We start from the raw sequence: 143,731 nt of genomic DNA on the forward strand, positions 1-143,731 counted from the left end.
GTGAGACAGCAGTGCTAACCCACTGTGTCACCGTGTCCCCGGGAATCGAACCCGGGTCCCTGGCACTGTGAGACAGCAGTGTTAACCCACTGTGCCACCGTGTCCCCGGGAATGGAACCCGGGTCCCTGGCGCTGTGAGACAGCAGTGCTAACCCACTGTGTCACCGTGCCCCCGGGAATCGAACCCGGGTCCCTGGCGCTGTGAGACAGCAGTGTTAACCCACTGTGTCACCGTGCCAAACATAGTGACTGCCAATTCCTGATTGTGTCCAAAACAGAAACACTTTGCCCAACCCCAAAATAGATTTGTCTTTTTGCCCTTTGTTTTCTGGAAGCTTCTTTCTATTAAAAGCACGATGCACGAGAACAAAAATCTGGCAATATTCAACGTGGTTTAAGAGGTTGGAAGAGATTTTCTGTTGTGGTTCTTGTCACCTGACAGTTAGTGATAAATCTTTTTTAGAAGCGATATTGGTTTCTCTCTCCCTGCCCCTGGCTCAGTCTATCCTCCTTTCTTTCTATGTGTGCCTCTATCTCCCGCTCTTTCCTTCTCCCCATCTCCCTGTCTCAGTTTCTCTTCCACTTTCTCTGACTCAATCTCCCTTTCTCTCCATATTGCTTCCCATCTCTCCCTCAATCTTTCTGCTTCCCTCTCCCCATCCCTACCACTCTCTTCCTGAGTCAGTCTCTCACATTCTCTCTCTCTCTCTGCCTAGTCACTCTTGTATCTCTGTTTGAACAGTTTAGAGGGGTCATTTTAACCAACATGCCGAGATGGAGAACAGCGTTGTTTTATATCCATTCCAGTGGATTGGGTTGGGTGTAAAATTGAAGTCTCACATTACCAGGCTAAAGTCCAACAGGTTTATTTGGTAGCACTAGCTTTTGGAACACTGCCCCTTCATCAGGTGAGTGGGACTTGTGTTCACAAACAGGGTATATAAAGACACAAACTCAATTTACAAAATAATGGTTGGAATGTGAGTCTTTACAGCTAATCAAGTCTTAACGGTACAGACAATGTGAGTGGAGAGAGGGTTAGGCACAGGTTAAAGAGATGTGTATTGTCTCCAGACAGGACAGTTAGTGAGATTTTGCAAGCACAAGCAAGTCACGGGGGTTACAGGTAGTGTGACATGAACCCAAGATCCCGGTTGAGGCTGTCCTTGTGTGCGGAACTTCGCTATCAGTTTCTGCTCAGCGACTCTGCGCTGTCATGTGTTGTGAAGGCCGCCTTGGAGAATGCTTACCCGAAGATCAGAGACCGAATGCCCGTGACCGCTGAAGTGTTGGCCAACAGGAAGGGAACAGTCTTGCCTGGTGATTGTTGAGCGATGTTCATTCATCCGTTGTCGTAGCGTCTGCATGGTCTCCCCAATGTACCGTGCTTCGGGACATCCTTTCCTGCAGCGTATCAGGTAGACAACGTTGGCCGAGTCGCAAGAGTATTTACCATGTACCTGGTGGATGGTGTTCTCGTGTGTGATGACAGCCAAGTTCCAGACAGGCTGGTGCAACATCGAGGACTGAGGGGCCTGTACTGTGCTGTAATGTTCTATAATAATAATGTTCTTCCCAAACACTGTGCAGAGCCTTTGTGAAGTTTAAATGCTAGCATTGGACCTTTTGGGCTGAATGGCCTGTTTCAGTATTGTAAATAGTTGGGATTTCTTTAGCATATCTTTGCGCTCACACTGCCTTTTCTTTCCCCTTTGGGGAAATAGCTTCCCGCGGTGATATCAGCCTGTTGGAATGTTTGGTAATGTTACACGTTCTAAAGGTCTTGGCTGAAGTTATTGAGAGTATATCAGACGGTTGTGTTTCTCACACATCTCTCTCTGCCTCTCGGTATCTGCAGCACTGGGCAGTATTCCAGACTATTACGGAGATTTTCATCTTGGTTCCTGCACTGGTTGGCCTCAAAGGCAACTTAGAAATGACCCTTGCTTCCAGACTATCGACAGCGGTGAGTATCAGTTTCAGATTGACATTAGCCTTCTGAGTTTAGAGCCATGGAGGTTTACAGCATGGAAACAGGCCCTTCAGCCCAACCATGCCATCCTATTTTTACCAATAAGCTAATCCCAGTTGCCCGCATTTGGCCCATATCCCTTTATACCCATCGTACCCACGCAACTGTCTAAACATTCTTTAAAAGACAAAATTGTACCTGCCTCTACCACCACCTCTGGCAGCTCGTTCCATCAGTTCACCAATGCTTCCTGGTTTGGTGGTGGTAAATTGTGCTTCAGAGAAATTGCGTAGATTTTTCCAGATGAACCCCTGACCCCTCCCTGAATGCTCCACAGATTGGCGGTCTAAGATAGTAGAACTCAGAGCAGGAGTAGCCATCCAGCCCCTCACATCTGCTCCGCTTTTCAATAAGATCATAACTGATCACTACCTTAATGCCACTTTCCCGGATCCCTCGATTTCCCGAGTGATGACACCTCAGCTGCAGATAGAGCCAACAAAAAGCTTTCATTACCAAAAATTCATATCCCAGTGAGTAAAGACATTCCTCCTCATCTCAATCCAAGGTGATTGAACCTTCATCCTGAGATTGTACATCCTAAGTTGTAGCACAGGGTGACAGTCTCTCAGTATCGACCCTAATGTTTCAGTGAGATCATCTCTCGTTCTTCAAAGCTCCGGAGAATATCCACCCAATTTACTCAGCTTCTCATCATTGGACAACCTTCCCACCCTGGGAACCAATCCAAAGAACCTTCATTCTATCACCTCCGATGCAAATCTATCCTCTCTTAAACATAGTGACCAAAAAACAGCACCCTCTATTCCAGATATGGCCTCACCAAAATCCTGCACATCTGCAGCAAGATTTCTTCACTCTTCTGTTCTGATTCTCTTTACACAAAGGCCAACATGCCTTTGGGGCGGCACGGTAGCACAGTGGGTTAGCACTGCTGCTTCACAGCTCCAGGGACCTGGGTTCAATTCCCGTCTCGGGTCACTGTCTGTGTGGAGTTTGCACATTCTCCCCGTGTCTGTGTGGGTTTTCTCCGGGTGCTCCAGTTTCCTCCCACAGTCCAAAGATGTGTGGGTTAGTTTGATTGGCCATGCTAAAAATTGCCCCTTAGTGTCCTGAGATGTGTAGGTTAGAGGGATTAGCGGGTAAATTTGTAGGGATATGGGGGTAGGATTGTGATAGGGCTGAATGGTATCCCCGCGTACTGTAGGGTTTCTATAATTCTGTGCCGTTGGTCTTCCTGATTCCTTGCAGTTGGATAATGATTTGGTGTTGCTGGTTATGTGTCAGCTCAACTCTCCCCCCCAACATCCTCCAAAAGCCCCAGCGCCCCCCCCAAACCTTTCACCATCTGATTGGATGATTTTTGACTGCCACTCGAAAGTTTCTCTCATTTTCAGAACTTTGATATCTCACAAACTGAAATGTTCAAACGCCATCAGCAAGAGACGGGGGTGGGGGGGGTGGGGGGGTGGGGGCAGGATTGGTAATCGGAGGGTTCTTGCTGGCATTAACAGCATTGATTGGCTGGGATTCACCCCCCCCGGATCGATGTTAAATTCTCCCTATTGGACGTTCTCCCAGCCAGCTGCACTGTCCCGAGACTGGCCCGCTGTTTTTAAAGAGTGACCCAATGTCCACGCTGACAGACAGACCCCCTCCCCCTCACAAAAACATAGTGTCTCCTCCACCCCCCCTACTGACCAGGGGAATACCATAGACCCCCCTCACCAGACAGGGTAATCCCCCTTGCCCCCCCCATCCATATATAATGGGTAACTTCTCCCCCAACACACACACACAGACACACACACACACAGACATGAGGGTGACCTGACCTCCACGCCACTCAGGCCCCCTCCACCCTTAGACTCCACCCTCAGGCCCCTTTCAGACCCCCGACAACCTGCCACTGACACCTTGGGTCCCGAGGGGGTTCAGGGAGGTGGGGAGGGGGGTCCACTGCCTGTTTGCCCTGTTGCTGCTGGAAGGCTGCAGAGGAAGGGTCTCTTGGGGGGGTGGCATTGGTTGCCAGTCTCCCCTGAGATGGGGGTCTTGGGGCTGGATTGCCCACCCCCCCCCGAGCCCAGGCAGCGCTGGAGAGCGATGTAGAGCCTGACCAATGGTCAGTCTGTGGTTTTGGGCTCTCTTTGGAGTGGTTTACCCTGAGGTCAGAGGTGAATAGTGAGGGCTGCACGCACACTAACGACATCCCAATGTGTATCCGAATATGGATAAACTTCCCGCCTGCTCGGGACAGGAATGTGTTTGCACAAAACCCGCGAACCTCGCTAACTCACGGGCTGTTGGGAATCGGGATTGGGGCGAACGGATCCAGAGAGCTCCTCCTGAGGAATTTCTTCACTCGGAGAACGATGGAGCTTTGGAATTCTCAATCCCAGAGGAATGTGGAAGCTCCGACATTGAAAATGTTCAAGACATGCTGAGACCTGCGTCATTCACCATCAGACAGGGACCCGGGTTCGATTCCCGGTTTGGTCACTGTCTGTGTGGAGTTTGCACATTCTCCCCGTGTCTGCGTGGGTTTCCTCCGGGTGTTCCAGTTTCCCCCCACAGTCCAAAAGACGTGCCGGTTAGGTGGATTGGCCAGGCTAAATTGCCCGTCAGGGAGATTAGCAGAGTAAATACGTGTGGTTATGGAGATGGGGTCTGGGGGAGATTGTTGTTGGTGCAGATGGCCTCCTTCTGCAGTGTAGGGATTCTGTGATGAACCTGAGAGAATAGTGTTATAACTGAGACCTCTAGTAACGCAGTAACTCCTCACACCCTGCCCAGACAGAGTTCTGTCTGTTCCCAAACCCTCCTCACTGTCAGGCCGTTGTGTTAATCCCCTTCTCCTTATTCTCCCTGCCACCTCCCAGCTGTACACCGTGCCGTTCCCTCAGTAACACAATTCCGATTCTCCCCCCAGGCTAACACTGGCAAACTCGATCATTCCAGAGAGAAATGGGCCTTAGTCACCTGTAACCTCGCTTTGATACAGGTAAAAGATAAAACCCCTCGCTCCCCCTCCCTCCCCCCTCCCCTCCCTCCCTCCACCCTCCCTTCCCCCTCCCTCTCCCCTCGCTCCCCCTCCCTCCCCTCCCTCCCTCCCCCCTCCCCTCCCTCCCTCCACCCTCCCTCCCCCCTCGCTTCCCCTCCCTCCCCCTCTCTCCCCCCTCCCTCCCCCTCTCTCCCCCCCCCCCTCTCCCCCCTCCTTCCCCCCCTCCCCCTCGCTCCCCCACTCTCTCCCCCTCACTCCCCCCTCCCCCTCCCTCCCCTCTACCCCTCCCCCTCCCTCTCTCTTCCCTCCCTCTCTCTCCCTACCCCCTCTTCCTCACCCCCCCTCTTCCTCACCCCCTCTACCTCCCCTCCCTCACTCCCCCTCCCTCACTCTGTTCTCCTGGTTGTATTTGTGTTGCTGTTATCGAGTTATGGAGGTTTACAGCACGGAAACAGGCCCTTCGGCCCAACTTGTCCATGCCACCTTTTTTTTTAGAAACCCGGGTGGCACGGTAGCACAGTGGTTAGCACTGCTGCTTCACAGCTCCAGGGTCCTGGGTTCGATTCCCAGCTCGGGTCACTGTCCGTGTGGAGTTTGCACATTCTCCTCATGTCTGCGTGGGTTTCCTCCGGGTGCTCCGGTTTCCTCCCACAGTCCAAAGATGTGTGGGTTAGGTTGATTGGCCATGCTGAGAAATTGCCCCTTAGTGTCCAGGGATGTGTAGGTTAGAGGGGATTAGTGGGTATAATATATGGGGATATGGGGGTCGGGCCTGGGTGGGATTGTGTTCGGTGCAGACTCGATGGGCCGAAGGGCCTCTTTCTGCACTGTAGGGTTCTATGATCCTGTGATTCTAATCCCAATTGCCCGCATTTGGCCCGTATCCCTCTATACCCATCGTACCCGTGTAACTGTCTAAATGCTTTTTAAAGACAAAATTGTACCCGCCTCTACTACTGCCTCTGGCAGCTCGTTCCAGACACTCACCACCCTCTGTGTGAAAAAATTGCCCCTCTGGACTATCTCTCCCCTCTCACCTTAAAACCTCTGCCCTCTAGTTTTAGACTCCCCTACCTTTGGGGAAAAGATATTGACTATCGAGCTGATCTGTGCCCCCTCATTATTTTATAGACCTCTATAAGATCACCCCTCTACGCTCCAGAGAAAAAAGTCCCAGTCTATCCAGCCCCTCCTTATAACTCAATCCATCAAGTCCTGGTAGCATCCTAGTAAATCTTTTCTGCATTCTTTCTGGTTTAATAATATCCTTTCTATAATAGGGTGACCAGAACCAAGTGTGGCCTTACCAATGTCTTGTATAACAGGTTTATTTGGTAGCACGAGCTTTCGGAGCACCACTCCTTCATCAGGAGAGAGAGCAAAAATCACCTGATGAAGGGGCAGCGCTCCAAAAGCTCGTGATTCCAAATAAACCTGTTGGATTTTAACCTGGTGTTGTAAGACTTCTCACTGTGCCCACCCCAGTCCAACACCAGCATCTCCCCATCATTGTACAATTCAATAGGATATCCCACTCCTGTATTCAGTATTCTGACCAATGAAACCAAGCTGTGTGTGCGCTGCCGCTATGTGTTACTGTGTTTTGTTGTGTTTTTTTTCTCCAGGTCCAGGCCACTGTGGTGGGTCTGATCGCCGCGATTGCCGCCATCGTGCTGGGCTCATTATTCAGGGGCCGGATTGAACTGCAGCAAGCAGCTGTGCTGTGTGCCAGCAGCACTGTTACAGCCTTCACTGCCGCACTCATCCTAGGTACAGGCACTGCCACCCCTCACCCATCACTGCTCAACCACACACACACACACACACACATACATACTGACACACACACACACACTGACACACACACACACAAACCACACACCACACACACACACTCACACTGACACACACACACTCACACCACACACGCACACACCACACACACACACAAACCACACACACACACACAAACCACACACACACACACACACCACACACACACACACGCACACACCACACACGCACACACTCACACACACACACACTGACACACACACACCCCCCCAAACAATCTGTAGCTCATCGCCAGCAGAGACCCTCTGGAAAACAGGAAGTTGTTTAACCTGGGGAGGGGGTGGGTTAATGACTGGGGGGATCGGAGGGGTTTCCCGTTCAGTAACTCCTTACCCAGTAACTGGGGGGGGGTCAGAGGTTGACGGCAGGAGAGGGGCTGAGGCACTGGGTCACCCGCAGGGCGTGGCCAGCATTCCTTATCCTTCCTGCTGCTTCCTGGGAAGACGGGAATCAGGCAGCTCGGTAAAATGCTGGTTTTTCATTTATTACTGACACAGCGTCTCCCTTCGATGTGATTTGATTTGATTTATGTACTGGGGTACAGTGAAAAGTATTGTTTCTTGCGCGCATACTGTTCATAGAGGAGGAAAGGAGAGGGTGCAGAATGTAGTGTTACAGTCACAGCGAGGGTGTAGAGAAAGATCACCTCAGTGCGAGGTAGGTCCATTCAAAAGTCTGACAGCAGCAGTCGGTCGGTACGGGAGCTCAGAGTTTTTAACAGCAGGTTCACCACGTTGGGATGTGGACGGGAGTCACGTAGACTCAGCCGGGGTATCGAGGGAGGGTTTCCTACCCTGAAGGGACATCGGGATTGGGCAGTGGGATTTGTCCCAGGGACTCCACTCTCACCCAGGTCAGAAATCAAGATTCCGATTTTTCAAAACCAAATCTGAATTCTCAGCCGGCCCCGGGGCTGGAGGAGATTGAAAAACAAGGATGAAAATTTTAAAATCGGCCATTGCTGGACCCGGGTGGGGGGGGGGGGGGGGGGGTGGTCGCGGTCAGTGAGTCCCGGGGCGACAAATGAGTCGGAGCTGCTGTGGGTTAGACGTCAAATATAAATGTTTAATTGGCTGTAAAATGTTGTGGAGTATCCTGTGGATGTGAAAGGCGCTATAGAAATGTTGATACTGATGTAACTCGTGCAACATCGAAACCTTTGCGTTTACTCTGAGCTCAGGAAACACTCATGGGAGTGAGAGGCTTTGACCCTGTTTCAGGAACTGTGGGAGGTTGTACAGAATCGTGCAGGAGGTGAAGTCGCTCAGGATCAGAGGTGAGCTGGCAAAGTGGATACAAAACTGGCTCGGTCAGAGACAGAGGGTAGCAGTGGAAGGGTGTGTTTCTGAATGGAGGGCTGTGATAAGTGGAGTTCCTCAGGGATCAGTGCTGGGACCTTTGCTGTTTGTAATATATAGAAATGATTTGGAGGAAAATGTAACTGGATTGATTAGTAAATTTGTGGACGACACAAAGGTTGGTGGATTTGCGGATAGTGATGAGGACCATCAGAGGGTACAGCAGGATATAGATCAGTTGGACATTGGGCAGAGAGATGGACAAATGTGAGGTAATGCATTTTGGAAGGTCTAATACAGATGGGAAATATACAGTAAATGGCAGAACCCTTAAGAGTATTGATAGGCAGAGGGATCTGGGTGTACAGGTACACAGGTCACTGAAAGTGGCAATGCAGGTGGAGAAAGTAGTCAAGAAGGCATACGGCATGCTTGCCTTCATCAGCCAGGGTATTGAGTTTAAAAATTGGCAAGTCATGTTGCAGCTTTATTGAACCTTTGTGAGGCCACACTTGGAATATAGTGTTCAATTCTGGTCTCCACACTACCAGAAGGATGTGGAGGCGTTGGAGAGGGTACAGAAAAGATTTACCAGGATGTTGCCTGGTATGGGGGGTATTAGCTATGAGGAGAGGTTGGAGAAACTTGGTTTGTTCTCACTGGAGCGACAGAGGTTGAGGGGAGACCTGATAGAAGTCTACAAGATTATGAGGGGCATGGACAGAGTGGATAGTCAGAAGCTTTTTCCCAGGGTGGGAGAGTCAGTTACTCAGGGGGACAGGTTTAAGGTGCGAGGGGCAAGGTTTAAAGGAGATGTACGAGGCAGATTTTTTACACAGAGGGTGGTGGGTTCCTGGAACTCGCTGCCGGGGGAGGGAGTGGAAGCGGATACGATAGTGAGTTTTAAGGGGCGTCTTGACAAATCCATGAATAGGATGGGAATAGAGGGATACGGTCCCCAGAAGGGTCGGGGGTTTTAGTTCAGTCGGGGCAGTATGGTCGGTGCAGGATTGGAGGGGCCGAAGGGCCTGTTCCTGGGCTGGAATTTTCTTTGTCTCTCTGAGGTTTTGGAGTTGAATCGGGCAGCTGGGCTGTCTGTTCAGACACCCTCCACAGGCACAGCTCTGCTAGCGACTGTTCCCTGTCCTTCAGGGTTACAGAACCTGGTTAACAGGCTAACTCAGTGTGGTCAGCACAGAGAGACACTGTTTGCCCTGGTGGAGAGGAACCCTGAACAAGGGGGTCACCAACCAAGAGGGCCTCACTCAGCAATAACCTGCTCACTGACACTCAGTACGGCCACAGCTCTGGTTTGTGAAGCTGCCCCAGGGACTGAGGACGACGCAAACGCACCGGAGGCCATTCGGCCTACTGTGCTTGTGCTAGAAATGCAACACATTCACGTTTCCCCTGCATTTTTACGTTGCTGCTGCAGTTCCAGTCACGGCCTCAGTGTGGCAGCATTGAGCTGATGTCCTCTCGGTCACACACACACATCCCAAGGTCAGTTCCAACCCTTCCCACGGACAGGAATCTGCAATCCCAGAATGTTCTGGAGACACTTGTGCTGAAAGGATGAGTCACAACCGTGAAAGGCTTCACCTGATGTTCCCACAGGGTGTAACTCCCATCACTCACTCCCCCACCCCGGACCCGCCCCAGTGCTGAGGGAGTGCCGCACTGTCAGAGGGTCAGTGCTGAGGGAGTGCCGCACTGTCAGAGGGTCAGTGCTGAGGGAGCGCCGCACTGTCAGAGGGTCAGTGCTGAGGGAGCGCCGCACTGTCAGAGGGTCAGTGCTGAGGGAGTGTCACACTGTCAGAGGGTCAGTACTGAGGGAGTGCCGCACTGTCAGAGGGTCAGTACTGAGGGAGTGCCGCACTGTCAGAGGGTCAGTGCTGAGGGAGTGCCGCACTGTCAGAGGGTCAGTGCTGAGGGAGCGCCGCACTGTCAGAGGGTCAGTGCTGAGGGAGTGTCACACTGTCAGAGGGTCAGTACTGAGGGAGTGCCGCACTGTCAGAGGGTCAGTGCTGAGGGAGTGCCGCACTGTCAGAGGGTCAGTGCTGAGGGAGTGCCGCACTGTCAGAGGGTCAGTGCTGAGGGAGTGCCGCACTGTCAGAGGGTCAGTGCTGAGGGAGTGCCGCACTGTCAGAGGGTCAGTGCTGAGGGAGTGCCGCACTGTCAGAGGGTCAGTGCTGAGGGAGTGCCGCACTGTCAGAGGGTCAGTGCTGAGGGAGTGCCGCAGTGTTAGAGGGTCAGTACTGAGGGAGTGCCGCACTGTCAGAGGGTCAGTGCTGAGGGAGTGCTGCACTGTCAGAGGGTCAGTGCTGAGGGAGTGGTGCACTGTCAGAGGGTCAGTGCTGAGGGAGTGCCGCACTGTCAGAGGGTCAGTGCTGAGGGAGTGCCGCACTGTCAGAGGGTCAGTGCTGAGGGAGTGCCGCACTGTCAGAGGGTCAGTGCTGAGGGAGTGGTGCACTGTCAGAGGGTCAGTGCTGAGGGAGTGCCGCACTGTCAGAGGGTCAGTGCTGAGGGAGTGCCGCACTGTCAGAGGGTCAGTGCTGAGGGAGTGCCGCACTGTCAGAGGGTCAGTGCTGAGGGAGTGCCGCACTGTCAGAGGGTCAGTGCTGAGGGAGTGCCGCACTGTCAGAGGGTCAGTGCTGAGGGAGTGCCGCACTGTCAGAGGGTCGGTGCTGAGGGAGTGCCGCACTGTCAGAGGGTCGGTGCTGAGGGAGCGCCGCACTGTCAGAGGGTCAGTACTGAGGGAGCGCCGCACTGTCAGAGGGTCAGTGCTGAGGGAGCGCCGCACTGTCAGAGGGTCAGTGCTGAGGGAGTGCCGCACTGTCAGAGGGTCGGTGCTGAGGGAGTGCCGCACTGTCAGAGGGTCAGTACTGAGGGAGTGCCGCACTGTCAGAGGGTCAGTACTGAGGGAGTGCCGCACTGTCAGAGGGTCAGTGCTGAGGGAGTGCCGCACTGTCAGAGGGTCGGTGCTGAGGGAGTGCCGCACTGTCAGAGGGTCGGTGCTGAGGGAGTGCCGCACTGTCAGAGGGTCGGTAGGGTAATGTGCCGCGGACTGTTCTGAGGATGTGAAAGGTGCCATAGAAATGCCAGTCCTCCCTTTCTGTCTCTCTCTCTCTCTGTAGGTCTGTTGATGATTGGAGTGGTCCTTGGATCCCGGAAGATTGGGATTAATCCTGATAATGTCGCCACTCCGATTGCAGCGAGTCTGGGTGATCTGCTCACACTGTCACTCCTGGCTGTTGTCAGCAACTTGCTCTTCTCACACATGGGTACGAGAGATTTCCCCATCCCCCCATCACCAGCGGGGAGCCTGAGAGTGAAACCTGTGTCCAACGCACAGTCCAGCCGGGGCTCACTCCCCCCAGAACCTGGCCTCCCTGTGGATCCCTGTCCCTGTCCCTGTCTCTGACCCCTGTCCCTGTCTATGTCTCTGTCCATGTTTTTGTCCCCTGTCTCTGATCCCCTGTCTCTGTCTCACTGACCACTGTACCTGACTTGTCCCTGTCCCTGTCCCTGTCTCTGTCCCCTGTTATCTGACCCTGTCCCTGTCCTTGACCGCTGACCCTTGTCTCTGCCTCTGATTCCCTGTCCCTGACCCTCTGACTTCTGTCCCTAATCCCATCCTTATCTCTGTCTGTGACTCCCGTCCCTGTCTCTAACCCCGGTCCCTGTCTCTGACCCCGGTCCCTGTCCCTGACCCCTGTTCCTGTCCCTGACCCCTGGCCCTGTCTCTGACCCCGGTCCCTGTCCCTGACCCCTGTCCCTGTCCCTGACCCCTGTCCCTGTCCCTGACCCCTGTCCCTGTCCCTGACCCCTGTCCCTGTCTCTGACCCCGGTCCCTGTCCCTGACCCCTGTCCCTGTCCCTGACCCCGGTCCCTGTCCCTGACCCCGGTCCCTGTCCCTGACCCCGGTCCCTGTCTCTGACCCCGGTCCCTGTCCCTGACCCCGGTCCCTGTCCCTGACCCCGGTCCCTGTCCCTGACCCCGGTCCCTGTCCCTGTCCCTGACCCCTGTCCCTGTCCCTGACCCCGGTCCCTGTCCCTGTCCCTGACCCCTGTCCCTGTCCCTGACCCCGGTCCCTGTCCCTGACCCCGGTCCCTGTCCCTGTCCCTGACCCCTGTCCCTGTCCCTGACCCCGGTCCCTGTCCCTGTCCCTGACCCCGGTCCCTGTCTCTGACCCCGGTCCCTGTCCCTGACCCCTGTGTCTCCCTCTTACCCACACATACAATTTGAACCAGAGCTACAGCAGCACAGATTCCCCAGTCACCCAATTGAAAGAGCAGTTAGGATCCAGTGGGGGTGGCTGTTCCTCGGGGTGGTCCCCCCCTCAGGGTGGCTGTTCCTCGGGGTGGCCCCCCCCTCAGGGTGGCCCCCCCCCTCAGGGTGGCTGTTCCTCAGGGTGGGCCCCCCTCAGGTTGCCAACTTTGATTAAATGTATTCCTGGAGCCTTGATCACATGACTTTCCCCACACGCTAACTATTGGTTGGCCAACATGTTCATCCGTGTGACATGCTGCCTTCCTACACCAATCAGAAAGCACAAAGACTCATTACCATGGAATCCCTGTGTACAGGAAGAGGCCATTCGGCCCATCGAGTCTGCACCGACCACAATCCCACCCAGGGGATTCCTGTAATCCCGCATATTTACCCCGCTAATCCCCCTGATACTAAGGGGCAATTTACCACGGCCAATCCACCTAACCCCCACATCTTTGGACTGTGGGAAGAAACCGGAGCACCCGGAGGAAACCCATGCAGACACGGGGAGAACGTGCAGAGTCCACACAGACAGTGACCCGAGACTGGGAATCGAACCCGGGTCCCTGACACTGTGAGGCAGCAGTGTTAACCACTTTGCAGTGCCACAGGTGGGTGGGATCCAAGGCAGCAGGGAGGCAGAAGAGAAGGTTGAGGACAGCACAGAAGTTAAAGAGAGCACATTAAATAGTGAAGACAGTGTCAGTGATCCTAGTACCAGGCAGATCAGACAAAAGCAAGACAGAGAGCGAGGGAAATCCAGATTAAACTGCATTTATTTCAACGCGAGAGGTCTGATGGGCGAGGCAGATGAACTCAGGGCATGGATGGGTACGTGGGACTGGGATATTATAGCAATTACTGAAACGTGGCTAAGGGAGAGACAGGACTGGCAGCTCAATGTTCCAGGGTATAGATGCTAAAGGAAAGATAGAACAGGAGGTAAGAGAGGAGGGGGAGTTACACTTTTGATCAGGGAGAACCTCACGGCCGTACTGAGAGGGGAAATACCCGAGGGTTCACCCACTGAGTCGATATGGGTTGTGAAATAAGAAGGGGGAAATCACTTTGATTGGGTTGTACTATAGACCCCCAAATAGACAGCAGGAAATTGAGGAGCAAAATATGTTCGGAGATTGCAGATAGCTCCAAGAAAAATAGGGGGTAATAGTCAGAGATTTTAACTTTCCCAACATTGACTGGGACAGCCGTAGTATTAGAGGGTTGGATGGAAAGAAATTTGTTGAGTGTATTCAGGAGGAATTTCTCATTCAGTTTGTGGATGGCCTGACTACAGAGGGGGCAAAACTTGACCCCCTCTTGGGAAATAAGGAAGGGCAGGTGACAGAAGTGTTAGTGAGGGGATCACTTTGGGACCAGGGACCATAATTCTATTAGTTTTAAGATCGCTATGGAGAATGATAGGTCTGTCCCAAAAATTAAAATTCTAAATTGGGGCAAGGCCAATTTTGATGGTATCGGGCAGGAACTTTCAAAAGTTAACTGGGGGAGTCTACTGGCAGGCAAAGGGGTGGCAGGTAAGTGGGAGGCTTTCAAAAGTGTGTTAACCAGGGTTCAGGGTAAACACATTCCTCTTAGAGTGAAGGGCATGGCTGGTGGAAGTAGGGAATCCTGGATGACTCGGGATATTGAGGCCCTGGTCAAGATGAAGAAGGAGACACATGACATGCAAAGGCACCTGGGATCAAGTGAATCCCTTCCAGAATATAGAGGGTGTCCGAGTTAAGAAAAAAATCAGGAGGGCAAAAAGGGGACACGAGATTGTTTTGGCAAATATGGCAAAGGAAAATCCAGAGAGTTTCTACAAATACATAAAGGGCAAAAGAGTAACAAGAGTTAGGATTGAGGATCAACGCGGATATCTATGTGCGGATCCACAAGAGGTGGGTGAGATCCTAAATGAATATTTCTCATCAGAATTTACTGTTGAGAACAGCCTGGATGTTAGGAAACTTGGGGAAATAAATAGTGATGTCTTGAGAAGTGAACATATTACAGAGAAGATGGTGCTGGAAGTCTTAAAGCGCATCAACGTAGATAAATCCCCGGGACCTGATGAAGTGTATCCCAAGACACTGTGGGAGGCTAGGGAGGAAATTGCAGGTCCCCTAGCCGAGATGTTTGAATCATCGATAGTCACGGGTGAGGTGCCTGAAGATTGGAGAGGGGAAAATGTTGTGCCTTTGTTTAAAAAGGGCTGCAGGGAAAAGCCTGGGAACTACAGGCCAGTGAGCCTCACATCTGTGGTGGGTAAATTGTTGGAAGGTATTTTAAGAGACAGGATCTACAGGCATTTAGTGATGCAAGGACTGATTAGGGACAGTCAGCATGGCTTTGTGAGTGGAAAATCATGTCTCACAAATTTGATTGAGTTTTTTGAAGGGGTAACGAAGAAGGTAGATGAGGGCAGTGCAGTTGATGTTGTCTGCATGGACTTTATCAAGGCCTTTGACAAGGTACCACATGGTAGGCTGTTGCATAAGGTTAAATCTCACAGGATCCAGGGTGAGGTATCTAAATGGATACAAAATTGGCTCCTTGACAGAAGTCACAGAGTGATTATAGAGTTGGTTTTCAAACTGGAGGCCTGTGACCAGCGGTGTGCCTCAGGGATCAGTGCTGGGCCCACTGTTATTTGTCATTTATATTAATGATTTGGATGAGAATATAGGGGACATGGTTAGTAAGTTTGCAGATGACACCAAGCTTGGTGGCATAGTGGACAGTGAAGATAGTTATCTCCAATTGCAATGGGATCTTGATCAATTGGGCCAGTGGGCTGACGAATGACAGATGGAGTTTAATTTAGACAAATGCGAGGTGATGCATTTTGGTAGATTGAACCAGGACAGGATTTACTCAGTTAATGGTAGGGTGTTGGGGAGAGTTCCAGAACAAATAGATCTGGGGGTACACGTTCATAGCTCCTTGAAAGTGGAGTCACAGGTGGACAGAGTGGTGAAAAAGGCATTCGGCATGTTTGGTTTCATTGGTCAGAACATTGAATACAGGAGTTGGGACGTCTTGTTGAAGTTGTACAAAACATTGGTAAGGCCACACTTGAAATACTGTGTGCAATTCTGGTCACCCTATTATAGAAAGGATATTATTAAACTAGAAAGAGTGCGGAAAAGATTTACTAGGATGCTACCGGGACTTGATTGAGTTATAAGGAGAGGCTGGATAGACTGGGACTTTTTTCTCTGGAACGGAGGAGGCTGAGGGGTGACCTTATAGAGGTCTATAAAATAATGAGGGGCACAGATCAGCGAGATAGTCGATATCTTTTCCCAAAGGTAGGGGAGTCTAAAACTAGAGGGCAGAGGTTTAAGGTGAGAGGGGAGAGATACAAAAGTGTCCAGAGGGGCAATGTTTTCACACAGAGGGTGGTGAGTGTCTGGAACAAGCTGCCAGAGGCAGTAGCAGAGGCGGGTACAATGTTGTCTTTTAAAAAGCGTTTATGGACAGTTATGTGGGTACGATGGGTATAGAGGGATTTGGGCAAGATTCAGGCAATTAGGACCAGCTCAGGGGTTAAAAAACGGGTGGCGTGGACACGTTGGGCCAAAAGGCCTGTTTCCCTGCTGTAAACCCCAGTCCAACACCGGCATCTCCACATCGTGACGACTACCAGCTCACCAACCCGGAATGCCAATGAGATACTGCCCCCCCCCCCTTCCCCCCGACCCCTGCCTTGGCGAGTGGCAGCACACTCAGGCTGTGATGCCTCCTGTTGCCAAACAGCCGCAGCTGTTCCTGTTTTGAGTTGGAGGAGGATGGGAATGGGGTTTGTGCCTGACTGTGGTTTGTCTCTCCCCAGACATGGTTTACCTTGCTCCCTCACTCTGCGGCCTCTTCATCGCCCTGATCCCAATCTGGGTGATGATTGCTTGGAAAACTCCTCAGACACAGGAGGTGCTGAAATCCGGTTGGTCGCCGGTGCTGATCGCCATGGCAATAAGCAGGTGAGTGACCGCTACTGTGCTCATTTATTGTGGGGGGTCGGGGGAGGTGTTGGGGGCGGGGAGAATGGTCAATGTGTAAAACTTCACCAAGGCTTGGCGATCAGAGAGCTGGAGTGCAGGTACTGTCATTGAGAAGCAGAATTAACACAATAACAGCAGGAGAAGGCCATTCAGCCCCTCGGGACTGCTGTGCCATTGGACCACACCGAGGCTGGAACTCCATTCCAGCTCCATTATATCGACAGATTAAACCTCTTTCATTTTTATTTTGATTTGATTTGGTTTATTATTGTCACATGTATTAGTATAAAATGAAAAGTATTGTTTCTTGCACACTATACAGACAAAGCATACCATACATAGAGAAGGAAATGAGAGAGTGCAGAATGTAGTGTTACAGTCGGCAAGGATGTAGAGAAAGATCAATTTAGTGCGAGGTGGGTCCATTCAAAAGTCTGACAGCAGCAGGGAAGAAGCTATTCTTGAGTCAGTCGGTACGGGACCTCAGACTTTTGTATCTTTTTCCCGATGGAAGAAGGTGGAAGAGAGAATGTCCGGGGTGTGTGTGGGGGGTGGGGGGGTCCTTGATTATCCCGGCTGCTTTTCCCCGAGGCAGCGGGAAGTGTAGACAGAGTCAATGGATGGGAGGCTGGTTTGTGTGATGGATTAGGGCTACATTCACCACCCTTTTGTAGTTCCTTGTGGTCTTGGGCAGAGCAGGAGCCCAGACCGAGCTGTGATACAACCAGAAAGAATGCTTTCTATGGGGCATCTGTAAAAGTTGGTGAGAGTTGTAGCTGACATGCCAAATTTCCTTAGTCTTCTGAGAAAGTAGAGGTGTTGGTGGGGCTTTCCTAACTGTAGTGTCAGCATGGGGGGGACCAGGACAGGTTGTTGGTGATCTGGACACTTAAAAACTTGAAGCTCTCGACCCTTTCTACTTCGTCACTGTTGATGTAGTCATGTTCTCCAATACGTTCTTGAAGTTAATGACTATCTCCTTTATTTCGCTGACATTGAGGGAGAGATTTTTGTCACCAGATTGTCTATCTCATTCCCGTACTGTGTCTAAAAACTCCCAGGACAGGTACAGCACGGGGTTAGATACAGAGTAAAGCTCCCTCTACACTGTCCCCCCATCAAACACTCCCAGGACAGGTACAGCACGGGGTTAGGTACAGAGTAAAGCTCCCTCTACACTGTCCCCATCAAACACTCCCAGGACAGGTACAGCACGGGGTTAGATACAGAGTAAAGCTCCCTCTACACTGTCCCCCATCAAACACTCCCAGGACAGGGACAGCACAGTTTGAAATGTGGGTTTTACAATCAGTCTGTTGCAGTGTTAATGTTTTTGATTAACTCTCTATGATTTGTGTTGTTTTCTCAGTGCTGGTGGATTGATCCTGGGTAAGACACTCACTCAGTCCAAGTTTAAAGGCATGGCAGTCTTTTCACCGGTCATTAACGGTGAGTTTGATGTCTGATTGTCTCAACACAAGATCTGGGTTTATATATAATCCAACCTCCCATTGCCCACCATTCTCAGCATCGTGTTTTACACTCATTGAAACAGTTCAGAACTGGAATCACTATTACTCTGTGACAGAGCAGTGAATTTCTGCACAGAAATTTCCAAACTCCTGTGAGTGTTTGATGGGGACAGTGTAGAGGGAGCTTTACTCTGTATCTAACCCCGTGCTGTACCTATCCTGGGAGTGTTTGATGGGGACAGTGTAGAGGGAGCTTTACTCTGTATCTAACCCCGTGCTGTACCTGTCCTGGGAGTGTTTGATGGGGACAGTGTAGAGGGAGCTTTACTCTGTATCTAACCCCGTGCTGTACCTGTCCTGGGAGTGTTTGATGGGGACAGTGTGGAGGGAGCTTTACTCTGTATCTAACCCCGTGCTGTACCTGTCCTGGGAGTGTTTGATGGGGGACAGTGTAGAGGGAGCTTTACTCTGTATCTAACCCTGTGCTGTACCTGTCCTGGGAGTGTTTGATGGGGGACAGTGTAGAGGGAGCTTTACTCTGTATCTAACCCCGTGCTGTACCTGTCCTGGGAGTGTTTGATGGGGACAGTGTAGAGGGAGCTTTACTCTGTATCTAACCCTGTGCTGTACCTGTCCTGGGAGTGTTTGATGGGGACAGTGTGGAGGGAGCTTTACTCTGTGTCTAACCCTGTGCTGTACCTGTCCTGGGAGTGTTTGATGGGGACAGTGTAGAGGGAGCTTTACTCTGTGTCTAACCCTGTGCTGTACCTGTCCTGGGAGTGTTTGATGGGGACAGTGTAGAGGGAGCTTTACTCTGTGTCTAACCCTGTGCTGTACCTGTCCTGGGAGTGTTTGATGGGGGACAGTGTAGATGGAGCTTTACTCTGTGTCTAACCCCGTGCTGTACCTGTCCTGGGAGCCTGAGCTGAACAGATATTTGGTCTGGCGGGTGGTCCAGGGCTATGGTGGACAGACATGAAGTGGGACAGAATCCACAATTAGACCAGCGTTGATGTTAATGAATGGTGGTGCAAGCCCGAGGGGCTGAATGGCCTTACCCTGGCTGCTATTTCTTCGGCACCTGTACTTCACTTTCATTCAAGTCTTTTGGGTGAGTTAGCGCTGTAATCTCATCGAGTCAGTGAGGGTTACAAGCATGGAAACAGGCCCTTTGGCCCAACTTGTCCATGCCTCCTTTTTTAACCCCTGAGCTGGTCCCGGTTGTCTGCATTTGTCCCCTATCTGTAGTCATCTTGTAACTATCTAAGCGCTTTTTAAAAGTCTGAAGTGTACCCACTTCTACTGCTACCTCTGGCAGCTTGTTCCAGACACTCACCACCCTCTGAAAAGATTGCCCCTCTGAACCGTTTTGTATCTGTCCCCTCTCACCTTAAACCACTCACAAGGCCATGCTGACTGTCCCTAATCTGTCTCTTAATGCCTGTCAATCCTGTCTCTCAAAAATACCTTCTAACAATTTACCCACCACCATGAGAGGCTCACTGGCCTGTAGTTCCCAGGCTTTTCCCTGCAGCCCCTCTCCGAGGAATGCTCTCTCGGATCTCAATCGGATCAATAACTGGGTAAGAAGCTGGAGTCACTGTGAAGGAACAGCAGCTGTCCTGAGCAGAAAAGCCCCCCCTTCAGGTCTTTCCCCCACTTTCCCAACCCAACTCCCTGTGAAGCAGGAACGGAGAGAGTGTAAAAAGGAAGCAGAGAAAGAACAGCCAGGAAGGCAGAGGAGGTTAAAGGATAGAATGTGTTTTTGGAGTGGGTTCAGTGGGCCTTGAGGAGCTGTACCACGTCGTTCCTCTGCTCTCGTTCCTTTCATTTCTGGCTGTTTTGGTCCTAGGTGTTGGTGGAAACCTCGTTGCCATTCAGGCTAGTCGCATCTCAACTTACCTCCACCTGTGGAGTGTTCCGGGTGTATTACCGCGACAGATGTGGGAAAATTGGCCCAATCCCTGCACAACCTTTTTCCGCTCAGGTAGGTCACCCCTGTAGCTCAGCTAAACAAGTCTCTGCTTTCCCAGAACCACAGGGACTGGGGGTCTCAGCGAGGGATCCCCACGGTTCACTCCTGCCCAGGTAGAAGACAAAAACCGCGCAACTCACATAGAAGGTCCCTCATGGCAGACTGGTGCAGAAGGTGAAGTCGCACAGGATCAGAGGTGAGCTGGCAAAGTGGATACAAAACTAGAGAAGACAGAGGGTAGCAGTGGAAGGGTGTGTTTCTGAATGGAGGGCTGTGACAAGTGGCGTTCCTCAGGGATCAGTGCTGGGACCTTTGCTGTTTGTAATATATATAAATGATTTGGAGGAAAATGTAACTGGATTGATTAGTAAGTTTGCGGATGACACAAAGGTTGGTGGATTTGCGGATAGCGATGAGGACCATCAGAGGGTACAGCAGGATGTAGATCAGTTGGAGACTTGGGCGGAGAGATAGCAGATGGAGTTTAATCCAGACAAATGTGAGGTAATGCATTTTGGAAGGTCTAATACAGATAGGAAATATACAGTAAATGGCAGAACCCTTAAGAGTATTGATAGGCAGAGGGATCTGGGCGTACAGGTATACAGGTCACTGAAAGTGGCAATGCAGGTGGAGAAGGTAGTCAAGAAGGCATACGGCATGCTTGCCTTCATCAGCTGGGGTATTGAGTTTAAAAATTGGCCAGTCATGTTGCAGCTTTATGGAACCTTAGTGAGGCTGCACTTGGAATATAGTGTTCAATTCTGGTCGCCACACTACCAGAAGGGTGTGGAGGCTTTGGAGAGGGCACAGAAAAGATTTACCAGGATGTTGCCTGGTATGGGGGGCATTAGCTATGTGGAGAGGTTGGAGAGACTTGGTTTGTTCTCACTGGAACAACGGAGGTTGAGGGGAGACCTGATAGAAATCTACAAGATTATGAGGGGCACGGACAGAGTGGATAGTCAGAAGCTTTTTCCCAGGGTGGAAGAGTCAATTACTCGGGGGGACAGGTTTAAGGTGCGAGGGGCAAGGTTTAAAGGAGATGTACGAGGCAGTTTTTTTACACAGAGGGGGGTGGGTGCCTGGAACTCGCTGCCGGGGGGAGGGAGTAGAAGTGGATACAATAGTGAGTTTTAAGGGGCGTCTGAACAAATCCATGAATAGGATGGGAATAGAGGGATACGGTCCCCGGAAGGGTAGGGGGGTTTAGTTCAGTCGGGGGCAGCATGGTCGGTGCAGGATTGGAGGGGCCGAAGGGCCTGTTCCTGGGCTGGAATTTTCTTTGTTCTTTGTTCTTAGAACTTCATGATGTGGAGATGCCGGCGTTGGCCTGCGGTAAAACAGAAAGAAATCCCACAACCCCAGTTTAAAGTCCAAACAGGATTTATTTGTAGCAAAAGCCACAAGCCACCTGACGAAGGGACAGGCTGTCTCGGAAGCTTGTGGCTTTTGCTACAAATAAATCCTGTTTGGACTTTAAACTGGTGTTGTGGGATTTCTTTCTGCCTTAGAACTTCAGACAGAGCCCGGGTGGAATATTGTGAACCATTCTGGCCTCCAGACTGAAAGAAGTGGATGTCGGGGAACTGGCGAAAGTTTTTAAATATTCAGAGGGATGTCTGTCACCAGAACTGTGTTGGGAAAGATTGAATAGATAGGAAAAGCAAAGACTGTGGACTGTTAGAGCAGTAGATAAGAACACCTGGAGTATTACACACAGGTTTACTTCAGGAGGGCTGTAGTTGCAATGGAGGCGGTTCAGAGGTGGTTCACTAGATTGATCCCAGAGGTGAGGTTTCATATGAAGAGAGATTGGGTAGGTTAGGCCAATACTCCCTCGAGTTTAGAAGAATGAGGAGAGATCTCACTGAGGTTTATAAGAAGCTAAAAGGGGATTGACAGGGTGAACTGTGGAAAGGATGTTTCCTCTTGTGTCCTTCTGGAACAAGAGGTCACAGTTTGGGGATAAAGGGTGGCAGATTTAAAACAGAGATAGGGAGGAATTACTTCTCCCACAGGGTCATGAATCTATGGAGTTCACTCCCCCAGAGTGGATGCCGGGATATTGAGTTATAAAGTTGAGGAGGAGTTAGATTTTTATTGAGTAATGGGTTTGGAGGGCTATGGTGAATGGGCAGGAAGGTGAAGTTGAGGCTGAGATGAGATCAGCCCTGATAGTATTGAATGGTGGAGCAGACTCGAGGGGCTGAATGGCCTCCTCCTGCTCCTGGGTCTCTCGTTTACCCCGGGGTCTTTAGTTCTTTAAACTATGAAGGTGTTTGATGGGACAGATGTTGAGAAGATGCGTGGGACTTTCTGGGCTCCACGCGTTGGTGAATCTCCCGTGGAGGATCCCAACACAAGCTGGAAATCCCAGCTAACGTTTCCACTTGCTGCGGAAAACCAAGGGCCATAAAATAATCCATAATAATTCCAATAGGGAATTCAGGAGAAACCTCCTTATCCAGAGAGCGGTAGGAATGCTATGGATGTCTTTCAAGGAAGCGAAGTGAATACTTGAGGAGATGGATGGAAGGAAATGGTGATTGGAGGCGGGGTGGGGGTGGGGGTGGGGTGGAGGGGAGGTGGTAATGAAATAGCTGGAAAGGGGTGTACGGGCAGCATGAGATAAACACAGGGAGGATGTTCCTGATGGTGGGGGGGTCACAGTCTGAGGATTCGGAGACCATTTCGGACGGAGACCAGGGAAAGTTTCTTCACCCGGAGAGTGGTGAGTCTGTGGAATTCATTCCCACAGGAAGTAGTTGATGCTAAAACATTGAATGTATAGAAGAGGCAGCTGGATATAGCACTTGGGGCGAATTGGATCAGAGGTTATTGGGAGAAAGCAGGATTAGGCTATTGAGTTGGACGATCAGCCATGATCATAAGGAACAGCAGAGCAGGTTCGATGGGCTGAATGGCCTCCTTTTGCTCCTACCTTCTATGTTTCTATAAACCTGGTTTTATAGTCCTTAAACTCTGTACCAATCCCAAAACTAATCCCACTGCTCCCACTCTCTCCCCATAGCCCTGTATCAATCCCAAAACTAATCCCATTGTCTCACTGTCTGCCCATAGCCCTGTATCAATCCCAAAACTAATCCCATTGTCTCACTGTCTGCCCATAGCCCTGTATCAATCCCCAAACTAATCCCATTGTCCCACTCTCTCCCCATAGCCCTGTATCAATCCCCAAACTAATCCCACTGCCCCGCTCTCTCCCCATAGCCCTGTATCAATCCCCAAACTAATCCCACGGCCCCGCTCACTCCCCATAGCCCTGTATCAATCCCCAAACTAATCCCACGGCCCCGCTCACTCCCCATAGCCCTGTATCAATCCCAAACTAATCCCACTGCCCCGCTCTCTCCCCCATAGCCCTGTATCAATCCCCAAACTAATCCCACTGTCCCACTCTCTCCCCATAACCCTGTATCAATCCCCAAACTAATCCCACTGCCCCACTCTCTCCCCATAGCCCTGTATCAATCCCCAAACTAATCCCATTGTCCCACTCTCTCCCCATAGCCCTGTATCAATCCCAAACTAATCCCATTGTCTCACTCTCTCCCCATAGCCCTGTATCAATCCCCAAACTAATCCCACTGCCCCACTCTCTCCCCATAGCCCTGTATCAATCCCCAAACTAATCCCATTGTCCCACTCTCTCCCCATAGCCCTGTATCAATCCCCAAACTAATCCCACTGCCCCGCTCACTCCCCATAGTCCTGTATCAATCCCCAAACTAATCCCATTGTCCCGCTCTCTCCCCATAGCCCTGTATCAATCCCAAACTAATCCCACTGCCCCCACTCTCCCCCATAGCCCTGTATCAATCCCAAACTAATCCCATTGTCCCGCTCTCTCCCCATAGCCCTGTATCAATCCCCAAACTAATCCCACAGCCCCCGCTCTCTCCCCATAGCCCTGTATCAATCCCAAACTAATCCCACTGCCCCACTCTCTCCCCATAGCCCTGTATCAATCCCCAAACTAATCCCACTGCCCCGCTCACTCCCCATAGCCCTGTATCAATCCCCAAACTAATCCCACTGTCCCGCTCTCTCCCCATAGCCCTGTATCAATCCCCAAACTAATCCCACTGCCCCACTCTCTCCCCATAGCCCTGTATCAATCCCAAACTAATCCCACTGCCCCGCTCACTACCCATAGCCCTGTATCAATCCCAAACTAATCCCACTGTCCCGCTCTCTCCCCATAGTCCTGTATCAATCCCCAAACTAATCCCATTGTCCCGCTCTCTCCCCATAGCCCTGTATCAATCCCAAACTAATCCCACTGTCCCGCTCTCTCCCCATAGTCCTGTATCAATCCCCAAACTAATCCCATTGTCCCACTCTCTCCCCATAGCCCTGTATCAATCCCAAACTAATCCCATTGTCCCGCTCTCTCCCCATAGTCCTGTATCAATCCCCAAACTAATCCCATTGTCCCGCTCTCTCCCCATAGCCCTGTATCAATCCCAAACTAATCCCACTGCCCCCACTCTCCCCCATAGCCCTGTATCAATCCCAAACTAATCCCACGGCCCCACTCTCTCCCCATAGCCCTGTATCAATCCCCAAACTAATCCCACTGTTCCCGCTGTCTCCCCATGGCCCTGTATCAATCCCAAACTAATCCCAGTGCCCCCACTCTCTCCCCATTGCCCTGTATCAATCCCCAAACTAATCCCACTGTTCCCGCTGTCTCCCCATGGCCCTGTATCAATCCCAAACTAATCCCAGTGCCCCCACTCTCTCCCCATTGCCCTGTATCAATCCCCAAACTAATCCCACTGTTCCCGCTGTCTCCCCATAGCCCTGTATCAATCCCAAACTAATCCCACTGCCCCCCGCTCTCTCCCCACAGCCCTGTATCAATCCCAAAACTAATCCCACTGCCCCCCGCTCTCTCCCCATAGCCCTGTATCAATCCCAAACTAATCCCACTGCCCCACTCTCTCCCCATAGCCCTGTATCAATCCCAAACTAATCCCACTGTCCCACTCTCTCCTCATAGCCCTGTATCAATCCCCAAACTAATCCCACTGCCCCACTCTCTCCCCATAGCCCTGTATCAATCCCCAAACTAATCCCACTGCCCCGCTCACTCCCCATAGCCCTGTATCAATCCCCAAACTAATCCCACTGCCCCGCTCACTACCCATAGCCCTGTATCAATCCCAAACTAATCCCATTGTCCCGCTCTCTCCCCATAGTCCTGTATCAATCCCCAAACTAATCCCATTGTCCCGCTCTCTCCCCATAGCCCTGTATCAATCCCAAACTAATCCCACTGCCCCCACTCTCCCCCATAGCCCTGTATCAATCCCAAACTAATCCCATGTCCCGCTCTCTCCCCATAGCCCTGTATCAATCCCCAAACTAATCCCACGGCCCCCGCTCTCTCCCCATAGCCCTGTATCAATCCCCAAACTAATCCCACGGCCCCACTCTCTCCCCATAGCCCTGTATCAATCCCCAAACTAATCCCACGGCCCCACTCTCTCCCCATAGCCCTGTATCAATCCCCAAACTAATCCCACGGCCCCACTCTCTCCCCATAGCCCTGTATCAATCCCAAACTAATCCCACTGCCCCACTCTCTCCCCATAGCCCTGTATCAATCCCCAAACTAATCCCACTGCCCCACTCTCTCCCCATAGCCCTGTATCAATCCCCAAACTAATCCCACTGCCCCCGCTCTCTCCCCATAGCCCTGTATCAATCCCCAAACTAATCCCACTGCCCCCGCTCTCTCCCCATAGCCCTGTATCAATCCCCAAACTAATCCCACTGCCCCGCTCTCTCCCCATAGCCCTGTATCAATCCCCAAACTAATCCCACTGCCCCGCTCTCTCCCCATAGCCCTGTATCAATCCCCAAACTAATCCCACTGCCCCCGCTCTCTCCCCATAGCCCTGTATCAATCCCCAAACTAATCCCACTGCCCCGCTCTCTCCCCATAGCCCTGTATCAATCCCCAAACTAATCCCACTGCCCCACTCTCTCCCCATAGCCCTGTATCAATCCCCAAACTAATCCCATTGTCCCACTCTCTCCCCATAGCCCTGTATCAATCCCCAAACTAATCCCACTGCCCCGCTCTCTCCCCATAGCCCAGTATCAATCCCCAAACTAATCCTGCTGCCCCGCTCTCTCCCCAAAGCCCTGTATCAATCCCCAAACTAATCCTGCTGCCCCGCTCTCTCCCCATAGCCCTGTATCAATCCCCAAACTAATCCCACTGCCCCACTCTCTCCCTGTATCCCAATGGCAATGCTCAAAGGAATGACACAGAGTTTCTCTGATCACACTTGTGAAGCACCTTGGGATATTATGTTACATAAGGTGCTATATAAATGCAAGTAGTGATTGTGAGAGAGTGAATGTTGGTGTGTGCCCAGCAGGGGGCAGGAACTCAGGATGACTCCTTTTTGTTCTCCAGGTGTTAACTCGACATCCGCCCGAGTCCTGACCCTGCTGGTCATCCCGGGCCAGCTGCTCTTCCTCTCCACCATCCACTTTATCGGGACAGATTACAGCCCCATGAGCCGCATCTTCATTTTATTGTACCTCACTGCTGCCCTCATCCAGGTAAGAACCCTCGCTGACACTCTCGCTGCTCGGGGGGAACCAATCCCTCATCTCAGACTCAAAAATCAAAGCTTCAACCCTCAGTCCACAGATTTGAGCGCAGCAACTAAATGGACACCCAGCGCAGTGCTGAGGGAGTGCCGCACTGTCAGAGGGTCAGTGCTGAGGGAGTGCTGCACTGTCAGAGGGTCAGTGCTGAGGGAGTGCCGCACTGTCAGAGGGTCAGTGCTGAGGGAGTGCCGCACTGTCAGAGGGTCAGTGCTGACGGAGTGCCGCACTGTCAGAGGGTCAGTGCTGAGGGAGTGCCGCACTGTCAGAGGGTCAGTGCTGAGGGAGTGCCGCACTGTCAGAGGGTCAGTGCTGAGGGAGTGCCGCACTGTCAGAGGGTCAGTGCTGAGGGAGTGCCGCACTGTCAGAGGGTCAGTGCTGACGGAGTGCCGCACTGTCAGAGGGTCAGTGCTGAGGGAGTGCCGCACTGTCAGAGGGTCAGTGCTGAGGGAGTGCCGCACTGTCAGAGGGTCAGTGCTGAGGGAGTGCCGCACTGTCAGAGGGTCAGTGCTGAGGGAGCGCCGCACTGTCAGAGGGTCAGTGCTGAGGGAGCGCCGCACTGTCAGAGGGTCAGTGCTGAGGGAGCGCCGCACTGTCAGAGGGTCAGTGCTGAGGGAGCGCCGCACTGTCAGAGGGTCAGTGCTGAGGGAGTGCCGCACTATCAGAGGGTCAGTGCTGAGGGAGTGCCGCACTGTCAGAGGGTCAGTACTGAGGGAGTGCCGCACTGTCAGAGGGTCAGTGCTGAGGGAGTGCCGCACTGTCAGAGGGTCAGTACTGAGGGAGTGTCGCACTGTCAGAGGGTCAGTACTGAGGGAGTGCCACACTGTCAGAGGGTCAGTGCTGAGGGAGTGCCGCACTGTCAGAGGGTCAGTGCTGAGGGAGTGCCGCACTGTCAGAGGGTCAGTGCTGAGGGAGTGCCGCACTGTCAGAGGGTCAGTGCTGAGGGAGTGCCGCACTGTCAGAGGGCTGATACAGATGCTGGGTTTTGAGGGAGCTGATTGTTGTCTCTTTTCTCTGGGTAGGTGTGTATTCTGCTGTACCTGGCTGACCTCATTGTCCGCCTGAGCTGGAGAATGGGACTGGACCCAGACAACGTATCCATCCCATACCTGACGGCACTGGGGGACCTCCTGGGCACCGGCCTCCTGGCTCTCTGCTTCGTCCTCGAATGGTACATCTAGAGTGGTGTCTGACTGCAGCCAATCCAAAGACCCCTGGGATCTAAAGTAGGGAGTGCCCTTTGCCCTTGCTGTCTGAGCCTGCGCCCTGGGATCGACACATCAATCCCAGCTGGGCTGATTCAGACTCAAACTGTGCGAGAGACATCATGCCCTGGATCTGACTCAGGGCAATATTTAAAACTCAATGCAGTCCCGATCGCTGAGATTTCTCCCTGGGGTGCAGTGAACCCCATTTACTGAACTGTTCATCCAGCCCCACAGATCACACTGCTCTTTCTGTTCCACAACACCTTCCCCCCCCGACAACATATTGTCACGTTTGTATTTTTCATCCTCCCCACGTAAATATCTCTCTTCTCTTCACCTCTCCCAGTCCCCACTGGATCGAGTCCCACATTCTCCCCACTCCCCGTGGGAGCGAGTCCCACATTCTCCCCACTCCCCCCGTGGGAGCGAGTCCCACATTCTCCCCACTCCCTGCGGGAGTGAGTCCCACAATCTGACTGTGGGTGGTGTTGTTTCTCCTGGATTCCCTGGTCGTGTTGACCTGATGTTTCCAGCTCCTGTCCGCTCTCCCTGCAACAGGAAACATCGAGCGGGATTTTACATTCTCACTCATCAAGAAACTGTGAAATCCTTTCTGTGCTCTCCCCCTCACCTGCTCCGATTCCCGTGACGGGTGGGGCAGTAAAATTCTCCATACCGACCCAGGGTCTCGTATCCGGAACTTTCCTTATTCCACTTTCCCAGTTTCTTTTTCTCCTTTCAGTAACAATGGAGGGGAGAGAGGTGGGCATCTGCCTGTAACAGTGCTGACTACAGGTATAACCTCTGCTTTCCAGTCCTATCCCCCTACAGGCCAGACACAGTGTTTTGATGCAATGTTACTTTCTGTAATCGGTTTCCGTGTTCCCAATATTCCCCCATTTCCCCATTCTGCTACACAGTTCAAATTTAATATCTCAAGTGGTCTTTGCCCAGAAGTTCGCACACTGCACTTCACACGTTTGGTAACCATTTGCCGTTTATGCACAAATTCATTCAAAATCCAACAAAAATGCAATCTCGCTTTGTCAGTTTCCAACACCCTGCACCCCGTACCCCAGTGAGAGTCAGTGTGTTTGGGACCCGTACCCCAGTGAGAGTCAGTGTGTGTAGGACCCGTACCCCAGTGAGAGTCAGTGTGTGTAGGACCCGTACCCCAGTGAGAGTCAGTGTGTGTAGGACCCGTACCCCAGTGAGAGTCAGTGTGTGTGGGACCCGTACCCCAGTGAGAGTCAGTGTGTGTGGGACCCGTACCCCAGTGAGAGTCAGTGTGTGTGGGAGCCGTACCCCAGTGAGAGTCAGTGTGTGTGGGACCCGTACCCCAGTGAGAGTCAGTGTGTGTGGGACCCGTACCCCAGTGAGAGTCAGTGTGTGTGGGACCCGTACCCCAGTGAGAGTCAGTGTGTGTGGGACCCGTACCCCAGTGAGAGTCAGTGTGTGTGGGACCCGTACCCCCGTGAGAGTCAGTGTGTGTGGGACCCGTACCCCAGTGAGAGTCAGTGTGTGTGGGAGCCGTACCCCAGTGAGAGTCAGTGTGTGTGCGACCCGTACCCCAGTGAGAGTCAGTGTGTGTGGGACCCGTACCCCAGTGAGAGTCAGTGTGTGTGGGACCCGTACCCCAGTGAGAGTCAGTGTGTGTGGGACCCGTACCCCAGTGAGAGTCAGTGTGTGTGGGAGCCGTACCCCAGTGAGAGTCAGTGTGTGTGGGACCCGTACCCCAGTGAGAGTCAGTGTGTGTGGGACCCGTACCCCAGTGAGAGTCAGTGTGTGTGGGACCCGTACCCCAGTGAGAGTCAGTGTGTGTGGGACCCGTACCCCAGTGAGAGTCAGTGTGTGTGGGACCCGTACCCCCGTGAGAGTCAGTGTGTGTGGGAGCCGTACCCCCGTGAGAGTCAGTGTGTGTGGGAGCCGTACCCCAGTGAGAGTCAGTGTGTGTGGGAGCCGTACCCCAGTGAGAGTCAGTGTGTGTGGGACCCCAGTGAGAGTCAGTGTGTGTGGGAGCCATACCCCCGTGAGAGTCAGTGTGTGTGGGACCCGTACCCCAGTGAGAGTCAGTGTGTGTGGGACTCGTACCCCAGTGAGAGTCAGCGTGTGTGGGACCCGTACCCCAGTGAGAGTCAGTGTGTGTGGGACTCGTACCCCAGTGAGAGTCAGTGTGTGTGGGACTCGTACCCCAGTGAGAGTCAGTGTGTGTGGGACCCGTACCCCAGTGAGAGTCAGTGTGTGTGGGACTCGTACCCCAGTGAGAGTCAGTGTGTGTGGGACCCGTACCCCAGTGAGAGTCAGCGTGTGTGGGACCCGTACCCCAGTGAGAGTCAGCGTGTGTGGGACCCGTACCCCAGTGAGAGTCAGTGTGTGTGGGACCCGTACCCCAGTGAGAGTCAGTGTGTGTGGGAGCCGTACCCCAGTGAGGGTCAGTGTGTGTGGGACCCGTACCCCAGTGAGAGTCAGTGTGTTTGGGAGCCGTACCCCCGTGAGACTCAGTGTGTGTGGGTGCCGTACCCCAGTGAGAGTCAGTGTGTGTGGGAGCCGTACCCCAGTGAGAGTCAGTGTGTGTGGGAGCCATACCCCATTGAGAGTCAGTGTGTGTGGGACCCGTACCCCAGTGAGAGTCAGTGTGTGTGGGACCCGTACCCCAGTGAGAGTCAGTGTGTGTGGGACCCGTACCCCAGTGAGAGTCGGTGTGTGTGGGACCCGTACCCCAGTGAGAGTCAGTGTGTGTGGGACCCGTACCCCAGTGAGAGTCGGTGTGTGTGGGACCCGTACCCCAGTGAGAGTCAGTGTGTGTGGGACCCGTACCCCAGTGAGAGTCAGTGTGTGTGGGACCCGTACCCCAGTGAGAGTCAGTGTGTGTGGGACCCGTACCCCAGTGAGAGTCAGTGTGTGTGGGACCCGTAGCCCAGTGAGAGTCAGTGTGTGTGGGAGCCGTACCCCCGTGAGAGTCAGTGTGTGTGGGACCCGTACCCCCGTGAGAGTCAGTGTGTGTGGGACCCGTAGCCCAGTGAGAGTCAGTGTGTGTGTGACCCGTACCCCAGTGAGAGTCAGTGTGTGTGGGAGCCGTACCCCAGTGAGAGTCAGTGTGTGTGGGACCCGTACCCCAGTGAGAGTCAGTGTGTGTGGGACCCCAGTGAGAGTCAGTGTGTGTGGGACCCCAGTGAGAGTCAGTGTGTATGGGACCCCGTACCCCAGTGAGAGTCAGTGTGTGTGGGAGCCGTACCCCCGTGAGAGTCAGTGTGTGTGGGACCCGTACCCCAGTGAGAGTCAGTGTGTGTGGGACCCGTACCCCAGTGAGAGTCAGTGTGTGTGGGACCCCAGTGAGAGTCAGTGTGTGTGAGGGAGTATATCTGTTGCCCAAGGGATAAAGTATTCACTAGAGGTTTGAGTTAGGAAGTGTGATGTTTACTGCGGGGATTGCTAGCTCACTTGCACCTTCGAACCTCCCGAGTTTTGGATCACATCCTATCCGGTGACTGGAATACTGAGTGAGTTCAGAGCTGGAATTGAGACTGGATATATCACAGCTCTGTACACAATACTTGATCAATACCTCCATTTCCAGCCTAATAAATTTTATGCTGTATTTTTATATTTCTGTTTCTGTATCCGGAGAATTTTACTGACTTTAATGTTCCAGACTGAAGCCCTTTACTGGGTAAAGCCAACAACCTCAACAGAACTGTGGCCTCACTGCCAGGGTCACCCTCTGACCGGGGTCACTGCCAGGGTCACCCTCTGACCGGGGTCACTGCCAGGGTCACCCACTGACCGGGGTCACTGCCAGGGTCACCCACTGAATGCAGGGGTCACTGCCAGGGTCACCCACAGACTAGGGTCACTGCCAGGGTCACCCTCTGACCGGGGTCACTGCCAGGGTCACCCACTGAATGCAGGGGTCACTGCCAGGGTCACCCACAGACTGGGGTCACTGCCAGGGTCACCCTCTGACCGGGGTCACTGCCAGGGTCACCCGCTGACTGGGGTCACTGCCAGGGTCACCCGCTGACTGGGGTCACTGCCAGGGTCACCCGCTGACTGGGGTCACTGCCAGGGTCACCCGCTGACCGGGGTCACTGCCAGGGTCACCCACTGAATGCAGGGGTCACTGCCAGGGTCACCCACAGACTGGGGTCACTGCCAGGGTCACCATCTGACCGGGGTCACTGCCAGGGTCACCATCTGACCGGGGTCACTGCCAGGGTCACCCGCTGACCGGGGTCACTGCCAGGGTCACCCTGATTGGGGGTCACTGACCGATTGTGGGCTCAACTGGAAAATAACCCATTTCTTTTCCCTGTAACAATAAAGAATAAAGAACAGTACAGCACGGGGACAGGCCCTTCGGCCCTCCGAGTACAGCACAGGCCCTTCGGCCCTCCGAGTACAGCACAGGAACAGGCCCTTCGGCCCTCCGAGTACAGCACAGGCCCTTCGGCCCTCCGAGTACAGCACAGGCCCTTCGGCCCTCCGAGTACAGCACGGGGACAGGCCCTTCGGCCCTCCGAGTACAGCACAGGCCCTTCGGCCCTCCGAGTACAGCACGGGGACAGGCCCTTCGGCCCTCCGAGTACAGCACGGGGACAGGCCCTTCGGCCCTCCGAGTACAGCACGGGGACAGGCCCTTCGGCCCTCCGAGTCTGCACTGATCATGATGTCCTAACTGAAAAAAAACCTTCTGTCCTTACTCGGTCCGTATCCCTCTATTCCCTCCCTATTCATGCATCCATCCAGATGCCTCTTAAACATTGCTAATGTGCCTGCTTCCATCACCCCCTCTGGCAGCGCATTCCAGGCCCCCACCACTCTCTGCGTGGAAAACTACCCCCCCCCCCTCCTCCCCCCCCCCCTCCCCCCTCCCCCCTCCCCCCTCCCCCCTCCCCCCTCCCCCCTCCCCCCCCCCCCCCTCCCCCCTCCCAGTAATTGACGACTCCATCCTGGGAAGAAACCTCTGATTATCCAGCCTGTCCCTGTCTCTCATTATTTTGTAGCCCTCTATCAGGTCTCCCCTCAGCCTCCGTCCTTCCAGTGAAAACAATCCTGGTTTCTCCAACCTCTCCTTGTAGCCGACACCCTGGAGCCCAGGCAGTGTCCTGGTGAACCTTCTACCCACTCTCTCGAAAGTTTCCACGTCTTTCTGATCGTGTGGTGACCAGAACGGAACTCAACACTCCAAATGCGGCCTAACCAAGGTTTGGTAGAGCTGCAACATGATTTGCCGACTCCTGTATGCAATGCCCCAGCTGATGAGGGTAAGCGTGCTATTTATTTCTTATTCATCCATGGGATATGGTAATCACTGGTTGGCCAGTATTTATTGCCCCCCCCCCTTTGTTCAGAGGGCAGTTGAGAGTGGACCACATCGCTGTGGCTCTGGAGTCACTTGTAGGCCAGACCGGGTAAGGACGGCAGATTTTCTTCCCTAAAGGACAGATGGGTTTTTTCCGATGATTGACAATGGTTTCATGGTCATCACTAGCTTCTTAATCCCAGACTTTTTTTTTAATTGAATTCAAATTCCACCATCTTCCATGCTGGGATTCGAACCCGGGTCTCTGGAACATGAGCTGAGTTTCTGGATTAGTAGCCTAGCGATAATACCACTAAGCCATCACCTCCTGCATGCTTTATTCATCAGCTAACAGTTACCCTTTACACCAGGGGTCTCCAAACTGCAGCCCGTGGGCCACAGCTGACCCGCAGCGGGTCGTATCCGGATCAGAGTTTGGAGACTTTACACCATGAGCTCTGATTTTCTGTAGTAACCTTTGATCTGGCACCTTGAGGCTCTGGTCAGGTCCCATTTGGAATTTCAGGAGCAGTTTTTGACTTCCATACCCAAGCAAGGATGTTCTGGCCTTGGGGGAGGGCCAGAGGAAGTTCACAAGAATGATCGCAGGAATGAAGAGCTTGTCACGAGGCACGGTGGGGGAGTGTGGGTCTGTGCTCGATGGAGTCTAGAAGGACGGTGTGTCGGGGGGGGGGTGCTCTTATTGAAACTTACAGAACACTGAGAGACCCAGGTAGAGTGGACGTGGTGATGTTTCCACCAGTGGGAGAGATTAGAACGCGAGGGCACAACCTCAGAGTGAAGGGACAATCTTTTAAAAAATGAGGCGCGGAAGTATTTCTTCAGCCAGAGGGTTGTAAATCTGTGGAACTCTTTGCCGCAGAGGGCTGTGGAGGCCAGGTAACTGAGTGTCTTTAAGACAGAGATAGATAGGTTCTTGATCAATAAGGAGATCAAAGGCTATGGGGAGAAGGCAGGAGAATGGGGATAAGAATCATATCAGCCACGATCGAATGGCAGAGCAGACGCGATGGGCTGATAGGCCTAAGTTTGCTCTTGTATTGTGGTTATTGAATGCCTTAAGTACAGTACATCCACAGGTTCTCCTCTATCCATGTTGTTACCTCCTCAACGAGCTGCAATTAAACTAGTTAAACATGGTTTCCTTTTCACAAAGCCATCAATAATAATGTCTTTGTGCTGAGAACTTCCTCACATGGCTGAATAGCCCAGCAGTGCCAGCACCACCTGGTGACTGACGAAAGCCAGGCTGGGGGGTAGAATCAGCCAGAACTCTCCGCAAAAACAAAGGAGAAAACTGATGACTTCTAAAATAATTTTATTTAAAAAAACAAATCTTTTATTACAATTTGTCTCAAATCCAGTTTTTTTTGCACATTTGTTCACATTGACAAGAGTTACAGCCGTGGGATAATCAGCCGCTAACCAGGCTTAACCAGGTTAGCGGGTCGTCACCAGTAATTAACCAAATTAACCAGTCAATAGTGGCAGTTAACAAAATGAATGAATCAATACTGGGTATCAGCCTAACTAACTAATACTGAAGGTTAACCAAACTAACCCTGCAATACCGAGGATTAACTAGCTGATAACCAGATTAGCCGTTCTTAGCCCAGGATTAACTGTCAGTACGAGGGAGAGATCATTAACTGAAAGAGTGATCCACTATCGGAATCTGACAAAATTAAATATCAGAAGGGAACCCCCTCACAGGCAGAGAGGGAGGATGGTGGGGGGGAAACGGGGACGCCACTTATTCCGTATACAGATTTAAATAAATAAATAAAGCAATCAGGGAAACAGAGTTTGTTTCTCTCGCAAACAACTCCCTGTAACCAGCAACACAAACTTCCAGCTCCCAGCTACAGCTTAAATCCATAAACCTCCATCCTGGAGCTGCACCCAGCTTTATATAGGAGCACCCTCAACTCCCATGGGTGCCACTCTCTGAGCATCCACTCAACTCCCATGGGTGCCACTCTCTGAGCATCCACTCAACTCCCATGGGTGCCATTCTCTGAGTTCCCAAACAACTCCCATGGGTGCCATTCTCCGATCACCCACTCCCATGGGTGCCATTCTCCAATCACCCACTCCACACCCATGGGTGCTATTCTCTAAGCGCCCACTCAACTCCCATGGGTGCCATTCTCTGATTACCCACTCTAAACTCCCATGGGTGCCACTCTCTGGCTGTGACACGGGTTACGCTGGCCAAATGATTTGCCAGCCTCAGCCAGGTCCTTTGTGGTTCGACACAGTGAGGGGGAACCCAACTGAGAGGGAGATGGGTCCAATCAGCCAAGGCAGCAGCACCCATGGAACCCAGCACCCATGGGACTTAGAAACCAAGCAGCCCACATTCACCAAGTGACTGAACACACTGCGTTCTCCCACTCGAGGTTGGGATTTCTCCTTTCTCTCCACTTTAATTGACTTGTTCCCAGTCTCTGGGCTCTGCCCAGAAGCTTAGGACCAGGAGGAGGCCATTCAGCCCTTCGAACCTGCTCCACCCCCCTTAGTAAGATCACAGCTGATCTAAGTTCACTTTCCTGCTTTCTCTCCGTACTCGAACAGTCCCTCAACTCCACTTCTCCACTGTTCCTCCATCAGCCTCTCACTCAATAAAAAACCAAACAAATCTCAGCTTGAAACCTCCAAACAGGAAGCAAATCCCAGGCGTCCTGCACCCTCCCTGGAAGAACATGCAGTGATTGTAGAAACGAACCCAGGGATTGCCGGAGTAAAGGATAAAAAGGGGTTTGCAAGCGGAGATACTGGATACAAGAACAAACAAATCCGTGTTGAACCTGTCCACATCGCGGCTCAGACCTCAGCCGAGGCAATGGCTGAGATTCCGGGCACTCAGCCATTGATAAGAATACCAGATCCCACCCCCCCCCCCCAGAGTGAGAGATTACCAGACTGAGGGGTCAGATCATTTGGAGCAAAGTTGGATTTGATCGTGATGGAGGTGTTCAAAGTGGTGAGGGGGGGCGGGGGGGCAGACAGGTCACAGGCCTGAGGTCCCATCATTTAATGACCGAGGGAAACGAGGAGAAATTTCTCCACACCAAGATCTGGGAGTCACTCCCCGAAAGGACACTGGGATCAGATTCCATCTGAAAAGGCAAAAATTTGGACATTTGAAAAGGAATAAATCGCAGGATCACGGAGAAAAAAGTGATGGGATTGGATATCTCCTTCAAAGAGATAGCATGGCCTTTGCGGGTTGAATGGCCACCTCAGCTAATGGTTAACTGGTTAGAGGAGAACCGGTCAGAGAGGAAACTCCAGCCCCTCACGCAGGAGGGAGGCCCATCTTTGAGAGCAGACACCCAGTCTGAGTGGGGGGGTGGGGGGGGCGGGGGGGCCACTGAGAGCAACGGCCAAAACTGGGACTATACACAAATCCCAAAGTCCATGACCAGGTAAGTTGGGGGGGGGGGGGGGGGGGCGGTGTGTGTGTTGGGGGGGGGGGGGCGGTGGGGGGGTACTTACAGCAGCGAGCTGGGCTCCCGGCCCCCATTCAAATATTTTAAAAGCTGCAAAACTCCCTGTAAATGGTTCTCTGAAACCAAAGAAATAGAGAGAGTGAAACCAATCTTCCAATCAGAAGGCGGTCAAAGGACTGGCCATTCACCCCATTAATCCCCCCCCTCCCATTAACTCACCCCCCCCCCATTAACCCCCCCCATCAACCCCATCTCCCATTAACCCCCTCCCGCCCTCAGTTCATCCCCTGAATTTTAACCGGTTTGAATCCAGACTGGTTTGGGAAACGGAATGGTGAGTAAAGCTCCGCTATTTCACTCCCTGAAGGACATTCGTCAACCAGATGGGTTTTTTTTTAAAAACAACAGTCGATCGTTTCCTGGTGACGCAATTCATTCCAGATTTTATCCATCAAATTTAACCTCCACCAGCTGCCAGTGCCGGGATTTGGAGCCACGTGCCCCGGTTCACTGGCCCAGCGACACTGTCACTAATCCTCAGGCTCCTTTATCACCCCAGGACATCTGGTCCCCAACTGTAACCTGTGACCCCCCCCAACTCTGCCCCCCCACCAACCTGTGACCCCCCCCAACTCTGCCCCCCCAAACCTGTGCACCCCCCCCCCAATGAACACCACCCCCCCCAACCCTCTCGCCATTGGTCACCCAATACATCAATCATTGCAGAACATTGCCTTCCATTGGCCAATTGGAAAGCCTTTTTGGAAACGCTAACTGCCAGATAAACATTCCCAATATTTTTAAAACTAATAAACACAAGCGTTTGAACAAATTATTTCAGAACCAATCTTTTTCTTAATGCCCTAGTGATTTTTCTCCAGGCCAACATTGATTTCCTTGGACAATCTTCACCTGTTAAAAGTATCGGGGGGGGGCAACTGCCAAGAGTTGGCAACTCCAACCAGCTGGGAGGGAAAAGAGATGCCAATTCCTGGCTCGGGTCACTGTCTGTGCAAAGTTTGCACATTCTCCCCGTGTCTGCGTGGGTTTCCTCTGCGCTCCGGTTTCCTCTCACAGTCCATAGATGTGCGGGTTAGGTGGATTGGTGTGGCTAAATTGCCCCCTTAGGGAGACTAGCCCGGTTAAATGCAATAGGGTTATGGGGATAGGGCCTGGGGGGGATTGTGGTGGGTGCGGACTCGATGGGCCGAATGGCCTCCTGTACTGTACGGAGTCTATGATTCGATGACCCTTTCAGATTCCACATTCCTCACACTGACTTTCTCAAGCCCAGCCTTCACTTGTCCAACAAAGCAGCCAAACAGCCTTTGCCTGGGCAAAACTCTGTCCCCAGTCACAAATCAGAGGATATTCCTGGAAGCTGTTACTCTCAGAGAACTGACTCTGTCCCCAGTCACAAATCAGAGGATATTCCTGGAAGCTGTTACTCTCAGAGAGCTGACATCCCCAGCACAGAGCCACATACCCTCCATCAGGGGGCTGACAGCCCCAGCACGGAGCCACACACCTCCATCAGGGGGCTGACAGCCCCAGCATGGAGCCACGCGCCCTCCATCAGGGGGCCCAGCTTAGCCACTCGCACTCTGAAACTCAAAAATGAAACTCATACAATCACAGGTTACATCACAGGAGGAGGTGACGTTCTGCTCTGAGAGGTCACAGAGGATGGGGGACATGGTGATCGAGGGTGGGGAGAGTGAGGAGGGAGAGTGTGCGAGGGTGGGGAGAGTGAGGAGGGAGAGTGAGCGAGGGCGGAGAGAGCGAGGGGGGAGAGTGAGCGAGGGTGGGGACCGCGCGAGGGCGGAGAGAGAGCGAGAGCAGGGAGAGAGTGAGGGTGGAAGGATTGTGGGTAAATCACTGCCAACCAAGAATGAAAACGAGACCACGTTAAAATAAGTTAAATTCTGGAATTTGTTCCCACGGCAATCCCGGCTGCTTCACAGTTTGTGATGGCCCAGGGCTCAGACAGTCACCATCACAGCCAACCGAGTTCAGAACAACGGCAGCAAGGCCCAGGCGCACTCAGTGTATGTTCAAGTAAGATGGGATTGAGTAGTTAAACAAGGTGAAGTCCAGTTTGTACAATTTGTACAGCTTCTTCTGGTAGAAAGGGGAGATGTTCTTGAAAAACTTGGCCGTCATGTCGTGTGTGGTCCGGGACGAGACATTGGGTGAGGGGAACTTGACGTGATGGTCAAGCTCTAGAAGGTCCAGGAGGTAACGGGCGTCGCGCAACAGCGTTTCGTAACGTCCCACCACGTCATAGCGGATCAGGCAGGGGTGACACAGCGAGTAGACCGTCTCCCAGTGCTCGTTGAAAGGCTCCTCCCTCCGCGTTTTGGGGTCCACCAGGTACCAGACAAACTCCTCAAAGGTCACGTCCCCACCGTGCTCCAAAGCCTCGGAGCTGGGGTCTCTCCGGTGTTCCCGAATGATCTTGGTGCCGTAGCGCTTGTGGAAGGCAGTGTTGTATCTGCGAGTGAATTTGTTGCGATAAGCCGACACCAGTCGCTCAAAAGGTTCACGCACAAAGATGAACTTGAGGTAGTTCCTCAGCCGGAAGTTGATCTCAGCGTTGCTGTAGCTGTCCAGTGTGCGGAGGTTGGAGGTCACGTGGGCCTCGCTGGCTGGAATGGACAAGGGATCTCTGTATTTGCCACCTCCAGTCAGGACCATCATGACCCTCTTCCAGTTGGTGCAGGCCACCTTTGGGATGTAGCAGTACAGTAACCCGTGTTGGTCATCAACGATCAGATGTCGCAGGTCGTCAGGGTTAAGGATGTGGCGTTTACGGCTGAGCTTATTGTGGGCGGCACAGTTTTTGTTCAGCATAGTGCGTCGGCGCTGGTGAATCTGCTGGGCATCGGAGCGGGCAAACTGCAACAACACACAAAACACAACAAGCATTACAATTCCCCATCCTCATCACCCCCTGCACTGTCCCCCAAACACTCCCAGGACAGATACAGGGGTTAGATACAGAGTAAAGGTCCCTCTACACTGTCCCCCATCAAACACTCCCAGGACAGGTACAGCACGGGGTTAGATACAGAGTAAAGCTCCCTCTACACTGTCCCCATCAAACACTCCCAGGACAGGTACAGCACGGGGTTAGATACAGAGTAAAGCTCCCTCTACACTGTCCCCCATCAAACACTCCCAGGACAGGTACAGCACGGGGTTAGATACAGAGTAAAGCTCCCTCTACACTGTCCCCCATCAAACACTCCCAGGACAGGTACAGCACGGGGTTAGATACAGAGTAAAGCTCCCTCTACACTGTCCCCATCAAACACTCCCAGGACAGGGACAGCACGGGGTTAGATACAGAGTAAAGCTCCCTCTACACTGTCCCCATCAAACACTCCCAGGACAGGTACAGCACGGGGTTAGATACAGAGTAAAGCTCCCTCTACACTGTCCCCATCAAACACTCCCAGGACAGGTACAGCACGGGGTTAGATACAGAACATAAGAACCAGGAGCAGGAGTCGGCCATCTGGCCCCTCGAGCCTGCTCCGTCACTCAATAAGATCATGGCTGATCTTTTCATGGACTCAGCTCCACTTACCCGCCCGCTCACCATAACCCTTAATTCCTTTACTGTTCAAACATTTATCTAAATGTGCCTTAAAAACATTCAATGAGGGAGCCTCAACTGGGCAGGGAATTCCACAGATTCACAACCCTTTGTGTGAAGAAGTTCCTCCTCAACTCAGCCCTAAATCTGCTCCCCCTTATTTTGAGGCCATGCTCCCTAGTTCTAGTTTCACCTGCCAGTGGAAACAACTTCCCTGCTTCTATCTTATCTATTCCCTTCATAATCTTAAGTGTTTCTATAAGATCTCCGCTCATTCTTCTGAATTCCAATGAGTTTAGCCGCCGTCTACTCAGTCTCTCCTCATAAGCCAACCCTCTCAATGCGAGAATTCTGAGTGATGCAGGCAAACTCAAACCTGCTGGCTTTTCAATTGAAATCCCACATCCCCACTTGCTTGAGTCAGGATGTGAGTGACTTGTGGGGGGTGGGGGGGGCGGGGGGGTCAGGGGCCAGCGGGGGGATGTCCTCCACGAGGTGGTGTTCCCATGTGTCTCCTGCCTTTGCTTTTCTAGATGGTGATAATTTGAAATTTTATGTTCTGATGAATTCAAGATGAAAAACTTCAGCAACATGTCTCTGTTTTTCAGTACTATTAGAAAAAGGTTTCCTGATCTCCTCTCAAATCCTTCGGCAAGTTACTTTAAACACATCCTCCCTGGCTACTGGCCTCTCTACTAAGGGTGGGGTCGAGCGGTGATGGGGGTTTGGCAATGGGGAAATCTTTCTGCATTTGCAAGGTCCAAACCTCTAAGAACCAGGAAGGAGGATTAGATTGGATGCTGTTATATGTTGTCCAGCACAGAAATGACGGGCCAAACAGCCTGCATCTGTGCCGTCATGTTTCATCACACTCAGTGAATACACAGGGACACGCTGAATGGAGCAGCTGTTTTATCCATCCTTGTACGTACATAATCCGTATGGGATGAGGGTTAACAAACCGGATGAGCAAAGTAGTGGAGAATCTCCCTGAACAGAACACCGCACCGTCAACCCGAAAGCTCGCGCTGCCAAATAAAGCTGTTGGACTTTAACCTGGCGTCGTGAGACTGCTTACTGTACAAAAATAAATCGGAACTCGGAGCAGCCTGGAGCCTTACACTGACCAATAACAATGACATGTTACGAGATAGAGCACTCAAAGGAAGCTAAGGGTCAGAATAGACCTTCCTGGATTGTAAACAGGGAGATTAAACCATCATTGTGTATCAACAAGGAAGCTTCAGATAGAGAGTTGCAGCAACATTGGGAAATATTGTTAAGTCAATCTCTTCGCCAGGGTGAGCTCAGCAGAGGAATCCGTTAGCCCGTCTTTATAAAACCACAACCACCTCCCTCAACCCATCAACACTGGCTCATCGACTGACTGCACTCACACTAGGGACACAGCAGACAAGTGTAGCAAGTAATTAGGAAGGCAAATGGCATGTTATTGCAAGGGGATTGGAGTACATGGGAAATAAATCTGGCTGCAATTGTACAGGGTTACTCTTTACAGACTTTTATTCAATCCAAATTCCAATTGAATCCAACTCATTGGCAGGAATTTTACTGGCCTGCCTGCCACGGGAATCGGAGTGGGCCAGGAGTGGAGCGTAGGAAGGGCCGTTGACCTCAGGCGGAATTTTATGGTTTCGGGATGAGCGAGGACGTAAAATCCCACCCACGGTCTCCACAGGAGACAAACAAGACAACAATGTGACAGCCCAAGTATCCCAACTCCCTAAAAATGTCCACAGTCCCAATGGGTCAATCCTAACTATCTCTATAGTTTTCACAGTAACATCGTTGCAGTGTTAATGTAAGCTTACCTGTGACGAATGGATAAACTTTAACTTTTCAATGTCTGGGAATGGAATACAAAGCCTTCTTATTTTCTTTGCCCACATTCTACAAGATGGGAGGATGTGTTTCTATTCAGTGAGCCCATACCCGAGTACAGAGTGCTGAGATTTAGAATTATCCCTTCATCTCATCACCTCCCTTAGTAGAGATTTAAGTGCAATGCCCACTGTGTTTTCCTGTCACCTCCTGCAGGCTAAAGTGGCTACTCAGATTTATTCACAGGTTGACAAGTACACAGAAGCCAAAGTCACAGGAACGATATTAAATAGCATGAAAAGAAACACAAATCAAGAAACAATCCACAAGGGATTAATAGATGGGAAATCTCAGCAGGTCTGGCAGCATCTGTAAGGAGAGAAAAACGCTGATGTTTGGGGTCCAGATGAGCCTTTGTTGACAATAATAAATGACATAAGTAATAATAAATAAAAACAAATATAAACTTTCCAGCATTTTCTCTTTTGGTTTCAGATTCCAGCATCCGCAGTAATTTGCTTTTATCCAGGGATTAAAGGTCCTTTTCAGAAGAAAAGTGATGCTCATCATCATTGGATCATCAGGATGAGATATATACAAATGTAAATTTCAGTTTACATGTGGTCAATATCATTCCCTTTGCCAAAGCCCAACAACTGAAATGGTTTATTATTGTCACATGTATGGGGGTACAGTGAAAAGTATTGTTTCTTGCACACAATACAGACAAAGCAAACTGTTCAGAGAGAAGGAAAGGAGAGGGTGCAGAATGTAGTGTTACAGTCACAGCGAAGGTGTAGAGAAAGATCAACTTAATATAAGGTAAGTCCATTCAAAAGTCTGACAGCAACAGGGAAGAAGCTGCTCTTGAGTCGGTTGGTACGTGACCTCAGGCCTTTGTATTTTTTTCCCGATGGAAGAAGGAGGAAGAGAGAATGTCCGGGGTGCGTGGGGTCCTTAATTATGCTGGCTGCTTTTCTCAGGCAGTGGGAATTAGAGACACTGTCAATGAATGGGAGGCTGGTTTGCCTGATGGATTGGGTTACATTCATCATCTTTTGTAGTTTCTTGCTGTCTCGGACAGAGCAGGAGCCCAGACCAAGCGGTGATACAACCAGAAAGAATGCTTTCCATGGTGCATCTGTAAAAGTTGGCGGGAGTCGTAGCCGACATGCCAAATTTCCCCTGAGTGCAGGTCTGTCCCTGGGAAGCTCTTAGATATCATAACAATTTAGTTTTGCAGCAACAACCAAATAAATATCTTATATTTTTAAGAGGTGATTGCTAACATTCAGATATATGATAGTCTCCTTTGAAAGGACTCCAAGCTCAGGATTCAGAGAGAATACTGAATTATATCCAGCCTTTTGGCTAACTGCAGATGCTAATTGCTTAAGTGAGTTGTTGAGAATATCAGTGCAATCCTTGTTTTAATTGGTTTCAGAACAAATATGGAGAAATTGCTGGCTGGAGAAGCAGCTTTGGTATTGCTCCACTTTGAATGGGATGAGGGAATTCAGAATGTCTTCATTTGTCACAGGGCTGTTCTTTCAAATAGGATTCAAAACTAACCACCTTCTCTATCAGTGCGGATTGACAGTAAGTATTACCAAGAACACACAAGTTCTCCCAGTCAGAGAGTCAGGGAGGTTTACAGCACGGAAACAGGCCCTTCAGCCCAACTTGTCCATGCTGCCTTTTTTGTTAAATCCCTAAGCTAATCCCAATTGCCCGCATTTGGCCCATACCCCTCTATACCCATTGTACCCATGTAACTGTCTAAATGCTTTTTAAAAAATAAAATTGTACCCGCCTCTACTACTGCCTCTGGCAGCTCGTTCCAGACACTCACCACCCTCTGGATGAAAAAATTGCCCCTCTGGACACTTTTGTATCTCTCCCCTCTCACACACAGTCTCCTATACAATGTTAAAGTTCATTTATTAGCTGCAAGCAAACTTACAACAACACTGCAATGAAGTTACTGTGAAATCTCCCGAGTTGCCACATTCCAGCACCTGTTTGGGTCAATGCACCCAACCAGCACATCTTTCAGATTGTGGGAGGAAACTGGAGCACCCGGAGGAAACCCCACTCAGACACGGGACTACGTGTAGACTCCACACATACAGTGACCCAAGCCAGGAATTGAACCCAGGACCCTGGCGCTGTGAGGCAGCAGTGCTAACCATTGTGCCACCATGCCGTCCAATGTACCTCTCACAAGCAGCACTGATGTGGAGATGTGTTGGACTGGGGTAAACACAGTAAGAAGTCTCACAACACCAGGTTAAAGTCCAACAGGTTTATTTGGTAGCAAAAGCCACTAGCTTTCGGAGCGCTGCCCCTTCGTCAGGTGAGTGGGAGTTCTGTTCACAAACAGGATATACACAGACACAAACTCAATTTACAAAATAATGGTTGGAATGCGAGTCTCTACAGGTAATCAAGCCTTCATGACACATGACAACGCAGAGTTGCTGAGCAGAGACTGATAGCCAAGTTCTGTATACATGAGGACGGCCTCAACCAGGATCTTGGGCTCATGTCACACTATCTGTAACCCCCACAACTTGCCTGGGTTTGCAAAATCTCACTAACTGTCCTGTCTGGAGACAATACACATCTTTTCAAACTGTGCTTAACGCTCTCTCCACTCACATTGTCTGTACCTTTAAGACTTGATTACCTGTACAGACTCACATTCCAACCATTATTTTGTAAATTGGGTTTGTGTCTTTATATACCCTGTTTGTAAACAGAACTCCCACTTACCTGATGAAGGAGCAGAGCTCCGAAAGCTAGTGGCTTGTACTACTAAATAAACCTGTTGGATTTTAACCTGGTGTCGTCAGACTACAAGCAGCACTCCCAGATATGTGAATCGATCTTTACCCCGAATGGTTACACGTTCACTCACACAGAAACCTCAAAACATTTGAGCAATTTTGAGATGCTTCTGAGACATTTGACATAAATTTGCTCATGCTCTTGGATGCCAAACTCCTGCTGCCACAAGCAATAGATCAGAACACTGAGAAACACCAACTGCCTTTAATATTTACACAGCAATAAATTACTGCTGGAAATCTGAAAGACAGAAAATCCTGGAAAATCTCAGCTGGTCTGGCAGCGAGTGGGGAGAGAGGAGTTACTGTTTCAGGATAGGATAATCTTTTGTCAGAACTGACCTAATTAAAGGTCATCTTCACCTGAGGGAGTGCCGCACTGTCAGAGGGTCAGTGCTGAGGGAGTGCCGCACTGTCAGAGGGTCAGTGCTGAGGGAGTGCCGCACTGTCAGAGGGTCAGTGCCGAGGGAGTGCCGCACTGTCAGAGGGTCAGTGCTGAGAGAGTGCCGCACTGTCAGAGGGTCAGTGCCGAGGGAGTGCCGCACTGTCAGAGGGTCAGTGCCGAGGGAGTGCCGCACTGTCAGAGGGTCAGTGCTGAGGGAGTGCCGCACTGTCAGAGGGTCAGTGCTGAGGGAGTGCCGCACTGTCAGAGGGTCAGTGCTGAGGGAGTGCCGCACTGTCAGAGGGTCAGTGCTGAGGGAGTGCCGCACTGTCAGAGGGTCAGTGCTGAGGGAGTGCCGCACTGTCAGAGGGTCAGTGCTGAGGGAGTGCCGCACTGTCAGAGGGTCAGTGCTGAGGGAGTGCCGCACTGTCAGAGGGTCAGTGCTGAGGGAGTGCCGCACTGTCAGAGGGTCAGTGCTGAGGGAGTGCCGCACTGTCAGAGGGTCAGTGCTGAGGGAGTGCCGCACTGTGGGATGTTCCGTCTTTCCGGATTAAACTGAGATCAGATCCGCTTTCTGAGTTGAACGTTAATGATACGAATCCACATTGTGAATGACAGCAGGAGAGTTCTCCCGGGTGTGCTGATGTTCTGGTTCTTAATCACAGTCTGTGGGATCTTGCTGTGTGTAAATTCACTGCTGTTTCCCACATTACAAACCTTACAAAAAGGCCACACTTCAAAAACGCTCTGTCGGCTGCCAGGGGCTGGGCGGAATTCTGGGGCTGGAAAAGGTGCTGTTGAAACAGGGATTCCTGTCTAAAAAACTCCTCTAAAATGGAAGAATATCCCCAATTATAATCCAATCACAATGCTGCAATTCTGAAAGATTTGGCCAAAGAGGTTGATGTTAAGCAGCAAGTGAAAGTTGGGGAGGAGGTTGAAGGGAGCTGGTGAGATTTATGGTGGGATTTAGAGAGCTCAGAATCCAGGCAGCTGAAGGCACAGCGCTGAGTGGAGTGGCTAAAATACAGTGCTCAAGAGGCCAGAACCAAGAAATCGCAGAGACGCAAAGAACTCACCATCTCAGACTAGGACCCAGAGACAGCAACCGTATCAGAAAAGATTTTAAATGTGCACAGAGGGCGGAATCTAAAATCTAAATGCGCCATTCAGCCCGGAACAGGAAGAAGTTTCGCAACAACGGGTTAAAATCCGACCAGTTTATTTGGTAGAAGGAGCTTTCGGAACGCTGCTCCTGATGTGAGACTACTTACTGTGGTTACCCCAGTCCAACGCCAGCGTCTCCACATCATTCAATCCAGAAGCCAGCCTGGGTCAGAGTGCACGGGGTCAAGGGGCAACAGGACAGGGCGTCGAACCAGGATAGGATCAGCAAAGTTTGGGGTACTCCGGGGTTTTTGGATAGGGAAGGGGGGAGTGAGTGGTTCGGAGAAGGTTTGAATTCAGTAGTTGAGTTTGGAGGTGCTAAAGGTCACAGATGGGGTGTCGGCTGTAGATGCCGGTCAGCGAGGGAGGAGAGGGCCAGTGTTCCAGGTGTGAGAACTGGCGGCCTTTCCGACGCAGTCGATTTGGGAGGCAGGGTCAGGGGTCATTCTCGGGACAACGAGAACGCGAGCGGTCTGTTCCAGCGGCAGGAGAGGAGGTGGACTTGGCAATGAGAAGACAGGATTTACAATGGGCCCTGTGTGGACAATGACATTAGTCTTCCCAACGTCCCACTGCAATAAACTGCAGCTCCGCACGGTCTGAATGTCTACTGTTAATCAGCACAAGGATGGAGGAGGAACCTGGAACCAGGGCTGGCGAGAAAAGCTGGATTGAATTAATGCTGATTTTGAAAAGCTGTTATGTTGAACCAAGAGCCAAAAATGTTGGGTTAAGCGCAGCTGGAGGGAGGAATCAAGGACATATTAACCAGCTTTTCTTCTGGCAGGTTTTGAAGAGAACATTCGAGTGGAGGTTAAGGACTAATTGAACGCAGGATGAAGTTGATGAAAGACAATCCTCTCTCTCGCTCTGCCCATTGAACCAGGCTGATTCTGTAAACATTACATCTGTAATGTTTTATTGATTCAGAAACCTGGCCAAGGGTCTGTAGCCAACCTTCCAGCTATTCCTGCAGAGATCTCAGATACTTTAATAAATATCCTCCACTGTCACAATAAATCACAGAGACTGAGAGTAATCTATAACAGCTTGCATTTATATAGCACCTTTAACACAGAAAAATATCCCGGGAGGCTTATCAAACAAGGTTTGGCATCCAGATCCCTGGGCAGAATCTCTTGATTCCACTTTCACATTCTTTCTGCCCCAGGTTTTCCCATATCATTCTTCCTTTGCCAATTTTATTTTGCCTACTCATTTAACCATCTCTATCTCGCAGCAGCCTCTGTAGCCTCCTCACAACCCGTTTTCCTAACTATTTTGGCTCCTGCTCTGTCCAAGACTGCAAGACACTTAATTGAGAGTCATGAACAAAGCCCAATCCATCACCCAAACCAGCCTCCCATCCATTGACTCTGTCTACACCTCCCGCTGCCTTGGAAAAGCAGCCGGTATAACTAAGGGCCCCCCACCACACACCCCAGACATTCTCTCTTCCACCTTCTTCCGTCGGGGAAAAAGATACAAGAGTCTGAGGTCCCGTACCGACCGACTCAAGAACAGCTTCTTCCCTGCTGCTGTCAGACTTTTGAATGGACCTACCTCGCATTAAGCTGATCTTTCTCTACACCCTCGCTGTGACTGTAACACTACATTCTCTCATTTCCTTCTCTATGAACGGTATGCTTTGTCTGTAAAGCGTGCAAGAAACAATACTTTTCACTGTATGTGACAATAATAAATCAAATCAAATGTTTGCATCGCAGGAAATTTGGCTACAGTGCCCCTGGGACGAGATGTTTTGCCACGGCAGAGGGGGGCGCCAGTCACTGCCAGCAGCAACATGGCTTCCTGTACCATGCGCACCCCCCACCCCGCTGCCAGGTTTCCAGCGATGGGGGGGAGGGGGATACTTCGCCACGGAAGATTCCACCAGCGAGAATGGCTGGAATGTTCTAGTCTTGGCCCCTTCATCCAAATCATGAATATCAATTGTAAATAAGAACATAAGAACATAAGAAATAGGAGCAGGAGTAGGCCATCTGGCCCTTCGAGCCTGCCCCGCCATTCAATAAGATCATGGCTGATCTGTCGTGGCTCACTTCCACATTCCCGCCCTCTCCCCATAACCCTTAATCCCCTCTCTTATCAAAAACCCATCAACCCGCTTCTTAAAAATATTTAGCGAGGCAGCCTCCACCACTTCAACGGGCAGAGAATTCCAGAGATTCACCACCCTTTGAGTGAAGAAGTTCCTCCTCAACTCCGTTCTAAAACGCCCCCCCTTTATCTTGAGGCTGTGCCCCCTAGTCCTACTGTCTTTTTTGAGCAGGAAGAGTCTCTCCACCTCTATCCTATCCATCCCATTCATCATCTTATACGTCTCAATGAGATCTCCCCTCATTCTTCTAAACTCCAACGAGTACAAGCCTAGTTTATTCAGCCTCTCCTCATAGCTCAACCCCCTCAACTCCGGTATCAGCCTAGTAAACCTCCTCTGCACTCCCTCCAAGGCTAAAATATCCTTGCGCAGGTGCGGCGCCCAAAACTGCACACAGTACTCCAGCTGCGGCCTCACCAATGCCCTATACAGCTGCAGCAAGTCCTCCCTACTTTTATATTCAATCCCCCTCGCTATGAAGGCCAGCATCCCATTCGCCTTCCTGACCACCTGCTGCACCTGCAAGCTGGGTTTTTGCGACTCATGCACAAGGACCCCGAGGTCCCTCTGCACCGTCGCCTGCTGCAGTTTTTCGCCCCGTAAGTAATAGTCCTTCCTACCATTCTTCCTACCAAAGTGGACCACCTCACACTTGCCAACATTAAATTCCATTTGCCATTTCCTGGCCCATTCGCCCAGCCTATCTAGATCCTTCTGCAGACTCTCCACACCCTCCGCACAATTTGCCGTTCCCCCAATCTTGGTGTCATCCGCAAATTTCGACACCCTACACTCGGTTCCCTTCTCCAGATCATCTATATAAATGGTAAAAAGCTGAGGCCCCAGCACCGACCCCTGGGGCACTCCACTAGTCACCATCCGCCAATCCGAATAGCACCCGTTGACCCCCACTCTCTGCCTCCTATTTGACAACCAATCCTCTATCCACGCTAACACCTTACCCCCAACTCCAAGTCCCTCGACCTTCTGCAATAACCTCTTATGAGGTACTTTGTCAAACGCCTTCTGAAAATCCAGAAAGACCACATCCACCGGCTCTCCTCTATCCACCGCCCTAGACACATCCTCATAGAACTCCAGTAAATTTGTCAGACACGACTTCCCTTTAATGAAACCGTGCTGCGTCTGCTCTATCAAGCAATTCCCTTCAAGATGCCTCGCAATTTCCTCCTTAATGACGGATTCTAACATTTTACCTACCACAGACGTTAAACTAACCGGCCTATAATTCCCTGCCTTTTGCCTGGCACCCTTCTTAAACAACGGCGTAACATTAGCCGTTTTCCAATCATCCGGCACTTCCCCAGAATCCAGCGATGTCTGGAAAATAACTACCAAGGCATCCACTATAACCTCCGCCATTTCTTTCAGAACCCTCGGATGCATTCCATCCGGTCCTGGGGACTTGTCCACAATCAGCCCCTCCAGTCTGTCGAGCACCGCCTCTCTAGTAACAGTAATGTCATTAAGACCCTCCAGTCATTAATGTCATTAAGACCACCTTTCCATCGCTAACACCCGGCAAATTATTCACGTCCTCCTCCGTGAAGACAGAAACAAAAAAGTTGTTCAGGACCTTAGCCATATCCCCATCCCCTACCACTAGGTCCCCTTTCTCATCCTCTAAAGGACCAACATTCACCCTAGCCAGCCTCTTCCTTTTTATATATTTATAAAAACTCTTGCTATCCTTTTTTATATTAAGCGCTAGCCCAGCTTCATAGTTTCTCCTACCCTTCTTTATCAACTTCTTCGTCAATCTTTGTTGTTGTCAATCTTTGTTTGTAAATAATTAAGGCCTCAGCACTAATCCCTGTGGCACCCCCACTAATCACAGCTTTCCAATCTAAAGTCACCTTCTGCCCCCTCTCTCTGTCCCCTGTTAGTTAGCCAACCCTCAAACAATGCAAATACATCACTGCCAGCACCACAAACCTTGTGTCTTTACCTTTTATGTGGGACCTTGTCAAATACTTGTTGGAAATCCAAATACACTACATCTACTGGTTCCCCTTTATCCAGCCTGGTTGCTGCATCCACAAAGGAGTCTAACAAGTTTCTCAAACACTGTTCCCCTTTCACAAAGGCATGACGACTCTCCCCAACTCAACTGGGATTTTCTAAACGTCCTGTGGCAGACGTTAGGATAATTAGCCAGCAGCTTCCTTCTATCCCCCTTCTGAAACTGGGACATTAATCCTCTGGCCTCAGGAACAGCTCAAACCGAGCAGGGTGAGTGTGTCCGTCACGGTGACCTCGGAGAGCACGTGACCTCTCGTCCGAGAATTCGGCTAACCTCAGGAAGCGTGTGACTCCCTGACCAATGGGATGGCAGTGGCACCGGAGCACAGTTGGGTCCCGGAGAGCAGGTTATTTTGGTTCCGATGGTGTTTTGCAGTAAATGTTTCTTGTGAATCATCTCTCACTGCTGTAAATAAACACAGTTGATACTTTGCCAGCTGTTTGGATGCCAGGTATTGTGTTATTACCATATCGTTAGATAACAATTTGGGATTTTATATTCTTAATTTTACAATTTCCTTCCTCTCCATTCAGCGATAGTCTCAGGAAGTCCTGACTGTTCCTGGGGGTCTATTCTGTGGTTACCGGGCAAACTCCAGTTCCTCAATACCTCACCGTTCCTTATCATAGCGCAAGAATCTTGGTTAGTTAATGGAGTGTTGTACTCTAGCCCAGCCCGTCCTGCACACACACACACACACACACACACACACACACACACACACTGCCAAGGGGCAGCACAGGGGCATCAATCAGTGTTGGGCTCTTCCGAGCCCAGGGTCTCCCTGTTGCCCCTCCCCGTGGCGAAACCCTGGGGTCACCTCACACATCAAACCCCAGGCTCGTCCAGCTCCCCAACTCCTCCTCACACAGGGGCTGGGGCAACTATTTCAAAATGTGGCATCTCTGAGTCTTGATGTCTGAAACCAAACCCCCCACCACACACTCCCCAGAATCGGTGCAGGCGAGGGGCCCCAGGACAGGAATCTCTGGGGGGGTTCGGGCAGGATTTTACAATCTTGACTGAGTGGGGCCTTAAAACCTCGCCCGGTGTCTCTGAAAGGAGGAGGAGAGGAATCCAACACAGGAACAGCAGGAGACCATTCAGCCCCTCAAGGTTCTTTATTCTGAAAAATGCTGGAGATGCGGATGTCGCTGAAGATTGGCATTTATTGTCCAACCAAAGATCTTTCCTTAAGGGGCATGGGCGCCGCTGGCTGGGCTGGCATTTATTGCCCACCCTGAGCTGCCCATGAGAAGGTGGTGGTGAGCTGCGACCTTAAGCTGCTGCAGTCCACACTCTGTGCGTTGACCGTGCTGTTGAGGGAATTCCAGGATTTTGACCCAGTGACAGTGAAGGAACGGCGACATATTTCCAAGTCAGGATGGTGAGAGGCTTGGAGGGGAACCTGGTTTTCCCAGGTATCTGCTGCTCCTATCCTATCAGATGGCAGAGGTTGTGGGTTTGGAAGGTGCTGCCTGAGAAGCCTGGGGGGGGGGGGGGGTGAGTTGCCGCGGTGCATCTTGTAGATGGTACACACGGCTGTCACTGTGCGCTGGTGGTGGAGGGAGTGGACGTTTGTAGTTTTGATGCCAATGAAGTGGGGCTGCTTTATCCTGAATGGTGTCGAGCTTCTCGAGTGTTGTTGGAGCTGCACCCATCCAGGCAGGTGGGGAGCGTTCCATCACACTCCTGACTTGTGTCCTTGTAGATGATGGCCAGGCTTTGGGGAGTTACTCATCAGCGCAGGATTCCCAGCCTCTGACTTACTCTTGTCGCCAAATTTCCATTCCAAAGTCATCACCAGGCTCCATAAATCAGAAAATAGGCTGTAAAACTCCCAGACAGTAACCAGCAGCCCTCTGACACAAACCAGCAAGAGAGCTGGAGACGCAGCCCAGTCTGGGAACCGCACTTTGGGGAGGAGGCAAAGGAGGAGGTTTATCAAAATGGGAATAAATCTCTGACACGAGATACGTTGTGAGACGGGAGCTGTCCTCTCCTCAGAGCAGAGGCGGGTTTGAGAGGAGATTGTTTGGAACAATTTCTAACGATGAGTGGGATTGACAGGATAGAGGGGGGAGAAACCGAGAGGAGGTTTCATTACCAGAGATTACAGATTTCACATCAAATTGACAATAGCCCTGGATAGAAGTTCTGGCTTGGGATGGGGGGAGTGGTGAAGATGAAACATTTTTATTTTGTGTTTTGAGTTATTACGACCCAGAACTTGCTGACTGAAACGCCAGTGAGAGGAATTTTCCAACAACAGGCAAATCGAGGTCACGAATTTAAAATCATTGGCAAAATAAAAGCAGGAAAATCGGATACTCAGAATAGAAACAGGGATCAGGAACACTTGGATGCAGGAACCCACCGGATCCCGGGACGCGCTGACCCGCTGGATCCTGATTGGTTCAATGGGAAGCAGATTTGAGAGTCACTTTGAAAAGACAAGTGGTGAGCTCCTGGTAAAGGAGGGGGAATTAATGGGGAGGTCTTTCAAGTACAGGTTTGATGGGCTGAATGGTCTCCTCTGCTGCATGTATCTATCCGCAGTGGATTTCCTGATACCCGTCCTCTGGGTGGATTCAGCGAGAGGCAAACCGTGACATGAGCAGCGCAATTTCTCAGTGCTTCAATAAAGTCACAGAGGTTTACAGCAGGGAAACAGGCCCTTCGGCCCAACTTGTCCATGCTGCCCTTTTTTTAAACCTCTAAGCTAGCCCCAGTTGCTAGCATTTGCCCCCTATCCCTCTATACCCATCGTACCCATGTAACTGTCTAAATGTTTTTAAAAGACAAAATTGTACCCGCCTCTACTACTGCCTCTGGCAGCTCGTTCCAGACACTCACCACCCTCTGTGTGAAAAAATTGCCCCTCTGGACACTTCTGTATCTCTCCCCTCTCACCTTAAACCTCTGCCCTCTAGTTTTAGACTCCCCTACCTTTGGGAAAAGATATTGACTATCTCGCTGATCTGTGCCCCTCGTTATTTTATAGACCTCTATAAGATCACCCCTCTACGCTCCAGAGAAAAAAGTCCCAGTCTATCCAGCCTCTCCTTATAACTCAATCCATCAAATCCCGGTAGCATCCTAGTAAATCTTTTCTGCACTCTTTCTGGTTTAATAATATCCTTTCTATAATAGGGTGACCAGAACTGTCCACAGTAAGTGTGGCCTTACCAATGTCTTGTACAACTTTGACAAGTCGTCCCAAAATACTTTGATGATTGTTTAATATTGTCAGCCCCGGGAGACCAGACTGATCTAAAATGTTGGCTTTGAGCAGACACAACGGGTGTGGAATTAACGCCAGCAATGCCAGTCCCATATTCCCATAGTAACAGGGACAGCACCCAGGGATTCCTAAACCACCGCCAGTGAGGCGGAGGTCAGAGAGAGATAGTCGGACTCTGCAGTATCAGTTCCACTTAGACAGAGAGCGCAGGGTTGATTCACGGCCTGGCTGCTCGAGTGTCTGTTGACACAGCTGTTGGGAAAGAAACATTTTTCAACATTTCCCCACAGCCAGAAGATCCGCACAGGGAGAGAGGGGAAGCTCAGACTTTAATACAGGACTCCACCATATTTATACACACACGAAACAATATTGGGCAATTTTCCTTCAGCAGTGTCCGGTGCACCAGGGCAGAGCCCAGCAACTGTCAGGATGTGATCGATGTCGCCCTGCAGTCAACAGGATTAGATCCTGTTGATTATGGGATCATGCTTTGTAATCTATGGGATTGCCTGCAGTTAATGGGATCATGCTGTGTAATTTATGGGATCACACCTTGTAGTTGATGGGATCCAATGTACAGTTGTAAGGATACTAGACCATTAATCCGGAAACTCAGCTAACGTTCTGGGGACCCGGGTTCGAATCCCGCCACGGCAGACGGTGGAATTTGAATTCAATAAAAAAAAAGTCTGGAATTAAGAATCTACTGATGACCCATTGTTGGAAAAACCCATCTGGTTCAGAAACATCCTTTAGGGAAGGAAATCTGCCATCCTTACCTGGTCTGGCCTACATGTGACTCCAGACCCACAGCCAAAGCCAGCGGAGGCTCAGACCATCAATCCCCCATTGCTCAGGGGGGCTGGAGGGGCTAACACCCTCCCGTTGGTCAAATCAGGATAGACCAAGTAATGACAGGACAGTCAGCCTAACCGGCATGGGGGAGGTTCCCGGAAATGATTCTGAGAGGCAGATTAATCGAGCACAGTCAGTGTGGATTTGTTCGGGAAGGTCAGTCTGACTGACTGGATTCCGGTTTTCGATAAGGTGACACGTATGAAGGTCTATGTGGCTAACGTGTTTGGTGTGTGGTCTACAGGAATTGTAGCAAAGTTTTTGATAAAGTCCCACGCAAGCAGGCTGGTCGGTCATTAAAAAAGCTCTTGGGATCCGGGGGAAAGAGGCAAGTTAGATCCAAAATTGGCTCAATGACAGGAAGCCAAGGGTTAGGGATGATTGTGTGACTGGGAAGAGGTTCTTTCCAATGGGATTCCACACGGCGCCAGTGATGTTTTGTTGTACACATCAATACTTTGACTCCAGTGTAGGGAATTTGCAGATTATATGAGAACAAGGCATGTTTCCCACAGCAACACAGAACGCTGTAGACTGCAGGAAGATATCTAGTGACTGACTGGTCAAGTGGGCAGAGAAGAGCAAATGAAATTCAGCCTGGAGAAATGTGAGGTCAATGTGCTGAGGAAGGAGAAACAAGGCAGGAAGGTATCAATAAATGGGAAGATAACACAAGGTGTAGAGGAACAGAGAACCTTGGAGTGAGTGTTCACCGGTCCCTGAAGGTAGCAGATGGAGAGAAGTCCGAGAACTGCAGGGTCAGACTTCCAAAGCAGTGACTGAGGGAGATGTTTGCAACTCCTGAAATCCCAGACATTGCAATGTTGGACAACGGGCCACAGTTTGCCCAAAGGACAGGATCATGGGGATGTGTCTGCCCCCTCAGCTCACCAAGATTTAGCTTTACTATTGGCTGAGGGGAAGAGTGAGTGAGTGCAGTGTAAGCATTGCCGAGGAAGAACGGTGACAAATAACTTCCTCACCCCAGCTCTTCTTCAATTCCATCCAAAATCGTTCCAATCACATGAACTCCTCATACCAAGACCGAGAACTCAACTCCTTACTCTCACTAACACACTCACAAACCGATTTTGAAAAAGGTGAGGGAGAAAGAGGACAAATATTGTTCCCCACAGGACAAACATCACAAAACACACAACATGCCAGATCTCCGAGTCCGACAACCAGTTTCAAGCAGAGACCATATTTGCTGTGGACAGCTGGTAAAACAGACGCCAAACATTCCTACCTCCCCCAGACAGAACATGGTGCAGTCAGACTGAACAGAGGTGCCCTGGTCACCACCCAGAGGGCAGCTTCTTACCCCCAAGGAAGGCCAATCTACCCAGTCCAGGGACGCTGTATTCTTCCATCAGCCCAGATAACAACCTGAACCCGAGTCAGTTCCCAACCCCCTCCTGCCCGATGCAGGTGGAGGGACCTCCCACAGGGCACAAACTCACAGCCTCCTCCAGAAGAGGAGGGAAACTCATGAATCTGCCACAGCGACTGTCGATTGGAGGAAGATGGAGGAAAGAAGAGGGTCTAAGCGTTTAAAACAAGATTAAGGATCACGTCACACCAGAGTTAAAATAGTGGCTTGATCTTCACAATAGAGAAATGGGAATTGGAGACTTGGGGGAGGTGTAGTATAACTAACTAATTAACCGTTAATTCTAATATACTGCGTACATCAACACAGGAAGTGAAGAACATCAGATGATTTACTCTCTTCTGAAATATGTCACAGAGCAGTAAGATGTGTTCCAATAAAACTCCTGCTCTCTAAACCTCTGCAGACTCGTTATACGTCCCGTATTAATCAAACAATAGCACGAATACTCAGAACCTATTTCCATTAGCAGAGGGGTCAATAACCAGAGGTTTAAAATAATTGATGGAAGGATGAGTGGAGCTGAGGAGTGATTATTTCACTCTGAGGGTGAGGAGGGTCTGGAATATACTGCCTGGGAGAGACAGAAACATTTATCACATTTAACAGAACTGGATCAGTTCCACTTTCCCACTTTCTCCCCATGACCCTTAATTCCCCTTGCCTACCAAAAACCTATCTACCCGTGACTTAAATATATTTAGCGAGGTAGCCTCCACCACTTCAACGGGCAGAGAATTCCAGAGATTCACCATCCTTTGAGTGAAGAAGTTCCTCCTCAACTCTGATCTAAACTGCACCCCCCCCTTATCTTGAGGCTGTGCCCTCTAGTCCTGCTATCCTTTCTGAGCGGGAAGAATCTCTCTACCTCTACCCTATCCATCCCCTTCATTATCTTATACGTCTCTATAAGATCCCCCCCTCATCCTTCTAAACTCCAACGAGTACAGACCCAGTCTATTCAATCTCTCTTCATAGTCCAACCTCCTCATCTCCGGTATCAGCCTAGTGAACCTCCTCTGCACTCCCTCCAAGGCCAAAATATCCTTGCGTAAGTGCGGCGACCAAAACTGCACACAGTACTCCAGCTGTGGCCTCACCAGTGCCCTATACAGCTGCGGCCTCACCAGTGCCCTATACAGCTGCAGCAAGACCTCCCTGCTTTTATATTCTATCCCCCTTGCTATAAAGGCCATCATCCCATTTGCCTTCCTGATCACCTGCTGCACCTGCAGGCTGGGTTTTTGCGACTCATGCACAAGGATCCCCAGGTCCCTCTGCACCGTAGCATGCTGCAGCTTTTCGCCCTTTAAGTAGTAATCCCTCCTACTATTATTTCTGCCAAAGTGGATAACCTCACACTTGCTAACATTACTCCATCTGCCAGGTCCTCACCCACTCGCTCAGCCTATCCAGATCCCTCTGCAGACTTTCCACACCCTCCACGCAATTTGCTTTTCCACTTATCTTTGTGTCATCAGCAAATTTCGTCACCCTACACTCAGCCCCCTCCTCCAGATCATCTATATAAATGGTAAATAGCTGAGACCCCAGCACCGATCCCTGCAGCACTCCACTAGTCACGAACCGCCAATCAGAAAAGCACCCATTGATGCCAACTCTCTGCTCCCTATTTGACAGCCAATCCTCTATCCATGCTAACACCTTACCCTCAGCTCTGTGCACCCTCACCTTCTGTAGCAACCTTTTGTGAGGCACCTTATCAAACACCTTTTGAAAGTCGAGAAACACCACATCCACCAGTTCCCCTCTGTCTACCGCACTAGTCACATCCTCATAGAAATCCAATAAATTCGTCAAACACGACTTCCCCTTAATGAATCTGTGCTGCATCTGCTCTATCAAACCATTCCTTTCTAGGTGCCTCGTTATTTCTTCTTTGATGATGGATTCAAGCATTTTTCCAACTACTAAAGAAATGAACTAAATTTTTCCAATTAAAAGAAATGAAATGTTTGCGAGACACTTCAGAAAAGCAGAAGGCCCTGAATGCCAGACAATAGACGGGCAGCAGAGTTCCGACTCACTTTATAAATATTGTTGTGCTTTGCAGAAAGACATTACAGATACAATTACAGCCTCAAGGCCATCCTGGCCAGATTCCAAAGACTCAGAGTCTCCCAGAAGCAATTCTCAAAGAGCAAATATTTCAGCTTCATCTTGGGCTGAATTTGAGGCCATTCAGCCCCTCAGATTTAGGCCAGGTTTGAATTCCCACAAACACCTCTTTCCACCCCAACTGGGGGGAATTTCAACACCAAGGATCATCAATAGAAAGTAAGCCGAGGAATTCAGGAGAAACTGAGAGAGTGGGGGAGAATGTGGGACTCGCTCCCACGGGGAGTGGGGAGAATGTGGGACTCGCTCCCACGGGGAGTGGGGAGAATGTGGGACTCGCTCCCACGGGGAGTGGGGAGAATGTGGGACTCGCTCCCACGGGGAGTGGGGAGAATGTGGGACTCGCTCCCACAGGGAATGGGGAGAATGTGGGACTCGCTCCCACGGGGAGTGGGGAGAATGTGGGACTCGCTCCCACAGGGAATGGGGAGAATGTGGGACTCACTCCCACGGGGAGTGGGGAGAATGTGGGACTCACTCCCACGGGGGGAGTGGGGAGAATGTGGGACTCGCTCCCACGGGGAGTGGGGAGAATGTGGGACTCGCTCCCACGGGGAGTGGGGAGAATGTGGGACTCGCTCCCACGGGGAGTGGGGAGAATGTGGGACTCGCTCCCACGGGGAGTGGGGAGAATGTGGGACTCGCTCCCACGGGGGGAGTGGGGAGAATGTGGGACTCGCTCCCACGGGGAGTGGGGAGAATGTGGGACTCGCTCCCACGGGGGGAGTGGGGAGAATGTGGGACTCGCTCCCACGGGGAGTGGGGAGAATGTGGGACTCACTCCCACGGGGGGAGAATGTGGGACTCGCTCCTATGGGGAGTGGGGAGAATGTGGGGCTCACTCCCACGGGGAGTGGGGGAGAGTGTGGGACTCACCCCCGTGGGGAGTGGGGGAGAATGTGGGATTCGCTCCCACAGGGAGTGGGGGGAGAGTGTGGGACTCACCCCCGTGGGGAGTGGGGGGAGAGTGTGGGACTCACCCCCGTGGGGAGTGGGGGAGATGAATATTATGGATATATTTAAAGGGTGGAGTTGGATAGAAAGATCGGGGTGAAAGGAATGGAAGGATGTGGAGAAAGTGTGAAAAGGGGATAGGAGATGGATCTTGTGCACATTTGGGCTGAATGACCTGTTTCTGTGCTGTAAACTGTGAAGTGTATCACTCCTGAGCTTCCGGCATTGCGGAACATTGAATCCAGCTGTTGGGGGAACGTCAGTAACTGTGGGTACAAACCTCCCTCGATACAGAGACCCCCCCCCCCCCCCCCCACAGCGGTCACTTACCTTATCGATATTGTAACGTGGGCGGAATCCGTTTCCCTTCCCCTTTCCAGACTGGCTCCCTTTCTGAACCTGCCCATCAGCAGCTGGAAGAAATGAAACATTAGCTCTGCTGTAATTCACATCCCCCCAACTCCACACTGACATCCGCACCCCCCCACCCCGCTCTCTGCCCCCCTTGTCCTACCCTCCTCTCCTGACGGGAAGGCTGCTAATTCCCGTCAGACCCTCCCGATCTCGCCCGCCTGCCAATCCCTACACCCAGGCCGTCTGACCAACACCCTGTACCACACCCACCTCGGGCAAAGAAACTCCTGCATTGCTATAGCACCTGCCACCAGCCCAGGGCAGCTCAAAGTACTTTTCATCCAATGACGTTCTTTCTGAGGTGCAGTGGGTCGCTGTGCTCACGGAGGAAATTGGGCTGCCAGTTTTCGCACAGCAAGATCCCACAGGCAGCAACGTCGTGAATGACCAGATCCCCCGTTTACGGTGATGTTGTCGGAGACTCAGCATCCACGGCCGTCCGTGTCAGAGGACCCTAACAGTTTCAAAGACGCCTCCGAGCGGAGGAATTTATCCTCGGCTCAGCTCTGCAAGGCCAACTCCTTCTCCCTGAGCCTCGTTCCAGCTACACCAGCGATGAGAAAACAGACTCTGTGTTTACCCAATCACCTCGCCAAAATAAATCTACATGTTGCGTTGAGATCATCTACTTCAGACCCTCAATGTCTCCTCAGTCCAGGAATCAATCTAATCGGCATCCCTCCAACAGCAGTCTATCCCTCCTTTAGGTAAAGGGAAAATCTGTAACAATATTCCAGGGTTTTGTATAAACAAGGTTTTACACTCCAATCCCCTCACAGTAGTGACCCACGTCAATCTCCTTTCTTAATTGCCTGCTGTATCCACGTTAACTCAGTGACTCAAGTACAGGGACACCCCAATCCTTCCTAACCTCTCACTTTTCAACATATTCTGCTCCCAAAGTGGATAATTTAACTCGTATGACCCATTCGCCCCAATCACTCTCAGTCTTTGTGGTCACCTCACAGCTTACATTCCCTCTCACCCAGCTTCCCACCAGCAACAGAGTTGATTTTGTAATATTCTTACGCGGGACAGGGGGGGGTGTCCCTGCCAAGAACAGCATCTGCTGCCCATCCCCGATGGCCCTTGATCTGAATCGGCTGTTTCAGAGGGTCAGCCGCATTGCTGAGAGTCTGGGCTCACATGGGGGCCAGGCCGGGTAAGGACAACAGATATTCCTTCCCGAAAGGAAATTAGTGAACCAGACGGGTTTTGCCCACAATCGATGATAGCTTCATGGTCACGGTAGCACAGTGGGTTGGCACTGCTGCTTCACAGCTCCAGAGACCCAGGTTCAATTCCCGAGCTTGGGTCACTGTCTGTGTGGAGTTTGCACATTCTCCTCATGTCTGTGTGGGTTTCCTCCGGGTGCTCCAGTTTCCTCCCACAGTCCAAAGATGTGCGGGTTAGGTTGACTGGCCTGGCTAAAATTGTCCCTTGATGTCCTAAGATGCTTAGGTTAGAGGGATTAGTGGGTAAAATATGTAGGGATATGGGGGTAGGGCCTGGGTGGGATTGTGTTTGGTGCAGACTCGATGGGCCGAATGGCCTCTTTCTGCTCTGTAGGGTTTGTATGTCACCATTACTGAGACTAGCTTTCAATTCCAAATTTATTCATCAAATTCTCTCCGTAGCATTCGCCTGAGTCTCTAGATTACTTCTCCACTGAAACATCTCCCTATAACTTTGTCTAAATTAATAACAGATTATAAATAACTGAAGCTACCTCCTCACTCTGAAATGAGCCTCTTTATTCAAACTCTCAGTTTCCTCTCCACCAACTAATCTTCTAAGGGACAGATAATGTCCTCTTTCAGGGCAAAAATGAGGAGAAGGGAGAGGGTGAGCCTGGAGAATTCACTACCACAGGAAACAGTTGAGGCCAAAACATCAGATGAATCTTTCCAGCTATTACCTTGTGATTGTGTCTCTGTCTGTCGACACCGTGTTTGTGAACCTATCCCCCCGCTCACCCGATGAAGGAGCAGCGCTCCAAAAGCTCGTGATTCCAAATAAACCTGGTGTTGTGGGACTGCTTACTGTGCCCAGCCCAGCCCAACGCTGGCATCTCCTCATCAACACACTGAGTGTTGTCAGGAAGCAGTTCGATATAGCTGTTGGGGTGAAGGGGCCCAGAGGATATTGGGGGAAAGGTGGGATCAGATTACAGGGTTGGGTGATTAACCGTGATCATATTGAACAGCAGAGCAAGGCTGGAAGGGCCAAATGGCCCACTCCTGTTTTCTAGTTTCTCTGTTTCAGTCCCAATCCCACAGGCCCCAGTCTTGTGAAAATTAATCTGGGAGTTTTAGGAAGTGGGAATGTGAACGGATCGGGAAGGGCTGTTTTACATCAGGAATCTATTATCTCTCACCATCACTACAGGCCAGTCTCGGCTGAATGAGAATGACGCTGAGATGTTAGAGAGTGCAGGCTGTGTATTCATTGTTTACACCACGCGTGTAATCCAGATTCCATAAACAGCTCGTTAAATTGATTTGAAAAATAAGATGTTTACGATGGGAGCCTGAGGCTCTGAGCCTCGTCTCAGCTACTTACTGTGCACAATAGTTAACTCAGGGCAAGATGGGGAGTTTAAATTCAAACAGCAGACAAGTTACCGGAAACTTGGACCTCGGTTAGACCACAGCTGCTCAAAGTGCTGCTATGCAGGGCATTGTGTAGAGAGAGAGAGAGAGACACAGACAGAGACAGAGAGACAGAGAGAGAGAGAGAGACAGACAGACAGAGACAGAGAGACAGAGAGAGAGAGAGAGACACAGAGAGAGACAAAGAGAGACACAGAGAGAGAGAGAGAGAGAGACAGAGAGAGAGAGACAGAGACACAGAGAGAGAGAGAGACAGAGAGAGAGAGAGACAGAGACACAGAGAGAGAGACAGAGAGAGAGAGACAGACAGAAAGAGAGAGAGACAGAGAGAGAGAGACAGAGAGAGAGAGACAGAGAGAGAGAGAGAGAGAGACAGAGAGAGAGAGACAGAGAGAGAGAGAGACAGAGACAGAGACAGAGACAGACAGACAGAGAGAGAGAGACAGAGTGAGAGAGAGACAGACAGACAGAGTGAGAGAGAGACAGAGTGAGAGAGAGACAGAGTGAGAGAGAGACAGAGTGAGAGAGAGACAGAGAGAGAGAGCACAAGAGAGAGAGATGAAGAGAGAGGGAGACACAGTGAGAGACACAGAGGGAGAGAGAGAGAGGAAGATAGAGAGAGAGAGAGAGACAGAGAGAGATAGAGAGAAAGAGCGCAAGAGAGAGAGATGAAGAGAGACAGAGAGAGACAGAAAGATAGAGAGAGAGAGACAGAGAGAGATAGAGAGAGAGAGAAAGAGCGCAAGAGAGAGAGATGAAGAGAGACAGAGAGACACAGAGAGAGAAAGATAGAGAGAACATAAGAACATAAGAAATAGGAGCAGGAGTAGGCCATCTGGCCCTTCGAGAGAAAGATAGAGAGAGAGAACGCGAGAGAGATCGAGAGAGAGAAAGCTAGAGAGAGAGAGCACAAGAGAGAGAGAGATAAAGAGACAGAGAATCACAGAGAAAGAGAGAGAAGGTCAGAGTTTGAGGGGGTGAAAATGGGTTTCAGTGCCCTGGGTTACAGACCAGGGTTCTCCGGACAGGATGGGGCAGTGCTGTGATGCCCACAAAATCAACCTGATCGCTGACCCTCCACTGGGGTGGCACTGTGGCACAGTGGGTCGCACTGCTGCCTCACAGCACCAGGGACCCGGGTTTAATTCTCAGCTTGGGTCACTGTCTGTGTGGAGTCTGCGCATTCTCCCCATGTCTGAGTGGGTTTCCTCCGGGTGCTCCGGTTTCCTCCCACAGTCTGAAAGACGTTCTGGTTGGGGTGCATTGGCTGTGCTAAGTGTTTCTCTCTCTCTTTATCTCTCTCTCTTTGTCCCTGAACAGGCGCTGGAGTGTGGAGACTCAGAGATTTTCACAGTAACTTCATTGCAGTGTTAATGTAAGCTTACTTGTGACACTAATAAATAAACTTTAACCTTTAAAACTGTGATTTTAAGCAAAAAAGGGGAGATATCAGATTGATTTTAAACCTCTCCCCAGTGTTTATTTTCATTGGCTACAATCAGGGCAGATGTTAAATGTGGACCAATCCAATATCTCCAGTTTTACAACAATCTCCCAGAATCCCAGTGACACCCCCCCCACCCCCACCCCCACCCCCACTCCCACCCCCACCATTCCCCAACCAATCCCAGTGACACCCCCCCCACCCCCCACCCCCACCCCCACCCCCACCACTCCCCATCCAATTCCAGTGATACCCCCACCCCCACCATTCCCCATCCAATCCCAGAGACACTCCCCCCACCCCCACCATTCCCCAACCAATCCCAGAGACACCCCCTTACCATTCCCCAAATCACTGAAGCCAGTGGCGACACTGATTCACCAGAACTCCGTTCATTCCAACCTCGGACAATCATTTCACTAACAAACACTCACACCCAATCCAGCTGTCGGGAAGGAAAAGCAGGAAGGCGACAGCTATCTAAATCTTGCCAAAAACAGTTACTGCCAAATGATCAGTCTGACCAAAACCTCTCTGATTTGATTAGAAAGTGTGAGTATTTTGTGTTTTCTCAATTTGTGGAGTGCCCCAACACGCAAACCCTTACTGATGACAGGGAACTGGGGTCACAGGGATAGGGCCTGGGTGGGATTGTTGTCGGTGCAGGCTCGATGGGCTGAATGGCCTCCTGCATCGTAGGGATTGTACAATTCTATAAACAAAGGGGGGGGGGGGGGGGGGGGGGGGGGGGGGGGTTTGTGTTAAGTCTATCACTGGTTTTACGGAGAAGATTCCTGGAGTTTTACAGCACAGAAAGAGGCCCTTCAGCCCATCGTGTCTGTTCCAGCCATCAAAACACCTATCTACTCTAATCCCATTTTCCAGCACTTTGCCAACAGCCTTGTATGTTGCAGCGTTTCAAGTGCTCATCTAAATGCTTCTTACATGTTTGTGAGAGTTCCTGCCTCCACCATCCTTTCAAGCACTGAGTTCCAGATTCCCACCACCCTCCAGGTAGAAAGGTTTTCCTCAAATCCCTCTAAATCTCATGCCCTTACCTTAAATCTCTGTCCCCTGGTTACTGACCCCTCTACTAAGGGAAAAATTTCTCCCCCTCTATGTCCCTCATAATTTTGCCCACCTCGATCAGGTCCCCCCTCAGCTCTCTCTGCTCTGAGGAAAACAACCCCAGTCTAACCAACAACTCTCCAGCCCAGCAACACCCTGGTGAACCTCCTCTACACCCTCTCCAGCACAATCACATCCTTCCTATAGAGTCCAGAGCTGTACACAGTGCTCCAGCTGTGGCCTATCGAGTATTTTATACACAGAACATAGAACATTACAGCGCAGTACAGGCCCTTCGGCCCTCGATGTTGTGCCGACCAGTGGAACCAATCTAATGACCCTTTAACCTAAACTATTCCAATGTTATCCATATGCCTATCCACTGACCATTTGAACGCCCTTAAAGTTGGCGAGTCCACAACTGCTGCAGGCAGGGCATTCCACGACCTTACTACCCTCTGAGTAAAGAACCTACCTCTGACATCCGTCCTATAATTACCACCCCTCAATTTAAAGCTATGTCCCCTTGTGTTAGCCATCACCATCCAAGGTAAAAGGCTCTCACTGTCCTCCCTATCTAACCCTCTGATCATCTTGTATGCCTCAATTAGGTCACCTCGTAACCTTCTTCTCTCAGTTCCATCATAAGCACCCTGCTCTTAGACCTACACTTTGGCTAATAAATTAATAATAAAGTACTGAAGTTATGCTCAACCTTAAAAAAATCACCAGTTAGACCTCAGCTTGAGTATTGTGATTAGTTCTGGGCACCACGTTTTAGGAAGGATGTCAAGACATTGGACAGGGTGCAGAGGGAAATTACCAGAATGGCACCAAGTATTTTATATCTTGGAGCTACGCAGAGATGACACACCAGACTGCATGTACGTAACAGGCATCACAGAAGCCATGTGTTCCTCTCCATGTCTACAGATTTAGCTTTGAGCAAGTTCTATCATTGAGTCCATACCCAGAGTTAACCAACCAAGCACAGTGATCATCAATAGTAAACAGACTCTCATAATCAAACACAGAGTAATCAACGTGCGGGACGAGGAACTGCAATTCTGAAGATTGAGGGGAGAGGTAAGGGTGAGTGGAGACAGGGAGCATTAATCCAGGTGTTCAAAATTTTGGAGCAGTTTAGAGAGGAACCCTGGCGTTACATATTCTGGGGTTTTCACATGTGATGGTTCAAAAAGAGGACATTACTCAGGAAGTAGGGATTAGAGAACAGCATGGGCTCAATGGACCGAATGGCAACTTCCTGTTGCTATGGTGGGACAGGAGGGGAGGGAAAGGTGAGAGAGAGGGGGGGAAAAGTGGGGATGTAGGAGGGTGGGGCTAGAATACTCCCAAAGAAGGTGGGTCAACACTGCAAAGCGATTTGGTAACTGGAATCTTCAATTTCAGCTATTTGCCCAAGAGAACATCTGAGAAACAAACAGGAGGGATTGTGAGAGCGGAAAATATTCATCTCGTGAAGGGAAAAATTACTCTCCTCCGGGGGATGTACAGGGGGCGTGTGGGAGGGATGCAGAGCCAAGGAGATCCAATACTTAAGGAAGAAAGGGCAGATCGATCAAATGAATAAGTCCCGGTGTGTGTGTGCACCTATTAGAGAATTTACAGTAATGGTTGTGTAAATGTGGAATTGTTCGAATGGTTTTTGTAGCAGCTTTTACAGCGCATCGTTCCCCCTTGAGCCCCTACCTGTCTGCAGAACTTATCATAACTGACAGTAATTCTCCTGTCAGCCCACAGGGATCAAAGGCCCTGGAAACTCTTCCCAATTATCTGGCCCCGGTGCAGGAATCGACAGTGGGATTTAAGGAAGGAATACCTGAGTGAAATTCTCTGCAAAATTCTTCCAATTCCCAGGGTTGCAGTCTCCCCTCCTCCTGCCTCCAGCACATCTCACACACCCAGACAACACAGCAGACAGACTGGGCCGGAACTCCAGCGCAGCAAAGAGGGAGTGCCGCACGGTTAGAGGCACCGTCCGTCTGATAAGATGTTAAACTGAGGCCCCAGCTTTTGAATAAACTGAGAGGAGCCCACCACCACTCTGGGAAGAAACTCGGGAAGTTCTCTCGGGCATCCCGACCAGTATTTGTCCCTGAGCAAACAGCATTGGCAGAATTTGTGTGATTTATTTCACTGGCTGCTGCATTTGCCACATCAGAACTGCGAGTACACTTTAAAAAAAATACCCCATTGGCTGCAAAACATTTCAGGACATCCCAATGATCTATAACATACTATAGGCTGTTACCAAAGCCACTGGATTCCTGTGTGTGATGTGGGTATGCCGGCGTTGGACTGGTGTAAACACAGTAAAAAGTCTGACAACACCAGGTTTTAGTCCAACCTATTTATTTGATAATATACTCACAAGCTTTCGAGGTACACCCTCTTCGTCAGGTCGTCAACTCTCCATTCACCTGACGAAGAGGGTGTCCCTCGAAAGCTTGTGAGTATATTATCAAATAAATAGGTTGGACTAAAACCTGGTGTTGTCAGACTTTTTACTGTGTTCCTGTGTGTGCACAGACCAGTGTATACTTGTCTATATCTCAAATGGAGGTTTTTCCTTCCACTCACTCTCCTCCCGCTGCTCGTGTACACTCTCTCCCATCGCTAACTCCACCCAGTCATTTAACATCTCGAGGTAAATCCTTTACTAATATTTCCTGGATTCCCAAATTCCAATTCTCATCCGTAAGGCAGACCTCTGTCTGTTACCGTTGTTAGTAATTCCCGGAACAGGTCACTAGTCTGTTGCCAGCGCCCCTCCACATCGAGCGTGGTTGACCAGGAGTCTCTCCCGCCCTTATCGCCAGCCATTGGCGTGTTCGGGAAGGATGTTGCGACCTGTTTGGCCCCGTTACGAACGCACATTCCTCGGCCATCAAGTCCTGGGGTGGGACTCGAAGATCACGGGTCACGAGCATTCAACCTCTGATCTTCGGGTAAACATTCTCCAAGGCGGCCTTCACAACACACGACAGCGCAGAGTCGCTGAGCAGAGACTGATAGCCAAGGTCCACACGCATGAGGACGGCCTCAACCGGGATCTTGGGTTCATGTCGCACTATCTGTAACCCCCATGACTTGCCTGGGTTTGCAAAACCTCATTCACTGTACTGTCTGGAGACAATACACATCTCTTTAACCTGGGCTTAACGCTCCTTCCACTCACATTGTCGGCCTCTTTAAGACTTGAATAGCAGGTTAGTTGTAAAGATTTGCATTGTAATCAGTAATCTGTAAACTGTGCTTTATATGCTCTGTCTGAGGCCAGAACTCTCCATTCACCTGACGAAGGGACAAACCCGAAAGCTTGAGGGTTTACTATCAAATAAATTGGTTGGACTTTAACCTGGTGTTGTGAGACTTCTTACTGTGGGACTCGAACCCGGAGCTCCTGGCTCAGGGGCAGGGATGCTACCCACTGTGCCACAGGACCCCGAATCCCAACAGTTGAATAAAAACACACATCATCGTTCCCTGCACCCTCACTCATTCACCCGGAGCTGGAAAGACATGAGGGAAATTCCTGGGCTGAGTGCCTGGGCAAATCACAACCGATAGAAACAAATCATCCCGACTGTTCTTCATTGCCGCAGATGTTTCCAAATCCACTTTAATTTAGTTCAGGTTAAAATCCACAATCTAACCGTTCCCCTGGGTAACAACCTGGGACAGAGTGCAATGGTATTCACAGTCACAGGAGCACAGTGATTCCCTAACAATACTCAACAGCCAGAGTTTTAAAAGATCTGGAAATAAATGCAGCTGCTCGCAATAAAAGTGACCATGAACTTCCCAGATTGTTGTTAAAAACCCGACTGTTTCCTTTAGGAGAGGAAAGCCTGCTGGATCTGGGCCTGTGTGTGACTCCAGTCCCCGCACCAGTGCAGTTCACACTTAATTGTCCTCTGAAATGGTCAGGTGAGGCACAAGTATGTAGAATCGTAGAAAAACTACAGCACAAACAGGCCCTTCGGCCCACAAGGTGCACCAATCATATCCCTACCTACTAGGCTTACCTATAACCCTCAATCCTATTAAATCCCATGTATTTATCCAGAAGTCTCTTAAAAGATCCTATCGAATTTGTCTCCACCACCACCAATGGCAGCCAATTCCACTCACTCACCACCCTCTGAGTGAAAAACTTACCCCTAACATCTCCTCTGTACTTGCTCCCCGCACCTTAAACCTGTGTCCTCTCGTAGCGACCATTTCAACCCGGGGAAATAGCCTCCGAGAATCCACCCTATCTATTCCTCTCAACATTTTATAAACCTCTATCAGGTCACCCCCTCGTCCTTCGTCTCTCCAGGGAGAAGAGTCCCAGCTCCCTCAACCTATCCTCATAAGACATGCCTCCCAATCCAGGCAACATCCTTGTAAATCTCCTCTGCACCCTCTCAATAGCTTCCACATCCTTCCTATAGTGAGGCAACCAGAACTGAGCACAGGACTCCAAGTGGGGCCTGACCAGGGTCTTATAAAGCTGCAGCATTATCTCCCGACACGTGTGTGTGTGTGTGTGTGTGTGTGTGTGTGCGCGCGCACATGCAAGAGTGAGTATTTACAGATTTCTAATATTCCATTTATGGGATGTGGGAATCCTTGTCGAGGCTACTATTTATTGCCCATCCCTAATTGCCCCTTCAGAAGGTGGGCGGCGAGCTCCCTTTTTGAATCACTGCAGTCTGGGTGGTGTAGGTACACCCACAGTGCAGTTAGGGAAGGAGTTCCAGGGTTTTGGCCCAGCGACAGTGAAGGAACAGCGATATATTTCCAAGTCAGGATGGTGTGGCTGACTTGGAGGAAAACTCGTAGGTGGTGGTGTTCCCATGTGTACAGCACGGAATCAGGCCATTCAGCCCTACTCAATGCTGCAACCTAGCCTCTTCCTGACAACATATTCAAAAAGGGAGGCAGAGAGTAAACAGGGAACTATAGACCCGTGAGCCTAACATCAGGACTGGGGAATATAACTCGGCATTTGGCAGGCAGTGGAATAATCAGCATGGATATACAGTAAATAGAAGAACCCTTAAGAAAAGGGATCTGGGCGTACAGGCACACAGGTCACTGAAAGTGGCAATGCAGACAGAGGGGGTAGTCAGGAAGGCACACTTCATCTGCTGGGGCATTGAGTTTAAAGATTGGTAAGTCACGTTGCAGCTTTATAGAACCTGAGTTAGGCCGCACTCAGAATACAGTGTTCAATTCTGGTCACCACACTACCAGAAGGATGTGGAGGCTTCGGAGAGGGTACAGAAAAGATTTACCAGGATGTTGCCCTGGAATGGAGGGCGTTATGTTGAGAGGTGGAGAAACTTGGTTTGTTCTCATTGGAATGACTGAAGTTGAGGGGCTGAGGTTGAGGTTGAGAAGACTACAAGATTATGAGAGGCATGGACAGAGTAGATAGAAGCTTCTTCCCAAGATGGAAGAGTCGATTACTAGGGGGCACAGGTTTAAGGTGCGAGGGGCAAGGAGATGTACCAGGCAGATTTTTTTTTACACAGAGGGTGGTGTGCCTGGAACTTGTTGCCGGGGGAGTGGAAGTGGATACGATAGTGAGTTTTAAGGGGCGTCTTGACAGATACATAAATAGGATAGGAAGGGTGAGGGGTTTTAGTTCAGTTGAGCAGAATAGTGCTGTAATTTTCTTTGTTCTTTGTCCTATTTTTATATCCTCATATGACTGCTCAGTTTTCTCTTCCAAGGTAAATTCACCGGGTGATGGAACAGAATTCCTGGATTTGGAAATCAGCCTGAGAAAAGATCTGTGACTTGACCACATGGCAAAGAACAGGATAATTAACAGACTGAGAGCACTGCAGTTTGTACTGCGTAAGATTGATCACAGCCAAGGAATGACAGAGCAGACAGGGCCAGGGTGGGAACAGAGAACAGAGTGAAATGTAATTTAACAGTGAGTTGTGTGTCTTGGAATCTTACCTTCGATGTTTGTTCCCACCAGCCTGTCTGCATGTTCTAAAGAACAAGCTTTATTTCAATCCCTTTCTGAACATCTAAACTGAGACATTCCTCAACAGCTAAAGCATTTTCCCGCCTGGAGTGTTTGTGCTTGAAGGCAAAGTGCCAAATTTCACAGCACACTTCATTGTCCTGATCTGGTAAAGGAACACTACACACAAAACAGGCTTACATTTCTATAGCACCTTTCACCGACACAGGACAACTCAAAGCCTAGACAGGCGATTTAATTACTTATTGAAATGTAGTCGCTGTAACAATGCAGGAAACACAGCAGCCAATGTGTGCACAGGAAGATCCCACCAATGTGATAACAACCAGATAATCCTTTTCACTGACACTGGTTCAGGGGCAAAAATGACTAACTCTACAGATCTCCTCACCGCTCGTACCCCAGTGAGAGTCAGTGTGTGTGGGACCCCAGTGAGAGTCAGTGTGTGTGGGACCCATACCCCAGTGAGAGTCAGTGTGTGTGTGGGACCCGTACCCCAGTGAGAGTCAGTGTGTGTGGGACCCGTACCCCAGTGAGAGTCAGTGTGTGTGGGACCCGTATCCCAGTGAGAGTCAGTGTGTGTGGGAGCCGTACCCCAGTGAGAGTCAGTGTGTGTGGGACCCGTATCCCAGTGAGAGTCAGTGTGTGTGGGACCCGTACCCCAGTGAGAGTCAGTGTGTGTGGGACCCGTATCCCAGTGAGAGTCAGTGTGTGTGGGACCCGTACCCCAGTGAGAGTCAGTGTGTGTGGGACCCCGTACCCCAGTGAGAGTCAGTGTGTGTGGGACCCGTACCCCAGTGAGAGTCAGTGTGTGTGGGACCCGTACCCCAGTGAGAGTCAGTGTGTGTGGGACCCGTACCCCAGTGAGAGTCAGTGTGTGTGGAACCCATACCCCAGTGAGAGTCAGTGTGTGTGGGACCCCGTACCCCAGTGAGAGTCAGTGTGTGTGGGACCTGTACCCCAGTGAGAGTCAGTGTGTGTGGGACCCGTACCCCAGTGAGAGTCAGTGTGTGTGGGACCCGTACCCCAGTGAGAGTCAGTGTGTGTGGGACCCGTACCCCAGTGAGAGTCAGTGTGTGTGGGACCCGTACCCCAGTGAGAGTCAGTGTGTGTGGGACCCGTACCCCAGTGAGAGTCAGTGTGTGTGGGACCCCAGTGAGAGTCAGTGTGTGTGGGACCCCAGTGAGAGTCATAAGAACATAAGAACATAAGAAATAGGAGCAGGAGTAGGCCATCTAGCCCCTCGAGCCTGCCCCACCATTCAATAAGATCATGGCTGATCTGTCGTGGCTCAGTTCCACATTCCCGCCCTCTCCCCATAACCCTTAATCCCCTCGCTTATCAAAAACCCATCAACCCGCGTCTTAAAAATATTTAGCGAGGCAGCCTCCACCACTTCAACGGGCAGAGAATTCCAGAGATTCACCACCCTTTGAGTGAAGAAGTTCCTCCTCAACTCCGTTCTAAACCGCCCCCCCTTTATCTTGAGGCTGTGCCCCCTAGTCCTACTGTCTTTTTTGAGCGGGAAGAGTCTCTCCACCTCTATCCTATCCATCCCATTCATCATCTTATACGTCTCAATGAGATCTCCCCTCATTCTTCTAAACTCTAATGAGTACAAGCCTAGTTTATTCAGCCTCTCCTCATAGCTCAACCCCCTCAACTCCGGTATCAGCCTAGTAAACCTCCTCTGCACTCCCTCCAAGGCCAAAATATCCTTGCGTAAGTACGGCACCCAAAACTGCACACAGTACTCCAGCTGCGGCCTCACCAATGCCCTATACAGCTGCAGCAAGACCTCCCTACTTTTATATTCAATCCCCCTCACTATGAAGGCCAGCATCCCATTCGCCTTCCTGACCACCTGCTGCACCTGCAAGCTGGGTTTTTGCGACTCATGCACAAGGACCCCGAGGTCCCTCTGTACCGTCGCCTGCTGCAGTTTTTCGCCACGTAAGTGATAATCCTTCCTATCATTATTCCTACCAAAGTGGACCACCTCACACTTGCCAACATTAAATTCCATTTGCCATTTCCTGGCAAATGGATAGGCCCAGCCTATCTAAATCCTTCTGTAGACTCTCCACACCCTCCGCACAATTTGCCTTTCCTCCAATCTTGGTGTCATCAGCAAATTTCGACACTCTACACTCGGTTCCCTCCTCCAGATCATCTATATAAATGGTAAAAAGCTGAGGCCCCAGCACCGACCCCTGGGGCACTCCACTAGTCACCATCCGCCAATCCGAATAGCACCCATTGACCCCCACTCTCTGCCTCCTATTTGACAACCAATCCTCTATCCACGCTAACACCCTACCCCCAACTCCATGTCCCCTTACCTTCTGCAATAACCTCCTGTGAGGTACCTTGTCAAACGCCTTCTGAAAATCCAGAAAGACCACATCCACCGGCTCTCCTCTATCCACCGCCCTAGACACATCCTCATAGAACTCCAGTAAATTTGTCAGACACGACTTCCCTTTAACGAAACCATGCTGCATCTGCTCTATCAAGCAATTCCCTTCAAGATGCCTCGCAATTTCCTCCTTGATGACAGATTCTAACATTTTACCTACAACAGACGTTAAACTAACTGGCCTATAATTCCCTGCCTTTTGCCTGGCACCCTTCTTAAACAACGGCGTAACATTAGCCGCTTTCCAATCTTCCGGCACTTCCCCGGAATCCAGCGACGTCTGGAAAATAACCACCAAGGCATCCACTATCACCTCCGCCATTTCTTTCAGAACCCTCGGATACATTCCATCCGGTCCTGGGGACTTGTCCACAATCAGCCCCTCCAGTCTGTCGAGCACCTCCTCTCTAGTAACAGTAATGTCATCGAGACCCTCCAGTCCTACCACCTTTCCATCGCTAACACCCGGCAAATTATTCACGTCCTCCTCCGTGAAGACAGAAACAAAAAAGTTATTCAGGACCTCAGCCATTTCCCCATCCCCTACCACTAAGTCCCCAGTGAGAGTCAGTGTGTGTGGGACCCGTACCCCAGTGAGAGTCAGTGTGTGTGGGACTCGTACCCCAGTGAGAGTCAGTGTGTGTGGGACCCGTACCCCAGTGAGAGTCAGTGTGTGTGGGACCCGTACCCCAGTGAGAGTCAGTGTGTGTGGGACCCGTACCCCAGTGAGAGTCAGCGTGTGTGGGACCCCAGTGAGAGTCAGTGTGTGTGGGACCCGTACCCCAGTGAGAGTCAGCGTGTGTGGGACCCCAGTGAGAGTCAGTGTGTGTGGGACCCGTACCCCAGTGAGAGTCAGTGTGTGTGGAACCCGTACCCCAGTGAGAGTCAGTGTGTGTGGAACCCGTACCCCAGTGAGAGTCAGTGTGTGTGGAACCCGTACCCCAGTGAGAGTCAGTGTGTGTGGGACCCGTACCCCAGTGAGAGTCAGTGTGTGTGGGACCCGTACCCCAGTGAGAGTCAGTGTGTGTGGAACCCGTACCCCAGTGAGAGTCAGTGTGTGTGGGACCCGTACCCCAGTGAGAGTCAGTGTGTGTGGAACCCGTACCCCAGTGAGGGTCAGTGTGTGTGGGACCCGTACCCCAGTGAGAGTCAGTAATGACTGGAATTATCTGGACATTCAGTATCCTGCACTACGTGACCATTGCAGCAAGATACGTTTGGACACCGACCACAGAACACTCCTTGACCCCAGGAAGGATGAGGTTGAGATTAAACAGCAGGCAGCCAGATTTGCAGCAATCACATCAGTCCATAGCCCAATGCTTCCTGCACCTATTCAATTTCATATCATAGAAATCCTGCAGTGCAGTAAGAGGCCATTCGGCCCATCGAGTCTGCACCGACTACAATCCCACCCAGGCCCTACCCCCATATTCCTACACATATACCCCCTAATCCCTCTAACTTACACATCTCAGTACACCAAGGGGCAATTATAGCATGGCCAATCCACCTAACCTGCACATCTTTGGACTGTGGGAGGAAACCCACACAGGCACGAGGAGAATGTGCAAACTCCACACAGACAGTGACCCGAGCCGGGAATCGAACCCAGGACCCTGGAGCTGTGAAGCAGCAGTGCTAACCACTGTGCTACCGTGCCACCCTTTTTTTCCTAAAGATCCTCAGGAATATTTTTCATCCCCTATTCTTCATCTGCTTATTGGTAACATTATCCACACTCATGGGTTTAACTTTCATATCATAGAAACCCTACAGTGCAGCGAGAGACCATTTGGCCCACATTTGCTTCCATTGATGCAACACCAAAAGATAAAGAGGTCAAGACTTTTTATACCTCCCGCATTAACATTACTTTAGTTGCCATGAGAATGTTTGATGGGGGACAGTGTAGAGGGAGCTTTACTCTGTATCTAACCCCATGCTGTACCTGTCCTGGGAGTGTTTGATGGGGGGACAGTGTAGAGGGAGCTTTACTCTGTATCTAACCCCGTGCTGTACCTGTCCTGGGAGTGTTTGATGGGGACAGTGTAGAGGGAGCTTTACTCTGTATCTAACCCCGTGCTGTACCTGTTCTGGGAGTGTTTGATGGGGGGACAGTGTAGAGGGAGCTTTACTCTGTATCTAACCCCGTGCTGTACCTGTCCTGGGAGTGTTTGATGGGGACAGTGTAGAGGGAGCTTTACTCTGTATCTAACCCCGTGCTGTACCTGTCCTGGGAGTGTTTGAAGAGACTCGTACTAACATCTTCCGTCTCCACAATCACAGAACTTACAACCTAAATTATAGATAAACAGCAGCAGTGACAGTGGTGGTAATTCAGAAGTCCGGGCTAATGTTTGGGTGAGAGTTCAAATCCCTTATAGACCGGTGACCATGACAACGGTCACTAATGGGTTCTCTCACTGATGAGGCGCAGGGTCACTAATCCCTCCTTGCCCAGGCTAACCTCCAGGTGACCCCTGACCCACAGCAACACGGCTGCCTCGGAAATGCCCGAGCGAGTTACTCCATTGAAGAAAGAATAAAAGTAATGTAAAGATTTATTTGTCATAAGTAGGCTTACATTAACACTGCAATGAAGTCACTGTGAAATTCCCCTCGTTGCCAGCGTCCGGCGCCTGTTTGGGACAATGTACCCTAACCAACACGTCTTTGAGAAATGGAGAATGAATGTAGCCCAGTCCCATCACACAAACCAGCCTCCCACCCATTGACTCTGTCTACACTTCCTGCTGCCTTGGAAAAGCAGCCAGCATAATTAAGGACCCCCCAGGCCCCGGACATTCTCTCTTCCACCTTCTTCCTTCGGGGAAAAGATACAAAAGTCTGAGGTCACGTACCAACCAACTCAAGAACAGCTTCTTCCCTGCTGCTGTCAGACTTTTGAATGGACCTACCTCGCACTAAGCTGATCTTTCTCTACACCCTCGCTATGACTGTAACACTACATTCTGCACTCTCTCCTTTCCTCCTCTATGAACGGTATGCTTTGTCCATATAGCGTGCCAGAAACAATACTTTTTACTGCATGTTAACACACATGACAATAATAAATCAAATCAAATAGAAAACACAGAGAGCAGGAGGAATTGCCAGAGAGAGAGAGAGAGAGGAACAGACCACTTCTTTATTCCAAGGGAACTACATTAACCGTGCCCAGAACACTAACAAAGCCAAACGCAGCATAAGTGGAGCAAGAGAAGGAATGTGGATCCCCCGTGGAGATCAGCAAAACCCACTGAGTTGGTTCCAAAGCTCGAGGAATATTGTACACACAACTGCAGATTGGTGCACTGGGCTATTCTGTTCCAGTTGGACTCGGGAGTTCGCTCAGAGAATATCAGTTTCGGGGAAAGCAGAGGATTATAAAGTAATGCATTTTGATAAGAATGTGGAAATATAAAGGAGACTTTCACATCCCTCTCTAGCCGCACACTGGGCGTATCTACGCCACATCTACTGTGGTTCAAGAAGGCAGCTGACCATCAGCTGACCATCACCGTCATAGGGATAATAAATGCTGCCCTCGCCATCCAGCAATGCCCACATCCTGTGTAAAAAAAATCAGTAAATAAATTCAGGACAAGTTGTTTTGATCGGGAAGGCACTGTCTGAATGAATCTGCTTCCGCTGCACAATAATAACTTACAAAAAGGGAACTGAATAAATATTAATCTGCGAGGTTATGGGAAAAGAGCAGGGCAGGGGGACTGACCGAATAGCTTTTGTAAAGGGCTGGCACAGATACAACAGGCCAAATGGCCACCTCTTGTGCTGTAAGATTGTGTGTTTCTGTGGAGCCCTTTGCCCAGGGGAGGAGGAGGAACTGGTTGCAGAGCAGAGGAGGCAGGAGGGGTGGAGGGGGAACTCAGCTCAGCAGAGACCGCGCGCTGGAATTCCCTCATCAGAGGAGCAGACAAAGACAGAGGTTTGACCATCTGACCGTTCCGGTTTGCTTCTGGGCTTCACTAAATCACTGAATTGTTACAGCGTGGGGGAAGGCCATTCAGCCCATCATATTTACACCCACTCTCCAAACGAGCAATTCTCCCAGTGCCATTTACTCACTTCCTCCCCTCACCCTGCTCATTCTTCCTTTCCAGATAATAATCCAATTCCTCAGAAATGCCTCGATTGAATCTGTCTCCACCACACTCTCAGACAGTACATTCCAGACCCTAACCACTCGCTGTGTGACTCTGTCTCCCCCACACTCTCAGACAGTGCATTCCAGATCCTAACCACTCGCTGTGTGAATCTGTCTCCACCACACTCTCAGACAGTACATTCCAGATCCTAACCACTCGCTGTGTGAATCTGTCTCCCCCACACTCTCAGACTGTGCATTCCAGATCCAGGGGAGTACAGTAGGATGAGAGAAGAATTGGCGAATGTGGACTGGGGGAGCGCGTTGGAAGGTAGGTCTGCTGAGGAGCAGTGGAGGATCTTTAAGGAGATCTTTCTTGGTGCTCAGCGGAAATTTATTCCGATGGTCAAAAAGGACCGTAGGAGGAGAGGTAATAAGCCGTGGATAACGAAGGAGGTGAAGGAAAGTGTTAAATTAAAAGCGGAGACGTTTAGAGTAGCTAAGAGTAGTGGGCGAGAAGAGGATTGGGAGAGGTTTAAATGTCAACAAAGATTGACAAAGAAGTTGATAAAGAAGGGTAGGAGAAACTATGAAGCTGGGCTAGCGCTTAATATAAAAAAGGATAGCAAGAGTTTTTATAAATATATAAAAAGGAAGAGGCTGGCTAGGGTGAACATTGGTCCCTTAGAGGATGAGAAGGGGGACTTAGTGGTAGGGGATGGGGATATGGCTAAGGTCTTGAATAACTTTTTTGTTTTGGTCTTCACGGAGGAGGACGTGAATAATTTGCCGGATGTTAGAGATGGGAAGGTGGTAGGACTGGAGGGTCTTGATGACATTACTGTTACTAGAGAGGTGGTGCTCGACAGACTAGAGGGGCTGATTGTGGACAAGTCCCCAGGACCGGATGGAATGCATCCGAGGGTCCTGAAAGAAATGGCGGAGGTGATAGTGGATGCCTTGGTGGTTATTTTCCAGACGTCGCTGGATTCCAGGGAAGTGCCGGAAGATTGGAAAACGGCTAATGTTACGCCGTTGTTTAAGAAGGGTGCCAGGCAAAAGGCAGGGAATTATAGGCCAGTTAGTTTAACGTCTGTTGTAGGTAAAATGTTAGAATCCGTCATCAAGGAGGAAATAGCGAGGCATCTTGAGAGGAATTGCTTGATAGAGCAGACGCAGCACGGTTTCATTAAAGGGAAGTCGTGTCTGACAAATTTACTGGAGTTCTATGAGGATGTGTCTAGGGCGGTGGATAGAGGAGAGCCGGTGGATGTGGTCTTTCTGGATTTTCAGAAGGCGTTTGACAAGGTACCTCACAAGAGGTTATTACAGAAGGTCAGGGGGCATGGAGTTGGGGGTAGGGTGTTAGCGTGGATAGAGGATTGGTTGTCAAATAGGAGGCAGAGAGTGGGGGTCAACGGGTGCTATTCGGATTGGCGGATGGTGACTAGTGGAGTGCCCCAGGGGTCGGTGCTGGGGCCTCAGCTATTTACCATTTATATAGATGATCTGGAGGAGGGAACCGAGTATATGGTGTCGAAATTTGCTGATGACACCAAAATTGGTGGAAAGGCAAATTGTGCGGAGGGTGTGGAGAGTCTACAGAAGGATCTAGATAGGCTGGGCGAATGGGCCAGGAAATGGCAAATGGAATTTAATGTTGGCAAGCGTGAGGTGGTCCACTTTGGTAGGAATAATGGTAGGAAGGATTATTACTTACATGGAGAAAAACTGCAGCAGGCGACGGTGCAGAGGGACCTCGGGGTCCTTGTGCATGAGTCGCAAAAACCCAGCTTGCAGGTGCAGCAGGTGGTCAGGAAGGCAAATGGGATGCTGGCCTTCATAGCGAGGGGGATTGAATATAAAAGTAGGGAGGTCTTGCTGCAGCTGTATAGGGCATTGGTGAGGCCGCAGCTGGAGTACTGTGTGCAGTTTTGGGCGCCGTACTTACGCAAGGATATTTTGGCCTTGGAGGGAGTGCAGAGGAGGTTTACTAGGCTGATGCCGGAGTTGAGGGGGTTGAGCTATGAGGAGAGGCTGAATAGATTAGGCTTGTACTCGTTAGAGTTTAGAAGAATGAGGGGAGATCTCATTGAGACGTATAAGATGATGAATGGGATGGATAGGATAGAGGTGGAGAGACTCTTCCTGCTCAGAAAGGATAGTAGGACTAGGGGGGCACAGCCTCAAGATAAAGGGGGGGCGGTTTAGAATGGAGTTGAGGAGGAACTTCTTCACTCAAAGGGTGGTGAATCTCTGGAATTCTCTGCCCGTTGAAGTGGTGGAGGCTGCCTCGCTAAATATTTTTAAGACGCGGGTTGATGGGTTTTTGATAAGAGAGGGGATTAAGGGTTATGGGGAGAGGGCGGGAAAGTGGAACTGAGCCACGACAGATCAGCCATGATCTTATTGAACGGCGGGGCAGGCTCAAAGGGCTAGATGGCCTACTCCTGCTCCTATTTCTTATTAGTGTCAAAATAGGTTTACATTAACACTGCAATGAAGTTACTGTGAACCACTAGCTGAGTGAAGATGTTTCTCCTCATGTCCCCATTGCTTCTTTTACCCAATCACCTTCAATCTGTGTTCTTTCATTCTCAATCTTTCCACCAATGAGAACAGTTTCTCTCTAGTCTATCCAGAGCTCTCACGATCCTGATTCTTCTCGGCCAATCCCAGCTCCTGCTGCCTATTGAAGATCTGATGTTCCTCAAGGCTGGAACCATTCCTGTGAACCTTTTCCACACTCTGTCCAATCCTTCCGGGAGTGCGGTATCCAGAACGGGATACAGTACTCCACCAGGATTGGTGTCCTATCGAGTTTAACAAAGTCCATTTTCTGTGATTTGTGGTCAGAGACTTTTTTTTAGAAGGTTAAAGGTGCAACACAAATGCAAGTTGTTGTATAAACCACCCAACTCAATCTGGTCCCCAGTTCAGCAGATTCCAGCCTCGAGCTGCTGTTCCCACAGGGATCTGAAGCTAATCCACAATCCCAGGAACCCCTTTGAAACGGAGAATTTAAATTCCAAACAGCCCTCGGTCACTGGGCACGGGGAGGGAAGGGCAACAGGAAAATAACATTCAGCCAAGATCCCGTCTCCTAATCACAATCCCGCACCGGCTCCCCCCCCCCATCCAAATGGAAATGTGCATGTGTGTGTGTGTGTGTGTGTGTGTGTGTGTGTGTGTGTGTGTGAGAGAGAGAGTGTGGGGCGGCTGTGTGTGTGTGTGTGTGTGTGTGTGTGTGTGTGTGTGTGTGTGTCGGGGCAGTGTGTGTGTATGAGTATGTGTGTGAGTGAGTGAGTATAAGTGAGAGTGTGAGGGGGCTGTATGCGTGTGTGGGGCACAGGGAGGGGGGGAGTGTGTGTAAGTGTGTGTGGGGCGCAGGGAGGGGGTTTTGGGTAGGGTCCAGATCAGATTCAGCTGCGATGCCTCCCGAGGTGAAATAGCCCATCAGCCCAATCACATAGAGAATGATGTCTGGAATGCTGCAATCTTTACCCACCCTCCCCCCCACCCCCCAGCCTTGCCCACGTGCCAATCCCTGAGATTATTACTCCCATCCGACCTCTCCCCCCCCCCCCACCGCACCACCCTTGGTGTGGGGAAGACAGGGGTGAGTCTGGGGTCAGGGTGGACACCAAGACCAGGGTGAGTGAGGAGGCAGTGTTCAGACCCTGGGCCAACAGAGTCAGAGCTCTGAGTTTTAATGTGTATTTCTTCTCCTGCTCCAACACCGATCTGATTTCACCCACTGGGACATTCTGGTCTGGATTACACCGGCACGGAGCAGCACCGTCTAAAGCAGAGAACGTCAAAGGATTGGAAATAGCCCTGAGCCTCCCCACCCCACCCCAGCTCCTCTGCCGTGCTGGCAGCTATTGAAGAGATACACTGGCTAATACTGGCCTCAGGATCCCCTGTACAGCATGTGTGTTTTGTGGCAGGGGGTTTGGGGGGGGGAAAGAAGAGAGAGAGATTTCCATCTCATTGCAATCAGTGTGACTCCCAAACAGTGACTGTGTTCACACTATCAGGTTTGGCTGCAAAGTGTTTCAGGGTCAAATATCTCACTGATTGGCAACCAGTGGCCACTTGGACACGTTTCCCTGACAGCTAATCTTCACGTACAGAGTGGGAGACAGAGAGGGGCAGGGGAGGCGCAGAGAGAGGGGCAGGGGAGGCGCAGAGAGAGGGGCAGGGGAGGCGCAGAGAGAGGGGCAGGGGAGGCGCAGAGAGAGGGGCAGGGGAGGCGCAGAGAGAGGGGCAGGGGAGGCGCAGAGAGAGGGGCAGGGGAGGCGCAGAGAGAGGGGCAGGGGAGGCGCAGAGAGAGGGGCAGGGGAGGCGCAGAGAGAGGGGCAGGGGAGGCGCAGAGAGAGGGGCAGGGGAGACGCAGAGAGAGGGGCAGGGGAGACGCAGAGAGAGGGGCAGGGGAGACGCAGAGAGAGGGGCAGGGGAGACGCAGAGAGAGGGGCAGGGGAGGCGCAGAGAGAGGGGCAGGGGAGGCGCAGAGAGAGGGGCAGGGGAGGCGCAGAGAGAGGGGCAGGGGAGGCGCAGAGAGAGGGGCGGGGAGGCGCAGAGAGAGGGGCAGGGGAGGCGCAGAGAGAGGGGCAGGGGAGGCGCAGAGAGAGGGGCAGGGGAGGCGCAGAGAGAGGGGCAGGGGAGGCGCAGAGAGAGGGGCAGGGGAGGCGCAGAGAGAGGGGCAGGGGAGGCGCAGAGAGAGGGGCAGGGGAGGCGCAGAGAGAGGGGCAGGGGAGGCGCAGAGAGAGGGGCAGGGGAGGCGCAGAGAGAGGGGCAGGGGAGGCGCAGAGAGAGGGGCAGGGGAGGCGCAGAGAGAGGGGCAGGGGAGGCGCAGAGAGAGGGGCAGGGGAGGCGCAGAGAGAGGGGCAGGGGAGGCGCAGAGAGAGGGGCAGGGGAGGCGCAGAGAGAGGGGCAGGGGAGGCGCAGAGAGAGGGGCAGGGGAGACGCAGAGAGAGGGGCAGGGGAGACGCAGAGAGAGGGGCAGGGGAGACGCAGAGAGGGGCAGGGGAGACGCAGAGAGAGGGGCAGGGGAGGCGCAGAGAGAGGGGCAGGGGAGAACTTGTGAATATACTGGTTGTGGGATACAACAACAACTTAAATTCATGTAGCACCATAGAAGTTTCATAGAAGTTTCATAAACCAGTGACACTGAGAGACACGAGGAGATATTAGGTCAGGTGTTTGGTCAGAGAGTTTGGTTTCCAGGGGAGGAGGTTTTTGGGGATGGGGGGGTGGTGTCCAGAGATCTGAAGGCACGGCCACCAATGGCAGAGAGATTGAAACAGAATCTTCCAGCAGCCAGAACTAGAGGGTCATGGAGCTGGAGGTGCTGCACTCCCTCAGCACTGACCCTCTGACAGTGCGGCACTCCCTCAGCACTGACCCTCTGACAGTGCGGCACTCCCTCAGTACTGACCCTCTGACAGTGCGGCACTCCCTCAGTACTGACCCTCTGACTGTGCGGCACTCCCTCAGCACTGACCCTCTGACAGTGCGGCACTCCCTCAGCACTGACCCTCTGACAGTGCGGCACTCCCTCAGTACTGACCCTCTGACAGTGCGGCACTCCCTCAGTACTGACCCTCTGACTGTGCGGCACTCCCTCAGCACTGACCCTCTGACAGTGCGGCACTCCCTCAGCACTGACCCTCTGACAGTGCGGCACTCCCTCAGCACTGACCCTCTGACAGTGCGGCACTCCCTCAGCACTGACCCTCTGACAGTGCGGCACTCCCTCAGCACTGACCCTCTGACAGTGCGGCACTCCCTCAGCACTGACCCTCTGACAGTGCGGCACTCCCTCAGCACTGACCCTCTGACAGTGCGGCACTCCCTCAGCACTGACCCTCTGACAGTGCGGCACTCCCTCAGCACTGACCCTCTGACAGTGCGGCACTCCCTCAGCACTGACCCTCTGACAGTGCGGCACTCCCTCAGCACTGACCCTCTGACAGTGCGGCACTCCCTCAGCACTGACCCTCTGACAGTGTGGGATCTTGCTGTGCACAGATTGACCGCTATGTTTCATACATCAGAAATGTGACTACGCCTCAAAAAAGTACTTCATTGGCTGGTTAGGCGGACTGGCCGTGCTAAATTGCCCCTCAGTGTCAGGGGGTTTAGCAGAGTCTTCAGCATGTCTTTCAGACTGTGGGGGGAAACTGGAGCACCTGGAGGAAACCCACACGGACACGGGGAGAGTGTGCAGTCTGCACACAGACAGTGACCCGAGCTGGGAATCGAACCCGGGTCCCTGGCGCTGTGAGGTAGCGGTGTTAAATGCTGTGATGAAAGCTGTTCAGTGGGACATGACCTTCTGCCTCAGATTGTTAGTCAGTGAGCCAAGCTGATATTGTCCAGAATTCAAAAAGGAAGTACGGACTTTAAATTTAATTTTCACAATTTACCTTCCCATCATAAAAAGAGAAGTGGAAATTCTTCCATTCAGCTGCTGATTGGCTGTTTATGATGGGATGTTGAACATAGGTATAAATAAACCAGTGAGGTTTATTCCAGACAGTGTCATCTGTGGGTCATAATCTGTCTCACCTCAGGAGTCAGGGACTGTGCATTTCTCATTCCATAGCCCGGAACCCCAAATTCAGGCAGCACGTCTGCACTGAGGGAGTGCCGCACTGTCAGAGGGTCAGTGCTGAGGGAGTGCCGCACTGTCAGAGGGTCAGTGCTGAGGGAGTGCCGCACTGTCAGAGGGTCAGTGCTGAGGGAGTGCCGCACTGTCAGAGGGTCAGTGCTGAGGGAGTGCCGCACTGTCAGAGGGTCAGTGCTGAGGGAGTGCCGCACTGTCAGAGGGTCAGTGCTGAGGGAGTGCCGCACTGTCAGAGGGTCAGTGCTGAGGGAGTGCCGCACTGTCAGAGGGTCAGTGCTGAGGGAGTGCCGCACTGTCAGAGGGTCAGTGCTGAGGGAGTGCCGCACTGTCAGAGGGTCAGTGCTGAGGGAGTGCCGCACTGTCAGAGGGTCAGTGCTGAGGGAGTGCCGCACTGTCAGAGGGTCAGTGCTGAGGGAGTGCCGCACTGTCAGAGGGTCAGTGCTGAGGGAGTGCCGCACTGTCAGAGGGTCAGTGCTGAGGGAGTGCCGCACTGTCAGAGGGTCAGTGCTGAGGGAGTGCCGCACTGTCAGAGGGTCAGTGCTGAGGGAGTGCCGCACTGTCAGAGGGTCAGTGCTGAGGGAGTGCCGCACTGTCAGAGGGTCAGTGCCGAGGGAGTGCCGCACTGTCAGAGGGTCAGTGCCGAGGGAGTGCCGCACTGTCAGAGGGTCAGTGCCGAGGGAGTGCCGCACTGTCAGAGGGTCAGTGCCGAGGGAGTGCCGCACTGTCAGAGGGTCAGTGCCGAGGGAGTGCCGCACTGTCAGAGGGTCAGTGCCGAGGGAGTGCCGCACTGTCAGAGGGTCAGTGCCGAGGGAGTGCCGCACTGTCAGAGGGTCAGTGACGAGGGAGTGCCGCACTGTCAGAGGGTCAGTGACGAGGGAGTGCCGCACTGTCAGAGGGTCAGTGCTGAGGGAGTGCCGCACTGTCAGAGGGTCAGTGCTGAGGGAGCGCCGCACTGTCAGAGGGTCAGTGCTGAGGGAGCGCCGCACTGTCAGACACTGTCTCTCGAGATACAGCATTAACCTGGAGGAGGGGGGGGATTGAGTAGCCAGTGTTGCTGGGAATTGGTGGGGTATTTGGGCCAATCACATTGCTGTGTAACAGTTTCTGATTTCCCCCGTGTCGAGGTTCATCACTGGAAGAACCTGCAGACACCCCCGCACTGATCCCCAAATCGGCGAACCGGAACGGGGGGCAAGGAGCTGGGCAAAGTTGCACCCTGCAACTCCCCAACGATGAGGCTGGACTGTCTCCTGGGAAACCCGGGGTGGGGGGTTCGGCAGAACACAGAAAACCACAACAAGGAAACTTTGCACAAGGACAAATCTCACCATCAAGAATCTGATTATTTCCTTTAATCCTACAATCCAAATGAAAACCAGAAAACTGCCTGCCCAGATAGAAATCACCAACACTGCAGCAAACTGGGATTATCTCACTAATCTTTCAATCCCTCTGACATCCATTTAGAATCAGAAACCCAACTAACTCATTCTCTCTGATCCAACTCAGCCATGAAGGTGGCCATTCAGCCCATCATGCCTGCATTAGCTCTTTGAAACAGCCATCCTCTTAGTTCCCATCTCCCTGATCTTTTCCCCCCACAGCCCTGGAAATCTTTCCTGTTCAACCATTCCTCCAATTCCCTTTTGGAAAGCCAGTGCAGACTTGATGGGTCAAATGGCCTCCTTCTGCTCTGTCAGGATTCTACGGATGGCACCCTCTCCGTCTCTTTCTCTCTCGCTTCCGAGTCCCAGTCCGGAGACTTCAGCACAGAATCCAAGCCTCAATGTGGATCTGAGGGGTGATCAGAGTCAAGGATCCCTCTGCCCCCTCAGATGGGCAGCACTACAGGGAGAACAGTCGGGGAGTTCTCCCCTGTGTCCTGGCCAAAATGCCTCTACTTTCTCAGAAGACTAAAGAAATGTGACACGTCCACTACGACTCTCACCAACTTTTACAGATGCACCATAGAAAGCATTCTTTCTGGTTGTATCACAGCTTGGTCTGGGCTCCTGCTCTGCCCAAGACCACAAGGAACTACAAAACATTGTGAATGTAGCCCAATCCATCACGCAAACCAGCCTCCCATCCACTGACTCTGAATACACTTTCCACTGCCTCAGAAAAGCAGCCAACATAATTAAGGACCCCCCTCACGCACCCCGGATATTCTCTCTTCCATCGGGAAAAAAATACAAAAGTCTGAGGTCACGTATCAACTGATTCAAGAACAGCTTCTTCCCTGCTGCTATCAGACTTTTGAATAAGAACATAAGAACTAGGAGCAGGAGTCGGCCATTCGGCCCCTCGAGCCTGCTCCGCCATTCAATAAGATCATGGCTGATCTTTTCATGGACTCAGCTCCACTTACCCGCCCGCTCACCATAACCCTTAATTCCTTTACTGTTCAAACATTTATCTATCCTTGCCTTAAAAACATTCAATGAGGGAGCCTCAACTGCTTCACTGGGCAGAAAATTCCACAGATTCACAACCCTTTGTGTGAAGAAGTTCCTCCTCAACTCAGTCCTAAATCTGCTTCCCCTTATTTTGAGGCCATGCCCCCTAGTTCTAGTTTCACCCGCCAGTGGAAACAACTTCCCTGCTTCTATCTTATCTACTCCTTCACAATCTTGTATGTTTCTATAAGATCCCCCCTCACACTTCTGAATTCCAGTGAGTTTAGACCCAGTCTACTCAGTCTCTCCTCATAAGCCAACCCTCTCAACTCCGGAATCACCCTAGTGAATCTCCTCTGCACCCCCTCCTGGGCCAGTATATCCTTTCTCAAGTAAGGAAACCACAACTGTACACAGTACTCCAGGTGTGGCCTCACCAGCACCTTATACAGCTGCAACATAACCTCGCTGTTTTTAAACTCAAACGGATCTACGTCGCATTAAGTTGATCTTTCTCTCCACCCTCACTATAACTGTAACACTACATTCTGCACTCTCTCCTTTCCTTTTCTATGAATGGTATGCAAGAAACAATACTTTTCGCTTTATGCTAATACATGACAATAACAAATCAAATCGGATGAGATTAGCTGGTCATTACAGTTCTGTGGGATCTTGCTGTGCTCAAATTGACTGGTGTGTTTCCCTCATTATAACAGTGACTACATTTCCACACGGTGCCTCACAGGCATCGGGGAGTTATTAATCAGGTGCTACACAAATGCAAGATCTTTCTCCGACGCCAGGGTCTCCTCCTGCCGAGATCGATGCTTCTCCCCGACTCCCTGTTTAAAAGGACCTCGCTTCTTTACCAGCTTATTTTTGAAAAGAATTTGCCGGATGAATGTCCTGCTTTCACAGGCAGAATATCTCGATCCACGCTCCCAGTTTCTAGAGAAACCTTTGTGCCAAGTGACGGCTGTTCCACAACACTCGCTGCCCACATCCCTTTGGTGAACAAGCTCAGCATACCAATCGCAGCTCGGGGTGGCGGAGTGGGGGGGGACACCAGAGATCCGGGGTAGGGCCACAGTGTACACAACACATCACATCCAACCCCTCCCCTCCCTCTGTAAGCTCCACTCGCCCATTCAAAGCACTGCCAGCCCCTCAGTCACCACCTGTTATAGCTGAAGCTGGGCAGCAGGGGTTACCTGGACAATCCACCAGGAGCTGAATCACACCAACCCTGGTTTCAGTTGCCATCTAATGCCAGGCTTAAAGTTAGTAAGCTGGAGATACAGATTGTGACACAGAACAGAGTGTTCAATAAACCTCAATGTCAGCAATGCAGCCAGGTACACACACCTCCCCACCCCCACACCACCCCCACCCCCACACACTGCTTCTCCATCACACTGACCGGTTTCTGTCCAGCTTTGTCCAAAGCTGTTAACAGCTCCTGGGCAGAACTCTCCATTCACCTGACGAAGGGGCTAACCTCGAAAGCTTGTGAGTTTACTATCAAATAAATCGGTTGGACTTAAACCTGGTGTTGTCAGACTTCTTACTGTGTTTACCCCAGTCCAACGCCGGCACCTCCACATAATAGCTCCTGGGCCCCAGGGCCAGACAGACTGTGGAACTGAGCGAGCCAGACTGTGTCTGCGCAACAGACTGGCCCTTCCGAACACACACATCCCCAACGCAATCCTGGTCTGCTCGAAGCATCCATCCTGTCTGCTGCTGACGATAACAGGAGGAAAAACCCCTTAACCCTCACATCGCTGCAGCCGCCCACCCCCCTCCCCCCACTCTGCAATTCACTCCCAAACAGGAGCGGGACCGGGGACTGAGGGGCACAACACAGAGAGAGAGAGACAGAAACACAGCCGCGTGGAGACGATGGAAGACTTGCATTTATATACCGCCTTTCACATCCATCGACGTCCCAAAGCACTTTACAGCCAATCAGCATTGTCACTGTTGTAACGTAGGAAACGGGGCAACCAACTTGTGCACAGCAAGATCCCACGGGCAGCAACGTGAAATGACGGGATGTGTTAATTGATGAAGATTCAGGGTTAGATTTTGGCCCCAAGCTCTAGACATCATCTCCTGCTCAGCCTCAAAACACGGCCCATGGGGTCATCTGTGTTTACCCAAAAGGGTAGAGGGTCTTTGGAAAGAAATACTATTGTGCACAGTGACACACAGGCACACACATGCATGTGCACACATGCATTCACACACGAACACACATGCAAATGTGCACATACACACCAGCAAAACATATCTGAACATACACCAACCTGCACACGTGCGCTCATGCACCCTGCACGCACATACCACCTACACGCGTGTGGCTCATGCACCCTGCACATGCACACATCACCCTGCATACGTGTGCTCACACAGACAATGATAACTGCCTATAAACGAGGCTGCTCTTACACAGTAGATTCAAGGCCAGGAGACTGGAAGGTAGCTCGGAATCCCTGGGCCTCGCTCTCTCCTCCATTGCCTCGGTCTGCCTGACCCACGAGCTTGTCCACCGGCCTAATATTTCCTTCTTCAGCTCAACCCCAACATGTTGTCTCGTTGAAACTCCTGCCAAGCTCTTTAGGATATTTCTGCGATGTTAATGGGAACATTGCGGTTGCTGCAGCTGCTTGCTGGACAGCTGGACCCAGCTGAGCGACTGGCTCGCTCAGGAACTCCGCAAACACACGGGGACAGTCCAGCGGCTCAGTGACACACAGGGAGGAGGGGGCCAGCCCCCGGGGATGAAACCAGAGACAGCGCCGGAGTGGGGAGGCAGGTTCCTCTCCTGCTCTCAGCCCGGGTCAGCCCGGATCCTCCTCCCCGGATCAGCAGCTGTCGAAGTTTGGGATGGAGACAGGAGCAGACAGTTTCTGTCAGTGTGGAGCTTCCAAATCGAGCAGACTGCAGCTGTTTGAAACTTCCAGAAATAATGCTTTAAAATCTCCTCCACTGAACGGGGAAGGCCTTTCTGCCCATTGACCCTACAAGTTAAATTAGTCACAAGTAAGGCTTATATTAACACTGCAATGAAGTTACTGTGAAATTCCCCTGGTCGCCGCACTCCGGCACCTCATTGGGCCAATCCACCCTAACCAACAGGTCTTCCAGACTGTGGGAGGAAACCGGAGGACCCGGAGGAAACCCACGCAGACATGGGGAGAACATGCAGACTCCACACAGGCAGTGACCCAAGCCAGGAATCGAACCTGCATCTCTGGAGCTGTGAGGCAGCAGCACCATTCTCATTGATCAGAGCTGATCTTCATCTCAAATCTATAAAGCCAGCTTTGTGCCACACCCTGACCCATCCCCAAACTCTCTCCGTCTCACGTCTCTCCGCACCCAGAGGGTTCTGGCTAAGAGTTCCAGACTGTCACTGGGACTCCAACCTTTATCTCTCTTGTTCTGGAATCTCTCCCCAGAGGGAATACTGTCCAACTCTGCCGATTCCTCACACTCTGTGTCACTGCTCAGTAGGTAACACTCCAAACATTGTGGCTTCAGTCTCCACCCCTCAGGTACAAGTGTAGAAGATAGGCTAACATTTCCAGTGCATTACCAAGGGCATGCCATGCGGTACGGTGACACAGTGGTTAGCACTTGCTGCCTCACAGCGCCAGGGACCAGGGTTCGATTCCCGGCTCGGGTCACTGTCTGTGTGGAGTCTGCACATTCTCCCCGTATCTGCGCGGGTTTCCTCCAGGTGCTCCGGTTTCCTCCCACAGTCCAAAGATGTGCTGGTTAGGGGGGATTGGCCGTGCTAAATTGCCCCTTAGTGTTTAAAAAGATGTGGGGGTTAGGAGGACTGGCCGAGCTAAACGGCAGGACCTCACAGCTGTGTTGAGGGGGGACGTTGGAGAGATCTTGTAGTGAGGCATTATGGGTGAGGCTCAGGAATAGGACGGATAAAATCACAATGTTGGGAGTGTACTACCGACCCCATCGCCCCACCCCCAACAACCCACAGCAGGCAGCGCAGCCGTTGTGTAGTCAGATACTGGAAAGGTGTGAGAAAAGCAGGATACTTGTGGATCTCCAACTTCCCCCACATTGACTGGGAATCTCTTCCAGCCAGGGGCTCGGATGGAGAGCAATTTGCTAGATGTGTCCAGGAGGGCTTTTTGATACAGTGTGTTGACCATCCAACCAAGGAGGGGACCACACTAGATTGGGTATTGGAGAATGAGCCAGGCCAGGCGATCCATGTTTCAGTGAGGGAACATTATGGACCGAGCGATCATAAATCCATAAGATTTCGGGTTGTCACGGATAAGGGCAAGAGTGATCCCCGGGGGAGGGGGCTTAATTAGGCGAGGGCCAATTACATCCAAATTAGACAGGGACTGGGGAATGTGGATTGGGAACAGTTATTTGAGGGCAAATCCACGTCTGGAATGTGGGAGCCTTTTAAAGGCCAGTTGATTGAAATGCAGGGACAGGCACGCCCCACAAAAATGAAGGGTAGAAATGGCAAGATTCGGGAACCATGGATAACGAGAGAAATTGTAAGCTTAGTCAAAAGGGAAAAAGAAGCATACAATAGGTCTAGGCATCTAAACACTGACAAAATCCTTGAGGAACATAGAGAAATTAGGAAGGAACATGGAATTAGAAGGGCTAAAAGTGGCCATGAAATGTGTTTAGCAAATCGGATCAAGGAGAATCCCAAGTGGGTAAGATCCTGAATGAGTACTTTGTATCGGAATTCCCCAGGGAGGAGGATATGACAGATGCTGAGATCAGGGATAGATGTGCGAACTCTCTAGAGAATGTCAATACATCGAAGGAGGAAATATTGAGTATCTTAAATTGCAGGTTACAGGGATAGGGAGGGTTGTTGGGGCTGGAAGAGGTTACAGAGAGAGGGATGGACGTAGGGGGCTGGAGGAGGCTACAAGGATAGGGAAGGTTGTATTTGGGCGAGGGGGACAGGGACTCACCCTGTAACAACCCATGATTGATCCAAAGCAGCAAGTAGCCTCCATGGCAACAAAGCCCACCCCTGAAATGTGTACCCCATGGTGAACATCCAATGGGATTGGACAGAAGCTGAAATGGGAGGGCCGAGGTCATGGAGGAATTTGAAAAATTTTAGTATGGTCATGTTGTTGATTCCACACATCAATCTGTCTCGGAGCGTCTCATTTAACACCAATCCAAATTTGCAAGTATTTGCTAGTCGCCTTAATCTCATCAGGAAATTAGTGACTTCCCTGTCTCCCGGAATGCTGAATAAAACCGGTACCTTCAAAGGAGCAGAGGTACCTTAGGGTCACAATACGTTTTACTAATCCATCAAATCCTGGAAGGTTTTGTGTCCAGTGCCTCCAGAAAGGTTAAACAGCGAATAACAGCAAAATCTGCTGGTCCACTTTTCATCTGAGACTTTGTTATCAGCTCTGAAGAAACAACTCATCCATTCTAATGTCCTGGGCCCAAGGTCAAAAGAATCCAATTTCCCGAGTAAGGCATGTTTGCCCGACAATGGCTTACCCTCAATATGTAATGGCTAATAGCAAACAAGTTCCTTAGGGTCATTCCTTTATCCTCGTCGCCACTGTAATAAGTCTTTGGAGGCAGAAGTCCCTGCACCAAAATGCCTTTATTTACAACTCTAATAGCAGTACACAGAGTGCTAGCACACTATCTCCAGGGGTGCCAGAGGAACTGACACTCCCGGTTAAATACAAGGCAAAGACTCCCTGATTGGCCCATCAACTGGATCGTTAATCAGGAACATCTTTTTGCGATTGTTTACTCTCCGATAGGCCAAGCTCGACTCTACTGACTGAACTCATTACAGTTGGGTCGGCGGAAAGAGGCAATGTGAGTGATGATGATATAATGCAGGAAGCTCACATATAATCTTGTTCAACCTCAGAAGTGTTGCCAGAGAGGGAGAGGAATGGAGTCAGTGGCTCAGGAAGGGATTGGAACGGGAACAAGAGGCAATAACTTTGACGATAAACATTGATGCGTTACTTCACTCTGGAACGTGAATCATTCCTGCTCTGGTTTCAGTGAGCAGATCCTCAGCCAAAGCAACACAAAAACTAAACAGACCAGAGAGATTCTGAACCACAATCTAAATCAGACAATTTGATCTCTGATGTTGGGAACAGGAGTCGGGGGTGGGGGGGGGGGTGCTATGACTGGTTTCACCCCACCCCCTCCAGAGGAGAGGGAAGCAGAAGTTAGTAATCGCCCCTAATAAAGTGTGATGGTTCCATGGTCAAATAGCCTGCTAAATCCCCTTATGAAGGTTCAGATATGAGAGGAACAACAACAAGAGCAGCAGCATTTATATAGCACTTTTAACATTGTGGTGGTGGTCAGCTTTATGGGACATCTTCAGTTCCAGACAGGTAGCAAGGTGGAGAGGGAATCCCCGAGCTCGGAGCCCAGGGAGCTGAAGGCATGGCTGCCAATGATGGAGTGATTAAGATCAGTCATGGACAAGGGGCCAGGACTGCAGGAGTTCAGAGACATAAGGGTTATGGAGCTGGAGGAGATTGGAGAGATAGGGAGGGCCGAGACCATGGGGAGATTTGAAAACAAATTTGAACATATAAAAAAGGCACAATCCTGATCTCTGAGGTGTCCTGTGAGTGCAGTTAGCAGTTTGTAACCCACACAAAAATCAGATATAATCTGAGACACACAGAATTCAGACAGAGTCTCAAAACATGCACTCTGACTCACATTCACACCGAGCAGACTGACAGTTATCACTTGCAGTGATCACTACCCTTTGTAAGTGGTGAAACTAAACTAGGTCAGTCCACAAGAAGGAGAAACTTGGAGTTCTTCCCACTGGCTCCCTGTCATTGGAAGAAGATAGTGCGCCTGTACAAGTTTTCCAATGCCCAGGATGGTCCCCCCATCCACACAGCCACTACTTTTGGGTTCTGACGGAAGCTCAAGATCCAAGATGTTAACTGAGCTTCCTCTCTCCGCAACCATACGCTGAGCGCTTCCTGTTTTCTGCACTTTTCATTTGAGTTCTTAGACATTGCTTTCTCGGACTTTTGAACTGGTAATGCCTGCCTTAAAACTACCGAACCTCCCAGCTGCCAACATTAGCACAGTGGGTGGCACTGTCTCAGCTCAGAGTCAGGAAATAGTGCGTTCAACTCCTACTCAAAGAACAGAACAGCACAGGAACAAGCCCTTCAGCCCTCCAAGTCCGCACCGAGCACGTTATCCTATCTAGATCAACTGCCTGTAATCTCTCCTTTCCTGCCTGTTCGTGTGTCCGCCTCAACCACCTCACTTGGCCGTGCATTCCAGGCCCCCGTCACCCTCTGTGGAAAAAACTCGCCCTGCACATCTCCACCGAATCTTCTCCCCAGAGACCTGAGTCCATAATCCTGGTTAACGATTCCCGCGCTGTGCTGAGGGAGTGCTGCACACTCAGAGATCACTTCCTTTTCAAATACAACATTAAACCAGGGTCTCGCGTAGCCTGTTCAGGTCGATCCCACGGCATCCTTGAGGAAGAGGAGCCAGGGCAGCTTTCCCTGGGGTTGATATTTGTCCCCACACCAAAAACAAATGACCTGCTCATCATCACAATGTGGGATCTTACTGTGCACACATTGGTTACTGTCTCTCCTACATTACAACAGAGGCTACACTCTAAAGAGTCTCTTCACTGGTTGGGAAACTATTGGAACGTGAAAAAGTTAAAGCCCATAAGAACATACAAATTAGAGATAGGCCATTTGGCCCTTCCAGCCTGCCCCACTATTCATTATGATTGTCAAGTTTAAAGATTATTTATTAGTTACAAGTAAGGCTTACATTAACATTGCAATGAAGTTACTGTGAAATTCCCCGAGTCGCCACAGTCTGGTGCCTGTTTGGGTCAATGCAGCACGTCTTTCAGACTGTGGGAGGAAACCGGAGTGCCTGGAGGAAACCCACGCAGATACAGGTAGAATGTGCAAACTCCACACAGACAGTGACCCAAGCCGGGAATCGAAGCAGGGACCCTGGTGCTGTGAGGCAGCAGTGCTAACCACCAGGCTACCATTTGTGATCATTTGTGACCTGATCTCCACTTCCCTGGACTCCTGGCTGGATCAAAAATCTGCCTCCCTTCGCCTTGAGAGATCCACAGCCTGGGGAAGGGAATTCCACAGAGTAACTATCTGAGCAGAAACCCCCCCTCACTCTAACCCAGACCCTTTATCCTGAGACTGTGCCCCCTCTCATTCCCCCCCAGGAAGGGGGGCAACATTCAGCCTGTCAAATCCCCTCAGGATCTCACATGTCGCAATCAGATCATCTCTCATTCCTCACAACTCCACTGAACATAGAGATTAAAAAAAATTTTAAAACTTTGGAATTTAAACGAAAAGCTACCAACGTGTCAGCGATTCTCAATCCCTGACAGCCTCCCCCAGCCTCTACCTTGGGGGTTAGAGCAGTTTTTCCTGTTAGTGGAGGGAAAGGGGGTATTTAACCAAATCCTCCCCCCCACCCCCCCACCTCTGGTCAATTTCCCGCAGGATTTTCTGTCAATTTCACCCATTCCATTACCTGGGCTGAAACCTCCTTGGAAATACAGGACCAGCAGCAGGAAGGAGCCCAGGCAGCTCAGGGCTGCTACCCGGAGCAGCCGAACCTTCCTCATCGCTTTCCGCTCCAGGCTGGCCGGGGGGTGGTTGGGGCTGCCAGCCCCGGCTCCTGTCCGCCAGCCCCGGCTCCCGGCTCCCGGCTCCGATACCGCGCTGTCACAATGTAACCCGGCTCAATGTAACAGGTTTCCCCCGGAATCCGCCACTGGCTCAGCCCGGGGAGAGGCGGACACTCAGCCACTCCTCCTCCCGGCCCTCTCCCACCAGCCTTCCATGGGATGGCCTTATCCCGATGTTAGTGCACAATCACCCTCACACCGGCTGGGTCCAGTTTGGAAGGAGGGCTGGTCGGTGTGAAGTTTGTCCTGTGTGTCCCCCCCACAGCCTCCCCTCCAACACTTTGCTCATTCCGCTACCGTATTGTTTCTGAGAAGCGGGACCCCAGCTATTCAGAAGCCACAGGGGATTGACTTGTTCAGCAGTTGCTGTGTTGCCAATATCTCTCTCTTCCCCTCTCGAAGTTGCTAACACTTGCTCTGTGCCCAGTGACACAGTGGTTAGCACTGCTGCCTCACAGTGCCAGGAACCCGGGTTTGATTTCCGGCTTGGGTCACTGTCTGTGCCCAGTTTGCACATTCTCCCCATGTCTGCGTGGGTTTCCTCCCACAGTCTGAAAGACGTGCTGGTTAGGGTGCATTGTCCGTGCTAAATTCTCCCTCAGTGTACCCAAACAGGCACCAGAGTGTGGCAACGAGGGGATTTTCACAGTGACTTTATTGCGGTGTTAATGTAAACATACTTGTGACATTAAAAACAAACTTTAAAAGTTTCATTGGAAGGGCAAACCCAGGGCAGAAAGAGGCCATTTGACCCATCAGGTCTGTACTAGTTCCATGTCAGGGAATTCATATAGCACCTTTCACATCCTCAAAGTTTCCCAAGTGCTTTGTATGTCTGGATCGTTTTATCAACTGAACATACTGGCTACAAAATAATTAAACGGTTCTTTGCCAATTCCAGCACTCAGAAGGAGGCTAGGGGGCTGGTACAGTTTGGATAGTCTGAGGGGTCTCAGCTCATGATGTGGATATGCCGGCGTTGGACTGGGGTAAACACAGTAAAAAGTCTGACAACACCAGGTTTAAGTCCAACCAATTTATTTGATAGTAAACTCACTAGCTAGACAGGTGGGTAGTGCTTGAATTTTGCATTTGACCCCCAAAGCCAGGCATTCGATGAACATTTTATCTAAACTTTAGCATCCCTGATAAGCCCATAACTTCAAACCCGAGAAGGACAAGAGTAGCAGGTACCTGGAAACCCCACCACCTAGAGATTCCCCTCCAAGCCACACACCATCCTGACTTGGAAATATATCGCCGTTTCTTCACTATTGCTGGGTCAAAATCCTGAAACTCCCTCCCTAACAGCCCTGTGGGTGTACCTACACCACATGGACTGCAGTGGTTCAAGAAGGCACCACCTGTTCCTGGGCAATTAGGGATGGGCAGTAAAATTGCTGGCCTAGGCAGCAACACCCATATCCTGAAACACAATGCTGCACTCTCGCAGGAACTGTGCAGGAACTGACACGCTCATGTCAAAATTTGCAGATGACACTAAGCTGAGTAGCAGAGCGAAGTGTGCAGAGGATGTTGAAATTCTGCAAAGGGATATAGATAGTCTAAGTAAGCGGGCAAAGATCTGGCAGATGGAGTACAATGTTGGTAAATATGAGGTCATCCATTTTGATAGGAATAACAGCAAAATGGACTATTATTTAAATGGTAAAAAATTGCAGCATGCTGCTGTGCAGAGGGACCTGGGTGTCCTTGTGCATGAATTGCAAGGAGTTGGTTTGCAGCAGGTAACTAAAAAGGCAAATGGAATTTTGTCCTTCATTGCTAAAGGGATGGAGTTTAAAAACAGCGAGGTTATGTTGCAGCTGTATAAGGTGCTGGTGAGGCCACACCTGGAGTACTGTGTACAGTTTTCGTCTCCTTACTTGAGAAAGGATACTTAGAGGGGAGTATTCTCCCCTTTAACCCTCTCTGCTTCTGTCTTCCCTCTCTAACCTTCTCTATGTCTGGAGGGGGTGCAGAGGAGATTCACTAGGCTGATTCTGGAGTTGAGAGGGTTGGTTTATGAGGAGAGACTGAGTGGACTGGAGCTATACTCATTGGAATTCAGAAGAATGAGGGGAGATCTTATAGAAACATATAAGATTATGAAGGGAATAGATAAGATAGAAGCAGGGAGGTTGTTTCCACTGGCGGGTGAAACTAGAACTAGGGGGCATAGCCTCAAAATAAGGGGGAGCAGATTTAGGACTGAGTTGAGGAGGAACTTCTTCACACAAAGGGTTGTGAATCTGTGGAATTCCCTGCCCAGTTGAGGCTCCCTCATTGAATGTTTTTAAGGCAAAGATAGATAGATTTTTGAACAGTAAAGGAATTAAGGGTTATGGTGAGTGGGCAGGTAAGTGGAGCTGAGTCCATGAAAAGATCAGCCATGATCTTATTGAATGGCGGAGCAGGCTCGAGGGGCCAGATGGCCGACTCCTGCTCCTAGTTCTTATGTCTCTGGAGTGAGAGTTTATCCCCATAAACATCTCACTTTAAAGGAACAATGCTACTGACAGTGACTGAGTAAAGAATATTTACCCACTCGCACAGACGGTGTGTTTTGAAAATCAAGCTGTGGGTAGAATTCAGTGACAGGTTTATACAACAGTTTCGGGAAGCTAATGACCAGTTTATGATTTGATTTATCGTTTAATGAATTGGTTTAAGTAACTGTATAGAGTGATGGACCTCATTTAACAACCTGACCCAGATACTGAGTGTCAGAGAACACCGTACTGGTAAATAATTAATCAGAGAAGTCAGCTCGACCGAGCTTTACTGACAATCTTTAAACAGCAAAAAAATTCAACTCACACCCACTCCCAAATCATTTATCATCAAACATCTCAGTCCGGGGCCTCACCCGTCCTTATCTCTGTAACCTCCTCCAGACTTACAACAAACAGGGATTCCTCTCTCCTCCAATTCTGGCTTCTTGTGAATCTCCCATTTTAATCACTCTACCATTGGCAACTGTGCCTTCAACTGCCTGAATCCCAAATTCTGGAACTCCCTCTCTAACCCCCTCTAACTCTGCCTTCTCTAACTAACCCTCTCTACCTCTGTCTCTCTCTCTCTGTTCTCCTCTCTTACCCTCTCTACCTCTGCCTTCCCTCTCTAACACCCTCTAACTCTGCCTTCTGTATCTAACCCTAACTCTGTCTCGCCTCTCTTACCCTCTCTACCTTTGCCTTCCCTCTCTAACCCTCTCAATGTCTGCTTTCTCTCTCTAACCCTCTCTAACTCTGTTCTTCCCTCTCACCCCCTCTACCTCTGCCTTCCCTCCCTAACGCCCTCTGGCTCTGTCTTCCCTCTCTAACACTGCCTTCCGTATCTAACCCTCTCTACCTCTGTTTCTCCTCGAAGTCACGTTTAAAAATCTACTTTTATGACTGTGGAAACATAGAATCTGGAAGCAGGAGGCCATTCGGCCCATCATTCATTCTGATCACGGTTGATCATCAAATTCAATATCCTGATTCCCCCCCTCCCCCCCATATCCTTTGATCCCTTTAGTCCAAGAACGATTTTGAATTTCTTCTTGAAATCACACAACGTTTTGATCAAGCTTTTGGTTACCTGTCCTAATTTCCTGTGTCTCGGTGTCTAATCTGTCTGGCAACGCTCCTGAGAAACACTTTTGAAACCCAACCAAGGTTTAAAATAGATTCTCTGGTCATTTACTGTGCGGTTATTTGTGGGATCTTGCTGTGTGTAAATCGGCTGCCACATTTGCTACATTGCAGCAGTGACTACTCTTCAGGGGGACTTTACCGGCTGCGAATGTCTCATGACCATTAGTGATGTTACACAGACACATTCTCCAGTCTCTCTAATAACATGTTGCTGGTTTTTGTTACGCTAACTTACTAACGTCAGCAGTGCACCAACAGTGGAACATTTTAATAGATTTCCACTCAGTCTGACCACAAGCATCAGGCTCGAAATCAACTTTGACAAGCTAATCCAGGAAGTGATGTTCATTTCCCATCCTGTTACACACATCAAACTTCAGTTCGATCATGGGGTGGGGGTTTAAACATCCATGTTTTAATTCAGAATTTACTTCAATTAAGATTGAACATAGAACATAGAACACTACAGCACAAACAGGCCCTTCGGCCCACGAGTTGCGCCGATCACATCAACACCTACAACCTACAGACCTATCTATAACCCTCAATCTCATTAAACCCCATATACTCATCCAGAAGTCTTTTAAAAGACCCCAGCGAGTTCGCCTCAACCACCACTGACGGCAGCCGATTCCATTCACTCACCACCCTCTGAGTGAAAAACTTACCCCTAACATCACTTCTGTACTTTCCTTCCCGCACCTTAAATCTGTGTCCTCTCGTAGCGACCATTTCAGCCCGGGGAAATAGCCTCTGAGAATCCACCCTATCTATTCCTCTCAACATTTTATAAACCTCTATCAGGTCGCCTCTCAACCTTCTTCTCTCCAGGGAAAAGAGACCCAGCTCCCTCAACCTAACTTCATAAGGCATGCCTCCCAGTCCAGGCAACATCCTTGTAAATCTCCTCTGTACCCTCTCAATAGCTTCTACATCTTTCCTATAGTGAGGCGACCAGAACTGCGCACAGTACTCCAAATGAGGCCTGACCAGGGTCTTATAAAGTTGCAGCATTACCTCCCGACTCCTAAACTCAATCCCTCGATTAATGAAGGCCAGTACACCATACGCCTTCTTGACCACCTCTTCCACCTGCGAGGCCGATTTAAGAGTCCTGTGGACCCGGACCCCAAGATCCTTCTGCTCTTCAACACTACTAAGACTCCTGCCCTTGATAGTGTACTCGTTCATCCCGTTGGTTCTGCCAAAATGGACGACTACACATTTATCCGCGTTGAAGTCCATCTGCCACTTCTCCGCCCAGTCCTGCATCCTATTTATGTCCTGCTGCAACTTTTGACATCCTTCCAGACCATCCACAACACCACCGACCTTAGTGTCATCAGCGAACTTACTTACCCATCCCTCCACTTCCTCATCCAGGTCATTTATGAAAATGACAAACAACAAGGGTCCCAGAACAGATCCTTGAGGCACTCCGCTGGTGACTGACCTCCATTCTGAAAAAGCCCCATCCACAACCACTCTCTGTCTTCTGCAGGCAAGCCAGTTCTGAATCCACAAGGCCAAAGGCCCTTGGATCCCATGCCCTCTCACCTTCTCAAGAAGTCTTGCATGGGGGACCTTATCAAACGCCTTGCTGAAGTCCATGTACACTACGTCCACGGCACTTCCTTCGTCAATATGTTCAGTCACATTATCGAAGAACTCAACTAGGCTTGTAAGGCACGATCTGCCCTTGACAAATCCATGCTGACTATTCCTGATCATGTCAAACCTCTCCAAATGTTCGTAAATCTTGTCCCTCAGAAGCCTCTCCATCAGCTTACCAACCACTGAGGTCAGACTCACCGGTCGGTAATTTCCCGGGCTATCTCTGTTCCCTTTCTTGAAAATAGGAACTACATCCGCAATCCTCCAATCCTCCGGAACCTCTCCCGTCTCCATTGACGACGCAAAGATCATCGCCAGGGGCTCTGCAATCTCTTCCCTCGCCTCCCACAGTATCCTGGGGTACATCCCATCTGGTCCAGGCGACTTATCTACCTTGATAGAATTCAAAAGTTCCAACACATCCTCCTCCTTAATATTCACGTACTCAATCTTTTCCATCTGCCGCAAATCCATAACAAAATCGCCCAGATCAGCTTCCACTGTGAATACTGAGGCGAAGTACTCGTTAAGCACCTCTGCCATTTCTTCTGGTTCCACACAAACCTTTCCCCCCTCACCTTTTATAGGTCCTATCCCTTCTCTTCTTATCCTTTTACCTTTCACATATTTATAGAAGGCCTTGGGATTCTCCTTAATCTTACCCGCCAAGGTCTTCTCATGACCCCTTCTGGCTCTCCTAATTTCCCTTTTAAGTTCCTTCCTACAGTCCTTATACTCCTCAAGATCCTTAACCTCTCCTAATTCCCTGAACCTCTTATACACCTTCCCTTTCCTCCTGACTAGGTTCAACACAGCCTTTGTGCACCACGGTTCCCGCGACCTACCAAAACCCCCTTGTCTCATCGGAACGTTGTCATTCAGAGCTCCAGACACACATTCCTTGAATATCTGCCACCTTCCTTCGGTACTTTTCCCTAAGAACGCCTCCTTCTAGTTTATTTGTCCAAGTAACTTCCTGACTTCTTCGTATCTCCCCTTACCCCAGACAAACACCTTCCTAGCCTGCCTGATCCTATCTCGTTCCAATGCAATTGTGAAGGAGATAGAATTATGATCACCATTCCCAAGATGCTCTCCTACCGAGAGATCCATCACCTGCCCTGGTTCATTCGCCAGTACCAGGTCAAGTACAGCCTCTCCCCTTGTAGGCTTATCCACGTACTGTGTCAGGAAACCTTCCTGAACACACCTAACAAACTCCTCCCCATCCAAACCCCTTACCCTAGGGATATTCCAGTCGATGTTTGGGAAATTGAAGTCTCCCATCACGACAACTCTGTTATTAATACATCTCTCCAGAATCTGTTTCCCTATCTGCACTTCAACTTCCCTGTCACTATTGGGCGGCCTATAGAATACACCCAGCAAAGTTTTCGACCCTTTGCTGTTTGTAACTTCCACCCACAGAGATTCTGTAGACAGTCCCTCCACAACATCCTCTTTCTCTGCAGCCATGACACTGTCCCTGATCAACAGTGCCACTCCACCACCCCTTCTGCCACCCTCCCTGTCCTTCCTGAAGCACCTGAAACCTGGCACCTGAAGTACCCAGTCCTGTCCCCGAGACATCCAAGTCTCCGTAATGGCCACCACATCACAATCCCAAACAGCAATCCACGCCCTAAGCTCATCTACCTTATTCACTACACTCCTTGCATTAAAATATATACACTTCAGCCCCTCAGTCTGGGCATTTCCCTTCTCCACCCCCTGTCTAACCTCCCTCCCATACTGCCTGCGGTCCTCCCCTACCTGGGAGCGAACCTCCTCCGTCCCAGTCTCCCCATCACAGTTCCCTCCCCCCATCCTTTCTAGTTTAAAGTCCCCCTGGTAGCCTTAGCCAGTCTTCCCGCCAAGATATTAGTCCCCCTGGTATTTAAATGCCACCCGTCCTTACTATACAGGTCCCACCTACCCCTAAAGAGGTCCCAGTGATCTAGGAACCGAAATCCCTGCCCTCTACACCAGTCCCTCAGCCACGCATTCACCCTCCACCTCATTTCATTTCTTCCCTCATTCTCCCGTGGCACAGGCAGCAATCCTGAGATTACTACCTTCGCTTTTCTCTTCCTCAGCTGCCTACCCAGTTCCCTATAGTCCCTTTTCACGAGTGCCTCCCTCTTCTTACCTACGTCAGTAGTACCTATATGTACTACAACCTCTGGTTCCTCACCCTCCCCTTTCAGGACACGCCCAGAGACATCCCGGATCCCAGCCCCAGGGAGACAAACCACCATCCGTGACTCCCTTCTACGTCCACAAAAACGCCTGTCCGCCCCCCCTCACTGTGGAGTTGAATAAGTTTCTAATTTACATTTTTTTAAATTTAGCCTAGTGTCACCTGTGACCCAGTGATGCGGACTCTCATCTCCGTGTCAGGGTTATTGTTTCAATTCCTCCCCCCCACCTCAAAGCTAAGACTCCAGTGAAATGCTGAGGAGGTGCTGCATTGTCAGAGATACCACCTTTCAGCTCAGACATTAACCCTGATCTCCTGTCCTCCTTATCAGGCAAGTGTAAAAGATCCCATAGTGACTATTCCGAATAAGAGCAGAAATTTGGCATGTCGGCTACGACTCTCACCAACTTTTACAGATGCCCCATAGAAAGCATTCTTTCTGGTTGTATCACAGCTCGGTCTGGGCTCTTGCTCTGCCCAAGACCGTAAGAAACTACAAAGGGTCATGAATGAAGCCCAGTCCATCACACAAACCAGCCTCCCATCCATTGCCTCGGAAAAGCAGCCGGTATAATTAAGGACCCCACGCACCCCCGACATTCTCTCTTCCACCTTCTTCCATCGGGAAAAAAAATACAAAACTCTGAGGTCACGTACCAACCGACACAAGAACAGCTTCTTCCCTGCTGCTGTCAGACTTTTGAATGGACCTACCTTGCATTAAGTTGATCTTTCTCTACACCCTAGCTGTGACTGTAATACTACATTCTGCACTCGCTCATTTCCTTCCTTATGAACGGTATGCTTTGTCTGTTGAAGTTGTACAAGACATTGGTAAGGCCACACTTGGAATACTGTGCATAGTTCTGGTAACGCTATTATAGAAAGGATATTATTAAACTAGAAACAGTGCAGAAAATATTTACTAGGATGCTACTGGGACTTGATTGTTTGAGCTATGAGAGGTTGGATAGACTGGGACTTTTTTCTCTGGAGCGTAGGAGGCTGAGGGGTGATCTTATAGAGGTCTATAAAATAATGAGGGGCACAGATCAGCTAGATAGTCAATATCTTTTCCCAAAGGTAGGGGAGTCTAAAACTAGAGGGCACAGGTTTAAGGTGAGAGGGGAGAGATACAAAAGGGTCCAGAGAATTTTTTCACACAGAGGGTGGTGAGTGTCTGGAACGAGCTGCCAGAGGTAGTAGTAGAGATGGGTACAATTTTGTCTTTTAAAAAGTGGTTAGACAGTTACATGGGTAAGATGGGTGTAGAGGGATATGGGCCAAATGTGGGCAATTGGGATTAGCTGAGGGGTTTAAAAGAAGTGGTGAGATGGACAAGTTGGGCCGAAGGGCCTGTTTCCATCCTGTAAACCTCTGTAACTCTAGTGTGCAAGAAACAATACTTCTCGCTGTATACGTGTGACTGTAATAAATCAAATGTCAAATCAAATGGCATGAAAAATCAAAGATGGATCTCCTGCGGGGTTCTGGCCAGTATTTATCCCTTAATTATTGTAACAAATACAATTATCGAGTCATTTCCCATTCGCAAAAGAAGCAAGAACGAGAGGGCACAGATTTAGTGATTTGCAAAAGGAGCAAATGTTATAGGAGAAAAATCCTTTCCACCCAGTGAGGGGTTCTGGAATGTTCCGCCTGGAAGTCAGGTGGAGGCAGGTTAATCGGAGAGGACATTGGATGATTATTTGAACAGAAACAGTGTGGGGGGCTAGAATAAAGGAGCAGGAGGAGGCCATTCAGCCCCTCTCTCCCGGCTGTTCTCCCAACTCAACAGCCTGGTCCCGCCTTCCCCCCTTTGATCCCCTTCACCCCAAGAGCGATATTTAGCTGCTTCTTGAAGACACACAGTGTTTTAGCCCCAACTGCTTTCTGTGGAAGTGAATTCCACCGGCTCAGCACTCTCTGGGTGAAGAAATGTCTCCTCACCTCACTTTTAACAAACGGGATTGTTGAGTGAGTGATTTTGAATTTCTGAGACCAGTTGAAAAGTAAAACATGTTAAGAATGACAAAAGACCGATTGTATAAAGTTTACATGTCACAGTATCTTCTTTATTTTAACCATTTCACTGATACAGTACTTTCCACAGCCTTCTGGGAATTCCAAAGTTCCGGAATTTCTCTCGGGATCGCAGAGAACTGAAAAGTAAGAGACAGGATGGAGTTTAGTCAGGGTGGCCTTGTCTCTGAACAGCCCCACACCTCTCAGAGTGGGTGGACAGGTGTACAATACCATCGGAGAGGTTAATAGTTAAATATTGTGCGATGTTACAGCTGTACCGAGCTCTGCTTAGAGCTGCAGTAACACAGTGGGTAGGTTACTGGACCAATCATCCTGAAAGCGATCTGGGAACGTGGGTTCCAATCTCACCACAGCAGCTGGGAGAGAAGTAACTTCGATGAATGAAATAAAGCTGGAATAAAAAGCCAGTCTCAGTCATGGTAATCATAAACAGGGATCATCGTAAGAACCCAGCTGGTTCACTGATGTCCTTTCGGGAAGGAAATCCGCTGTCCTTACCCGGTCTGGCCTACATGGGACTCCAGAGCCACAGCCAATGTAGATGAATCTAAACTGTGCTCTGAGATGAGACAGTAGGTTTTTGTCTCGTACTCACCTCCTTCCAGAGGATATTAAGGGTTGGACTTTGCCAACGACACTCAGACTCTGTGAATGAATAAAATATTAAGAGACCATACCTGGGCCCGGGCGAAGGTGACCATTAACAGGTACCAGGAAGATGCAATCAAACTTAAACTCACCGGAGCAGCCGGAGGGAACCCACGCAGACACGGGGAGAACATGCAGGCTCCACTCAGACAGTGACCCAAGCCGGGGATCGTACCCAGGTCCCTGTCGCGACGCTAACCACTGTGTCAGCGTGCTACCTTTGATGCCTGATGTTAATGTGGACCAGGATGAATCATCAACATCCAAGGCTGATTTTTAACTTAATTTGTCAAGTTTTATTTTATGTTACATAAAATTCACAGTTTATTGGCTCCAGCCCTTTCAGAAAGAAAGGGGGAACAACCAGAACTTCTTCAGCTGACAATGACGCCTGCCACCAGTAACTGGGTTTAGCTTCGGAGAGGAGAGACTGGCTTTGGAACTGGAGGCAGATTCACCAGGATGACACCAGGGCTGAACGGGTGAAATGTTAGAACTGGACCCAGTCTGATTATAACCATTGCTGACGTGTAGACCACAGTTTGACTGAGGATTCAACAATACCGGAAGAAGTTATGGAAGATACAGCAGAGGTTGTGTTACATTCAGATTATAGAGTCAGTAGCAGTCCAGAGAAGGTTCATTAGTTCGATCTCGGGTACGGAGGGATTTTCTTATGAGGGGGAAGTTGAGTAGATTGGGCCTGTCCTCGTTGGAGTTGAGAAGAGTGAGAGGCGACCTTACTGAGATATATCAGATTCTCGGGTGGGGCAGTGGCAGGGTCGATGCTGAGAGGCTGTTTATCCTTGTGGGAGAGTCTGGGGCCAGAGGGCAGAATCTCACAGTGGAGGGGGGGGGTTAGGGTTAGGGTTGGGGGTGTCACCCATTTCAGACAGAGATGAGGAGGATTTTTTTCGCTCAGAGGGTAATGAATCTGTGGAATTCTTTACCACAGAGGGCTTTAGAGGTTGGGTCATCTTTACTCAGAGGGTAGTAAGGGTGTGGAATGCCCTGCCTGCAGCAGTTGTGGACTCGCCAACTTTAAGGGCGTTCAAATGGTCAGTGGAAAGGCATATGGATAACACTGGAATAGTTTAGGTTAGAGGGTCATTAGATTGGTTTCACTGGTCGGTGCAACATCGAGGGCCGAAGGGCCTGTACTGTGCTGGAATGTTCTATGTTCTAAGTGTGTTCAAGGCTGAGATAGACAGAGTTTAAACAGTTAGGAAATCGAGGGTTATGGGGATAAGGCAGGAAAGTGGGGTTGAGGATTATCACATCAAATCAGTCATGAGCCCATTGAATGTTGGAACAGACTCGATGGGCCGAATGGCCTACTTCTGCTCCTTCATCTTGTGGTCTTACGGCTACGGTTAATTAAAAAGGGAATATTGTCAATATTTCTATATTTGAAAAGGCAGATCAAACAAGTTAAGGAAAGTGTAGATGAGTTGAAAAAATCTCGGTGGTCGGGGAGAAAATGGAATCTTTGTACAACGATGAGATATAAAAATATCAAGGAACTGAAAATAAAATAACGAGCAGTGAGTGCTGAATCCAGATGAGAAAATCCTGCTTGATCAATCTTAATGAATTCATTGAAACAATAACAAAGAGGGTAGACATGGGTAATGTAGTCGATGTAATGTATTTGGATTTTCAATAGGTCTTTGAGAGACACCATATTGTAGGTCAGTACATGTGGAGTTAGTGGACAAGTATCAGAATGGATAGCAAGGTGGACACAGAATTGAGGATTGTGGTTAATAAAAAGACAGGTTGAAAGGTAGAGGACAGGGGGAGAGGTGGAGAAGTTTAGGGAGGGAATTGTAAAGTTTAGAGCCCAGGGCACTGAAGACAAGGTCACCAATGATGGAATCATTAAAATTGCGCTTGTGCAAGAGATTTTGGAGAGTGGAAGAGATTTGAGAGCGAGGGAGGGAGCCAGGCAGGAGAGAGATTTAAATGGGCTGAACTTCCAACCAGACCTTCTTTGGGTCAGTTTGCTATTTCTCGGGAATGCAGATAGAATCCAGGATTGGGGTGAAGGTCTTCCTCTCGATCAGCCTGGGGCTGTGCTTAACAAACGGGATCTTGTAGTTTGGGAACCGTTCCTTCAGCAGCCTCTCCTCCAGGGGCGTAGGTACAGGCATCTTCGGTGGAGCGTATGTCTCCCTCACAATGAAAAACATGCTGGGGAAATAAATAGACTTCATCAGCCTCCAGTGTAATCAGAGATCCCTCCCCTCATCCCACTTCCAACTCCCTCACTCTCCGCACCCACTCCCTTGCTCTCCCCTCGCTCCGTCCCTCACTTTCCCCTCCCTCTCTCTTGTTCTCCCCTTGCTCTCCCCTCCCTCGCTCTCCCTTCCCCCTCCCTCATTCTCCCCTGCCCCTCCCCTCGCTCCCTCCCTTTCTCTCCCCTCCCTCACTCTCCCTCACCACCTCCCTTGCCCCCTCCCCACTCTCCCCTCACTCCCTCCCTCACTCTCCCCTCGCCCCCTCCCTCACTCTCCCCTCGCCCCCTCCCTCACTCTCCCCTCGCTCCCTCCCTCACTCTCCCCTTGCCCCCCTCCCTCACTCTCCCCTTGCCCCCCTCCCTCACTCTCCCCTCGCCCCCTCCCTCACTCTCCCCTCGCTCCCTCCCTCACTCTCCCCTCGCCCCCTCCCTCACTCTCCCCCTCGCTCCCTCCCTCACTCTTCCCTCGCCCCCTCCCCACTCTCCCCTCGCCCCCTCCCTCACTCTCCCCTTGCCCCCCTCCCTCACTCTCCCCTCGCTCCCTCCCTCACTCTCCCCTCGCCCCCTCCCTCACTCTCCCCTCGCTCCCTCCCTCTCTCCCCTCGCTTCCTCCCTCACTCTCCCCTCGCTCCCTCCCTCACTCTTCCTCGCCCCCTCCCCACTCTCCCCTCGCCCCCTCCCTCACTCTCCCTTTGCCCCCCTCCCTCACTCTCCCCTCGCTCCCTCCCTCACTCTCCCCTCGCCCCCTCCCTCACTCTCCCCGCGCTCCCTCCCTCACTCTCCCCTCGCTTCCTCCCTCACTCTCCCCTCGCTCCCTCCCTGACTCTCCCCTCTCTCCCTCCCTCACTCTCCCCTCGCTCCCTCCCTCACTCTCCCTCGCTCCCTCCCTCATTCTCCCCTCGCTCCCTCCCTCACTCTCCCCTCGCCCCCTCCCTCACTCTCCCTGCGCTCCCTCCCTCACTCTCCCCTCGCTTCCTCCCTCACTCTCCCCTCGCTCCCTCCCTGACTCTCCCCTCTCTCCCTCCCTCACTCTCCCCTCGCTCCCTCCCTCACTCTCCCCTCTCTCCCTCCCTCATTCTCCCCTCGCTCCCTCCCTCACTCTCCCCTCGCTCCCTCCCTCACTCTCCCCTCGCCCCCTCCCTCACTCTCCCCTCACCCTATTTCTCCTCCCCCCCACTCCCCGTGGGTAACCTTCTCCTGTGAGGAGTGGACAGCTGACCGGTTGCGGGGATCCACAGGCCGGATGGGCCTGGCTGGGAGCGGTGGAATTCCCAGTGGTTTGATGTCCAGTTCTCCCGGTGATGTTTCCAGTGACTCTTTGATTGCTGGTGGGAATATCAGTGGCTTTGGGCACAGGGTCTTTCCACGCAGGCGGCTGGAGTGCGGCCGTGGACTGGTCTGGACATCCTGCTGTGACACCGGACACCCGTGACCTTTAACGGCTGGAAACAAAGGGTCAGGGGTCAGGCACGGGGCTGCCTCAATACTCAAACTCAACAACAACCTGCATTTTTATTGCGCCTTTCACAAGGCGTTTCACAGGAACAACATCAAACAAAATGTCACTGAAAGGTATAAACTCTGAGGGATTAACAGATTGACAGTGTAAGGTTATTGGGGGAATCTAAAACCAGGGCACAGTCTCAAATAAACAGCCACACACCTTCAATAGGTATCCCAGCCAGGTGGGCGATGGTTCAGTAGGGGAGCACTTCGGGAACAGTGACCACAATTCAGTAAGCTGTACCGATGGATAAAGATAAGTGTAGTTCCCAAGTAAAGGTGCTAAACTAGGAGAAGGCTAATTACAGCAACATTAGGCAGGAACTGAAGAGTGTAGATTGGGGGCAGATGTTTGCGGGCAAGTCAACATCTGGCACGTGGGAGGCTTTCAAGCGTAAGTTGATAAGGACTCAGGACCGGCACATTCCTGTAAGGATGAAGGATAATTATGGCAAGTTTTGAGAACCTTGAATAACGAGAGATATTGTGAGCCTAATAAAAAGAGAAAAGGAGACATTTATCAAAGCTGAGAGCACACAAAGCAAGTGTGGAATACAAGGAAAGTAGAAAGAAACTTAAGCAAGGAGTAAGAAGGGCTAAAAGGGGTCATGAAAAAGCATTGGCCAGCAAGAATAAGGAAAATCCCACGGCTTTTTATACATATATAAAGAGCAAGAGGGTAGTCAGGCAGAGGATTGGCCCACTCAAGGACAAGGAAGGGAATCTATGCATAGTGCCAGAGGAAATAGGCGAGGTGTTAAATGAGAACTTTGCATCAGTATTCACCAAAGAGAAGGACTTGGTGGATGATGAGGCTGGGAAAGGACGTGTTGATAGTTTGAATCATGTTGAGATCAAAAAGGAGGAGATATTGGGCAGAAAAGTCCCCAGAGCCTGATGGGCTTTAACCCACAATACTGAAGCAAGGCAAGGGAGGAAATTGCTGAGGCCTTGAGAGAAATCTTTGTATCCTCACTGGCTACAGAGGAGGTCATGATGTGTCGAAGGAGATGTCCTTCCTGACGAAGGGGCAGCACTCCGAAAGCTAGTGGCATTTGCTACCAAATAAACCTGTTGGACTTTAACCTGGTGTTGTGAGACTTCTTACAGGGGAGGTCCCAGAGGATTGGCAAATAGCCAATGTTGTTCCTTCGTTTAAGAAGGGTAGCAAGACTAATCCAGGTAATTACAGGCCAGTGAGCCTTACATCAGCGGTAGGGAAATTATTGGAGATGATTCTTCGAGACAGAATTTATTCCCACTTGGAGTGGACGTATTAGTGAGAGGCAACATGGTTTTGTGAAGGGACGTTGTGTCTCACAAACTTGATTGAGCTTTTTGAGGAAGTGATGAAGATGATCAATGAGGGTAGGGCAGTGGATGTTGTCTACATGGACTTCAGTAAGGCCTTTGACAAGGTCCCTCACAGCAGACTGGTGCAGAAGGTGAAGTAGCATGGGATCAGAGGTGAGCTGGCAGGGTGGATACAAAACTGGCTCGCTCAAAGAACAATAAGAAGTCTCACGGCACCAGGTTAAAGTCCAACAGGTTTATTTGGCAGTATGAGATTTCGGAGCCTCAAGCTTCTCCTTCAGGTGAGTGAGGACTTGTGTTCACAAACAGGTTGGAATGTGAATCTTTACGGGTAATCAAGTCTTAAAGGTACAGACAATGTGAGTGGAGAGAGGGTTAAGCACAGGTTAAAGAGATGTGTATTGTCTCCAGACAGGACAGTTAGTGGGTTTTGCAAACCCAGGCAAGTCATGGGGGTTACAGATAGTGTGACATGGACCCAAAATCCCTGTTGAGACCGTCCTCATGTGTGCGGAACTTGGCTATCAGTCTCTGTTCAGTGACTCTGCGCTGTCGTGTGTCGTGAAGGCCAGTTGTTCAATCACCAGGTAGGAGTGTTCCCTTCCTGTTGGCAAACACTTCAGTGGTCACGGGTATTCAGCCTCTGATCTTCGGGTAAGCGTTCTCCAAGGCGGCCTTCACGACACACAACAACGCAGAGTCGCTGAACAGAAACTGATAGCAAAGTTCCGCGCATGAGGACGGCCTCAACCGGGATCTTGGGTTCATGTCACACTACCTGTAACCCCCATGACTTGCCTGGGTTTGCAAAATCTCACTAACTGTCCTGTCTGGAGACAATACACATCTCTTTAACCTGTGCTTAACCCTCTCTCCACTCACTTGTCTGTACCTGTAAAGACTTGATTACCTGTAAAGACTCACATTCCAACCATTATTTTGTAAATTGAGTTTGTGTCTATATATGTAAACAGAACTCCCACTTACCTGAAGAAGAAGCTTGAGGCTCCAAAAGCTCGTACTACCAAATAAACCTGTTGGACTTTAACCTGGTGTTGTGAGACTTCTTACTGTGTTTACCCCAGTCCAACACCGGCATCTCCACATCATTGGTCAAAGAAGACAGAGGGTAGCAGTGGAAGGGTGTGTTTCTGAATGGAGGGCTGTGATAAGTGGCGTTCCTCAGGGATCAGTGCTGGGACCTTTGCTGTTTGTAATATATAGAAATGATTTGGAGGAAAATGTAACTGGATTGATTAGTAAGTTTGTGGACGACACAAAGGTTGGTGGATTTGCGGATAGTGATGAGGACCATCAGAGGGTACAGCAGGATATAGATCAGTTGGACATTGGGCGGAGAGATGGCGAATGGAGTTTAATCCGGATAAATGTGAGGTAATGCATTTTGGAAAGTCTAATACAGATAGGAAATATACAGTAAATGACAGAACCCTTAGGAGTATTGATAGGCAGAGGGATCTGGGTGTACAGGTACACAGGTCACTGAAAGTGGCCATGCAGGTGGAGAAGGTAGTCAAGAAGGCATACGGCATGCTTGCCTTCATCGGCCGGGATATTGAGTTTAAAAATTGGCAAGTCATGTTGCAGCTTTATTGAACCTTAGTCAGGCCGCACTTGGAATATAGTGTTCAATTCTGGTCGCCACACTACCAGAAGCATGTGGAGGCTTTGGAGAGGGTACAGAAAAGATTTACCAGGATGTTGCCTGGTATGGAGGGCATTAGCTATGAGGAGAGGTTGGAGAAACTTGGTTTGTTCTCACTGGAACAACGGAGGTTAAAGGGTGACCTGATAGAAGTCTACGGATACAGTAGTGACTTTTAAGGAGTATCTTAACAACTACGTGAATAGGATGGGAATAGAGGGATGTGGTCCCCAGAAGGGTAGGGGGTTTTAGTTAAGTTGGGCAGCATGGTCGGTGCAGGCTTGGAGGGCCCAAGGGCCTGTTCCTGTGCTGTAATTTTCTTTATTCTTTGTTCTTTGTTGACATTTCCCTGAGGGCTGGTATTATGTAATTATGACTGCTTGGCTGAGTTTCAAAACATACAATGAATTTCAGAGAGGGTTCTAAGTTCACAGCTTGATTGGCAGTTTGAAGAGACAATTAAAGGAAGAAGGATGTCCTTGCTATTGCGGGAGTGTAGCGAATGTTTATCAGGCTGATTCTTGGGGTGGCAGGTCTGTCATATGAGGAGAGACTAAGATGGTTAGGAATCTCACAGAAACTTACAAAATTCTAATAGGACTGCTCTGGGTAAATGCAGGAAGGATGTTCCCAGTGGTGGGGGAGCCCAGAACCAGGGGTCACAATCTGAGAATACAGGGTAAACCGTTTAGGACGGAGATGAGGAGACATTTCTTCACTCAAAGTTTGGTGAACTTGTGGAACTCATTACCACAGGAAGTAGTTGATGCCAAAACATTGGAGCAGTTAGATATGGAACTCAGGGTGAAGGGGATCAAAGGATATGGGGGAGGTGGGATCAGGCTGTTGAGTTGGATGATCAGCCATGATCTAATGAATGGAGATGCAAGCTCAAAGAATGGCCTCTGCCTTCTCCTTGTTTCTATGTTTCTTTAGACAAGAGAACACTCACACCTGACCTGATAGAGGTATTTGAAATGGTGAAGGCGTTCGGCAGGGTAGATATGGAGGAAATGTTTCCACTTGCGGATGAATCCAAAATAGGGACCAGAAACTGGAGACACTTCTTCAAAAATTCAACTGGGGATTAAGGAGACATTTCTTTCCGAATACACAGAGTGTGAAACTTGTCAACACAGGAAGTAATTGGGGGAAATAGATCAGAGAGTCTCCAAATGAGACGAGTAGAAAAGGGAATAGAAAAATATTGCTGAAAAGAGACATGTTGCTGAAGTTTTTCATCTTGCACTCATCAGAACAAAGACAAAGACCAAATGTCAAACAATCACAATTTATACAACAGGAGAGAATCGTGCTAAGTCAACCTGCATTTAATTTTCACTGGGTTTCTTGCTCCCAACAGTGACCCGTGCAAGATTAATTATAACTCCAATGCAACCCTGTAGTTGTTGGCAATCCGAGGGTCACAGAGTGAGGATCATTCTTCTCACATGGATAAGACAGAGGATGGAAAGTATCAAAAAACAGTTTAAAAAGCAGAGTTTGTGTTTGATTTCAAAACACTGTGTGGAGTGAAGAGTGTGTATGTGCACAGGAGTGAGAGACAAAGCAAGAGAGAGACAGAGAGACAGAATGAGGGAGAGAGAAACAGAGAGAGAGAGAAAGAGAAAGACAGAGAGACAGAATGAGAGAGAGAGAAACAGAGAGAGAGAAAGACAGAGAGACAGAATGAGAGAGAGAGAGAGAAAGAGAAAGACAGAGAGACAGAATGAGACAGAGAGAGAGAGACAGACAGACAGAATGAGACAGAGAGAGAGAAAGAGAGACAGAGAGAGACAGAGAGAGAGAGACAGACAGAGTGGGGGAGAGACAGAGTGGGGGAGAGACAGAGAGAGAGGAAGTGGCTCCTTACCCTGGAGTGCAGCTTGTGGATGGTTACAGTTCTCATGTCTTGGGAGGCTGCGCTGCTTCTTGATGCGTTGGATTTCCTGCAGTTGGCGGCGTTTCTCATTCATTGATTGGCGTTTCAGCCTCTCTGCCTTCTGTGCCTCCCTCCTAGTGACACAAACACAATTCTCACTCTGTGCAAACACTGACACTGTCTCTCCACAAAGTTACTTCCCAGCCTCTCCTTCCATTTTCATTTATTAACATTCTGTGTCCCCGGCTCCCCTCTCTGTCCCTTTCATTCTTCCCCTTATCTTGTTCTTTCCCCATTGCCCCCCCCCCACTGCTCCCCCCCCCAGTCCTCCCCCCACACTCCTCCCCCCCACTCCTCCCCCCACTCCTCCCCCCCACTCCTCCCCCCACTCCTCCCCCCACTCCTCCCCCCACTCCTCCCCCCACACTGCCCCCCCACTCCTCCCCCCACACTGCCCCCCCACTCCTCCCCCCACTCCTCCCCCCCACACTGCCCCCCCCACTCGTCCCCCCCACTCGTCCCCCCCACTCCTCCCCCCACACTGCCCCCCCCACTCGTCCCCCCCACTCGTCCCCCCCACTCCTCCCCCCCACTCCTCCCCCCAACTCGTCCCCCCCACTCGTCCCCCCACACTCCTCCCCCCACACTCCTCCCCCCACTCCTCCCCCCACACTGCTCCCCCCCACCTCCCCACACTGCTCCCCCACACTCCCCCCAAACCCCCTAAATTGCTCCCACCCACCGCCCCCACACTGCTCCCCCCACACTGCCTTCCACACTGTTCCCCCCACCTCCCCACACTGCTCCCCCCACACTGCCTTCCACACTGTTCCCCCCACCTCCCCACACTGCTCCCCTCACACTCCCCCCAATACTGCCCCCCCCCACACTCCTGCCCCCCACACTGCTCCTCCCCCCCACCCACCCACCCAACATTTCTCCATGTGTTGAGTGTTTCATTCTCACAGCTCTCAGGGTCAGGAGGTCTCAGAGTCCAGCCCCACTCCCATGGCTGTGGGTTAACTCTGTTTGCTGCAGGGCAGAGGGAGCGCTGCAGGACAGAGGGAGCGCTGCAGGACAGAGGGAGTGCTGCAGTGCAGAGGGAGTGCTGCAGTGCAGAGGGAGTGCTGCAGTGCAGAGGGAGTGCTGCAGTGCAGAGGGAGCGCTGCAGGGCAGAGGGAGCGCTGCAGGACAGAGGGAGTGCTGCAGTGCAGAGGGAGTGCTGCAGTGCAGAGGGAGTGCTGCAGTGCAGAGGGAGTGCTGCAGGACAGAGGGAGTGCTGCAGTGCAGAGGGAGTGCTGCAGTGCAGAGGGAGTGCTGCAGGGCAGAGGGAGTGCTGCAGTGCAGAGGGAGTGCTGCAGTGCAGAGGGAGCGCTGCAGTGCAGAGGGAGTGCTGCAGGACAGAGGGAGTGCTGCAGGACAGAGGGAGTGCTGCACTGCAGAGGGAGCGCTGCAGTGCAGAGGGAGCGCTGCAGTGCAGAGGGAGTGCTGCAGGACAGAGGGAGTGCTGCAGTGCAGAGGGAGAGCTGCAGGACAGAGGGAGTGCTGCAGTGCAGAGGGAGAGCTGCAGGACAGAGGGAGTGCTGCAGTGCAGAGGGAGTGCTGCAGTGCAGAGGGAGAGCTGCAGGACAGAGGGAGTGCTGCAGTGCAGAGGGAGTGCTGCAGGACAGAGGGAGTGCTGCAGGACAGAGGGAGTGCTGCAGGGCAGAGGGAGCGCTGCAGTGCAGAGGGAGTGCTGCAGGACAGAGGGAGCGCTGCAGGACAGAGGGAGAGCTGCAGGACAGAGGGAGAGCTGCAGGACAGAGGGAGCGCTGCAGGGCAGAGGGAGCGCTGCAGGACAGAGGGAGTGCTGCAGGACAGAGGGAGCGCTGCAGTGCAGAGGGAGCGCTGCAGTGCAGAGGGAGCGCTGCAGTGCAGAGGGAGTGCTGCAGGACAGAGGGAGTGCTGCAGTGCAGAGGGAGTGCTGCAGTGCAGAGGGAGCGCTGCAGTGCAGAGGGAGCGCTGCAGGACAGAGGGAGTGCTGCAGTGCAGAGGGAGTGCTGCAGGACAGAGGGAGAGCTGCAGGACAGAGGGAGCGCTGCAGGACAGAGGGAGTGCTGCAGTGCAGAGGGAGCGCTGCAGTGCAGAGGGAGTGCTGCAGGACAGAGGGAGAGCTGCAGGACAGAGGGAGAGCTGCAGGACAGAGGGAGCGCTGCAGTGCAGAGGGAGCGCTGCAGTGCAGAGGGAGTGCTGCAGGACAGAGGGAGAGCTGCAGTGCAGAGGGAGCGCTGCAGTGCAGAGGGAGTGCTGCAGGGCAGAGGGAGTGCTGCAGTGCAGAGGGAGTGCTGCAGGGCAGAGGGAGTGCTGCAGGACAGAGGGAGAGCTGCAGGACAGAGGGAGCGCTGCAGTGCAGAGGGAGTGCTGCAGGGCAGAGGGAGTGCTGCAGGACAGAGGGAGAGCTGCAGGACAGAGGGAGCGCTGCAGTGCAGAGGGAGCGCTGCAGTGCAGAGGGAGTGCTGCAGGACAGAGGGAGCGCTGCAGTGCAGAGGGAGCGCTGCAGGACAGAGGGAGTGCCGTCTGCCAGGTCTGAGAACCTCTCACCAAAGTGCAGGGGCAGGAACTCTGCTTGGTTTTATAGCGGAGTACCTCTCCACGGCGGGGGGGGTCTATTGACCCACAGACCCTCTGTCACCCCACCCCTCTCAGCCCATGTGGAAAATAGTTACCAAGAGAGAAAATGCTGTAAAATCTCAGCAGGTCTGGAAATATCTGTAAGGAGAGAAAAGTGCTGATGTTTCGAGTCCAGCTGACCCTTTGTCAAAGTGGTTATCTCTATAGTTACCTCTGTAACTCCAGGCTGATCCAGTCTGCTATCACTGATCTGTTTGGTAGAAAGAGAAATGTAATCCAAATAACTTGTAGACTCTGTTCACATTTCTCCCTGCACCCTTCCCACCCCCTGTGCCCCATTCCCCGCTCCACCCCCACCCCCTGCCTCCCCCCTCCCCCTCGGTGAAGGGTAGATGCTAACCGACCGGTTTTCCTGGTCAGAGATTTGGGAATGAGGGACACGATCTCAGGATAAACATTCAGAGGAGGGGAGATTTCTCCGCTGAGATTGTTCAGAATTCTCTGGGGCTTGTGGACATTCAGTCGGTGAGTTTATTCACAATATTCAGCCCTCGACCCTGCTCTGCCCATTCCACTCGACCATGGCTGATCTGGTTGTGTTCAGTATATTTCCATTCGATTTTAAGAACATAAGAAATAGGAGCAGGAGTAGGCCATCTGGCCCTTCGAGCCTGCCCCGCCATTCAATAAGATCATGGCTGATCTGTCGTGGCTCAGTTCCACATTCCCGCCCTCTCCCCATAACCCTTAATTCCCCTGTCTATCAGAACCTATCTACCCGCGACTTAAATATATTCAGCGGATTAGCCTCCACCACTTCAACGGGCAGAGAATTCCAGAGATTCACCACCCTTTGAGTGAAGAAGTTCCTCCTCAACTCCGATCTAAACTGCACCCCCTTTATCTTGAGGCTGTGCCCCTTAGTCCTGCTGTCCTTTCTGAGCGGGAAGAATCTCTCCAGCTCTATTTCTCTGTCTCACGCCGCCATGAAAATATTCAGTGGTCCCATTTCAGAGGCAAGTCTCAGTGTCGCACAACCCTCAGAGATAAAATAATTCTCTCCGTCTCCTAAAAGGGCAACCCTAATTTGAAAACCGTCCTCCCCTCCCCTCACTCACCCACAAGACGAAACATCCTTTCCACATCCAATTTGTCAGGAACATTCAGGACTTACGCGCTTCAGTCAAGTCACCCCTCACTCTGCTGAACTCCAGTGGGAACAAAGCCCAGCCTTTCCTCATAAGACAACCCACTCATTCCAGGTGTCAATCCAGTGAGCCGTCTCTGAACCTCCTCCAAGGCATCTACATCCTTCCTTGAATGAGGAGACCAAAACCCAGTTTTCTCGGTGTGCTCCCACCAGTGCCTAACTCACCCAGAACACCCTGACTTTCCACATTCAATTCCTGGTGTAAGAAGTGATTCCGTTCCATTCTCCTCATTTCTCTGCTGCACCTGCAGGATAACATTCTGTGACTCACGCACGGTTGCACCCAGGTCACTCTGCCTCTCCGCGTCCTGCAAACGTCACAACTCACGTTTTTCTCCACCTGCCAGATTTTTGCCCACTCACACAACCGACAAATATCCATCTGCAAACGATTAATGTCCTCTTCACAACATACTTTCCTGTCTATCTTTGAGTCAGCGGCAAATTCAGCTGCCCTTCTCGAAGTCATTGATTTGAGTTGCAAAATGTTTTGGGTCCCAGCGCAGATCCCCGGGGGACATGTCCTGCCAAACAGAAAAGGACCCAGTGATGACATTGTCAGTGTTGTGCCAATCTTCCATCTCTGCCGATATGTTATCTCCCACCCCGCCACCCCCCCACCCACCCCCACCCCCCCACCCCCCACTGCCCCCCCCACCCCACACACACCAGGAGCTTAGGTTTTCCGCAGGAACCTTTGATATGGCAACTTATCCAATCCCTTCTGGAAATCCAATTATGTTATGGCTGGAATTCTCTGGCCGTTTTTAACCAATGGGATTCTCTGGTTCCACTGCACTGAAGGTGCTGACTCTCACCGGGGTACAGAGGTCAGCACTGACCCTCTGACAGTGCGGCACTCCCTCAGCACTGACCCTCTGACAGTGCGGCACTCCCTCAGCACTGACCCTCTGACAGTGCGGCACTCCCTCAGCACTGACCCTCTGACAGTGCGGCACTCCCTCAGCACTGACCCTCTGACAGTGCGGCACTCCCTCAGCACTGACCCTCTGACAGTGCGGCACTCCCTCAGCACTGACCCTCTGACAGTGCGGCACTCCCTCAGCACTGACCCTCTGACAGTGCGGCACTCCCTCAGCACTGACCCTCTGACAGTGCGGCACTCCCTCAGCACTGACCCTCTGACAGTGCGGCACTCCCTCAGCACTGACCCTCTGACAGTGCGGCACTCCCTCAGCACTGACCCTCTGACAGTGCGGCACTCCCTCAGCACTGACCCTCTGACAGTGCGGCGCTCCCTCAGCACTGACCCTCTGACAGTGCGGCGCTCCCTCAGCACTGACCCTCTGACAGTGCGGCACTCCCTCAGCACTGACCCTCTGACAGTGCGGCGCTCCCTCAGCACTGACCCTCTGACAGTGCAGCGCTCCCTCAGCACTGACCCTCTGACAGTGCGGCGCTCCCTCAGCACTGACCCTCTGACAGTGCGGCGCTCCCTCAGCACTGACCCTCTGACAGTGCGGCGCTCCCTCAGCACTGACCCTCTGACAGTGCGGCGCTCCCTCAGCACTGACCCTCTGACAGTGCGGCACTCCCTCAGCACTGACCCTCTGACAGTGCGGCACTCCCTCAGCACTGACCCTCTGACAGTGCGGCGCTCCCTCAGCACTGACCCTCTGACAGTGCGGCGCTCCCTCAGCACTGACCCTCTGACAGTGCGGCACTCCCTCGGCACTGACCCTCTGACAGTGCGGCGCTCCCTCAGCACTGACCCTCTGACAGTGCGGCACTCCCTCAGCACTGACCCTCTGACAGTGCGGCACTCCCTCAGCACTGACCCTCTGACAGTGCGGCACTCCCTCAGGGGGAGAGGGGGAGGGAACGTCATCCTCACAGCCATGGCAGGCACTGAGGTAAAGGGAATGGATTATCAATAACATGGATTCGAAGAGACTGGAATTGCCATGTTATACTGTAAAGAGGCAATAATTATCCACAGTGTTGATTTGCAGCCTGTAATTCAGATTTAATGTGTAACCAACACCTTGCAAAATTAACTCAGCTTGTGGAACCTGTGTTTGATATGGAATGTTAGTGAGTCTGTATTTTCTTTGGGGTTTAGTGACACCTGCTCTCTCACATACCTGGAACCAGCTGCCTCTAGTCTGGGAGCCCCGCCAGGTCTGGCTCAATGGGTGGGGTTCCTTCCACAGAGTGATAGCTCCCTGCATCACGCCCAAGAATTCAGCACCCCATCCAGGCTGGCACTCCGACTAATGTACCAAGGCAGTGCCGCACTGTCAGAGGGTCAGTACTGAGGGAGTGCCGCACTGTCAGAGGGTCAGTGCTGAGGGAGTGCCGCACTGTCAGAGGGTCAGTGCTGAGGGAGTGCCGCACTGTCAGAGGGTCAGTGCTGAGGGAGTGCCGCACTGTCAGAGGGTCAGTGCTGAGGGAGCGCCGCACTGTCAGAGGGTCAGTGCTGAGGGAGTGCCGCACTGTCAGAGGGTCAGTGCTGAGGGAGCGCCGCACTGTCAGAGGGTCAGTGCTGAGGGAGTGCCGCACTGTCAGAGGGTCAGGGCTGAGGGAGTGCCGCACTGTCAGAGGGTCAGTGCTGAGGTAGCGCCGCACTGTCAGAGGGTCAGTGCTGAGGGGGTGCCTCACTGTCAGGGGGTCGGTGCTGAGGGAGCGCCGCACTGTCAGAGGGTCAGTGCTGAGGGAGTGCCGCACTGTCAGAGGGTCAGTGCTGAGGGAGCGCCGCACTGTCAGAGGGTCAGTGCTGAGGGAGTGCCGCACTGTCAGAGGGTCAGGGCTGAGGGAGTGCCGCACTGTCAGAGGGTCAGTGCTGAGGGAGCGCCGCACTGTCAGAGGGTCAGCGCTGAGGGAGTGCCGCACTGTCAGAGGGTCAGTGCTGAGGGAGTGCCGCACTGTCAGAGGGTCAGTGCTGAGGGAGTGCCGCACTGTCAGAGGGTCAGTGCTGAGGGAGTGCCGCACTGTTAAGAGTACTATTTTTTGGATCTCTCAGTTTGATTGGAGAAGGTCCCACAGCCACAGATTGATGGTGGGGTTTGTCCTGAGGCTAATATTTATACAAAGAAAATTCCAGCACAGGAACAGGCCCTTCGGCCCCTCCAAGCCTGCACCGACCACACTGCCCCGACTGAACTAAAACCCCGACCCTCCCGGGGACCATATCCCTCTATTCCCATCCTATTCATGGATTTGTCCAGACACCTCTTAAAGCTCACTATCATATCCGCTCCCACTCCCTCCCCCGGCAGCGAGTTCCAGGTACCCACCCCCCTCTGTGTAAAAAATCTGCTTCGTACATCTCCTTTAAACCTTGCCCCTCGCACCTTAAACCTGTGCCCCCGAGTAACTGACTCTTCCACCCTTAGAGTAGTTAGAGGGAAAATTGGTCCTCTTAGGGACAAAAGTGGGGAGATATGTATTGAGTCGGAGGGAATGGGGGAGCTCCTGAATGAATACTTTGCGTCGGTATTCACGAAGGAGAGGGGTTCGGAATCGTGCGGTCTGTTAGAGGGAGCTGAGGATCAGCTGCAGGAAATATCTATTACGAGGGAGGAAGTGCTAGGGCTTTTAGGTAGCGTAAGGACGGATAAAACTCCAGGGCCTGATGGTATTTATCCCAGGCTGCTTAGGGAGGTGAAAGATGAAATTGCTGGGCCTCTGGCGCAAATCTTTGTCTCTTCTTTGGACACAGGTGAGGTCCCAGAAGACTGGAGGGTAGCAAATGTGGTACCGCTGTTCAAAAAAGGTAGCAGGGATAACCCTGGGAATTATAGGCCGGTGAGTTTGACATCGGTGGTAGGGAAGTTAATGGAAAAAATACTTAGGGGTAGGATGTATGAGCATTTGGAGCGTTGCGGTCTGATTGGGGATACGCAACATGGCTTTGTTAGAGGGAGGTCTTGCCTTACGAATCTGGTGGAATTCTTTGAGGAGGTGACAAAAACGGTTGACGATGGGAGAGCCGTTGATGTCATCTATATGGATTTCAGTAAGGCGTTTGACAAAGTCCCTCATGGTAGGCTGGTAGAAAAGGTTAAGGCGCATGGGATACGAGGTCAGGTAGCTAGGTGGATTGAGAACTGGCTGGGTAATAGGAGACAGAGGGTAGTTGTGGAGGGGACTTTGTCCGGCTGGAGGCCAGTGACCAGTGGTGTGCCGCAGGGCTCAGTACTGGGACCTCTCCTCTTTGTAGTCTACATAAATGACTTGGAAGAGAGCGTAGGTGGTGTGATCAGCAAGTTTGCTGATGACACCAAGATGGCAGGGTTGGCGGGTACCGAAGTGGATTGTGAGGTGATACAACAGGATATAGATAGGTTGGTGCAGTGGGCAGATAGGTGGCAGATGGAATTTAATCCTGACAAATGCGAGGTGATGCATTTTGGAAGGAATAATGTAGAGAGGAGCTATGTGATTAAAGGTAGACAAATTAGGAGTATAGAAACACAGAGGGACCTGGGAGTGCAGGTTCACAAATCCATGAAGGTTGCGACACAAGTGGAGAATGTTGTCAGGAAGGCTTATGGAATGCTAGCCTTCATAGGAAGGGGGATAGAGTTTAAAAGCTGCCGTCTAATGCTTCAGTTGTATAGAACGGTGGTTAGACCGCATTTGGAGTACTGCGTCCAGTTCTGGTCACCTTACTACCAGAAGGACGTGGAGGCTCTGGAAAGGGTGCAGAGGAGGTTTACCAGGATGTTGCCTGGCATGGGGGGACTGGGGTACGAGGAAAGGTTGGAGAAACTGGGACTGTTCTCTTTGGAAAGACGGAGATTGAGGGGGGACATGATAGAGGTATATAAGGTACTGAAGGGAATAGACAGGGTCAATAGTGAGAGACTGCTCCCTAGATTGGTAACAAATACAAGAGGGCATGATTTAAGGGTGAGGGGGGAGAGATATAATTTGGATATGAGAGGAAGGTTCTTTACGCAGAGAGTTGTGGGGGTATGGAACGCGCTACCGAGTAGGGTGGTGGAGGCGGGAACGTTGGACTCGTTTAAGGTTCAGTTAGATAGGCACATGAGTGAAACGAGGATGGAGGGTTATGGTAGGGGTATTAAATAAGGGTTAGAACCTCGGGAGAGACCGGAAAGGCAGGCTTGTGATTTACGTTTTTGTCTTTTCATTCCGCAGGTGGAGGTCCACCTCGTTGTCAAACGAGGGGCATGCACACGGTGGGTCGTGCGTGGGCTACTCTTGGAGGTTCCAGGAGTGGCCTAGTACTTCGTGTCGGTGTGTGTGCTTGATCCTGGACCGGTAGAAGGGCGCCGCAACAGCTTGGTGACTAGCACTGCTAGCTGTGCAGATACATGGATTTGGGCCTGTGTCTGTGGGAGTTTGTGCATTCTCCCTGTGGATGTGTGGGTTTCCTCCGGGCGCTCCGGTTTCCTCCCACACCCCAAAGATGTGCTCTTAGGCTGATTGGTTTTACCAAATTGACACTATTCTCCCCTGGATCTGGCTAAGTCAGGGGTTCTATTCGTAGACACGCAGGGTAGAATAGGTGTAGGGTGATGCGGCGGCGCGGGCTTGTTGGGCCGAAGGGCCTGTTTCCCGTGCTGGGTTGTTCTCTGTTCTTTGGGAAAAGCTTCTGACTATCCACTCTGTCCGCGCCCCTCATAAATCAACCAAATTCAGTTTAAAAAAACCCCCGAACGGTCATAGCACTAAAATGGGATCTTGCTGTGCAAGAACTGGCTGCCAATTTCCTCATTCAGCAGGATGGCTGCATTTCAGATTGTATCCGTTTAATTGTGGGGTCGCCCTTGTCAGACTGGCTTGTGATCGAGGTGTGTGCGTGTGGTCTGTAGACACGTATCAGCCCGGGACGCTGTGGGCAGCTTTAAACAGTTTACTGTCCAGGGTGTTCTGGACACAGTTGCACAGCGACCCCCCCACCCCCACCCCCACCCCGCCCCCCCGGGTGCGCTGGTTACTGTCTGTGTAACGTGCCTCATTGCCACTATATCCTGGTAGGCACTGCCACCTGCTGCCGGGCATTAGCAACTGCTGCAGGGCTCCCTCACCGAGGCCAGGCACCGTCCAGAGGCAGGGGAGTTTCTCCCTCTTTACTCAGAGCCCCTGGTGAGAAGAACAACCTCCCTCTCAATTTGCCAGCAAGATAAGACGGAGCGGCACAGTGGGTTAGCACCGCTGCCTCGCAGAGCCAGGGACCCGGGTTCGATTCCCGGCTCGGGTCACTGTCTGTGCGGAGTCTGCACATTCTCCCCGTGTCTGCGTGGGTTTCCTCCGGGTGCTCCGGTTTCCTCCCACATCCTGAATGACGGGCTGGTTGGGGCGCATCGACCTGAACAGGTGCCAGGGTGCGGCGACCAGGGGAATTTCACAGTAACTTCATTGCAGTGTTAATGTAAGCCCACTTGTGACACGAATAAATAAAATGTACGTGGGTGGAGCCTGGGTAAGATGCTCTTTCAGAAAGGCAGTACAGGCCTGATGGGCCGAAGGGCACCTCTCTGCACTGTCGTGATTCTGTGACACTTGATGGCTCCCCCAGATCCTTCGGGAGGTTCGGGGAGTGAGGTTAAACGGAGCAGGGCGAGCAGAAACTGGCCAGCTCTCAATGGGCTGAATGGCCTGTTTTTGTCTGATTACAGCCAGCCATCCTCCAAGATCCTTCAGACACTAAATGACGTGGGGAGAGACTGGCAAGATGTGCGGGTACCAGGGAAACACAGTCAGAATTGCCCTCAAACAGACAAGCCACAAGGGTGGGTGACAAAGACCCCCGGCAGAGGATCAGGGGACAATTCACCCCAGTCAATGGATAACCCAGCACCAAGAGACAACAAAACAAATTCTCTGCTCATCGTCACATTGCTGTTTCTGGGATCTTGCTGTGCACTACTGCGTTCTCACGACCGCAACCGTGACTACTCTTCAAAAAGTATTTAGTTGGCTGTAAAACATTTGGGGAAGTCATGAGTTGCAAAACACAGATAAATGCAGGATAATTATTTTTCAGAATTCAGTCAGAAACTCCACATCTCACCGTTATCCATCTCCCTCACCTGTGCTGTTCTTGGCGTTCCTGCAGGAAAGAGCAATAATACATACAATGGGCACAAAACCAGGCATCGCTTAACACTATAGCTCTGTGCCAAGTGAATTGTATTCTCATTAATGCATATCAGTGCCAGAGAATGCAGGGATCCCTCAAACACTCCCAGGACAGGTACAGCACGGGGTTAGATACAGAGTAAAGCTCCCTCTACACTGTCCCCCCATCAAACACTCCCAGGACAGGTACAGCACGGGGTTAGATACAGAGTAAAGCTCCCTCTACACTGTCCCCCATCAAACACTCCCAGGACAGGTACAGCACGGGGTTAGATACAGAGTAAAGCTCCCTCTACACTGTCCCCCCATCAAACACTCCCAGGACAGGTACAGCACGGGGTTAGATACAGAGTAAAGCTCCCTCTACACTGTCCCCCCATCACACACTCCCAGGACAGGTACAGCATGGGGTTAGATACAGAGTAAAGCTCCCTCTACACTGTCCCCCCATCAAACACTCCCAGGACAGGTACAGCACGGGGTTAGATACAGAGTAAAGCTCCCTCTACACTGTCCCCCATCAAACACTCCCAGGACAGGTACAGCACGGGGTTAGATACAGAGTAAAGCTCCCTCTACACTGTCCCCCCATCAAACACTCCCAGGACAGGTACAGCACGGGGTTAGATACAGAGTAAAGCTCCCTCTACACTGTCCCCCCATCAAACACTCCCAGGACAGGTACAGCATGGGGTTAGATACAGAGTAAAGCTCCCTCTACACTGTCACCCCATCAAACACTCCCAGTACAGGTACAGCACGGGGTTAGATACAGAGTAAAGCTCCCTCTACACTGTCCCCCCATCAAACACTCCCAGGACAGGTACAGCACAGGGTTAGATACAGAGTAAAGCTCCCTCTACACTGTCCCCCCATCAAACACTCCCAGTACAGGTACAGCACGGGGTTAGATACAGAGTAAAGCTCCCTCTACACTGTCCCCCCATCAAACACTCCCAGGACAGGTACAGCACGGGGTTAGATACAGAGTAAAGCTCCCTCTACACTGTCCCCCCATCAAACACTCCCAGGACAGGTACAGCACGGAGTTAGATACAGAGTAAAGCTCCCTCTACACTGTCCCCATCAAACACTCCCAGGACAGGTACAGCACGGGGTTAGATACAGAGTAAAGCTCCCTCTACACTGTCCCCATCAAACACTCCCAGGACAGGTACAGCACGGGGTTAGATACAGAGTAAAGCTCCCTCTACACTGTCCCCCATCAAACACTCCCAGGACAGGTACAGCACAGGGTTAGATACAGGGTAAAGTTTCCTCTACACTGTCCCAATGTGATACAAATGCAAGTATGTTTTTTCTTTTTACTGGCTCTGTTGTTGAGTCATTTTGACTCTCCCAGTCTCTCAGCCTCCCACTCTCCCATTCCTCCAGGTCCCCCACTCTCCCAGGTCCCCCACTCTCCCCCTCTCCCAGGTCTCCCACTCCTTTAGTCCCAATTCTTACCTGACGATGTCCATCGCCCAGACTGATACGTGAGTGCCCAACTTCTACAGAGAGAGAACAGTAACATTCAGGTCAGCTGCATTGTGACTGGAATTTGCAGATTACGGTGAACATTCCAGAACTACCATGAGCCTGGTGAACCTTTATTAAACCAGAGCAGCCTCTGGGACAGGTGATGACCATTCAGCCCCATGCGAGATCTATGAAAAAACTATCCCATTTGTCCCAATTCCCACTGCTCTTTCCTACAGAGTTTTCCTCTTCAAGTGTTTGTCAAACACAGAGGGGATTGAGGTGGGACAGTGGGATTTAAACTGGGCGAGAAATGCAAGGAGCCAAGGGATAGTTCCCAGAACAGCAAATGGTCACATTCAAATGAAACCATTACTGATTGTCATTAAAAAAAAATCATATTCACGAATCCACTCCAGAATGTTCACTACTCCACTCCAGAATTTTCACTAATCCACTCCAGAATGTTCACTAATTCACTCCAGAATGTTCACTAATCCACTCCAGAATGTTCACTAATCCACTCCAGAATGTTCACTAATCCACTCCAGAATGTTCACTACTCGACTCCAGAATTTTCACTAATCCACTCCAGAATGTTCACTAATTCACTCCAGAATTTTCACTAATCCACTCCAGAATGTTCACTACTCAACTCCAGAATGTTCACTAATCCACTCCAGAATGTTCACTAATCCACTCCAGAATGTTCACTAATCCACTCCAGAATTTTCACTAATCCACTCCAGAATGTTCACTACTCAACTCCAGAATGTTCACTAATCCACTCCAGAATGTTCACTAACCCACTCCAGAATGTTCACTACTCCACTCCAGAACGTTCACTAATCCACTCCAGAACGTTCACTAATCCACTCCAGAACGTTCACTAATCCATTCCAGAACGTTCACTAATCCACTCCAGAATGTTCACTAATCCATTCCAGAATGTTCATTAATCCACTCCAGAACGTTCACTAATCCACTCCAGAATGTTCACTAATCCATTCCAGAATGTTCACTAATCCATTCCAGAACGTTCACTAATCCACTCCAGAATGTTCACTAATCCACACCAGAATGTTCACTAATCCATTCCAGAACGTTCACTAATCCACTCCAGAACGTTCACTAATCCACTCCAGAATGTTCACTAATCCATTCCAGAATGTTCACTAATCCACTCCAGAACGTTCACTAATCCATTCCAGAACGTTCATTAATCCACTGCAGAATGTTCACTAATCCACTCCAGAACGTTCACTAATCCACTCCAGAACGTTCACTAATCCACTCCAGAATGTTCACAAACAGGTACAGCAGGGGTTAGATACAGAGTAAAGCTCTCTCTACACTGTCCCCCATCAAACACTCCCAGGACAGGTACAGCACAGGGTTAGATACAGAGTAAAGTTCCCTCTACACTGTCCCCATCAAACACTCCCAGGACAGGTACAGCACAGGGTTAGATACAGAGTAAAGCTCCCTCTACACTGTCCCCCATTAAACACTCCCAGGACAGGTACAGCACGGGGTTAGATACAGAGTAAAGCTCCCTCTACACTGTCCCCCATCAAACACTCCCAGGACAGGTACAGCACGGGGTTAGATACAGAGTAAAGCTCTCTCTACACTGTCCCCCATCAAACACTCCCAGGACAGGTACAGCACAGGGTTAGATACAGAGTAAAGCTCCCTCTACACTGTCCCCATCAAACGCTCCCAGGACAGGTACAGCACGGGGTTACATACAGAGTAAAGCTCCCTCTACACTGTCCCCATCAAACACTCCCAGGACAGGTACAGCACGGGGTTAGATACAGAGTAAAGCTCCCTCTACACTGTCCCCATCAAACACTCCCAGGACAGGTACAGCACGGGGTTAGATACAGAGTAAAGCTCCCTCTACACTGTCCCCATCAAACACTCCCAGGACAGGTACAGCACGGGGTTAGATACAGAGTAAAGCTCCCTCTACACTGTCCCCATCAAACACTCCCAGGACAGGTACAGCACGGGGTTAGATACAGAGTAAAGCTCCCTCTACACTGTCCCCCATCAAACACTCCCAGGACAGGTACAGCACGGGGTTAGATACAGAGTAAAGCTCCCTCTACACTGTCCCCCGTCAAACACTCCCAGGACAGGTACAGCACTGGGTTAGATACAGAGTAAAGCTCCCTCTACACTAATATAAGCAAAAAAAACAGAAAGTGCCGGAAACAATCAGTACATCTGGCAATATCAGTAGAGAGAAGTAGAGTTTAAACAGTGGGTTTAAGCCAATGAATATTTTATACACTCAGTGTCTATTTGAACAACATCTGCCACCTTTGCCCTGAGGATGAAATCACTGTGAGTTTTGACCCAGATGTTCTCAAACACACCTCCCCCTGACCTGGGCAGGTAGCCCCCACCCCAGAGATGTTCCCTGCTCCACGTATCTACATCGAGGATAATATTGTCCCTTAATGTTGTGCTCACCAGCCTCCAATGATTTTGTCTTCGGTCCCTAAACAGTGAGGAGAATACTTTCAGTCAGTCCACTGCGTAAACATGATGCATTTACATAGCACCTAATGTGTAGAGAAAACAAGCTGACACTCCTTGGACAGGCACGTTAACACAGCAGGAGATATTCAGAAACGTGATCACAAACTTGCTCAGAGACTTTGAGGTGCTTCTTAGGAGGAGCGGAGATGGGTCGAGCGGAAGGGAGGTTGAGGGAGAGAATTCCAGAGTTTGGTACCCCAGGCAGCTGAAGGCTCGACTCCTGTGGTGGACCGATTAAAACGAAGGAGGTGTGGGAAGTTCACACTGCAAATATGACACCTGAAATACTCCCTCAGCGGGTACTGCCCCTCGTCACATTCCCTTTATTTACAGACTTGTCCGCGCTCCTCGGAATGTTTCAGGGACAGAGTCAGAATCCGGAGTGTTCGTCTGTGTACAACCTTTATACACACACCATACTCTCCGATTGGATCGACAATCATTGCCTCAATCAGGGAGCTCATACTCCACACAGCCAACCTCACGGCCTCGCCGAGGACATTCCAACACCCAGGTGGCACACAGTCTGATACAGCCAGGGAGAGGGATGGAGGTGGTGGGTTGGGAACAGAATTTGGAGCGGGAGCTGAAAACAGTCACTTTGGTCCTCCCAGTGTTTAATTGCGGGAAATTTATCTTCATCCAGCGACTGGACATCTGATAAGCAGTCCGGTGTTTGAGGGATAGAGCATTACAGCGCAGTACAGGCCCTTCGGCCCTTGATGTTGTGCCGACCAGTGGAACCAATCTAATGACCCTCTAACCTAAACTATTCCAATGTTATCCATATGTCTATCCACTGACCATTCGAACGCCCTTAAAGTTGGCGAGTCCACAACTGCGGCAGGCAGGGCATTCCACACCCTTACTACCCTCTGAGTAAAGAACCTACCTCTGACATCCGTCCTATAATTACCACCCCTCAATTTAAAGCTATGTCCCCTTGTGTTAGCCATCACCATCCGAGGAAAAAGGCTCTCACTGTCCACCCTATCTAACCCTCTGATCATCTTGTATGCCTCAATTAGGTCACCTCTTAACCTTCTTCTCTCCAATGAAAATAACCTCAAGTCCCTCAGCCTTTCCTCAGAAGACCTTCCCACCATACCAGGCAACATCCTGGTAAACCTCCTCTGCACCCTTTCCAATGCCTCCACATCCTTCCTATAATGCGGCGACCAGAACTGGACACAATACTCCAAGTGTGGCCACACCAGAGTTTTGTACAGTTGCAACATGACCTCACGGCTCCCAAACTCAATCCCTCTCCCAATAAAAGCTAATAGGATGGTGGTGGTGAGACAGAGTGGGGACCTCACGGTGTACACACGGGACTGTGTTTTCTGATGGTATCACCTATGGGTGGGTGAGAAGGGGAAGGGACCAGGGTAGATCTCAGGGGTTGCCAGTGAAGGAGCAGGAAGAGGAGTCATTGGTGGCCACGATTAGGGTGATGAGAATGGAAGCCGGTGAGAGCAGTCACCGCCGGCTGGGTAACGGAGAGTGTTACAATTCCACAGCCCAGGTCCCAGGGTGCAAGCTGACTTTAACAGTCCTTGTGTTTATTTTTTTTTTCTTTTTGAAACAAGGGAGCCTACTGAACAGCTGAAAAAGAGAATAAAAGAAGGGAAGGTTAACTATTTTACACTATTCCTTCACCCCACTACACTTTTACAAACAGATACCGATTTGTAAGGACAACACAAGTTACTAAATCTACCTTATATTCTACTGTTCTCTGGACTCTCTACTCCTCAGTCTGAACTGCACAGGATCAGTTCCAGAGTCTTTCTCCTTTTTCCTTGCCTTAGCTGTCACCTCGGGGCATTTTCCTGCCTCTCCCTGGTCTTTTGGAACATTTTCCTTGAATTTGGGACTTGCCTCCGGATCTTCTGCATTCTCCTGCCTGTTCCGAACACAACTCCCAGCTGAGCCGAGGCTGCTTTTGCTGTCTCTGGGCTGCTGGTTACCCAGGCAGCCGCGTAGTTTGAGTTGGGGTGACACAGTGGGTTAGCACTGCGCCAGAGACCCGGGTTCGATTCCCGGCTTCGGGGGTCACCGTCTGTGCACGTTCTCCCCGTGTCTGTGTGGGTGTCCTCCCGCACTTCACAGGTTTGGTGGATTGGCCGTGGTAAATTGACCCTTGGTGTCGGGGCTAGGGTAAATGCACGGGGTTTGGGGATAGGGCCCGGATGGGATTGTGGTCAGTGCACACTCGATGGGCAGAATGTCCTCCCACTGCACTGTAGGATTCTATGATTTTTTTCCTACTTTAAAACTTATAAACCCTCAGGAAAACTCAGGCATCTTTTAAAGTAGAACTAAAACTCCAGTCTCTTTAACACACAACTGCAGGAATAGAAATGAAACCTTAAAGCCAGAACTTATTCCTGACGCCCACAAATATAAATACAATTTGCCTAAACTATCTCCATTTCCTAGTCAGACGTCCCAGAGGAGGATATTTTAGTCTCAGAGGCTGTGATTTGTGATTTAATAAGTGTTGTTTGGACACTGTGGCAAAGGTGAAAGTTTGAATGGCGTCTGGGGCAATAGCAATGATATCGGGGGGGTTGTGACGGGGAACATTCTGAGTGAGGGACGATATTGGAGTCTGGGACATTGACGATTGAGGGGAGGGAGAGAACATAGAACATTCCAGCACAGTACAGGCCCTTCGCCCCTCGATGTTGCGCCGACCAGTGGAACCAATCTAATGACCCTCTAACCTAAACTATTCCAATGTTATCCATATGCCTATCCACTGACCATTTGAACGCCCTTAAAGTTGGCGAGTCCACAACTGCTGCAGGCAGGGCATTCCACGCCCTTACTACCCTCTGAGTAAAGAACCTACCTCTGACATCCGTCCTATAATTACCACCCCTCAATTTATTTAGAGCTATATCCCCTCAGTGCGGGGACTGCTCGCTGTGGTGGAGAATGGAGGCTTAATTGATACACAGATGTGGAATTTTTGGAAGTGCTGTAGGTTTGTGAATTGGGAGAAAGATTTTCCAGGGATAAATAGATGCCGAAGGAGTGATGCAAAGGTGTGATCGCCAATCACTTTGTCTGCGATCGATATGATTGGACTGGTGAGGCCACATGAGGAAAGGTCAAAGTTTAACCAGGAGACATCACAGCTCAACAGGATGAGTGCCAATGGGGGATAGCAGAGAGGGCTTGAGGGGCCAAGTGGCCTACTCCTGCTCCATTCAGTCATGTGTGATATTGATGTTGGCTCAGTCACTCTGGGCTGGCACGAGGGGATAGACACTTACACAGGAGTCCTGGCTCTCACCCTGGGTTTGTGACTCTCCCAATATTCCCACTTCTCCTTGGGGTGCGAGAGGGGTTTCCCTTTGAAGCTGGATCGCCGTCTCCTCCTCGTCTGCTCACTGACAGCCTCTTTGTTCTCATAGATATCCAGGAAGAAGGCCGAGGCGGCCCCTCGCTAAAGAAAATACAAGAACACAAATGGTGAGTCTTTCCAGTCCAATACCACAACCTCACCCTATAAAACCCGCTCATATTCTCCTTCCCTACAACGGACGTCTGTGATTCAGGGGATGGGGAAGGGGGCAAGGATACAGCTGGGATTGTTGGAAGGTAACCAGCGCCAACTTCATATTGGATGTAATCTAAGATCATAAGAAATAGGAGCAGGAGTAGGCCATCCAGCCCTTCGAGCCTGCCCCGCCATTCAATAAGATCATGGCTGATCTGTCGTGGCTCAGTTCCACATTCCCGCCCTCTCCCCATAACCCTTAATCCCCTCGCTTATCAAAAACCCATCAACCCGCGTCTTAAAAATATTTAGCGAGGCAGCCTCCACCACTTCAACGGGCAGAGAATTCCAGAGATTCACCACCCTTTGAGTGAAGAAGTTCCTCCTCAACTCCGTTCTAAACTGCCCCCCCCCCTCAAACTGCCCTCTAACCAATAAGAACAAGATGTAAGGGTCAGCTGACCCAGTAAGCCATGGAACCAATCACAGAGTGATGTAATGGTCAGCTGACCAGCTGATTCACTATAAATAAGGAACCATGTAAAATTGTGGAGAGCTTGGAGTGGCCCAGGGCGAGGCCCCAGGTTTGGAGTAATGAAGTTTCTTTATTAAACCCTTTCTTTGATTTATAAGTTGGAGTGAGTTTTGTTATATTTTCGTTATCTGCATTTTTGAAGAGTTCCTTCTGAGGAAACAGGGATGCGCAGTGTGGGTGGGGGGGTGGGGGGGTGGAGGGGGGGTGGTTCCTGCCCTCACTACTGGTTCTGCATTTAGTGAGGGGGGCAGGGAGGTGGGGGAGGGGGAAATACAAATCTGAGACCTGCCCACCCTACCCTGTTGGGAATCCCAGATAGAGAGCGTACCAACTGATTGTGTGTGTATAGCGATGGGGCAGAGTGGGGGGGGGGGTACAAGATGTGTGGATAAATCAGGTGGGGGCAGAAGGAAGGACTTAAATTCTCCGAAGCAGCTGGTTCTGAGCAGAGTGACTTTGCCCAGGGAGAAACAGACAGAAAAAAAAAGATCTCGGCAGTAGGGGTGGGTGGGGTGGGGGGGATGGGTGGGGGGGGGCGGGGGGGGGGGGGGGTAGGATTTAGCGGAAACCCCGTCCCTCCCCTGAAAACCGGGTCCTGTTCCATTCGTCAGGAAAAGGAGAAGCATCATTGCTGCAGCTGTATAGGGCATTGGTGAGGCCGCAGCTGGAGTACTGTGTGCAGTTTTGGGCGCCGCACCTGCGCAAGGATATTTTGGCCTTGGAGGGAGTGCAGAGGAGGTTTACTAGGCTGATACCGGAGTTGAGGGGGTTGAGCTATGAGGAGAGGCTGAATAAACTAGGCTTGTACTCGTTAGAGTTTAGAAGAATGAGGGGAGATCTCATTGAGACGTATAAGATGATGAATGGGATGGATAGGATAGAGGTGGAAAGACTCTTCCCGCTCAAAAAAGACAGTAGGACTAGGGGGCACAGCCTCAAGATAAAGGGGGGGCGGTTCAGAACGGAGTTGAGGAGGAACTTCTTCACTCAAAGGGTGGTGAATCTCTGGAATTCTCTGCCCGTTGAAGTGGTGGAGGCTGCCTCGCTAAATATTTTTAAGAAGCGGGTTGATGGGTTTTTGATAAGAGAGGGGATTAAGGGTTATGGGGAGAGGGCGGGAAAGTGGAACTGAGCCACGACAGATCAGCCATGATCTTATTGAATGGCGGGGCAGGCTCGAAGGGCCAGATGGCCTACTCCTGCTCCTATTTCTTATGTTCTTATGTTCTTATGTTCTTCAGTGAGGTCACCGCTGCCCTTCCTCCTCAACACCGCCTCCAAATCCCTCAACTTCCCCTCAGGCAAAAAGCTGCCCTACAGAGGACCCAAAATGGCCACCAGGAACTGCTCTTGCCAGCCAGCAGATTGGCCGATAGCTTTCACCTCAGGAATGCGTTCTAACAGGCGTCCGCCCCAAGGACACGATAATCCTCCGTGTATAAACTTACTTTAACTTTTGCAAATTATCCTCCAGGCCCTGAGTTAAGCTTTGCTAGACGCTGAGCAATGCTTATATACCTGCTCTGCCATTCACTTTCAACATGGCTGATCTTTGAATTCAATATCCTGATCTCTTCTCCCCCCCCCCAACGTTTCCCTGGATCCCTTTAGCCCCAAGAGCAATATCGAATTTATTCTCGAAATCAGACAACGTTTTGGCCTCAACTACTTTCGCAACTACCATTTCCCGTGAGCGCGAGTTCCACACATTCCGGGCGAAGAAATTTCTCCTCACCTCAGTTCTGAAAGGCCAAATGAGGAAAGATATTTATCCCTTTATCCTCAAACTATGATCCCGGGGAGGCACAGAGACACCACAGCTGCCTCACAGCGCCAGGGACTCAGGTTCAATTCCGGCCTCAGATCGGTGTGTGTGCGTGTGCTGAGTTTGCACATTCTCCCCGTGTCTGCATGGGTTTCCTCCGGATGTTCTGGTTTCCTCCCACAGTCCAAAGATCTGTGGGTTAGGTTGATTGGCTGTGCTAAATTGCCCCTTAGTGTTATGGGGGTTAGCAGGGTACCTGCATGGGGTTGTGGGGATCGGGCCTGGGTGGGATTATTGTTGGTGTAGACTCGATGGGCCAAATGGCCTCTTTCCTCACTGTAGGGATTCTATGATTCTAGTTCTGGGCTCCCCCACCGCTGAGAACATTCTTTCTGCATCTACCCTGTCTAACCCTGTTAGAATTTTATAAGTTTCTATGTGATCCCTCTCACTCTTCTAAACTCCAGTGAATATAATCCTAACCTCCTCATATCACAGACCTGCCATCCCAGGAATCAGCCTGGTAAACCTTCGCTGTGCTCCCTCTATAGCAAGGACATCCCTCCTCAGATAAGGACATCAAAACTGTACACAATACTCCAGGTGTGGCCTCACCAGCGTCCTATAGCAAAACACCCCTTTCCCTATACTCAAACCCTCTCACTATGAAGGTTAACATACCATTCACCTTCTTTACTGTCTGCTGTACCTGCGTGCTTACTTTCAGCGACTGATGCTCAAGGACACCAAGGTCTCACTGAGTATCCGCCCGTCTCAGTTTACACCCATTCCAGTAATAATCTGCCTATTATTGCTACCAAAGTGGATAACCTCACATTTGTCCACATTAAACTGTATCTGCCACGCAGACACCCACACACTCAGCCTGTCCAAATCACACTGAAGTATCTCTGCATCCTCCTCACAGCTCACCCTCCCACCCATCTGTAAATTTGGAGATAATACATTTATAGTACATTCCCTCTTCCAAATCATTAATATATAATGTGAACAGTTGGGGGTCCCAGCAGATCCCTGCGGAACCCCACTAGTTACTGACGGCCAATCAGAAACAGACACATTAATGCCACATACCTTTCCAGACCCCAACTGCTGCTCCTGGGTAAAACGATCCATTTTCAAACCTGCTCAAGAAAAGCAAATCAAGAGATCAGAAACACGGTAGAGATTGAAACCCCAGTGAGAGTCATGAAATAGCCAGTGAGATAGCCAGTGAGAGCCAACGAGATAGCCAGTAAGGTAGCCAGTGAGAGCCAGTAAGATAGCCAGTGAGATAATCCGTGAGATAGCCAGTGCCATGCTTGCTGTCGTAATGTCCAGCACAATAGGCATAACCACCCCTTCAAACACTTTTATTCTCTTATCATTGTCCTGGGAGTGTTTGATGGGGACAGTGTAGAGGGAGCTTTACTCTGTATCTAACCCCGTGCTGTACCTGTCCTGGGAGTGTTTGATGGGGGGACAGTGTAGAGGGAGCTTTACTCTGTATCTAACCCCGTGCTGTACCTGTCCTGGGAGTGTTTGATGGGGGGACAGTGTAAAGGGAGCTTTACTCTGTATCTAACCCCGTGCTGTACCTGTCCTGGGAGTGTTTGATGGGGGACAGTGGAGAGGGAACTTTACTCTGTATCTAACCCCGTGCTGTACCTGTCCTGGGAGTGTTTGATGGGGGACAGTGGAGAGGGAACTTTACTCTGTATCTAACCCCGTGCTGTACCTGTCCTGGGAGTGTTTGATGGGGGGACAGTGTAGAGGGAGCTTTACTCTGCATCTAACCCCGTGTTGTACCTGTCCTGGGAGTGTTTGATTGGGGGGACAGTGTAGAGGGAGCTTTACTCTGTATCTAACCCCGTGCTGTACCTGTCCTGGGAGTGTTTGATGGGGGGACAGTGTAGAGGGAGCTTTACTCTGTATCTAACCCCGTGCTGTACCTGTCCTGGGAGTGTTTGATGGGGGGACAGTGTAGAGGGGGCTTTACTCTGTATCTAACCCCGTGCTGTACCTGTCCTGGGAGTGTTTGATGGGGGGACAGTGTAGAGGGGGCTTTACTCTGTATCTAACCCCATGCTGTACCTGTCCTGGGAGTGTTTGATGGGGGCACAGTGTAGAGGGAGCTTTACTCTGTATCTAACCCCGTGCTGTACCTGTCCTGGGAGTGTTTGATGGGGGACAGTGTAGAGGGAGCTTTACTCTGTATCTAACCCCGTGCTGTACCTGTCCTGGGAGTGTTTGATGGGGGACAGTGTAGAGGGAGCTTTGCTCTGTATCTAACCCCGTGCTGTACCTGTCCTGGGAGTGTTTGATGGGGGACAGTGTAGAGGGAGCTTTACTCTGTATCTAACCCCGTGCTGTACCTGTCCTGGGAGTGTTTGATGGGGGACAGTGTAGAGGGAGCTTTACTCTGTATCTAACACCGTGCTGTACCTGTCCTGGGAGTGTTTGATGGGCACAGTGTAGAGGGAGAGGTACCGCATGGTAGGTTGTTGCATGGAATTAAATCTCACAGGATCCAGGGTGAGGTATCTAAATGGATACAAAATTGGCTTCTTGACAGAAGGCGGTTGTAGAGGGTTGTTTTTCAAACTGGAGGCCTGTGACCAGCAGTGTGCCTCAGGGATCAGTGCTGGGCCCACTGTTATTTGTCATTAATATTAATGATTTGGATGAGAATATAGGAGGCATGGTTAGTAAGTTTGCAGATGACACCAATATTGGTGGCATAGTGGACAGTGAAGAAAGTTATCTCCATTGCAGCAAGATCTTGATCAATTGGGCCAGTGGGCTGACGAATGACAGATGGAGTTTAATTTAGACAAATGTGAGGTGATGCATTTTGGTAGATTGAACCAGGGCAGGATTTACTCAGTTAATGGTAGGGCACTGGGGAGAGTTACAGAACAAAGAGATCTAGGGGTACAGGTTCATAGCTCCTTGAAAGTGGAGTCACAGGTGGACAGAGTGGTGAAGAAGGCATTCGGCATGCTTGGTTTCATTGGTCAGAACATTGAATACAGGAGTTGGGACGTCTTGTTGAAGTTGTACAAGACATTGGTAAGGCCACACTTGGAATATTGTGCGCAATTTTGGTCACCCTATTACAGAGTAAACTGGAAAGAGTGCAGAAAAGATTTATCAGGATGCTACCAGGATTTGATGGATTGAGTTATAAGGAGAGGCTGGATAGACTGGGACTTATTTCTCTGGAGTGTAGGAGGCTGAGGGGTGATCTTATAGAGGTCTATAAAATAATGAGGGGCACAGATCAGCTAGATAGTCAATATCTTTTCCCCAAAGGTAGGGGAGTCTAAAACTAGAGGGCAGAGGTTTAAGATGAGAGGGGAGAGATACAGAAGGGTCCAGAGGGGCAATTTTTTCACACAGAGGGTGGTGAGTGTCTGGGACAAGCTGCCAGGGGCAGTAGCAGAGGCGGGTACAATTTTGTCTTTTAAAAAGCATTTAGATAGTTACATGAGTAAGATGGGTATAGAGGGATATGGGCCAAATGCGGGCAATTGGGATTAGTTTAGGGGTTTTTTAAAAAAGGGTGGCATGGACAAGTTGGGCCGAAGGGCCTGTTTCCGTGCTGTAAACCTTTATGAGCCTATGACCCGACGTTGCAGCAGCTCCACTGTACCGCACTGGGAGACTTGGGAATGGCCGTATGGATGGAAACCAAGGGATATGGGGATAAGGCGGGAAAGTGGAGCTGAGGATTGTAAAGATCAGTGAATGGCTGAGCAGAATCGATGGAACAAATGGCCTACTTGTACTCCTACCTCTTGTGGTCTGGATGTTCTCGTCATTTGTGACTGAGGCTGATTGTGTCTGGGGCTATGACACTGCCAGTATCAGAGGAAAAATCACGGTGTATTCAGTGGAGGGACTTTGGGCCTGTGACAATACAGTGTCTTTAAATGTATTTGTGTCATGTTTCTTGTGCAGGATTTGTTTTTTTTAGCAGTCTGTTCTTTTCAGCTGGTGCCACTTTGTGTTTAACTGTCAGCCCGTATTGATACTGCAGCAACATAATTTATCCTAATTGTTAGGGTTTCAGCCTGGGCGAAGGTAGTTCTGTTATTTTAGTGTTTACCCCTGGGAATGGTTTCAGAGTGGGGCTGACTGGCAGAAAGAATCATGTGATGGGGCAGGACTAAGCTTACACAGAGAAACCAAGTCAGAGGTCGCTGAGAGTTCTTCCAGAGAAGTAGCTCATTTTCCTTCTCTGGATTGGGAGACTGGGATCTACCAGGAAGTAGGCTTCTTTCTCTGAGGCTCTGCTGTTTGAAGTTAGATCTTTCCCTGCAGGCTGCTGTATGAGAGTCAGGAGACTGGTGTCTTTCTGTGTCTCTGTCCAGAGTGGTTAAAAGGCTGGAAACCCAGCATCCACATGAACCTTTTCTTTGTGCTAACTGAGTGTGTTTGAGGCCCAGAGTAGAATCTCCAAGGTATATTTTGCAGTTAAACTTTTACATTTGATCTTGGCATTAGGGTGAACATAAGGTGTGACTGAAGTGCCCAGTAGGAAGCTTTTATCAAAACAAAGTTTATTTAAGAACACAGTAACAATACAACAAAATTAGAATAACCTTTACCATTTAAAATAGTTAGACATGACAAAAATGCAATCCTTCAGAGCTAGCTATCTCTGTTGTTCCAGTTTAAAGCAATACCCCACAGACATACACATTTTTTCAGAATTAGTTAGCACAAAAATAAGTATGCTCACATGATGCTGGATTATCAGCATTTTAACACTTCAGGACAGAAATCCTAACAGCAGTTTCCAGAGAAGGATATATTCTCAGAACTTCAGAGAAGTAATCTTAATCTCAGGCAGCTCCCAGTCTCCAGACTTCAGAGACACAAAGAGATACCTCTCTCTCTACAGCTTTCAAAACAGCAACTCTCAGAGGAAGACCCACTCTCATATTGCAGAATCTTCAAGAAACAAACTTATCTCCTGCCAGATTCCAGTCTCCAACTTTAAAGAGGGGAAAAGAGAGGCATTTCTCTTTCTCTCTCTCCCTCAAGTCCAAAGCATCTAAGCTTGAATATTCCGTGTAAGGCCAGTTTCCCCGTCACACGACCATACGTGCCAATCATCCCAGTCAAGCCCCACTCTACAAAATCCCAGGGGGAAACAGCAGAACAGCGTTCATTCAGATTAAAACCAACATTCTAGTCATTACAAGTAATTATGCTGCTGCAGCAACAGTACAGGATGCTGGTTATGGACAAAATGGCTACACAAGAACATGACTCAAGTACATTTCTTAAAGGCACAGTATCATCACAACAGAAATTTATGTCTATGGGGATATTGCTTAAATTGGAACTATAGAGATAGCTAACAATTAAGAATTATACCTTGTCATGTGAAAATATTTCAACTAATAAAAGTTATGCTAATTCTTTTTGTTATGTTTGAACAGTGTTATTAAATAAAGTTTGTTTTGGTAAAAGCTTCCTAGTGGATCAATAGAATCAGACCTGAAGAGAAACCTGGGGTGGCACGGTGACACAGTGGTGAGCACTGCTGCCTCTCAGCACCAGAGACCTGGGTTCGATTCAAGGCCTCGAGTCACTGTCTGTGTGGAGTCTGTACATTCTCCCTGTGTCTGCATGGGTTTCCTCTGGATGGTCCGGTTTCCTCCCACAGTCCAAAGATGGCTGAATTAGGTGGATTGGCCATGCTAAGTTGCTCCTTAATGTCAGGGAGGCTACTTAGGGTAAATACGTGGGCTGAGGAGATAGGGCCTGGCTGGGATTATGGTTGGTGCAGACTTGAAGGGCCGAATGGCCTCTTTCTGCACTGTAGAAGTCTGTGACTTCTTTGAACACCTTTTCCTCACCCTAATGCCAAAATGAGAAAGGTTGGGGTCGAGACGAGCTTCATAATGTACCTTGGGGTTTCTAATCGCACGCAGGGCCAAGAGTTCCTAAAACTATTCCCCCAGGGTGGGAGAGGTTACTGACCTCATGTTTGAGTGGTGTAGGTTGATTGGTAGAGATGGGTCATTGTGATGAGCCAATAACTTTGTTATTACAGTGTGATATGTCAGGGTGGGTGAAGCATCTTCTCACACAAGCAATTCCTACCTCTCCTTCCCAGATCCCAACTGTTAGTGAGTGATAACTCCTTCTCAGGTGAGGGAGGCTGCAGTTGGTGCACAGACACTGTTGCCCTGCTGATGTGTAACTGCTTCCTGAGGTCATCGACGGAACTGCTGACGCTCTCAGAGTCCAGGCTTTCCTGCAGGACCTGGAGCAGCGTCTCCTGGCAACAACACAGAGGCGTTAACCACCAACCTCCCTCACTCCCTCAATCACAGGGAGGGCGAGGGAACGAGGGGGGGGGAGGGAGGAAAGGGGAGGGGGGAGGCGAAGAAGGGAGGGGAGGGGAGGGAGGGAGAGACAGGAGGGAGGGGAGAGGGGGAACGAAGGAGGGGAGGGAGGAGGTGAGGGAGGGAGGGAATGAGGGAAAGGACAGAGGGGAGGGAGGGAAGGAGGATGGGGGCAAGGAGGAGGGAAGGAAGGAGGGAGTGAAGGGAGGAGAAGGAACGAGGGGGGAGGGAGAGGAGGGGAACAAAGATTGGATTGCCTCGCACAAATTCCGAGTGATCTAAAACGCTGCAAAACCAAACAGATACATTTCTGAACTGGAATAGCTTTTGGAATGGAGGAAACCCGGCAGCCATTTTGTACACAGCAGGATCCCACAACTAGCAATAAGATGAACCAGTGATTCTCAGGCAGCGGTTCGTGACCCAATGTGGGCCCATGGGGAGACCGCAGAATACTTTCGCAGCAATCATATTAGAAAATAATCCAGAAAGATTTCTAACCGGATCCTTCTACCAAAAACATGAGATAAACTCAGAAACATTACCACACCACCTCTCAGCACTGACCCTCTGACAGTGCGGCACTCCCTCAGCACTGACCCTCTGACAGTGCTGCACTCCCTCAGTACTGACCCTCTGACAGTGCGGCACTCCCTCAGCACTGACCCTCTGACAGTGCTGCACTCCCTCAGCACTGACCCTCTGACAGTGCGGCACTCCCTCAGCACTGACCCTCTGACAGTGCGGCACTCCCTCAGCACTGACCCTCTGACAGTGCGGCACTCCCTCAGCACTGACCCTCTGACAGTGCTGCACTCCCTCAGCACTGACCCTCTGACAGTGCGGAAATCCCTCAGCACTGACCCTCTGACAGTGCGGCACTCCCTCAGCACTGACCCTCTGACAGTGCAGCACTCCCTCAGCACTGACCCTCTGACAGTGCGGCACTCCCTCAGCACTGACCCTCTGACAGTGCGGCACTCCCTCGGCACTGACCCTCTGACGGTGCGGCACTCCCTCAGCACTGACCCTCTGACAGTGCGGCACTCCCTCAGCACTGACCCTCTGACAGTGCGGAACTCCCTCAGCACTGACCCTCTGATAGTGCGGCACTCCCTCAGCACTGACCCTCTGACAGTGCGGCACTCCCTCAGCACTGACCCTCTGACAGTGCGGCACTCCCTCAGCACTGACCCTCTGACAGTGCGGCACTCCCTCAGCACTGACCCTCTGACAGTGCGGCACTCCCTCAGCACTGACCCTCTGACAGTGCGGCACTCCCTCAGCACTGACCCTCTGACAGTGCGGCGCTCCCTCAGCACTGACCCTCTGACAGTGCGACACTCCCTCAGCACTGACCTTCTGACAGTGCGGCACTCCCTCAGCACTGACCTTCTGACAGTGCGGCACGCCCTCAGCACTGACCCTCTGACAGTGTGACACTCCCTCAGCACTGACCCTCTGACAGCGTGGCACTCCCTCAGCACTGACCCTCTGACAGTGCGGCACTCCCTCGGCACTGACCCTCTGACAGTGCGGAACTCCCTCGGCACTGACCCTCTGACAGTGCGGAACTCCCTCGGCACTGACCCTCTGACAGTGCGGCACTCCCTCGGCACTGACCCTCTGACAGTGCGGCACTCCCTCGGCACTGACCCTCTGACAGTGCGGCACTCCCTCGGCACTGACCCTCTGACAGTGCGGCACTCCCTCGGCACTGACCCTCTGACAGTGAGGCACTCCCTCGGCACTGACCCTCTGACAGTGCGGCACTCCCTCGGCACTGACCCTCTGACAGTGCGGCACTCCCTCGGCACTGACCCTCTGACAGTGCGGCACTCCCTCGGCACTGACCCTCTGACAGTGCGGCACTCCCTCGGCACTGACCCTCTGACAGTGCGGCACTCCCTCGGCACTGACCCTCTGACAGTGCGGCACTCCCTCGGCACTGACCCTCTGACAGTGCGGCACTCCCTCGGCACTGACCCTCTGACAGTGCGGAACTCCCTCAGCACTGACCCTCTGACAGTGCGGAACTCCCTCAGCACTGACCCTCTGACAGTGCGGGACTCCCTCAGCACTGACCCTCTGACAGTGCGGCACTCCCTCAGCACTGACCCTCTGACAGTGCGGCACTCCCTCAGCACTGACCCTCTGACAGTGCGGCACTCCCTCAGCACTGACCCTCTGACAGTGCGGCACTCCCTCAGCACTGACCCTCTGACAGTGCGGCACTCCCTCAGCACTGACCCTCTGACAGTGCGGCACTCCCTCAGCACTGACCCTCTGACAGTGCGGCACTCCCTCAGCACTGACCCTCTGACAGCGTGACACTCCCTCAGCACTGACCTTCTGACAGTGCGGCACTCCCTCAGCACTGACCCTCTGACAGTGTGGCACTCCCTCAGCACTGACCCTCTGACAGTGCGGCACTCCCTCAGCACTGACCCTCTGACAGTGTGGCACTCCCTCAGCACTGACCCTCTGACAGTGCGGCACTCCCTCAGCACTGACCCTCTGACAGTGTGGCACTACCTCAGTACTGACCCTCTGACAGTGCGGCACTCCCTCAGCACTGACCCTCTGACAGTGTGGCACTCCCTCAGCACTGACCCTCTGACAGTGCGGCACTCCCTCAGCACTGACCCTCTGACAGTGCGGAACTCCCTCAGCACTGACCCTCTGACAGTGTGGCACTCCCTCAGTACTGACCCTCTGACAGTGCGGCACTCCCTCGGAAGTGCTGTCAGCCTGGAGTATAGAGTGTGAGTCTCTGGAGTGAAGCTGGGGAGGCTCTACTGCTGACTCAGGGCTGGTCCCAGATTCACCTTTCACTGATTCCAGGGTTTGTTCTTGACTTTAGTCCTTCTTCTCCACCCTCTAACCTGTGAAGCATTGACTCCATG

The 143,731-nt window shown here is 50.9% G+C and overlaps 2 protein-coding genes across 3 annotated transcripts; one reads left to right on the forward strand and one right to left on the reverse strand.

Annotated features, from left to right (window-relative positions):
• Window positions 1–1,855: 1,855 nt before the first annotated feature.
• LOC145339280 (solute carrier family 41 member 3-like) lies at window positions 1,856–28,902 on the forward strand. 2 transcript variants are annotated; one of them, XM_080183694.1, is made up of 9 exons: window positions 1,856–1,966; window positions 4,923–4,994; window positions 6,620–6,764; window positions 11,284–11,430; window positions 16,263–16,407; window positions 17,798–17,877; window positions 19,753–19,887; window positions 26,333–26,481; window positions 27,552–28,902. In XM_080183694.1, the coding sequence occupies exons 1-9, from the start codon at window positions 1,937–1,939 to the stop codon at window positions 27,708–27,710; spliced, it is 1,062 nt and encodes a 353-aa protein (XP_080039820.1). In that variant the 5' UTR covers window positions 1,856–1,936; the 3' UTR covers window positions 27,711–28,902. The 2 variants fall into 2 exon arrangements, with proteins under 2 accessions (XP_080039820.1, XP_080039819.1); XM_080183693.1 differs by lacking the exon at window positions 11,284–11,430 and having other exon boundaries at window positions 1,859–1,966.
• A 9,026-nt stretch (window positions 28,903–37,928) lies between these two features.
• On the reverse strand, window positions 37,929–95,175 carry LOC145339279 (carbohydrate sulfotransferase 11). The gene is made up of 3 exons (XM_080183692.1): window positions 94,814–95,175; window positions 59,441–59,523; window positions 37,929–39,413 (listed from the first exon to the last, which is right to left on the reverse strand). Exons 1-3 carry the CDS (start codon window positions 94,905–94,907, stop codon window positions 38,559–38,561), a joined length of 1,032 nt encoding a protein of 343 aa, XP_080039818.1. The 5' UTR covers window positions 94,908–95,175; the 3' UTR covers window positions 37,929–38,558.
• Window positions 95,176–143,731: the final 48,556 nt, after the last annotated feature.

This window comes from Carcharhinus amblyrhynchos, unplaced genomic scaffold (assembly GCF_965287045.1).
Source record: "Carcharhinus amblyrhynchos unplaced genomic scaffold, sCarAmb.v2.hapA scaffold_379, whole genome shotgun sequence".
In the NCBI taxonomy this organism is placed as follows: Eukaryota; Metazoa; Chordata; class Chondrichthyes; order Carcharhiniformes; family Carcharhinidae; genus Carcharhinus; species Carcharhinus amblyrhynchos.

Excerpts from the sequence above, each read along its gene's own strand:
- LOC145339280 (XM_080183694.1), top strand. The coding sequence starts at position 1,937 with ATGACCCTTGCTTCCAGACTATCGACAGCG. Across the intron at positions 16,408-17,797 it reads ATCGCCATGGCAATAAGCAG|TGCTGGTGGATTGATCCTGG; the intron begins GTGAGTGACCGC and ends TTGTTTTCTCAG. Across the intron at positions 19,888-26,332 it reads CACAACCTTTTTCCGCTCAG|GTGTTAACTCGACATCCGCC; the intron begins GTAGGTCACCCC and ends TTTGTTCTCCAG.
- LOC145339279 (XM_080183692.1), bottom strand. The coding sequence starts at position 94,907 with ATGAGGAAGGTTCGGCTGCTCCGGGTAGCAGCCCTGAGCTGCCTGGGC. Across the intron at positions 59,524-94,813 it reads CCAAGGAGGTTTCAGCCCAG|CTGCTGATGGGCAGGTTCAG; the intron begins GTAATGGAATGG and ends CATTTCTTCCAG. Across the intron at positions 39,414-59,440 it reads CACGTTACAATATCGATAAG|TTTGCCCGCTCCGATGCCCA; the intron begins GTAAGTGACCGC and ends GTGTTGTTGCAG.